The 139,369-nt window shown below is 40.4% G+C and overlaps 6 protein-coding genes and 1 pseudogene across 14 annotated transcripts; 3 read left to right on the forward strand and 4 right to left on the reverse strand.

Moving 5' to 3' along the window:
- Positions 1–14,922: 14,922 nt before the first annotated feature.
- On the forward strand, positions 14,923–16,319 carry LOC104604440 (Ribosomal protein S30 family protein). Its single transcript, XM_010268769.2, has 3 exons — positions 14,923–15,116; positions 15,298–15,435; positions 16,062–16,319. The coding sequence occupies exons 1-3, from the start codon at positions 15,113–15,115 to the stop codon at positions 16,106–16,108; spliced, it is 189 nt and encodes a 62-aa protein (XP_010267071.1). The 5' UTR covers positions 14,923–15,112; the 3' UTR covers positions 16,109–16,319.
- Positions 16,320–21,055: 4,736 nt separating this feature from the next.
- LOC104604441 (beta-glucosidase 12-like) lies at positions 21,056–29,781 on the reverse strand. Of its 3 annotated transcripts, XM_010268771.2 has the most exons (12): positions 29,499–29,780; positions 29,304–29,373; positions 27,460–27,518; positions 24,501–24,576; positions 23,832–23,909; positions 23,655–23,742; positions 23,119–23,490; positions 22,658–22,878; positions 22,498–22,529; positions 22,120–22,222; positions 21,905–22,013; positions 21,056–21,364 (listed from the first exon to the last, which is right to left on the reverse strand). In XM_010268771.2, the coding sequence occupies exons 1-12, from the start codon at positions 29,679–29,681 to the stop codon at positions 21,184–21,186; spliced, it is 1,572 nt and encodes a 523-aa protein (XP_010267073.1). In that variant the 5' UTR covers positions 29,682–29,780; the 3' UTR covers positions 21,056–21,183. The 3 variants fall into 3 exon arrangements, with proteins under 3 accessions (XP_010267073.1, XP_088745355.1, XP_010267074.1); XM_088889229.1 differs by lacking the exon at positions 22,498–22,529 and having other exon boundaries at positions 22,695–22,878; positions 29,499–29,781; XM_010268772.2 differs by lacking the exon at positions 27,460–27,518 and having other exon boundaries at positions 29,499–29,712.
- Positions 29,782–47,651: 17,870 nt separating this feature from the next.
- On the reverse strand, positions 47,652–48,727 carry LOC104604442 (uncharacterized). Its single transcript, XM_010268774.3, has 3 exons — positions 48,432–48,727; positions 48,134–48,241; positions 47,652–47,958 (listed from the first exon to the last, which is right to left on the reverse strand). The coding sequence occupies exons 1-3, from the start codon at positions 48,531–48,533 to the stop codon at positions 47,743–47,745; spliced, it is 426 nt and encodes a 141-aa protein (XP_010267076.1). The 5' UTR covers positions 48,534–48,727; the 3' UTR covers positions 47,652–47,742.
- A 4,205-nt stretch (positions 48,728–52,932) lies between these two features.
- On the reverse strand, positions 52,933–63,710 carry LOC104604443 (protein HEADING DATE 3B-like). Of its 2 annotated transcripts, XM_010268777.3 has the most exons (5): positions 62,668–63,707; positions 61,917–61,994; positions 60,737–61,788; positions 54,588–54,639; positions 52,933–54,498 (listed from the first exon to the last, which is right to left on the reverse strand). In XM_010268777.3, exons 3-5 carry the CDS (start codon positions 61,669–61,671, stop codon positions 53,437–53,439), a joined length of 2,049 nt encoding a protein of 682 aa, XP_010267079.1. In that variant the 5' UTR covers positions 61,672–61,788; positions 61,917–61,994; positions 62,668–63,707; the 3' UTR covers positions 52,933–53,436. The 2 variants fall into 2 exon arrangements, with proteins under 2 accessions (XP_010267079.1, XP_010267078.1); XM_010268776.3 differs by lacking the exon at positions 61,917–61,994 and having other exon boundaries at positions 62,668–63,710.
- A 7,548-nt stretch (positions 63,711–71,258) lies between these two features.
- On the forward strand, positions 71,259–109,554 carry LOC104604449 (uncharacterized). 5 transcript variants are annotated; one of them, XM_010268781.3, is made up of 10 exons: positions 71,259–71,740; positions 72,000–72,175; positions 72,495–72,626; positions 72,726–72,776; positions 75,853–75,949; positions 79,179–79,225; positions 86,003–86,240; positions 108,777–108,906; positions 109,000–109,042; positions 109,185–109,554. In XM_010268781.3, the coding sequence occupies exons 1-10, from the start codon at positions 71,677–71,679 to the stop codon at positions 109,260–109,262; spliced, it is 1,056 nt and encodes a 351-aa protein (XP_010267083.1). In that variant the 5' UTR covers positions 71,259–71,676; the 3' UTR covers positions 109,263–109,554. The 5 variants fall into 5 exon arrangements, with proteins under 5 accessions (XP_010267083.1, XP_010267085.1, XP_088746080.1 ...); XM_010268783.3 differs by having other exon boundaries at positions 71,263–71,740; positions 86,003–86,219; XM_088889954.1 differs by lacking the exons at positions 108,777–108,906; positions 109,000–109,042; positions 109,185–109,554 and adding an exon at positions 108,319–108,554 and having other exon boundaries at positions 71,265–71,740; positions 86,003–86,184.
- A 5,843-nt stretch (positions 109,555–115,397) lies between these two features.
- On the forward strand, positions 115,398–117,827 carry LOC104604448 (transcription factor bHLH87 pseudogene; annotated as a pseudogene). The gene is made up of 2 exons (XR_016077395.1): positions 115,398–115,771; positions 115,944–117,827. The product of XR_016077395.1 is annotated as a transcription factor bHLH87 pseudogene (transcript).
- A 1,483-nt stretch (positions 117,828–119,310) lies between these two features.
- LOC104604447 (protein EARLY FLOWERING 3-like) lies at positions 119,311–132,333 on the reverse strand. Its single transcript, XM_010268779.3, has 4 exons — positions 131,472–132,333; positions 120,325–121,373; positions 120,014–120,065; positions 119,311–119,924 (listed from the first exon to the last, which is right to left on the reverse strand). Exons 1-4 carry the CDS (start codon positions 131,697–131,699, stop codon positions 119,847–119,849), a joined length of 1,407 nt encoding a protein of 468 aa, XP_010267081.1. The 5' UTR covers positions 131,700–132,333; the 3' UTR covers positions 119,311–119,846.
- Positions 132,334–139,369: the final 7,036 nt, after the last annotated feature.

Below are 139,369 nucleotides of genomic sequence, written 5' to 3' on the forward strand. Positions count from 1 at the left end.
CTGGAAGAGGAGATACTTCTTTGTTCGGAACCCTAAAGAATGGCCATTCCCGACTCACTGGCGAGTGGCCATTAAGGACCCCAGGGTGAGGCTGGATGTAGAGACTTGCGCGGTCATCCACTCTTGGAGGGACCTCAACCTTGAGATGGAAGATTTCTTGGCTAAGGAGAAGCTTGTATGAGCTAGGCTGAGTCCTCCTGGTAGGCCTCCACCTCGGCACACACATTACTTCTCCTTTTTCCTTTTCGCACTTACTTCAGTTCGCAGCTAATTCTTTTTCTTCTCTCTTGTAGAAGCTATGATGGGTGTTGACGCCGCTAACCTTCTAAGGAGTGTTCAAAAGGGGAAGAAGAGAAAGACCTCGAAGAGGTCCTGTCAAGAGGAGGCCACCTCTTCAGTTCCTACCGAACCCGAGGTCACAGTGCCATAACCTCCCTCTGCTGAGCTCCTAGGGGAAGAGGTTCACCCCCAACCTTCGATTGTTGACTTGGACGAGGATCAGGATGAGGGGACCCCACCTCGCGAGCCCGAAGGTACTTCGGTGCCTGAGCCTCAGCCCCTCAACAAAGGAGAGCATAATGACTCTTAGGCTCGGGCTTCTTAAGAGCAAAGATGCCATGTTTCCTACGGAGGTCACGGAGTGGGCTGACATGCCAACAAGTCAGCTCGGAGGGAGGGCAGGTAGCTATTGTATGGTGGTAAGTAACATGCCCCTTCGTTTACTTTCTTATTCTTCTGTCAATGATACTTACACTTGCTTTCTATTTTTTAGGTGAACTCCGCTATCCACTCGCTAGTCTATCAATCTGAGATCCGCTTGAAGCGAGCTCGGGAGGCCGAAGAGAATGCTCGGAAGCTTTACCGTGAACTGGGTTTAGCTTGAGGTGAAGTTATTAGATCCAAGAAGGGAGCTCGGAGTTAGGAGGAGCTAATCCTAGTGTTGACGGAGGAGAAGAAGAAGCTCAAGGGGGGGAAGGAAGCTCTCCTCCCGAGAGAACAAAAACCTTGAGGTGATGATCAAGGAGCGAACTGAAATCTCCGACACCGCCATCCAGGAGGCGAGAATTCAGGAAAGAGATTGTGCCATCAAGGAGTTCAAGGAGTCCTTCGAGTTTCACGACCTCCAAGTCGAGTATGGCTCTAGCTCGTATTGGTCGGGCTTCAAGCTCTACAGGTGGTTGATGCAACAGAAGTTCCCTAAGCTCGATTTTGGATCCATCTCCATGTCTACTATTACTCCAGAGATGGCGAAGGAGGCTGACGAGGAACCTGACTCCTCCGAGGGAGAAAGCGATGACAAACTTCTCGAGCCGAGACCGTCAGGAGAGGCAGGTCGAGATGACGTGGAGGACCACATGGAGACCGACCTACCTACTGGAGGAGATTCTGGCATGTTTAAACATGCCTCTTTTCTTGGACCCCCCCCCCAATATAGTGTATGTCCCGGGCCTCCGAGCCCGGTTATAGAAACCATGTATTCGGGACCTTTTCTTAATGAAATATAATAATTCAAAAAGTTTTGTATATGCAAAAATCTTTCTAAGTAAAAATTTTTTCCAAGTGTTGGTTATCCCGAAGTGCTAGACTAGCGAGCTGGACTCCAGTTGGGATTAACCTTATGTTGTTGTACGTCAAGGTGGATAGACACTGTAGGGTATATACTCGACTTGTCTATGCACGGGCTACTTAGAGGTGGTTAGTTATCCCGAGGTGCCAGACTAGCGAGTTGGACTCTAGGTAGGAACAACCTTGTGTTTGTTGTATGCCGATGTGGATAGACACTATAGGGTATATACCCGACCTGTCTATGCACAGGCTACTTACTTGCCCAAGCCGAAGAGGCGATTAGGGATCGTTACACCTATGCCGAGGAGGCGTCTAGGACATATCTACCTATGCTAAAGAGGCGACTAGGACTTATCTACCTATGCCAAAGAGGCAACTAGGACTTATTGTAGTGTCGAGGTTTTTTTGTCAGCTCAACACCATAGCCCTTAGGCTTTTGGGAGTGACTCACAGTCCTCTCTTCAGTCGGCTATCTTTTTTGACCAGTTCGGTGGTCACATAGGCTTAGAGAAGTTTTGCCTTGGAGTCACAAGTTTATAAGTAGTACCTTCTTAGGTTATCGATGTTCCATGCTCGAGGTACATGCTTCCAAAGTCTCGAGCTCATATGTGCCTTTCCCAAATACCCGCTTTACACGGTATGAACCTTCCCAATTCGGTCCGAGCTTATCTACACCGGGCTTAGGTACCATAACTTTTCAAAGAACTAGGTCGCCGACACAAAACTGTTGTTTTCTGATCCGAGTGATATAGTACCAAGCTACTCTCTACTGGTAGGCTGCAATCCGAATGTAGGTCAGGTCTCACACCTCCTCTACTAGGTCCAGGTTGGTACAGAGCTCATCATCGTTTATTTTCTCATCATAAGCCTTCAATCGAAATGTGGGTACTTCAATCTCTGTCAGGATCACCGCCTCCATGCCATACGTGAGGTTGAAGGGGGTCTCACCCGTCATAGTCTTGATAGTAGTTCGGTTGGCCCAAAGGACACTGGGCAGTTCGTCCACCCACAATCCCTTGGCTCGAGCTAAGCGAGCTTTCAATCCATGAAGTATCACCATGTTAATTACTTCTGCTTGTCCGTTTGCTTAGGGGTGTGCCATCGAGGTAAAGTTTTGCTAAATCCCCATCTCGACACACCAGTTTTGAAACATGACATCTTCGAAATGCTTCCCATTGTTGGATATCAGCACCTGGGTAGTCCGAAGCAGCATACTATGCTTTTCCAAAAGAAATTTTGTGTGTTACGGGTTGTGATCGTTACTAGGGGTTCTACTTCCACCCACTTTGTAAAATAATCTACTGCTACAACCAAGAACCTCCTCTGCCCTGTTGCTAGCGGGAAAGGACCAAGGATATCGATTCCCCACTACGCAAAGGGCACGGGCTGGTGAGGTATTTCAAATCAGCAACAGGTTGGTGGTGGATGCTGGCATGCCTCTGACACTTGTCACACTTTTTGACGAGCTCGAGTGCATCTACCTTCATTGTGGGCCAATAATAGCCTTACCTTAACCTTTTCTATGCGAGGGCTCTGCCCCAAAAGTGTCCACCGCACAAGCCTTCATGGGTGTCACGAAGTACGTGCTCAGTTTCTAAGGGTCATAGGCAACACAATTAAGGGAACATGAATGATTTTCTGTACAGCTGTCCATCTATGAGGATGTACTTGGCTAACTAGCGCTCTACCCTCCGAGTTGCATTAAATTCTACAGGTAGGGTTCCGTGGAGCAGATAACTAGCAAGTGGGTTGGTTCACCTCGGTTTCGCTTGTGACACAAGAGTGACCTCTTCTGCAGGTAGTGTTGTTGCTCGTGCTCGCTAGACGTGACAAGGCATTGGCCTCAACATTCTCGGACCTCAGAATTTGTCTGATAAAGCAGGAGACAAAGCTGTGCAGGATCTCTCTGACTTTGGCCAAGTAAGCTACCATAGTTGGGTCACGGGCTTTGTACTCGCCAGTGACTTGGTTGACCGGTTGTTGTGAGTCGCTGCATACGATGAGGTGCTTTGCTTTCATTTCCCTTGCTAAGGTTAGCTCGGCGATCAACGCTTCATATTCTGCCTCGTTGTTCGATGCCTCAAATCCAAACTGGAGAGCATACTCCAACTTCACCTCGCTTGGGCCGTACAATATCAATACTGCACCGCTTCCTTGTTGGTTGGAAGAGCCGTCGACGTGGAGGATCCAGGGCTCCTCGTCAAAGGTCGGTTCCACTCTGACTGGGCTAGCGCCATACTGGTTGATGCTCCCGTCATGTGAGCGAGCTCGGTCAACTTGGGGGTCGTTGCGCCGAACGTGCACTCTGCTACAAAATCTGCCAAGACCTGGGCTTTGACTGTTGGTCGAGGCTCATACCGGATATCATATTCGCTCAACTCGATGGACCACTTCGTTAATCTTCCAAACACCTCAGGCTTGAGCAAAATTTGCCTTAGGGGTTTGTTGGTGAGAACAGCGATAGTATGGACCTAGAAGTACGGGCGAAGTTTACGTGCTACTATGATCAGCGCATATGCTAGTTTCTCGATCTCCGGGTATCTAGTCTCTGCATCCTGCAAAATTTTACTATCATAGTAGATGGGTCATTGAACCCGATCTATTTCTTTGATCAGTACCGAACTAACAACTTCATCGCTCGCAAAGAGGTATAATTTTAAAACGTCCCCTTCTTCGGGTCGAGTTAAAATTGGGGCAGTACTTAAGTACCTTTTCAGCTCGTCAAAAGCGAGCTGACACTCTTCAGTCCATTCAAAGTTCTTGCTCTTTTTTATAGTTTTAAAAAGGGTAGGCACCGGTCTATCGATTTAGACATGAAGCGGCTCAAGGCGGCTATTCGACCAGTCAACCTCTAGACCTCTTTTATATTCCGGGGAGGTCTCATATCTAGGATCGCTTTTATTTTGTCTAGGTCTTCACGACCATGTCATCAACATAACATTCTACTTTATTGCAGATTAGCGGCTCAAAAATTTTGTTTACAAGGCACTAGAATGTTGCCCCAACATTTTTTGAATCTGAAGGGCATGACCTTGTAACAATATAACTCGAGCTCAGTTATGAAAGTGGTCTTGTCTTCATCAGCGGGATCCATCCTAATCTGGCTGTAACTGGAATAGGTGTCCAGGAAGCTTAACAACTCATGCCCTGAGGTCACATCCACTAGGCGGTCGATCTTGGGCAGCGGGAAGCAGTCTTTCGGGCAGGCTCTATTCAGGTCGGTGTAGTCGATGCACATGCGCCATTTGTCATTGCCCTTTTTCACTAGAACCGGGTTGGCCACCTAGCTCGGGTAATGGACTTCCCTGATGAAGTCTGCCCCGAAGAGCTTCCCGACCTCTTCATCGACTACCCTCCAACGTTCCGGGGCGAGGTTGCGTTTCTTTCATCTTACTGGCCTGACTAAAGGGTCAACATTAAGTTTGTGAGTTATAATTTTTTTATCAATCCCAGGCATCTCTGCCGCGGACCAAGCAAAAATATCTAAATTTTCAAGTAAGAAACTCACTAGCTGGGTTGCTCGAGCTCGACGTCCTCTGTTAGTTTTGCTTTTCCTTTTAAGGCAGCCACGTGACACTTGCGAGATTTGAGCTGGTCACCTCGTACGACTCCCACTGCGTAATCAATTGAGAATTTCATTGCTAAGTAGTAAGCAGACACTATTGCACGTAAACCGTGCATGATGGGTTGACCTACTATCGCGTTGTAGGGGGAGGGAGTCATGACTATCAGGAACGTGTGCCCAAACCGCGCAATGTTTGGCCACGTGTAGGCTTCCACGAGTACTATGACTCAACCAAGAGGTCTAACCTCCTCGTTGCTGAACCCTATCAAAGTGTATCTACCAGTTTCAGGTCACTCTACTGTAACTGTAATTTGTCAAAGGTCTCCTTGAAGAGTATGTCTGCTGAGCTGCTTGAGTCCACCAAGTTGTGTTTCACCTCAAAGTCGTTAATCCTTAGCTTCACTACAAAAGCATCATCGTGCGGGTACTGGATCTCGCGTGCATCGTCCTATGTGAAGTAGATTGGTTCTTTGAACCGAGGTCGCTTTGGCGGGTTTTCACCTTCGTTCTCCAATTCATGGACCGAGGTCCTCCCAGTTGCCGATGTACATCTGGCAATGATGAACCCACCGGTGATCATGTTGATCACCCCGCGGACTGGTATTTCCTCTGACAACTGTCGATGTGGTTGCTCATTCTACCTGTTGACCTCAGGGCCATTCCTCCTCTGGTTCCCTTGTCGATCTGCTTGTCGGTCTGCTTACCCCCTCTCTTCTCACAATATGTAATTCTTCAGGTACCCGCGGCGGATAAGTTCATCGATCTCATCGTGGAGATTCCTGCAATTCTTCGTGTTGTGTCCATGATCTCGGTGGAAATGGCAGTAGACATTCGGGTTTCTTGTTGCCGGGTCTCCCCTTAACCTGGGAGGCCATTTGACGAAGGAGGAATCCTTAATAGCCATTAAGATCTCTCCTCGCTTAGCATTCAAAGGCATATAGCTCCTTCTCTCCATGGGCGGGGTCCTGGAGCGCCGACCTGGCTTGTGGGTCTGCGAGGGGGACCGACTTTTTGACTTGCTTCTTCCCCTGCTTGGGGACTTGCTCTTCTTTCTTTTTTGCCCACCATTGCTCGTCCCTTCATTCTCTCTCTTCATCTTTTCCAGCGGTGGATTGTCAATCTTTTGGTTAATCTCCTCCTCAGTACCGATGAACTGATATGCCAACTTGAGGAACTTGGTGATATCTTTTGGCTTGTTAGCTACCATGTGCCATTTAAACTCTTTATGGGTGATTCATTTCTTTGCCACAGTGAGTCGCACCGCTAGATCAAGGTCCAGTATCTGCAGACAAGTATCATTGAAGCGCTTTATATAGCTTTTGATTGATTCTCCTTCCCTTTGAACCACGTTCAGAAGGCTTTCTTGCAAATTCAGGCACTTCTTGCTGGTAATGAAGTGCACAATAAACATGTTGGCAAATTGGGACCAACTTTTAACGGAGCTCGACGCAAGGTTCCAATACCAAGTTCGGACTACCCCTCTAAACGTAGTGGAGAAGGCCACACACATGCAGGACTCGTCAGCCCCAGTTAGGTGCATCTGAGACTAGAAGGAATCCATATGATCATTGCGGTTAAACGACCCGTCATACTTATCTAACGGGGGCACCTTGAAGTCTTTCGGCATCGGAGTTGCTAGGAGCTCGGGAGACAGAGGAGATGACCAGCAAAGCAATGGAGGCGCAGTCTTCGTTGCCACCGAGCTCACTTCTTCATTTTCTTTAGCTTGCTATGCTTGTTGGCTTGGTTTCACTAGTGGACCGTTTCTGGCCAAGGAGTGACGTGTCTTGCGACGTCGCCGCTGCTGCTTCTTCATCGACTCGGCGTTGGTGCTACTGAATTCGGTCTGATCTGGCATCTCGACATTACTACGAACATTATTGCAAGGTGGATCCTAGTTCCTTCTTGCCGAGTTCTCTTGATTGTGGAGTTCGCACCGGCTATCACGAGGAACGGAGGGGTCTTGCCTCGAGTTCGCACCTCGAACTTTGGGATGGTTGTTATCTCCTCGCGAGCCATTATTTTCCTGCTGGGAGTGTCGAGCCGGATTGTTCCTGTTGAGCTGACTATCCCCGGACCGATTCTAAAATTTCCTTGCGAGACTGGAGGAGTGTGCTGACCGTCTCTCCTCCCATGGGGCGAAACCTGACCCCTAGGAGGTGCCGACACCTGCGAGGTCCCCTCACCCCAATGGAGGGATCAGTTGACGTTCCGGCTAGTTCCAGGCCGATTCGGGTTCTGGCCCTAACGCAACTCTGGGTACCGGGGTGGAATTAGCTACTGGATCGGTTGCAGTGGTGGGAACTACTGCTGATACTGTTGGAATTGTTGGACCTGCTGCATCTAGATTTGTATTGTCCGGACGCACTGAACAAAGTCATGGAATTGGGAGTGCTTGATTCTACGAGGGACCATAGATGGCTCGGAGAAAGTTGCACCCACTGGGGGAATCAGGACGCTCACTTGCGTAGTGCCCTGCGGTACGGACAGTGACGAGACTCCTGAAGTTGTAAGAGGAATAGTAAACTGGCCAATACATATCATAGGACATTGGGGGAAGGTTGATTGCTGATCTTGCCCCCCGGTGACGTTCATCTCGATGCTTTTTCCGGTGTTGCTAGAAGAATCCATTGGGATAAATCGACAAATAAAACTACAACTAAAATTGGGATGATCTTTCGATCGAGTTCCCACAACCGACGCCAATTGATGGTACGCGATCTAGATAGTCCTAGCTAGAAGATGATCCAAACTCTAGTTGTGCGATGAGTTAGACCATGCTGCAAAATAGTAGATCAGAGAACCTGGGGTGACTAATCCGGCGAGGTCGCTCCGATGCTTAAGTCAGTACTATACTATGCATGCGAGCTGAATGCTTGAATGCTAGTGAGTAAATAATCACGCGTACCTTTGCCTTGGGGTTTCATGTCCTTATATAATGAAGTAGTCGTGGGCCTTACGAAAGAGTTATGGGATCTCCGGGCTGTGCGGATAAGATCTATTCCGTTTTTGAAGAAGAGCATGTGTTGATAACGTTTATCGTTTACCTTTGATTTTGGTAGAGCTAGGATGAGTCTCATCGTGATCTCGAGAAATTCGGGGTTTGTTGGGGAAGCCTTTGGAGTCGATTACGTGGCATTTTGGCTCTTTAGCTCCAAACTGGCACTTCGGTTCTTTAGTCCCGAATTGGATTAGGTGTCGACGTGTCTCTATGCCGAGGTGGCTGAATACCCGAGCTCCGAATGTTGCAAACCGGGTTCGTTTGGCTGAGTTGTTACCCCTCAAGTAGATCGCATCTACATGTCCCCTTCTTACTAGGTCGTGCCAAATCACCTTTCATCAATATGTATTTATTTTGGTTAATTTGATTTTTGGTTCAAATTTGTTGATTTTTTAAACCGAATAAAAAATCGAAAATCAAAATAACTAAATTGGCTTATTCGCTTTGGTTCGATTCAGTTTGAAAGCCGATTTTGAACACTCCTAATGGCTGCAAAAGGATGAAATCAAATGGGATATACATAAATACAAATTTGATTTATTAAGATTGTATTTACATGAAGTATAAATTTCGTTTGCACTCGCGTAACTGCAAGTGAGTGCAAATGGGCGGAGTGTAAGTTCTGGCTTACTTTATTTCATATTAGACTTTGTCTTATTTTTTGTGGGAAGTAAACTGAGGAGTAACGTTAATGTTATGTTTCCTTTGACAGAAAATAAGAGAGGAATAGAAAGTTGAGGAAAAGTTTTCACGGGTTTTTGTGAAATTTTTTAAAAGATTTTCCTCAACTTTCTATTTTTCTGCTATTTTCCATCAAATCAAATACAATTTAAATGAAAGATAATGGAGGTAAGAGGTGGGTTATTTATTTGGGAGTGAGGTAGAAAGCAAGATATGATGTGGTCATACTTTATATGATAGAGAATTGTGGTATCAAAAAGGTAGTGCAAATTTTGATTTTAGGCGTTCTATAAGTGCAAATGAAAGAATAAAAAAAGTACAAAATTTTGTGCCAAATGGGATTATAATTATAATTATAAACAAATGGATGCAAAATGGAACTGGATTTATAATGCAAGCAAACAGCACCTAAGGAAAACGCATAAAATGCATATTCTCATTTAACAAATACATACTTATAACCAAAAGTTTTGCCTTTTTTATATTCAAGAATTTAGACCAAACTATCAATGGGCTTTTAAACATTTGTACTCTTCCAAACTAAGCCTTATGTATTTTTCTTTCTTTGGAAGGATACATGTATGTTTTAAACATGTTTAGATTTTGAGAAGTGCATACAATTAGGGGTGTCGAAGTCCATTATAAATGGACCAGGTCCAATCCAGTCCAATGAATGTTTTGGAGCATTTTGGATCAATCCAATTCAATGTTTGGACCATCCAATCTATTCAAATTCCTTTGATTTAGATTTTATATATATATATATATGTATATATATATATGTATGTATTTATCTTAATATCAATCGACCACATATGGATCAGGTCCAATACAATCTAATAAATATGTCAGACCGAATTGATCCAATCCAATATATCTTATTGGTCTGTCCAATCCGTCCAAATTGATTTTGGACTGGACAGGTCCAATATAAATTTATTACAGATGGACCAGGTCCAATACAATCTAATAAATATGTTGGACCAGATTGATCCAATCCAATATGTCTTGTTGGTCTGTACAATCCAAAACCGATTCATTGATACCTTTACATACAATTATGCCCCAATTTGAAATTATAATTTTAAAAGATTATGCATCTTAAAAGTTGGCCTAGTATACTTTTTCCATATTTTAATTCGAAGTCATTCTGCACATTTTTTTGTCCCATTAAGGTGGTGTCGTATTTACAGGGATCAATATTTCACACAGTATTGTGGATTTCCCATTTGTCCTTATTCATCAACCATCTTAAATATGTCATCCTTTCTCAATGTTATAAATCTATAAACATGAAAGCTAGTGTAGGTATGGGCTCGCATGGCACTTACCATTTTTTATACAAAACAGGGAAAGGAAGCCACATCTTAATACTCTCTCTCGCTCTCTCTCTCTAACTTTTATTTGCACAAAGTAGCTATTATTTGGTTCTGTTTGGTTTATCAGAATAAGGGTTTGGAATCAGAATCGTAATGGGCCATTTTGATTTTAATTATTTGGTTAGGCAGAATTAGAATCCCATTCTCGTTCCTAGTGGAATGACATTCCTCCATTTAAGGAAACAGTCATTTCCTCCTCCTCCTTTAAGAATAAAATTTCATTCCAATTGATTCCAATTCCTATTTTAATTATTGTCTGAACCAAACATATTATAGAAATAGACTTATAGACCATTCTGATTAGAATTCCAACAAAATCCAATCCCAACTATGAACCAAACAGACCTTTAGACTTGAACCGGCATTCTCGTGCTTGATAGCCTGAGATTTAGTAACTACACTAAATAATGGTCCCTTGTCACTCCAAAACCTATGTTTCCTATAATGGATTCTTTTGCTGTTCATGCATGTGCACCCATAAAAGATGCATGGGCTCTCTTACTATTATATATTTTATTAAGCAGAGTTCTTAAACAAGATGCCTTCTTCCTCGAAGATGTGACTAGGATTGCAAGGTGGGATACCCTATTTGAAAATTTTCAACTACAACAGGCTTGGATTATGGTTCCGGCCCATTTAAATTTTAAGAAATTTCCAATCTGACCTGACCCAAGTTGCACTCTAACTTGAAAATACCATTATTTCCTGAAAGTTGAATAGGAAAATATCCAACTAATGTTATGGTATGGGCCTCAGTTTTCTACATAAGACGATATATGGTCCCAATTAAAAAAAAAGCATGGCTTTGGCACCATAGCGTTTTACAAGTGTTTTGTTTCACACGTGGGCTCTGAATAATCTTTGATTCACAAGTTTTTTATTTTATTTGTTTTTTTAAACATAAAAAAAGGGATATAGGCTGATTGGGCATTTAAAATGATTTTATTTAATATTATAATATATTTATAATGACAACTATGTGACATCTAAGAAAAGTAGTTAGCTTTTTCAAATTTTAATGTGGGATGTCACCAGAGCGGTTCAGGATCACGAATGCGATTCAATAAACATCAATTTCATGTTTCAAGAAACCCCTCCTTCCTCGAATCATTACAAAAATATCCAACAAGATTGCCAAATGTGATTTTCTTGCGAATTCCTTTGAAAAATTTATGTGTTGCACATGACAAATCAGCTGAAAGGGAACACTTGTGAAACACTTCGGTGCAAAACACCCACTAGATGAATCCATTATAGGAAGCATCTTGTTTAGAGCTCTTTTACTAGTTATTTACTTATTTCATACTTTCTTGTATCATTATTATAAATGACTTATACATGTCATATGTTGCATTTATAAGCTTGATAAATGTAAGTGGTCTGGTCCTTCTTCAATCTTCATGGAGGTGTAAAGTGGATTGTGCCATGCCGGCATGACACAATTTTCTGGGCCTATCATGCTTTAGTGGGCCGTGTTATGCCAACACACAGGCTTGGGTAAGATTATGTTTGCCTAGCTTGGAACCCTTCAAAGGTCAAGCTCAACACGGCCTATGGCACGAGCCCAAGCAGGCTTATACTATGTTTGTGGGCCAGGTAGTAAAAGGCATTTTTTTTTAAATTGAAAAAAATAATGAACAAATCAAAAGAAATTAACAAAATAGATAATAAACTGAAAAAAAATCTTAAAATTTTATTCCATATGAATTTTGATATATACAATTATTTATATAGGAAATAATAAAATTAAATAAAAAGTACAGTACAATTGGAATAAAATAGTATAATAAAATTGAAAAAAATAAATAAAATATATGGACCATACTGGGTTGCGGGCCTGCGCCAACAAGGGCCTACTTGTTTGTGTCGTGTAGTGTCAGCCCATGGGCAGCATGACCCGCTTTATAGCTCTAATCATTCATGGTATGACATGGCACATTCACATACACACACATAGAAAGAGAGCTCCACGCCCTCCTCTTTTGATGGGTAAAGGAAATTAGGGATGTAAATGGATCGGATCATGATCTGATTAGATCCGATCCAATTTGGTCAAATTTGGATAACCCCTGTTTGGGTCTTTTGATCGGATTTAGATCACCCCTATCTGATTCAAAGAAGATCAGATCCGATGTATATTATATAAATATAAATATAATGCATATATATGTATGTTATTTATTTATTTATAAATGTATTTTTATATTATATTTTTATAAATTTGTTATATTATTTATTTATTTATAAAAACAAGTATATATATGATGAAAATAAATAAAAATACTTGCATTTTTATTTTACTTTATTTAAGTTAGTATATTTTATTTTTCTTTTAATAATTTATTTATTTTTAAAGAAAATAAGTCAAATCAGATCAAGTATGGAGATCTGACTTACCTATAGGATTCGACTTCAAATCAAGTCCTATAAGGTCTGATCGAATCTTTGGACTGAATTCGAATATACCATGGTTTGAATTCGATCTGATCCCTAAACGAAGTTATGAAATCCACAAAAGAAACAAATAATCTTAACAGAACTCCACGCCCTCCCAGTGAAATAAGAGAGTGAGTTGGCCACAAAAATAGAAAACATTATGGCTCAGTTCGGAAGGAGTACATATGCAAATTTGTAGGGTGCAAAACCTTGTATTTTGTATTATTTTGTATGTATTTGCACTATACATATTTGTATCTGTACTCCATCCAAACTGAGCCTCTATTTCTAATGAACCAAACAAAATATTAATTGAAAAGGGGTCTAACCCGATTAGATCCTATTATTTTTGTCATCTATATTTAGTTGACAATGATCAGTGTAAATATGCACCTGTTTAACATAAAGGGCAAAAACAAACAACCTTATATCAACCCCAATGCTTTAATTTAACTTTTTTATGAACTGCACATATGCCAAAGCAAGTATCTATTTTATATAATGGCAATTTAGAACTCCATTTTGATAGTAAGACCTTAATGAAACTGATACTAAATTATAAAAATTTTAATATGTTGATAAAATATGCTTTTTAATCATAATTAGCTGATATATTGATTATGAAATTTATCATTTTAGACAAAAATTACAAAAAAAGAAAGATCTTTATATATTATTAATTATATAGGTTTGATTTTGAATTGGTTCGAAACAGCAAAAATCAATCCCGGACCAATTATTAATCGAGAGAAAATCATAATCTCATGCAGATATAAGCATGACTCAAATATCAATACATCTCTATGTATCGACTGAAGTGAATTGGTACTCCTCCTATTGTTTTAATATATATATTAAGTTTCATATATGTGTGTAATTTTAAGACAAATGGACCCTAAAAAACACCTGTAAACAAGTGTATTGGGGACCAAAAGATACGGTACGATAATACTCAATACGGGATATATCGGATCAAAATTTTGATCCTTGCAATATAAACATAGCTATACATATAAATGCTAAATTTTTATCTGATTATTTGTAAAAGAATATCTGATTGGAGTAGATCTATGTCTGATATAATTTTATGGTATTTCAAAGAGTCACTGTTTCCTAAAACTTTACTGTTTATACTTTATACTTCAAGCAAATCCCGATCAAATCCAGCTCCAGCCTCAAAGTAGTTATGTAACATGGGTCGAGGTCAGTCCAATCACAGCAGCTGGCCCAACTTTATATGGGCAGGGAATGATCATTTATGACCCAGTCCAGAAATTTTTAGAATTGGGCCAATGTTATGTACTTTAAGTTGTGTTTGGTTGTAATGCAAATAAATTTGTATTAATGTAAAATTATGGCACTGCAAATGATTTGAGTATAAATTTTAATTTATTTTTGTTTTAAAATGTAACTTATTTTATTTGATTGTAATACAAATAAAGTGAATTAACACATGAACTAGCACAAAGTAAAACCCCAAATAAAATTAAACAAAAATTTGCATTCTCATGCATTTGTATTAGTACAAATAAAATTGCATTGCAATCAAACGCAACCTTAAGCACAGCTTGGGTTTGTGCTTTGAGCTTCTTGGACCTGGTCCTTCCACCAGGGAAAGGGACATGCTAACAACAAAAATGCTCTCTGACACTGTTCCAACTGGCCAATGCAGTGGCCAATGCAGCCTTACATTGGGAATATCTCCCTTGCAGTGGCCTATTTGGACATGTTGGAAGCATCCTGTTGCCAGTAGAACTTGACTTTCCACAAGAAAGAAAGAAAAAGGAATAGTTAAAAGCATAAGTGCAAAGTACCCATTTGTTTGGGAGGGTTTTCCCACAACTAGCGGTGAGCATTGTTCAGTTAAAAAAATGGAATAAAAATTTTCAGTTTTGATTTGTTTGATTCAATTATTTTGATTCTTTTTTGTTTTTTCGGGTTTATTTAATTCAATTTTATAAAATTTCAGTTTTGATTCCCGTTTTAAAGATTAAAACTTCGGTTAATAAAAAAAACTCAATTAACCAAAATTTATTGTGGATAAGTGTGGGTACTGGGTAGGGTTATTATAGGTAGAAGATCTGGATTGCTCGCAAACGGGCTCTGAAGCTCGATCAGGGCACATTTCATTTCGTAGAAATAAATGGGAGCCAACTGATCTACATCAGACGTGTATTAGATGCGCACGTGCTACTTGGAGGACAGAAACAGGTTACCTGGATGTATAGTTCTTGACCGTCCGAAAAGAATCATGATGATCACATAATAGGGCATGCCGCATGTTTAATCTTTTGATGCGCGATTGCGGAGTTTGATGGTATACCGTAGTTTGGGTATACTTTCAGAAACCCAGCTTTTCCAATATCTACAAAAGCCCTAACCCTAGAAATTGCTTTCTTCTTTGCTCTGTCGATTGTTTTCGCCGATCGAGTCAGAGGCGTCAGCTGCAGGAGCACATCAACCAACCCTAACAATCCGTTCGAAATGGGTGAGCGCATTCTCTCTGTTCAGATCTTCCCCTCTCACCAATATAATCTCTTGAAGAGCCTTCTTTTGAGATTCAATGTGTTGTTTCTGATTCTCTGTTTCGTGGATTGAGTTTTTTTTTTTTTTTTTTTTTTTTTTTTCTGTATGTTCTTTTTTTGCTTGTTGTGATGTATTTTTTGCAGGTAAGGTTCACGGATCTCTGGCTCGTGCCGGGAAGGTGAGAGGCCAAACTCCAAAGGTGGCGAAACAAGACAAGAAGAAGAAGCCCAGAGGCAGGGCTCACAAGCGCATGCAGTACAACCGGCGTTTCGTTACAGCCGGTACGTCTCTTTCTTGTCCTCTCTCTTTCTTTCTCTGTTCTCTCGCCGTTTATCCTGCTTGAGTAGGCCATATTATTAGATTTGAAGTGTGCATATGTAGTCATAACGACTAGTAATTCTTCTGTGATTTATGCCTATATGATTAACTAGACCCTGGAAACCGGTTTAAACCTAACACGGACAAGGTAAATGACTAAATGTTTGTAGGATGGTAGCAACGTATCATGTCCTTCTATTTAACTTATTTTGTTATCTGATATTTATCTTGAATTCATCTTCGTGCTGTATAAGTTGGTATGATCCCTCTCAATAGACAAGGTAAATGACTAAATGTTTATGTATCCGGCATTACAAGAAAAAAAACTTTATCAAAAATGTATATTTTTACAAGATGAAATTAACAGCATTGGTTGAACATTACCCAGAGAAGCCTCCATTCTTCTTAATTACGTGTCAATGGTTTGTTGAGGAATTCACGAAATATGATTCATATAGGCAGAGTTTACCTATTATGGGTTCTAAACGAGAGTTAAAAATGCGTCCTTTGTTCCCTTTGTATTTATGATGTAGTTGATAATTTTATGTTTGGGTTAATAATTTCCACTTCTTGTTTTTCTTATTTGCAGTTGTCGGTTTTGGAAAGAAGAGGGGCCCCAACTCATCAGAGAAGTAAGGTTCAAATTTGAGGAGTTATTTTAGGATTAGGATGATGGTTCTAGTTGTGAATTTTTGTTTTTAGCCACTACAGGTGCTGGCATATTAATATGGAACCTTAGTTGAATATAAGTTTACTCTATTATGTACGGTTGACATAGAATATCTCTGGAATTTTTATTCTTGTTTGATATTTTGCTGCAAGGGAAATATTCAACATTTGAAATTAATCTTTTACATAATTGCCTTTACGGTTCTAATTTAATTGTACTTAGGCCATGGACGATTTGTATTGAGGTAGTACCTCATTGGTATTGCTGTTACTCAGAACAAGTAATAAGCAGCCATAACCAGGTATCCCATAGGTTTTCCTGTAACAATCAATACATTTGGAAGGCCCTTATATGAAAAGGGAAAAGTTAGTGCCCGTTTTTCTTAGAAACCAGTAGATATACACTTTTTATTAGAAAATGAGTATGCAGAAATGACAATGCTGAGAATGATGAGTGCAAAAACTAGGAAGAGTAGAATCAGAAATGAAGTTATTGGTAGGAACAAGGAACTTACGAGTATCTCCAATATGTGATAAAATGAGAGAAATTGGACTAAGATGGTTTGGACATGTGCATTGAAAACCATCAGAACCCTGAAGAAGTGGATTTGATACAAATACAAGGGGTGAACCAAAAATGACATGAGTAGTAGTAAGACTGACATGATAAATGTCAAGAATCTAACAATGGATGTGACATTAAACAGAATAGAGTGTCAAAATAGCATTTGTGTAATCAACAGCATATAGTTGCGACAAGGCTTGATGATGATGATGTTTGATATGAATCCAATTATTTGGGGCTAGCATTAGAATGCACCTGGTTGTTTTTCAATTGATTAGCCATTTAGCCCTGAGCTCTGATTGACACTTGACAACCCTGGGTTGTTTTGGTGCAGGGGCAGCAAGGCTGTGTTTGTGTGAAAGAAAAGGTAGAGAAAGGAAGGAAAAAGGTAGGGTACCTTATACAACCTTGTACAGATTTCCTTACCTTTTCCTTCCTTTCTCTACCTTTTCTTTCAAACCAACCACAGCGTTAGGCTGTGGTGTTTATGTTCTGCTGTGTTTAAATTTACTTGGATTCTGTGGTGTGATTGACAGTACATGGTTTTGAATCACACCACACTCGATAAGGTTTTCTGTAATGTGGCGTGGATGTGTTTTCTGCAAATTTTCAAATAAAGTACTCTGGTCATTTATTATATTATAATATATTTACTTTTTTGAAAGATAAAGTAACTATTATCAGCTAACTTAGCTAACTAAAATATCTGATTTAAAGTATCGGAAATGTAAGGTGTATCGGAAAGATAATTTTAAGAGACTTATCAGGACATGCTTTAGATGCATATGGATATGGACAAAAAATTAAGATATGTATAAATATGCTAAAAAACTTAAATAGATCTTAAAAAATATATTAATAACAATAGTTGCATGTTTTAGATGATTGTAAATAAGTTATTTAAAATTAAAAAACTGTAATTTAATGGTCTATATAAAATTTGAGATATGGAGACACACTTTGTAATTGATATATATTAGTTTTAAAATAATCAATATAATTTATCTTAATATTTATTAATACATAAATGTTAATATTTAATTCTAACATTTATTAATAAGCATACACCAAGGAAAAGAGAAAAATTACTTAAATAAAAATGCATAAACAAATAGCAAGCAAATGGGCGTGGCTTGGTGGTGAATCTCTAGTTCTTAAGGCTTAATGTCTAGGGTTCGAATCTTGTTATTGCTAATTTGTAGTTTTATACTAACAAAATGAATTTAATGAGAAAGAGGGTTGTTAATTAACGAAATTAATGAGAAGAGAATTCTAATTAAGCACTAAAACTGAAATTTAAATTTAAAATATGCATTAATTATAGGAGTAATTAACTAATTAATGAGAGAAAAATTCATTTAAATATAAAAGTAGATATAAAATTAATGAGAGTTAATTTGGCCTTAAATATAATTTAATAAAATTAATGAGAGAGAAGGGGACTAATAAAGGCATAAACAATTAAGCATGATACACCCCTAAAAGAATAATGTTTCAAAACCATTTGATCCACGGGATACCTTTCGTATGGAACACCTCCTGGTGCACTTTTGCTACGAGAGTATGTAATATTTTATATATTATAACCATAAACAATTAAGCATGATACACCCCTAAAAGAATAATGTTTCAAAACCGTTTGATCCACGGGATACCTTTCGTATGGAACACCTCCTGGTTCACTTTTTCTATGACAATATGAATCACTGCTTCTATGTGCGATTGTCATTCCACCTTGAGGTGACTTGATCTAATTCCAGGTGGGGCTACAGCAATATATCATTTGAATGTTTGTTTCCTTAATTCTTTCCGTTTGAAACAAGAGGATAACTTGTGAAATTCCATTGCTAGCTTTGTGTGAAAAACTTTGGCTGTTTGAGGCCAACAGCGTATGCTGTTGAGAAATTTTTTGAAAATGCAACGTTGTCATGATAGGGTAAATATTGCCCCCTATTTTCTTTTATTAAAAAGATAGACATGAGCGAGAATGGATTAACGTGTTCAGCCTAAAAATGCTTTCAACAGCATAGATTGTTGGCCCCCAATAGCGTGGTGATGGTTTTCTAACGAATAGTTCCCACATGAATTGTCGTGGCCAAAGCTCAAAACGAAGTGTTTTGGTGGAGACCCCCGCCCGGGCTTGTCAAGTTTTATTGGACTAAGGAAATTTCTTTCTTTAGTGGTGTTTGTTTAGTTTATTTCCCTTGTTTTTCTGTTTGTTTTCCTTTGTTGTAAGGTGTTTCTTGACTATCAAAAAAAAAAAAAAAATCTTGTTTAGGAATGTTTTCATCCATTAACTGTATAATTTTTATATTCAAAATTTGTTTTTAAACCTTTTTTTTATTGGGAAAAATTCAGTTTAATACCCTAAACTTTGGGGGTAGTTTTCAAAACATGTCACTATAATATCCAAACTTTCAAAAACTGTCAATGTGAAATGATACAAATGCCCTTTGGATGCCATTTAATTTTCTTTATAATGACCTTTGTGAAAATGGCACAAATGACACGTTATAATTTAGCTTGTCTTCGTGGAATTCAGCTAGCAAAAAAGCTTTTCCCTGGTCCTTTTGTGGTGGAAAATGATAACCAATCTTTGATCCAGGCTTTATCTTCTAAAGACATATCTGTTGTTCAAGATGCTTTCTTTTTTTTTGTAAAAATATTCTAGCTGAGTGCGAGAACACTAGTGTTTCTTTTTTCCTTCGTAAAAAGATGGATATTCTGGATGGCTAACTGGGTGGTCTCAGACCAATTTTAGTGTATTCCAGTCTTTCAGACAATCATCAATCAAATGAACTTTAATCTCTGTTTACCAAATATATATGAAAGGTTCAATACCTGTTTATATTGTAGCAGCGCATGGGAAATTAGTGAGGTGTGGTCTAGATTTTAGATGTTCTGAGTTTATGGGTGAAGTATATTAGAGAATAAATCATAAGACTTATTCAAGGACCTCACTTAACAGCTTAGGCTTTTAGGTTGAATGGTTTTCTGAGATGATTTCATAGCCACTTTGACCAAGTTGTCAAGTGTTCGATTCTTCTCACCCCCATTATAATTAATGAAGTTTCTGCACAAGACATGGGAAAATTTTAACAAACCCCATAAATACATGAAAATGCATATTTTGATAATTTGTACAAAGGAGTAAATTGATGTTAATATAGGTGATAAAACCCCTAGACAACAAGATGGTGTAAAATAAAGAAAGGTGAATAAAAATCAATGTAGAATGGAAGCAATGTACAGAACGGTAGTAGTGATTTTAACCACTTTTGCCTGGTTGGAGAAGTGACAGGAATCTCAATTCTTTGCCTTCGCAATTTGCAACAACTCTTTTTACTAGGATTGGAACAATTTTACTGATAATGAATATCGATCAAGAGTGTAAAACACATATTATATAACTCTCAATTATCATTCTATCTAACTTGGACATATTCATGCTTTTAAGGTATCAATATAATGTGCATATTGAGTGTTTGGATACGTTGGATCGAGTGGTCTATGACTCTTGATATATATCATCCTCGACGTGTAGGACTATTTGTAGGCTAACGGGAATAAGCACACGTTCGATAGAGTATTTTCTCTCTGTGGACCAGCATGTACACACAATCAGTACATCTTTTTCAATTATTATTATTTATTATTTTCATGTAAAATAAAATCTGTTTTGACTTATCTCTTTTAAACTTGGTCCACTAGAGTAGTTGTTGGTTGAGAAAATGTCTCAACAACTAGGGACAAGTGTCTCATCCCAGTGGAGGCTAATCCCAACTGTCTAGAGAGATTTGTGGGTAATTCCTATCCATTGGAACAAACCCAACAGTCATAAAAGAGTCTATAAATAGAACAAAAAATATCGAGGAATGCACTTGAACCACTGAGAACATTTTTCACTCTCAACATAACACTCTTTCTTAATCTCTCTTGATTATTAGCAATTCTAGTTGTGATAGAAAATTGCCTCCACTTTGGACTGTTGAAGAAGTTTGGGCCCTATGTACAAACTTGACAAGAGTTCCTGAATTTTCACATTATATCATCACAACCTTCAGGATACAACAAAATACCTTTTTTTTTTTTAATTTTTTTTTCAAAATTGGTCAGTGGGTCAGTTTTAGGCCTGCTTACTCGCTGACAGTGTCCAACTTCCCAAATTCCTTTTATTTGTTGTATCAGAGCCCCACCAATATGGTATGAAGTATGATATACCCGATACGAGATATTGGGTTTATCTTATCAAAATTTTGAACCTTCACTACGAAAGAAAACAACAACATAAAGATTCAAATAGAAGCGGAAATAAAAGATTGAAAAAATTAGAGAAGATGACAGTCATATAAGAGGACGGGGATCGATAAGGGGCGTTAATATTTTCTCATTCTTATCTCATTATTTATTTGGTAAATTATAATTTCGGAGACACAATGAGTACTACATACTTATCATAAGCTGGCACTAAGATAAGTTACATTTTATTATAGCTTTTGAGGAAACTTTTGAACCAAATTGCCGAACGCTTGGGATATCTTTCCAATCGGTCTTTGTAATCCACATATCCGATACCGTACCGAAGAGTGTAACCCAAAGCCCAATCAAAGTGATCAAACAATGACCATGCAAAATATCCTCTCACATCCACACCCTCCCTACAGAACATATAAAAGTTGCACAAGTTAATTAATAATCTTAATTATGATTAAACATGAAAAGCTTTTAAGAGAAGGTATAATTGAATAAACAAGGCCAGTCAGAACTCATAACTGCAAAAGAATTACCAATTAACTTGTTCTAAGGCTGTGTTTGGTTGTTTTATTTGCACTGTTGTAAAAAAGGCTGGTGCAAATTTTGATTTACTTTTTTGGAAGCAAGATGATGATGTGGTCTCCACTTTATATGTTAGAAAATTGAGGTATAGGAGGAAGGTGATGCAAAATTTGCATCAACTTTTGAGATGCAAAATTTACAACATTAATAAATGCAAATGAGACAAGTACAAATTTTGTGTCAGGTAGAAATATATATCATAGTTGCAAATAAACAAATGCAAAACTGATGAAATGGGTGTAAAATTCCATCGTATCTGGTTAAGATTTGCACTTCAACCAAACACGGTAAGAAGAGTTATAAGAACTGTGAGGTCAGCTAGAGATTGATCTAGAAAGTATCCACGGTTTTTGAACACTCACTTGATGGCTCTCAGAAGAAACTGAAAATGCCTACTGTGGTAGTTGATTCTCACGTCATCCTTCAGGGCTTCCTCCATTATCAGCGTGATATTGTTGGGTTCAGGGATGCCTGAAAGTACACCATTTTTAGTTGCTCTAACAGAAAATCTTGGCTATAAACACGGCAGCCGCTATATATGTAAAACAAATCGAGCAGTGACTGGCTTACGACTTACCATTCTCAGTTATGTATATAACCGGATTCTTGTATCTTGTCTTGGTGTAAATTAGAAGATCATGAATTCCCCGGGGATAAACACTGAGCCAAGATACCGCTGTCTGTCAACTCGTACACAATACGAACGATTTGTATATTAGATTGGTTGGAATTCCTGGGGATATCATCAACCCAAATACTAGGTTGGTTGCAGGAGGATGAGAAGAAAATAGGGTCAGCTGAGAAAAGCTGAATTGGGCTTATTCCGTCCTGTAACCTGAAACCCAGCTGGTTTGCAAGTCCAGACATGAACAGATTGACATGAAAGAGTTAAATTTCGCAACTTGAGCAATAAAAAGAATCAGTAGCTATTTGAGGCCGGGGAAAAAACTCAGACCTTTGGACCAATAGGGGTCTCGTTTCGCTGGGCTGTACATTAAAAAAAAAAATTAAGAAGCTTGTGTAAGTATATGTACATGCATGGTTCTGTTTTCTCATCTGTAGTAATTAATCTAAACCGAAAACCAATTCCATTAGGGTTTTCTTGTTGAACTTACTAAAGGTATTAACATGATAGTCCGTATTATAGCTTACGTTGACAATAGTGTTGGAGGGAGCAGCATCAGCAGCATAGAATCCAGTGTAGTAGTTTAATCCAAGGAAATCGAATGACCCTTTTACCAGTGCAGATTGCTTTATGGTAAATCTCGGCAGCCGAGTTCCGACTAGAGATCGCATGCTTTTTGGGTAGTCGCCATGGGCCAACGGATCCATAAACCTACAGAAAGCATGAAAATTAAACAGTACTGAACCTGAACATTTCTCTTCTAATTGGTGCAACTTGAGAAATGAGTTCAAGTCGAGACTGTTATTCTTGGGTGGTTCTTTTGTGGGTTTAGACCCTTTGAGCTGGTTTTTACAGTAGGATAGACTTGGAGTTTAGATATACAACGTGATAACACTTATTACTGTTGCTCTGATTAATTATATATATAAGGAATCCATATGCAAAACTCACCATCCATACGTGAAATCAATGGCTCTCTGGGCAGCAGCAACGTTGCGCTTCTCGTTGCTGAAAGGCACCATCCAGTGACAGACCAGTGTTATTCCAATCTTGCCTTTCTGGGCAGCCTGATACTCCTCCTTGTACAGCTTCACTGTGGCTGCATGAGCGAGAAGCTGATTGTGGCCCACCACGTAAGGCTCGGTAGCGGAATTTCCAGCAGAGCACTTGCTGTTCACCCATCGAGAACAACGGCCTGGGGCATACCTACCCAATGAGTATCCTTGATTGCTGAAGATCGATGGCTCATTGAAGGTAATCCAGTGCTTCACCCGGTCACCAAATTCTTTAAAGCAGAGCTCCGAGTAGTCCCGAAAATCCTCACTGCATTATGAGTTCCCACCATATTTAATCGGTTTGATCAAGAACAAATCTCCACGGGATCGAGACTTCAGTACGACTGATGGGTTATAGCTATTACAATTTTTAGTTTCTTAATTCATCAATTCATCAGCAGGTTAATTGATAAGGGGAAACGAATTGCTCACATGATCTTAGAGCTCAAGAAACCACCGTAGTCATCTTCCAAAGCTTGCGGGAGATCCCAATGAAAAAGTGTCACAAAAGGTTGGATACCTATGAACGAGAGATACGTACGTACCCATGAGCTGGAGACGAAATAGATAGATAGACAGAACATGGAGAGAGAGAGAGAGAGAGAGAACCATTGGATAGAAGTTCATCGATGAGGCTGTTGTAAAATCTTATGCCTTCTTTGTTTACTCCCCCACTCAACTTCCCATCTGAAGCATAGAAAAACAAAAAATATTAAGATATAATCCTGTATGATCATATGCGATTAAGAAGAAAGGTTTCCTATCTAATAAGATCAAGTAGGAAAGTTTGCTAGACGGTCCCACCAATTTCTGCCAAGTGGAGGAATCCTGTGGGCGATCTGAACTGTTCATTGAATAGGGGGACCCAAGTAATTAGTCCCCAGTCCACATCAGTTCTATACCCACCTCTTGTGGGACCGGGTTCAATCAGACTGGCCCATCCAAGTAGGACCGGGTTCAATCAGAACCAAGGCCCTTCTGGAGTCACTTAAACCCAATAATTACCAAAATTTATATAGGTTGAACTGCCGGTTGAGCTGGTAAACCAGGAACTTGAGACCCTTTTTGGTCTTAATAAGATGGAATTTCTCCCATAAAAAAGAGAGGGCAATCAGAAAAACTACATACCCCAAGAAAAAGAGGGCGAAGTTACAAGTGCAACATTTATAGCGCTGATGTGCATTAGAATGTAATATATATGAATTGTTTGAGGAGATTGTGTAATACAAATAGATTAACGGGTCCAGATGCCAAAATAATAATCGAAACCAATCTTACTAGGTAGGAGTCTCGGCCACGAGATGGAGAGCCTAAAAGCATCCATCCCAATTTCTTTCATCATGTCAACATCGTCCTGCACAATCAATAAAACCCTTTTCAGTTATATATATATCAATATTATCAAATGTCCTTACAAGGTAGATAGCAAGAAGCTTCTCTTGTCCTTCTCAGATATATCTGATAACTTTTCTTGGGTCGTGGGTCGGTAGGCAGTAGGCTTCCATTCTTTTCTTCTTGGTGTGATTTAATTTTATGCTTCTTCTATGATTGTAAAGCCAGGATTTTAGTGGTTGAATGGAATTTGCCTGAGGGCTTTTCAGGAAAAAAAATGTAGCATTACTTTGTTTTATAAGGACTACTATATATATATATATATATATATATATATATAACGTAGGCGATTGTTGATCACTTGTTAAAGGGTCCAAGCCCATTGAACTGTATATGTTTGAAATAGGGATAGGTGGGCCGTCTTTGGTACCGGAATTTTTTTTAGGCATTTTGTCACGTCAGTATAATATAGGTGTTTTGTTTTTTCCCTCACATTTTTTCTTTTTGTTTCATTGAAAACTAAGGGTGTCAATTGACCTGATTTGGTCCAATTTGATTTCATTACAGATGGATTTGATTCAATCCAATCTGATAAATACTTTTGGACCAGTCTAATTCAATGTTTAGACCGTCCAATCTGTTTAAATTGGTTTTAATTTAGATTGGTTTCATCTTAAACCTGGTCCGTTGATACCTCTATTCTTATCTTCTATCAATAGATCAAATATTGGTTCAATTTGACCAAATCTAATGTAAATCCATTACAGATGGACCATATTCAATCCAATCCAATAAATACTTTGAATCATTAAGTCTGGACTGATTTAATTCAATATGCTATTAATCCGTCCAATCCATTCAAATTGATTTTAACTTGAACAGATCCAACCCAAAAGCAATCCACAGACACCCCTACACAGAACCAAAACCCGAATTTACTTTACCAAATTCTAAGACGTGACCATTGTCTAGAAAGCAGCAATAATACCAGGCATTACCTTACTTTGCATCTCCAGTCCCCACTATAAGGTTTCAAATAATAATTTAATGCCAACCCAACCCATGAATGGTGCCTATTATTTGTGAAGGCTATAATTACTGATTCTTTAACACATTTTTTGTAAATACAAACAAGGTTAAATTTCGGAAACCTAAATGAAGTTTGAATGTTGAGGGATGATCTGACCAAGGTTTAAAATATTGATACAGGCCGATATGCCCAGCGTATCAACCTGTATCGGTACTATTTTTTATTTTTTTTCGAAATAGGTTCAAAGGGGCCAGTTTAAGGTTGGTCTACCCTTTGAACCACTTACCGACTTAAAATACCCCTTGTAGGGGCGTATCAAAAAGGCTCTAATATGGTATGTATCGATCAATACGTAACAAAATTTTGATCCTTGGATCTGACTCGACTCGTTAAAATCCCTATTTCAAGGCAACATAAGGCCAATTAGGTAGTTTCTGGGTTTATTCTTCAAACTCATTGTATCACATGCATTTTTGGGAAATACAAACAAGTGGTTTGAATTAAAAAATATGTTGGATTGTCCCAAATGCACGCTGAAATGTGCTGGGGCACAACTCCCTTACTTGTTTTTGGCATGGGTTGGGGTTCACCATGGTAATACGTTATAGGTTAACTTTGTAAGTTGTTCAGACAGTTTACTCATTCTCATTCTCATGGTAACGTGACATTTCCAGAAACTCTCTCAACAGCACAGGCTGTTGCCCCCAACAGCTAAAGTTTTTCCACACGTTATCTCTAAATCCCTTTAACTGTGTTTGGTTGCAGTGCAACTTTATTTGCATTGATACAAATGTATAGGAGTGCAAGTGTAAATTCTCCTTTAATTTGGTTTTGAATTTTACTTCATTCTGCTTTTTGTCTTAACTTACTTCATTTATACTGCAACCAAACAAAATAAGTTAAAGTTTGAAAAAAAAACAAGTCAGAATTTACACTTAAATCATTTACAGTGCCATGGTTTTGCATCAGTGCAAATTTATTTGCATTGCAACCAAATACAGCTTGTATTTTTTAAGTTTTTTTTTGGATTTCTTTTGAAGGGCTACGCAACGGGAGTAACCCATTCCCCACCCCAGGTGCAGGCGGGATTCAATCCCTAGTCTCCACTACGACCAACAAGAGACCTTACCAACCAGCTGGTTGGTATCTTGCTGACAGTTTTGGTGTGGGATTTTCGGTTTATTGGTGATGGCATGGTTTTGAAACTGTTGTTGACCTAAGCAGTCAAACAATAGGACCCAGGAACCAGTCACTTATTCGATTCTATTTACTATCCGGACCGATTTTCTTAAAAAACCGTTGAATTGATCAATAAATCATTATCACTGATGGTTGAACCATTCAGCCCAGTTGATGGTTCAGAATTTAACAAAAAATTAATTTTTTTTAACAATTAAAATCACCAAAAAAAATCAAATATTCGTAATTATCTTGATCCAAATACACCCCGCTTGAGAGAGAGGGGGGCTTAAGAGAAACAAGATCCAAATCCACATTAAGGGGCTGTTTTTTATCGATTGCGTTTAACTGATGAACATTTTGAATGAAGTTGCTTCGAAAAACAAGGAAGAATAATCACCTTTAAACATTTTCTTACAACTCAGCACCATTAGGCACCACTACATGTGCCAAACAGTAAAAAATCATCCGAAGTTTCATTTTCAAAACATTGCATAAACAAGGCTCACCGACATCCGGAACACTCTTTATTTATAGAAAACAAATGAGGGAGTTAATTAGTTATGATATTGTATTAATACATGTTTTTTAGACAATTTGATGGGGGCATACTTGGCTCCACCATAAGGAACAAGAAGGAAAATCCAGCAAGTATTATTAAAAGAGGGAATTAATAAGCAAAGATCAACGGCACACCTTATACCGATGGTAAAAATCGATGGCCACGTCTCCATTGCTACCATCCTTGATCCTATCTGTCGCATCACCATAAAATCTATCAACAGTTTTGTATGATTTGTAGTAAACATTTGCTTAAAATTTACTTATCAGAAAAGAAAAAGCATTTGATTAAAATCTATCAACAGTTTTGTATTGACAAAATTAATGGTTTTTGACAAAATAACAGTTCTCGATAAAACAGAATCAATCACTTGACCGATTTCTAATTTTTCTGATCCCACCATCCAATCCAATCCGATTTTAAAAACCATGGTGTTAAGCTATCGAAATTCCAAGAGAGCCTTACTTAGCTTGATAGCCTATGCCTTTTACTGTATCAAGTACACCATCATAAAAAGACAATCTTATCCATTATCCAGATCTCTCTCTCTCCATTTTTGCACTTGCCGCTCAATCATTTTATCCATGGAAGAGGACCCAAGGACAGCGATGGTTCAGGAGAACGCTTAATTAATAAAAAGCTTTGCCCATATGCAAAGTATTCATGCCATAGAGTGTTTGTCCAGTGAAGTCAATTTTAGGAGACAATATTATATAATTAAGGCGTAAGGGTGTCAATGGACCGGTTTTGGACGACAATTAATTGAACGGACCAAAAAGATAAAGTGGATTGGATCAATCCAATCCAAAATATTTATTGGATTGGTTGGACCTGGTCTGTTAGTAATAAATTTATATTGGATTTGGTTGGATTAAGCCAATATTTGATCCATTGATATAAGATAAGAATATGTGTCAATGAACCGGCTTTGTATTGAAACCAAACTAAATTAAAATGAATTTGAATAAATTGGATGGTCCGAACATTGAATTGAACCGGTCCAAAATGGTCTAAATTATTCATTGAATCGGATTGAACCTGATCCATTTGCAATGGACTCACATTGGACTGGATCGGATTGGACCAAATTCAGTTCAATCGACACCCCTACATATAATGTGCTTTTGAAATGCATGTATCCAGTAAATTAAAAAGAAAAAAAGATTAAGATATTATAAGTGTGTCACCTTCCACGAATGCATTAATAATACTAAATTCATGGGCTCATTTGATTTGCAAGAATACGGGTCTAGAATTGGAATCGGAATGGTCTGTTTCAATTTCAACCATTTGGCTGGGCGAAACTTAGAATCCATGCAATTCCCATCTTAGTGGAATGGAATTTCTCTATTTGAGGGCATGGCCATTCATTCCCTCCCCCTTTTTGGCAGTGAGATTCCCCTCCATTTTATTCCAATTCCAATTTCGGTTCCTGCCTAAACCAAACCGATAAACCATTTTGATTCTAATTTTGAGGGATTTTGATTATAATTCCACCAGCAAGCCAAACGGACCCTAAGGTTCAAATGAATATGAATATGCACAGCATAAATTCATAGATTATTCCAAATGCAAAGTACCATTAAAACTAGTAATTTTAAATATTAAGGTTTTAAAGAAATTAATTAAATGATAATAGTTCTGGCCATTTTTTTTAATCATAGGCAGCGGTCTGTTACAACTTGTGAAGGATGAGATATGTTTTGTTTTCAGTTTCTTCCCAATGTATCTCTGCGTCTCCGCCTCCGGGCACAACCCATATAGAGTCGGAGTAATTAGGGGAGAGGTTCAGGACACAAACTATTTTCATAGAATAAATGTTTAATAGGACCAGAGCCGATCGATCCCTTCCGATCAACTCATTATGTGGACTGTGGAGATCTCTTAGAACCGGTCAAAAAAATTTTCTCGTGCATATATAGATATATTCAGAAAGACAGAAAGTGATTCTTTCCATGAGAGAGAGAGAGAGAGAGACCTGGGTATCTGTGAGTGAAAGTATCCCATATACTTGGGCCTTTCCCTCCTTCCTTGGCTGCACCTTCGTACTGAATCAAACAGGGAAACAAGAACACGAGAAACAGAACAAACACAAATTTAGATTTAGAATTCCAATACAACACAGAAGCTTGTTAATCATCCATAGTAGATTAGTAGATGAACATGAGTAAACCTGGAAAGAAGATGAGGCGGTGCCGAAGAGGAAACCCGCCGGGAAACTGCTTCGATTGATTGAATTTGAAAAAAAGTCATGACTTGCTACAACACCCCCACTACGAGACGACGGCGAGCTAATCAGGAGGACTATGAGGCAGAATACCAACATTTGCTGCGACTGAGAACCTTGAATTGCCATGGCTGGTTATATAGTTTTGGGACTTGGTGCTCACTGCTCAAGGTGGCCTTTCTATCGCCTTTTTATAACTACAGAAAATTTGGACATATGAAAAACAACGGTAAAGAAATATTCTTCTTCTTCTTTTTTTTGTTTTTCATTTTAATGATGGTCTGTGGTAAAGAAGTATTCATTTACTAAACTACAATGAGTACGAAATTGCTGATTCACCAAAAAAAGAAAAAAAGAGTATGAAAAGCCTCTAACTAATTTTCTAATTTAATCTTTTCTATACATTGACGAGTAGATCCATGTGGTGAGTATACCTACCAAAAAGTATTCTTTCAAGTTTGAATAAGTACATGGGCTACCCCATTTGGGGTTGAGTGTTGAGGGGGTCACTGGGTCAAGGGGATGGGGGTTGGCGGGTGTTGGGTTGGGCCCATAGATTGTGAACAGTTGTTTTTTCATACTGGGCCCAAAGAAATTGCCTGTTTTTTATGTTTTATTCTGGAGTCGTTTGGCCTAGTAGAAGGATGATGGTTCCAGATTTCCAGTTGAGAAATGAGAACTTTTGTTTTCAGCCGTTTGTTATGTTTTGGGCACTGGAATAGTGGAATGTGGATTCCACTAAAATCCACCACAGTTTCCCGCATGCTGCATTAAAATGTGGAACCCTGTTGAATTTATGTCGTAGTAATTATGCTTGGGACGATTATAGTAAGTGCAGACCGCACTAAATACCTTATGACTATGAGATATTATCGTGGTAGGATTAGGAAGAAGGGGATTTCATTTTTCTTGCAACTTGGAACTTTTGCTTTCCTTTCAATTCAAGCTGTAGGTCATGCCTTGGGCAGTTGGGCTTAAATCCAGTGTCCCGAAAAAAAACACATATCGACCAACCGCCAGATTTTTATGGTGTATATCGTCCAACCACCAGACATCGTCCAACCGCCAGACATATCGACCAACCGCCAGATTTATAGTAAACAAACGCTCTAATGATGTCATTAGTGCTTATCTCTGAGTCTAGGAAGGTTTTTTTTTTTTTTTTTTGGCAGTAAATTTACCATTCTCTTGTTCCATGTAGGGGTGTAAATCGGGCAGACTGGGCCAGGTTTTAGCTTAACCCAAGTTCAACCCTAAGAATTGGATGTAAAGCCTGAGCCCAGCCCGAGCTTGAGGTCAAGTCCGAATTATCTAACTCAAGCCCAGCCCACACTAAAATTTCAGGCACTCGGGTTGGGCCTGGGCCTGGGTCAGACTTGGATTGGTTAACCAGCCCAAAGCCCCAAACTAAAAATTAATATGCATTTATGTGTATGTGTGATACATATATTGCATTTAGAAAAGAAAAAATGCAATATAATTTTCATCATAAAATTAAAAAGGAAGATTATTTCATCTAAAAAATATAAGATATACCTGGAATTTTCTTTGAATTCTATGGTAATAGAAAAATGGTTTTCTTTTCATTAAAGATGTACACAAATCAATCCTTCGACAAAACTAAAAATTTACATTCAAAATTAGTCCATCATGAACCCATGTATAGTAGAAATAAGATAAAATAAAATAAAGAAAAACCTAACAAGGATGCTGATATGATATATACCTTCTTGTCTTTGCTTCACCAACAATGTTTATGAGATGTAATCAAAAAAACCAATGGCCTGTAGGTGTTTGAAGGAAGAATAAGAGATATTGGATAATTACTAGATTGTGGTGCTACCCAGAATATAAAAAAAGGACTATACGTAAGTCTTAACTTAAAAAAGAACTTTAAGAAAGAAGAATGAATATTGAATACTTGTTTTCTCTCCAAGATACTAATAGTGATTTTGGCTACAGCTACAACAACATTAGAAAGAAAAACAATTTGAAATTTTGAATACGGGAGAGGAGAGTACTTGTGATTTGTGAACCAAGACTCCAAGAGGAGACTTTAGTATTAGGGTTTTAGATTTTTAAGAGGTTTTCACTAAAATACCCCTCCTCTTGAATTTAATCCATCTTCACTGAGAGGGCTGAAAATGTAACTAAAACAATACTATTAAGTACATTCAATTACCTCTCATTAAGTCTCACATTTAAGGCATTAAATAAATCTTATTCTCTCTCTCATTGAATCCAATATTTATACTTTTATTTCTCATCATTAAATTCCACTAATAAATTCATATACAATAATTATTAATACAATAAAATTTTATGTTTTCAAATAAACCTAGAAATGAAACCATACTTTCCATGTAGGTGGTGGGTAAGTAGTTCAACCATTTGGGTCAAATGGATAATTTCATGATGTTATAAATAAATAATATAAATTTAGACATATAAAAATACAAAAAAATATATAAAATAAAGAAATTTTGAAAAAATGGACACATTTCTATTATTATATACTTGTCATATTAAAAAGTTAAATATGACAAAATAGACATACTTTTATTATTTATGGACTTGGAATATACAACTCAAAACCGATGGAAAATGAAATCATTTTCCTCTCTAGAGAGTGGGTTAGTATTTCAACCTTTTAGGATAAATGGGTTAACCCATGATGTATAATTAAAAAAATTAAAATATAATAATATAAAAACAAATATAAAATAAATTTTGAACACATCTATAATATTATATATTAATCATATAAACAAAAATAAGTGTGATAAATAATAATTATTTTATTAATGATATAAATGAAATGCAGATTTTTAAACCAATCAGAAAATGAAACCATTTTCATATCTAGATGGTAGGTCAATGATCTAACATTTCGAGTCAAATGGGTAAATCTATGATGCCATAACTAAGTAATAAATATTAAAAATATATATAGAAACTCAAAAAAAAGTATAAGCTCTAAATAAAACATTTTGATACATTTATAATGTTACATATTCATCATTTTAAACAAAAATAAATGTGAAAATAAGAATTACTTTTATTAATGATGAAAATAGAATACATGATTTAAAATCAACCAAAAAAGCAAAATGATTTTTCCATTTAGGTGGTGGATTAATAAGTCAACTGTCCATATAAAAATGGATCAATACATGATGTTATAATTAAAAACTTGGTGTATGTTTAAATCTTTTACCCTTAAAAATTATATATATATATATATATATATGTAAATTTATAATTAATACGTTTAACATTTATAGTTATATACATTTATCATACATGGATTATTATCATTTTAAGCACAACTAGACAAATGTGGATTAAATAAATCCGAATTCGATCCAAATCCGACATTTCAGATCTCCAAAGATATAATTGGAGTGCACGCATACGTAACTGGGTCCGAAGTGAATAAAACTATGCCTTTCTTTCATTAATAATGGGACCATGCATTTATGCCGTTTTAGCCTTCAAAGTAATATTGTGAGCATTATAATAGCATAAAGTCAAACCTTAATTGGTTATTACCTCTAAGATAGGATCATTGCACCACTTAATGAGCCTTAAAAACATGTTGTAATAATGATTTATATTATAGTATTCCTTATTCAGGAAAATGCGTCAACTCAATGCATGGCCTGTAAGAAGAGAGAGAACTTTTGTTTTGCCCTGCAATCGTTGAGAAAGGAATTTATAAAAATTGTGAAAACAGCATATGTACTAACAAGGAACTACTGTCCTTAATTTGTTCTAACCATCTTTTGATTCTTTCATCAAAGAGAAACTCCGTTGAGATGATTTGTATGTAATAAGATGTTTTACCCTGCAATGTCGTATATTTTACCCATGAATCATAACAGGTATATTACAAGCTATAGTAATATCAGTGTGGTTATTTTTTTTAATCAATGTGATCGTTCTGAGGACAACCATGAGAAGAATAACTGAACCATATTATTTTATTTTATACTATAATAACTTTAGGTACAATTCAGAGTGTCCCAAATGAATGATGCATAATATTTATTCTTGAGTTCAAGAGGTAGGACCAATTATCAAACTTAAATTACACTTGCTGCATCATGAAAGCTGAAAATGAAAAAAAAAGGGGGTAAATTATAAAGACCCCCTTGTACTATGGGTCTGTGATAAAGATCTCCCTGTATTTTTTTTCAACAAAAATCTCTTTGAATTTTGGCCATTACATAAAGACCCCTCTCCGTTAACTTTCTGTCAGTTAATTTCGAAAAAGATTCTTATTTGAGTGTTTAAAATTTTTTAAATGCCGAAATTACCCTTTTATAATTAAATTTATCTTTTATTTTAATTTACGAAATCATCTTCACCACGATTCTTTCGAGTAATATGTTGTCCTCGTTGCCTCCTTGGCATCCCCAAGAAAAGGCAGGTATAGTCTCATGCTCTTGCAGAGCGACGCATGATTCTAAACTGATGATGCGCAATCCGGCCGGTCTTAGCTGTCAACGACCTTGCCTCTGAACTGAGTAGCAAGGAACTTGAAACGGAGGAGATGAGGAAGCTCCGGGGGGAACCCGGTGTAAAGGCTCCGAAGCTCAAGTTAGAATCCTTCAAAGGCAAGATAAAACTAGATAGCGCAAAGTTTGCATACCTCCTCTTTGGGGGGTGGAGAGCCTTTTATAACCACCTCGCGCACTCACTCCTAGACTTCTGTCAGGTCGGGAATGATTACTTCCGTGCTTCTGCCAGTTCGGGCGTCATTGCCTCTGCTGGGGCAGAACCGTCACTGCTCTTTTTTTCGAAGCCATCTCTGTAACTGGAGATGGCGGTGGCAGGTGACGGTGGCAGGTGGCCGTTGAAGTGCGGCCGTCAAGCGTCAGATCCCAAGTCAGTCAGGTGCGCAGCCCCTGGATACGGACTCCTTCGGTGTCAGGTACGGTGTGGTTTGTCCAGTTCAATGCTTTGGAGGCGGAGTGCTTGGAGCGTTGTGCGAGGCGAAGTCTTGAGTTCGGATAGGGGGGGAGTGTCCCGAACTGCCATGAGACGGGCCAGTTCGGGTCACTGCTTTGCGTGGCTCGGGGCCAAAGGGAGAGTTCGGGCTCCTCGTAGGGAGTTCGAGCTTTTAGTAGGGAGGTTGGGCTCCTTTTAGGGAGTTCGGGCCCCTTGTAAGGAGTTCGGGCCCCTTGTCCGAGTTTCAGCTCGCATCCAGTTCGCGTCCAGGTTTTTTCAGTTTGCGTTCAAGGTCTTCCGCTCGTCCGAGCTCTTGTGGTCTACAGCCTTTTTCCGGGTGAGTACTTTCCTGGATCCCATCTCACTCCCCGATGTCTAGCTTGGATGGCTCAGATAGTCCCTTCAGCGGGTTTGATGCAGGTTCTACGAACCGAGTTGCATCCCCCGATAGCCCTAGCGAGCTGGAGGTAGAGCTCGAGGAAGAGTTCGAACTCGTAGGCCGAGGAACTTCGGGTAGTTTGGCGTCCACCTCTCGTCGGGGTCAGATGTTAGACAAGTTTGGTCCTTCGACCATGACGCCCGAGGGGCTTTAATCCCTCATTACCTACTATAACTTGCTCGAGGAGTACGCTTATTTCATACCTTCGGGTAGCTTTCCTTGGGAACACGGTCCTGATGAGATCGTGATATTCCGAGAGCAGCTCGCCGCAGGGCTGCGGTTGCCTTTCCATCCCCTCCTTGTCGAAGTCTTGAACCACTTCGGCGTGACGGTCGGCTAGCTTCACCCGAACTCCATTCGAAATTTGGTGGGGACAATCTCCTTATTTTGCGAAGAGAGCTTTCCGTTGGACTTGGAGATTTTTTCTTCAATCTTGATGTTTAAAAAGCAAGCGGGTCCCCTCCCCGGGCGTAGGCGGGCATACTACCTGTTTCCTCGCTCGGGCTTTAAGCTTTTACATGAGCTCCCCAACAAGGTCCCAACATGGAAGCAGGACTATTTCGGGGTGCGAAATGTGCTGGGGTGGCCGTTTCAGACCGGGTGGGGGATGGCCGCTCCTGACTCCGGGGTCACGCTTGACAAAGAGACGGCGAAGGGCCTTCGGCAATGGGCGTGGCTTGGGCTGAAGTGTCAACAGTATCTGACAGAGGCCAAGCTCATTGCGACCGGCCTAAGTTCGGGTAGGTTCTTCACTTAGAGATTCTGTCTTGCTGTCTTTCTTGCTTTTTACTGATGGCAAACTTCTTTTCGCAAGTGTGATGGATTCTCGAGGGACCCGGGGTGGGCACTTGTTTCAAGGCATGAAGAGGAGAAAGCGGGTTGCCAAGCGAACTCGCGCCGAGATGCCCTGGGATGCGGAGCCCGAGGTGCCGGATTATCAGCCAGAAGATCTGCCCAAGGAGCCCGAGATGGTTCCTCCAATGCAGGAGCCAGCAGGGGGCCCTTATGCTGAGACTACCTACACAGGGGCTCCTACATACTCCGGTTCTCCTGCTTACTCCGGGTATGCTCATACGCGAGCTGGGCCCTCGGGCTCGGGGGCCCCGGGGGATTTCAGGAGTGTGTTGTCGCTGACCCATGCCCTTCAAAAGAGTAAAGAGGCTATTTTCCCCGAGGAGGTCGCGGCGTGGACTGATCTCCCTCTGCATCAAGTGGCCTGTCGTGCCGTTACCCATGCCATGGTGGTAAGTGTTCTCCCTTTTTTAGAGCTCTTTGGCTTTCGTTTTGTTGGTTCTTTTGATCACTCGGTTCCTTTTGGTAGGTGAATTCTTCTATTCACGCCTTGGCAGCTCAGGTGGAGAGGAGCTCAAGGCAGGCGCGAGCTGCCGAAGAGGCTCGTCGTGCTGCCGAGGAGGCTGCTCGTGCTGCCGAAGAGACTGCTCATTTTTCACGGATCAGGCAGGTGAGGTCTAAGAGAGATGCCGAGGCCATGGGAGTGGTGGTGAAGCACATGGCGGACTTGAGGCTGGATCTGCAGCATCAGGTCGAGTACCTTCAGGAGGACATCAGAGAGAGGACGCAGATCTTTTCTCAAGGTATCGAAGATGCCAAGAAGAAGGCTGTCGATGAGTATATTGCTTCGCCGGGCTTTGATGATCTGATGGTGGATTCATATAGGAGGAGTTTTAAACTAAGCCGATGGATGATCCGGAATACGTACCCCGAGCTCGATATTAGCGCCATATCCACTTCACGCATAACTTAGGAGATGGCCAATGCTGCTGACGGTGAGCCAGACTTCGAGGGCGAGCCTTCGGGTATTGTTGAAGTGCCTTCTGATAATGAAGAAATAGCTCCGGGCTTGTAAATTTTTTTTTTATGTACTACCTTACTTTTGAAATGGAATGACTTTTGCTTAAGTGTTGGTTGTTCTTTCTCTCGAACTGAGCATATTTTCCGAACTAATCATACGTCCGATCCGTTTCCTGTCCGGGCTACCGCACTCGCGCGGCCTGTTTTGGTGGTGATTTTATCCACTTAGCTTGGCGGTCTATAGGTAGTATCGCCTTAGGTTGACAATGTTCCATGCTCGGGGTACTTGCTTTCCCTCTAAGGTTTCGAGCTCGTATGCCCCCCCGAGTGCTTTCTTTACTCTGTAGGGTCCTTCCCAATTTGGTCCGAGTTTTCCCACGCCGGGTTCGGGTACCGTGATCTTACGGAGAACCAGGTCGCCGACGCAGAAGCTCCTCTTCTTTACTCTGACGTTATAGTACCGAGCTACCTTTTGCTGGTAGGCCGCAGTTCAGATGTGCACGAGGTCTCTCACCTCGTCCAGTAGGTCGAGGTTGGTGCGTAACTCGTCTCCGTTTGTCTGCTCGTCGTATGCTTCTAGTCACAACATAGGTACTTCGATTTCCGCTGGGATTACCGCTTCGGTGCCGTAGGTGAGGTTAAAGGGGGTCTCTCCTGTGGCGGTTTTTTCCGTGGTTCGGTGAGCCCATAGAACACTTGGTAGCTCGTCCGCCCACAACTCTTTAGCTCGGTCTAGTCGTGCTTTCAGTCCGCGAAGGATGGCTCTGTTCATTACTTCTGTCTGACCGTTTTCCTACGGGTGTGCGACCGACGTGATGTTCTGACGAATTCCCATACTTTGGCACCATTCTTGGAACTTGATATCCTCGAACTGTTTGCCGTTGTCGGAGATCAGTACCCGAGGTAGCCCGAAGCGACATACTATGTTCTTCCAAAAGAAGTTCTGTATGTTTCGGGTTGTAACTGTTGCCAAAGGTTCAGCTTCTATCCACTTTGTGAAGTAATCTACTGCCACCACTAGGAACTTTCTCCCACCTGTTGCTGGCGAGAATGGCCCCAGAAGGTCGATGCTCCATTGTGCAAAGGGCCATGGACTGGTGAGGTGCTTGAGGTCGGCAACAGGATGATGGTGGATATTGGCATGCTTCTGACACTTGTCGCATTTTTTGACAAGCTCGACAGCTTCTGCCTTCATCGTTGGCCAGTAGTATCCTTGTCGAAGTGCCTTTTGAGCGAGGGCTCTGCCCCCCAGGTGTCCACCGCACAAGCCTTCATGAGTGTCGTGGAGTACGAGCTCGGCTTCGGCAGGTCGCAAGCAACGCAAGTAGGGGAGCGTGTAGGATCGTCGGTACAACCGTTCGTCTATTATGACGTATTTGGCTGCTTGGCGCTACACCCTCTTGGCTGCATTGCGGTCCGCAGGGAGGGTTCCATCTAGCAGGAAGCTCGCGAGTGGGTTGTTCCAGCACGGCTTTGCTTCAAAGACGGGAGCGACCTCTTCTGCCCCATCGAGAATGCTGGGCCGAGGTAAGTCCTCTATGTACACAGTTCTCATGGCGTTGTGACTCGTGCTGGCTAGCCGGGACAGGGCGTCGGCATCAGTGTTCTCTGACCTCGGGATTTGCCTGATGAAGTGTGACTGGAAGTTGAGCAGAGCCTCCTTTACTTTTGCCAAGTATGCAATCATAGTGAGCTCGTGTGCTTCGTACTCACCTGTAACTTGTGTGCTAGGTTCAGCCCGGCTATCAGTGCCTCGTACTCCGCCTCGTTGTTGGATGCTGCAAACTCAAAGCGTAGTGCGTATTCCAATTTTGCTTCGCTTGGGCCGCGTAGTACTATTCCAGCCCCGCTGCCCTGCTGGTTCGAGGAGCCATCTACGTGAAGGATCCAGGGCTCCTCATCCCAGTTCGCGTTTGGCCTAACCAGGAGAGATGCTACACTGGCTGCTACTTCACGGGGTTCAAACTCTATTGGCTTGAGAGCTCCGAGCTCACCCGAACTAGGGATCTCGGGTTCGACCGGCTCAGGGGCTTCGAGGCTAAACGTGCACTCGACGATAAAATCTGCCAAGGCTTGGGCCTTAATAGCAATTCTTGGCTTGTACTGGAGGTCGTACTCGCTGAGTTCGATGGCCCATTTCGTTAGTCGACCGGAAACCTCGGGTTTGAGTAAAACTTGCCTCAGAGGTTTGTCAGTCAGGACGATGATAGTGTGAGCCTGGAAGTACGGGCGGAGTTTCCGAGCTGCTATCACCAGTGCGTATGCTAGTTTTTCTATCTGCGGGTATCTTGTCTCTGCTCTCTGCAAAATTTTACTAACATAGTAGATGGGTCGTTGGACCCGGTCTGCTTCTTTTATTAGTACCGAACTGACCACCTCGTCGCTTGCCGAGAGGTACAGTTCTAAGACCTCACCCTCCTCGGGCCGGGCTAAGGTTGGCACACTAGCGAGGTAACTTTTTAGCTCGTCAAACGCGAGCTGGTAGCCTTGGGTCCATTCGAACCCTTTGCCTTTGATTGCTTTGAAGAAAGGTAGGCAGCGGTCTGCTGATTTGGACATGAAGCGGCTTAGAGCGGCTATGCGGCCGTTTAGCCTCTGAACTTCTTTTACTTTCCGGGTGGTTTCATATCTAGGATGGCTTTTATCTTGTCCGGGTTGGCCTCAATACCGCGCCGGTTGACAATGTACCCTAGGAATTTGGCCGAGGTGACGCCGAAGACACATTTGTTAAGGTTCAATTTCATGCTAAATTGATGCAGGATTTGGAAGACAGAATCTAAGTCTTGTATTAATTCCTGTGAAAATTGTGTCTTGACGACCATGTCGTCTACGTAACATTCTATCTTCGTGCCAATCAGGGGCCGAAACAGCCTATTTACAAGTCTTTGGAAGGTCGCCCCGGCATTTTTTAATCCGAAGGGCATGACCTTGTAGCAGTACAGGCCGAACTCGATTATGAAGCTGGTTTTTTCCTCATCGGACTAGTCAATCCGGATTTGGTTGTAGCCCGACTGGCATCCAGGAAGCTTAGCAACTCATGTCCCGAGGTCGCGTCCACTAGGCGGTCAATTCTGGGGAGGGGGAAGCAATCTTTCGGGCATGCTCGGTTCTGGTCGGTGTAGACGCACATGCGCCACTTGCCATTCGCCTTTTTTACCAGCACTGGGTTGGCCACCCAACTCGGGTAATGGACTTCCCTTATGAAATCTGCTGCAAGGAGCTTCTCGACCTCCTCATCAACCGCCCTCCAACGCTTTGGGGCTGAGTTGCGTTTCTTCTGTCTAACGGGTCTGACTACAGGGTTAGTATTAAGTTTGTGAGTTATTAGGCTGGGGCTAATACCGGGCATGTCGGCCGCCGACCAGGCAAAAATATCTAAATTTGGAAGTAAAAAACTCACCAGTTCGGTTCGTAGGGGTTCCTCGACGGAAGCACCGATCTGTAGTGTGCGAGCTGGGTCCGTAGCCGAAGTCGGGACTGCGACTGTTTCCTTTGTGGGCGAAGCTCGTTCCCCGCCTTGCTCCGCAGGCCGCTCCATTTCAAGGTCGTCGGCCACCTTGGTTTTTCCCTTCAGGGCGGCAACATAACACTTGCAGGACTCGAGCTGGTCGCCCCGCACTACCCCCACACCGAAGTCCGTAGGGAACTTCATGGCCAAATAGTAGGTGGAGACCACTGCCCGTAGGATATGCGTGATTGGCCGCCCTATTATGGCATCGTATGGGGAGGGGGTCGCGACCATCGAGAAATCATGGTTGAGTCTGACCGCACAAGGCCATGTGCTGACTTCCACAGGTACTATTATTTTTTCGAGTGGTCTGACTTCCTCTCCACTGAAACCCACAAGAGGAGTGTTCGCGGGCTTCAGCTCGCTCCTCTGTAACTGTAGCTGGTCAAATGTTGATTTTAAGAGGATGTCCGCTGAGCTGCCCGAATCTACGAGTACGTGTCTGACCTCGAAGTCACTGATCCTTAGTTTAATGACAAACGCGTCATCGTGGGGGTAGTGGACCCCTCGCGCGTCGTCTTCCGTGAAGAAGATTGGTTCTTCGGTCTTTGGTCTTTTTGGGGGTTTCCGTTCCTCGAGGGTCGCTTCGCGAACTGAAGTCTGGGCTGCTGCCGACTTACACTCTGCTACCACCGAACCTCCCACAATTACATGGATGGTTCCCCGAACTGGCCTCTCTTCCGGAGGCTATCGCTGCAACGGTTCGGCAGGTTTGCTGCTAGATTCGGGGGCATCCTTTTCGTGCTCCCCTTGCCGACCTGCCTTACTGTTATTATTGTTATGCTGTACAAAATTTCTTAAGTATCCGCGACGGATGAGTCCCTCTATCTCGTCCCAGAGATTATTACACTGCTCGGTACTATGACCGTGGTCTCTATGGAAACTACAATACAAATTCTTATTTCTCTCGTTCGGATTTCCCTTTAGGCGAGGTGGCCACTTCACGTATAGGGCATCCTTGATCGTCATTAAGATCTCGGTCCGCCTCGTGTTTAATAGTGTGTAATCCGTCCGAAATGCTAGGGGAGCTCGGAACGACTGGTTCGGCTTCGGCTCCCGGGCTGGGTTTTTCCTGTCGACTGAGTTGGAGGGCTCACCTTCCCTCTTTCTTTTCTCGTTCCCGCCTTTGGCTCGTTGGTTGATATTTTCCTCTGTCCTCATGAACTTGTCCGCGAGCTTGAGGAATTTGGCCACGGTTGCGGGCTGGTTACCTACCATGTGCCATTTGAACTCTTTGTGTGTTACTCCTCTTTTGGCCGCCGCGATCTGCACCGCGGGGTCTAACCGCGGTATCTGCAAGCATGCTTCATTGAATCGCTTGATGTAGCCCCGGATGGATTCTCCTTTCCTCTAGACTACTCCGAAGATGCTTTCCTCTGTTCTGGGGCACCGTTTGCTGGTGACAAAGTGTGTAGTGAAGACCTGCACGAACTGGGCCCAGCACTTTATCGACCCGGGGGCCAGGTTCCTGTACCAAGTGCGGGCTACCCCCCTGAAGGTGGTGGTGAAGGCCACGCACATGCACGATTCGCTGGCCCTGGCGAGGTGCATTTGGGACTGGAAAGCGTCAACGTGGTCGTTGGGGTCGAAGGACCCGTCATACTTGTCAAGAGGTGGGAGCTTGAAATCTCTGGGCAAGGGGACCGCCAGGAGTTCTGATGCGAGGGGGGAAGGAACTGAGAGAATCAGGGCAGCTCCTATCTTGTCCGAGCTCGTTTCTTCTTTGCCTCTGAGCTCTGACAAGACACGGGTGGTGGTTTGGCGACTTCACCGGCGCCTTCGTTGTTGAGTGGGCCTGGTACTGGCGCTGTTGGCCTCCGTGTTGCTAAGCTCGATGGGCCCGGAATGCTGGTAGTCTGCTGCCAGGGCACCGAATTGGTTTTCCGTGAGCGGGAACTCGGGCTTGGAGCACCGAGGTGCCGATCTTGCGGGCGAGGTTCCCGACCCGCCTACGAGCTGCGAGGCGGGGATGATTTTTCTCTCTCTTCGGCCTGGGGATGAGGCCTGGCTGTTAAGGGGATTCTGGGGCCAGGAGGCCTTTCCTTGGTGGGGGCGTCCATCCTGCGGGGAGGCCTTAACCGGCCTCTGAGCAGGGTGCCGAGGTGGGAGTAGTGGTTGGTTTAGCGGCAGTTGGGGGAACTGCTATTGATAGTGATACTGGGAGATGTTGTGCATCACTTGGTGCTGATGAAGCTGGTGTTGCTAGAACTGTTGCATTTGGGCTTGCATTGCCCGCATGCCTTGCATCAGGTCGTCCAACCGGTTTTGGCTGGCTGCCAGGGGGACAGCAGTTGGTTCAGTAAAGGCTGTCTCAATAGGGGGAGGAAAGGGGATGCTCGTGGCAGGAAGGTTTACGGGCGCATTCAAGCTGGGGATCCCATCCACCGAAAGGGGGATGGTGAACTGTCCAACGCACACCACGGGGACTTGAAGTTGTTCCCCAGTGGTGTTTGTCTCCGTGCCACGTCCGGCGTTGCTAGAAGAAGCCATGAGTGTTGGGTTTTTTGAAGAAAAGAGGTTATGAGAGTTTGGAGGGAGGCTTTTTGAAGCGTTTTCCCACAGATGGCGCCAATTGATGATGCGCAATCCGGCTGGTCTTAGCTGTCAACGACCTTGCCTCTGAACTAAGTAGTAGGGAACTTGAAACGGAGGAGATGAGTAAGCTCCGGGGGGAACCCGGTGTAAAGGCTCCGAAACTCAAGTTAGAATCCTTCAAAGGCAAGATAAAACCATATAGCGCAAAGTTTGCATACCTCCTCTTTGGGAGGGTGGAGAGCCTTTTATAACCACCTCGCGCACTCACTCCTAGATTTCTGTCTAGTCGGGAATGATTACTTCCGTGCTTCTGCCAGTTCGGGCGTCATTGCCTCTACTGGGGCAGAACCGTCACTGCTCTTTTTGTCAGAGCCGTCTCTGTAACTGGAAATGGCGGTGGCAGGTGACGGTGGCAGGTGGCCGTTGAAGTGCGGCCATTAAGCGTCAGATCCCAAGTCAGTCAGTTGCACCGCCCCTGGATACGGACTCCTTCGGTGTCAGATATGGTGTGGTTTGTCCAATTCAATGCTCTGGAGGTGGAGTGCTTGGAGCATTGTGCGAGGCGAAGTCTTGAGTTCGGATAGGGGGGGTGTCCCGAACTGCCATGAGACGGGCCAGTTCGGGTCACTGCTTTGCATGGCTCGGGGCCAAAGGGAGAGTTCGGGCTCCTCGTAGGGAGTTCGAGCTTTTAGTAGGGAGGTCGGGCTCCTTTTAGGGAGTTCGGGCCCCTTGTAGGGAGTTCGGGCTCCTCGTAGGGAGTTGGTCTCCTCGAGGGGAGTTCGGACTACTGGTCTCTTCCCTTTGGTGTTTGCACCCTGGGTATGCTGCTTTAAGTGCCGAGCTACTTGTTTTTTGCCACGTGGCGTGATTGCGAGGTCTTGCCAAATCTCCTTCATCATAAACCATATCCTTTTGTTGGTCAGACGGACAACACTTTCAAATGCGATGGTGAATTCTGGTGGTGGAAACGAAGGAGATGAGTATTCTGAGTCAAATCCGAAAGCAATCTTGCAAATGTTGTCAAGGAAAATCTCTAGAGGATATCTTATAAATTGATCACAGACTTCTCTACAATGACCATTGAGAGATTCTGGCTGTATAACTAGAAATGCAGTATTCGAATATGATATAACCGTTTCTGGTCACGTACCAATTTTTTGTGATGTATAATTTTTTTTTGGCTAAGTACCTCATTATTTGACCCGGTGGTGACGTGCTTTGGTGATGAGCTACTTGGTGGTGAACTCCCTGGTGGAGAACCACCTGGTGGCGAGCTCCCTGGTGGAGAGCTACTTGGTGACGAACCGCTTGGTGGCGAACTCCCTGGTGGCGAGCTCCCTAGTGGCGAACTGCCTGGTGGAGAGCTACTTGGTGGCGAATTCCTTGGGGGAGAACTACCTGGTGGCAAACTACCTGGTGGCGAACTCCCTGGTGGCGAACTGCCCGGTGGTGAACTACCTGGTGGCGAACTCCCTGGTGGTGAACTACCTGGGGGAGAATTGCCTAGTAGCGAACTGCCTGGTGACAAACTGCCTGGTGGCAAACTCCCCGGTGGCGAACTGCCTGGTGGCGAACTACCTGGTGGCGAACTCCCTGGTGGCGAACTGCCTAGTGGCGAGCTCCCTGGTGGCGAACTGCCTGGTGGCGAACTGCCTGGTGGCGAGCTCCCTGGTGGCAAACTGCCTGGTGGCAAACTCCCCGATGGCGAACTGCCTGGTGGCGAACTGCCTTGTGGTGAGCTCCTTGGTGGTGAACTGCCTGGTGGTGAGCTCCCTGGTGGCAAACTCCCCGGTGGCAAACTGCCTGGTGGCGAACGGCCTGGCGGCGAACTCCCTGGTGGCGAACTGCCTAGTGGTGAGCTCCCTGGTGGCGAACTGCCTGGTAGCGAACTGCCTGGTGGCGAGCTCCCTGGTGGCAAATTGCCTGGTGGCAAACTCCCCGGTGGCGAACTGCCTCGTGGTGAGCTCCCTGGTGGCGAACTGCCTGGTGGTGAGCTCCCTGGTGGTGAACTCCCTGGTGGACTCGTCATTTGACCTGCTCCTAGGCGGCCTGCAACTCAAAAGATGGTGGAGCTCCCTGGTGCAGCGCAACCCAACTACCCTCTGCGTGAGGTGATTTCCTCTCCTTTGTAGGCGGCGGGAGCTGAGGGACCTGCGAGAACTGAATCAGAGGACCCGGGTTATTTTCCCGGCTGGGACTCTTCGATGCCTAAGTTAGTTTTCTGATTACAGAGAGCTTGGAGAGAAATGAGAGAGCTAGAGACAGGGGTTACCATCATTCCCCCCCCCCCCCCCTTGGCTTTAGGGGTCGGAGTCCTTATATAGTGGTGTCCTCGCGGGTTAGGTGGGTGAAAAGCCTTCAAACGGTAAGACTCGTCATATCCCGTCAGAACCGGGTACGGTGGTTAACTCCTCGAGGTTGTCAGGTTGGCGCTTGTGTCAGGCGGCCAGGTCAGCGCCTGGGCCAGGTTGTCAAGTTGGCGCCTATGTCACTCGGCGGGTCGGTGTTTGGGCCAGGTTGTTAGGTCGGCGCTTGTGTCAGTCGGCGGGTTGGTGTCTGGGCCAGGTTGTTAGGTCGGCGCCTGTGTCGGTCGGCGGGTCGGTGTCTGGGCCAGGTTGTCAAGTCAGTGCCTGTGTCAGTCGGCGGGTCGATGTCTGGGCCAGGTTGTGACAGGAGATCTTCCTGCGATACGCCAAACTACTCTTCTGTACCGAGCTACCCTACAAGTGGTGAGCTGCCCGGGGGAGCTATGCCGAGCTGCTTGTGGTGAGCTTTGCCGAGCTGCCTGGCTCCTTGGTGGCGAGGTCCTTGGAGAGCTGCCTACCTCCTTGGCGAGCTCTTTGGTGAGCTACCAAGCTGCTTGGTGAGCTACCAAGCTGCTTGGTGAGCTACCGAGCTCGCGGAGTATGCCGTTATGGTTCATCGATGGGCGTCTTATGGGTTGCCAAGTCGGCCAGGTCGGATCATGTGCCAGGCTGATCTGGCTAGGTTGCGCGCAGGCCGGGCCAGGTCGTGCATAGGCCGCGCAGGTCACGCACAGGCCGCACCAGGCCGCGCAAGCCGCGTGCAGGTCGCTCGTAGGCCACGTGCAGGTCGCGACAGGCCGGCCAGACCGGTGCCCGGGTGGGACACCAACTTAGTAAGTTGTTGCCTGGGTATTTGCCTAGTTGTCACGAGGTGCCACGTGTCGCAATTTCACTGGAGGGCTAAATCTGCCCTCATCAGAATCCATGGACATAGAAACAGACAGAAGAGAAAGGGACGACGATACCTCCAACAAGAAAGAACGACTTGACCTTCCAATTGAAATCTGACAATCCTACATCCAGAATTGAGAAAGGTTTCATGTAATTGCTCCTTTGATGGAACTGATTCATAACCATAGATAACTACTTGTGTGAACCTGAAAGCTGCATTTGTTATTTGTTAATTCGACTACAGTTGGAATTAGGCATGCAGATGATCAATAAATATGAAAATAGACATGGATGCTGAACTGAGAAAGGGGGCCATGCTAGTTTAGTTCAGTACGTACTTGAGTTCAAGTGTTCAACAGCTAGGTTGATTCGAGTAAAACCAACGATATATATCAAAGTGTCGCAAAGTTTCCAATCAATCTGGTTAATTCCACTGGCGCTATATATGGACTTGTGGGCACAATCTGATTGAACTTATTCGATTCAGCTTCACCCTTGCATTTTCTTAAAGCAGGTTGCAAAATCTTCGGAGACATGAATAAGATAATATGTTGCTTTCTTGTAAACGATCCTTTGTGGACAAATACTTAAGTTAGGTGAGATGAATAAGAAATATATGATAGATTCAATAATTGGCGTACAAAGTAGTCCTCTGTTTTGGCGTCATCTTGCAATGGGCCTGCAATTAAACCAATCAAAGTCTTATGACGGTACACGGTGCTTGATCTGTTTTGGCGTCAACAAATACCAATTGCAAATAGATGTGGTTCTTGAATTTTCTTTTCTTGTAATGCAAGAAAAAGAGCTCCATAAATCTTTGCATATGGTGCAGCTTAACCCCTCCACATCTCCCTTAATTTATTGACGTCAATGATTAACTATTAGGTCTGCTCTGCAATTCGTTTACCTTCTCTGGATTGATGACTTGTATTAATACCAAGATGTTAATGTCCCTTGCCATTTCTCAAGTGTCCTTGCCATTCAATTGGTAAACAGAGGAGGCATTCCACGGCATTGCAGATTTTGGACTAGCTGTGTAGCTCATAGAGCGAAATCAAAAATTCTCTATAGAATAATGAAAGCTATGTATCGAAGGCACACATTTCGGACACACACACGCATGTTAGGTACCGTAGTCTTTCATGTGCTTCGACTATCTATTCTCTGCAACCCATTTGCTACTTTCGTCAGACTGTAATCTTCTAGTGTGGTTCAAAAATCTCATTTCATTCAGGGCATGAAACCATCCCTTGCTACTTTAATTCTTTTGGTGAATAGTAACTCCAAGATGCATTTTTAAGATGGCTAGTTTTTGGTTGATGCATTGGTTCAAGATCAGTTAGGTTTAAGAGAGAATGGCAAGAAAAAGAAAATAGAGAAAGTTTAGTAGGGTATTTTAGTAATTTAATGGTTTCCGTTAACGCTCGAGGTGGTATTTGTCGCAATGTAAAAGTTTAGGGGGGGTCTTTGTCACAGACCCATAGTAGAAGGGGGATCTTTGTAATTTACCCCAAAAAAACAAAGTATAATAAAAACACTGAAATATATAAGACAATGCGAAAAAGAAAAAAAAAATAGAATTCAATACTTACACACAAGAAACAAGAACAAATGAACAAATGGACCACTACTAGGTAGATGGTAATTCAGGTGTATATTCATTAAACCCCCGTGGACAACAACAATTGAGGCTCAAGTATGAAATATATATGAGCATTAACTTATGAAAGATTTTAGTTTAATATTCTACAGCTTGAGAAGAAAAACGAATAAAGAAACACAAGAACTTACAGATTGCGCTTTCCACCATGCATTTCCAAAAGCAAATTCAACAGGGTTAAGGCCTCTGCAGTCAAATAACATCAACGGAGAGTGCATCCCACGTTGAGAAGCGTGGAGGGTCAGGGGACGACCATGACCAGGAATCATCAGCACAGTTCCCTTCCTCTCACAAAATTTGCACTGGAAATAAAGAAAACTAGAAAATATAAGCAAAATGGCAGAATCTGATTTACCAATAACACCCTGGATTTATTACTTAAAGATATGCTCAAATGCTACAATTATCTCACGTTGTGGTGAGTAAAGATCAGAAAGAGAGAGAGAGAGAGAGAGAGAGAGTATCTCACACTCTCACCTTCTGAACAAGATTAATGGTTCCCTTGCCATTGGGGTGAGGAACTCTTTCGTTCAAGCTCACGCAAGTCCTTTTCTGGCTCACCTCACCACAATTCTCACAATGAAGCTGCAGAAAACAAATTAATTTCTCCGGTTCTTAATTCTCTACTACAGTCAAAAAGAAGAACAATAAAAGCAGCACGATATTGAAGAGCAAATGTACAGGCATCAATAAACCCTAAAGCATTTTCAGAGCGGGTTTAAAGATCGACAAGAAGAAAGAAAAATAGAGACAGAGATCAGATAGAGAGATGGACCTTGAAGTAGTATGTGAAGTTTGGTTCATCACAACCCCCTTCAGGCTGAAGGTTGGTCAGATTCTCAAGCTCAGCCCTGATGACTAACTTCATAATCACCATTTTCGGAGACGGAGCAACAAAGATGGTACTGGACAAAAGTTTCTGCAGACAAAAAAAAAAGTACAAGAAAAACGAAGAACAGCAGTGTTAGCTCGAGGAAGTAGACTCTTGAAATGAAAAAAAGAAAGAGCGACTGTCAGAAGAGCGTAGGTTTAGAAATGGCGCGAGTTAGGCGTAAATTAACGAGAGGGGAAGTCCGTGTCCGAAATTGTTGGTTATTCCCCGCGTCTGTCTGTATCTTACAGCAGTACAAACCGTACGGTAGAATCAAAACCGCCATGGCGCCACGTTTTGCGTGACATTGCACTATGGCAGGCGATCAGCTCTAGTTCTATGAGATCGGATTGGCTGTGTACATGATCGTTGATACGCTATGTTGTACGTGATTGCTTTGGGATCCAATTAACGGTCGACACGTCAAATGACCGGACAGATATCCATCGTTGATCGATCGTGATTGGATTGCTACAAGTCAAACTTAAGACTTTGAGTTGAACTTTTAATTAGTTGAGCTCGAATTTGAATAATTAATCGAACTAACCTGAAAGTTTGAACTTAAATAACCCTAATTAAATTGGAGCACAAACTATTAAATTAGAGCTCAATTCAATTATTACAGTCTTGCATGGTGCCAACCAGCTTCTCCTGTCTATTGTAGCAGAGATTTAGGATTAAATCCCGTCTGCGCCTGGGTTGGGAGATGTGTTACCCCCGTTAAAAAATTATTGCAGCCTTACTACAGTCCATCTCCCTTGTGAATGAACCTATCATGAGAAGATGTTCCTAATTCACGAAGGGGATGCACTGTGGGGCGCATTCTGTTGGTTGACCTTACATGCACCCTAGTTCACATCTTCTGCAACTCACTTTGCTCCAAATATAATTTAGAGTATCGGCCAATGAAATACAAACACAACCTATCATGTGAAGTTGCGAACTCCATGCACCCCCTTTCCCCACCCCTTAATCCCCTTTGACGCGGAAGAACATTCAGGCTATCAGATAAGAATATCAAATTCTATAAATTATATCAAATTCTCTGGGTGGGGAAGTTAGAACTTTTGTATGATCATATGCCAGCTATTGATCTTACATATTTGATAGCACATATGATATGAATTACAATTTACAACAGAATACAACCATTGTTCATTCAAAGTTTCGAACCAAACACAAACATAGTTGGTATGATTTATAGGAGTTTTAAAACGAATTCGGATTCACATAACTGTCTTCACAGCCTTTTACAGCTGAGAACATATCCATACTTATTCTCAATGCACGGCTGGCTATGAGGACGGTTTTGTGAGGATCAAATCCTATTTCCTTCAGATCAGTACTTCAGAGGGTTTGTTTATATGAGAGATTGATGTCTTGGCAAATTAAATACTTCAAACAAGACTGATTGTTTTGACCTCATTTGCAATGGATTTATTCAAACAAGCAATGAAATAGACCTTGGTGCTGCCATTGGACCTATTTCAGTCAATGGTGGCCCCCAATATCAAATAACCCCATATCTTCAAGGTAAGAGAGAAAATGGAAAAAGAAAAAGATTTTTCCTTAATTCAATCATAGTAATCAATTACCACACAACACTGATGTTATACAGGAGTCCAAATAATCAGCCGTATTTTGATGCACCCATTTTTGCATTTGAGAGTAGAGGTGTAAATTGGGTTGTGCCGTCCGATACGATGGTCTATAGGTCGTGTCAGGCCCGGCATGATCATGCAGGTTGTGCTAGGCCTGGAGTTTTAGGTCCATGGGCCGGTACGACATGGCACGACCAAGCAGGCCGGCACGGCCCAGCCTGCAGCCCGGCCCAGCACGGCCCATATATATTTTATATATTTTTTATCTATTTATATAATACTATATAAATTATAATTATATAATAATAATATATACTATATAATATATTAATAAAATAAATATTTTTTTATTTTTATTATATTAATTTATTTAATTATTGTATATATAAGCAATTGTATACACAAAATTCATATAAAATTAAAATTTTAAGTTTTTTATCAATTTTTTTAAATAAATAGCTTTGGCTCGATGCACGGCCCGACCTGGCCCAAGGCTCAGCCAATGGGCCAGGGCCGTGGGCTGTGTTGGGCCGACCCCCAAATTTTTCACCGGAGAGGGTGGCACAGCCCGCGGGCCAGCACGGTATGGCTTGCACTTTGCACGGGCCATGCCGTGCCAGCTTGGCATGGCCCACTTTACACCTCTATTTGAGAAGAGTATAAATACAAACATGTACAATGTAAAACATTGTTTACCGTATTTTTTAACCTTTGTATTTGCACCCTTCCCAAACTGAGCCTAATAAATCTAAACATTTGATTTAAGATTGGAAACAAAATCAATGTAGATTATTGGCCACAGCATGTCTGCATCCATTCAGTGGATTAAGTCACACTACGACATCAGTTCAGTGGGGAGGTGATAAATTTCAATCCTTGAAAATTCTCTATTCTAGACGTGCCTTTCGTTATAGGCAAGGTTCAAAATTAGGGATGCAAATAGATCAGATTGGATTCGAATCAAAGTATATTCAAATCCGATCCAACACTGTTTAAGACGGATCTGATCCAATTGGATCTAATAGACAATGATCTAAATTTGAATTCGATTAGAAAGTTGGATATTTGGATCTGATTTGATCCAATTCAGTTTGTTTTCTTTAAAAACTAATAAATTATTAAAAGAAAAATAAAATATATCAATTTAAATAAAGAAAAACAAAAAATACAAGTATTTTTTTAATCATTTTCATCATATATATATATATATATATATATGTTTTTATAAAAAAATAATATAACAAATTTACAAAAAATATAATATAAATAAATAAATAAATAACATATATGGGATCGGATAGGGATGATTTGAATCTGAAGATCCGAACAGGGGTAATCCAAATTCGACCAAATAGGATCGGATCTTAGACCGAATGATCTTGATCCGATCCATTTGCACCCCTATTCAAAATTTTGCAAGTATTGTTCAGGTAAGAACCCGATACGTGAAATGTGTAGAAACTAGAAATCACTACTCCCTCTTTCTCTCTTGGTTTTAACATGCCATTGAATTAGCCTATTAAAAATCACAAATAGGATGTAAGAAAATTTAAACCCGTCATTAACTTATAATAATCATAAGTTATTAATGGTGTATTAACTGGTTTGTTCCAACATTAACGCAAAATTAAATCCCACAGCTAGCACTTTGGGGAAAAAGGGGTCGAGGGAAAGTTATTAATGGTGCATAGCACCGAATACCAAAATAATAAAACTTATAATAATCATAATGCCACCGGAACACCATCCTATAATTAATTGTCAAAATAATAGCAGTTTTATTCTTAAGCAAGCTTTCTCTCTAAGTGGATGATAGTAAATAAATACTAAAATTGATTATGGATTTACACTTATAGACAAATATGATTGTTATAATGTGTTTAATTGGAAAAATATATATTTCTATTTTGGTGGGCCTAGTCCAAGCTTTGGATGCCCATGTCATGTTTGCGGCTGATCCATAATTAAATAACATTAATTTTATTTCTGGAGAATGCAAATTCTCTAGGTTATTTCTGGATAAACTTTTGCTTTTGAGCTATGAAAAACAAAAATGAATCAAAAAAGTGTTTTGAGCATTTAAAAGAAGTTACTTTAAAACATAAAGAAAGAAAACCTATAAACCCCGAATTTACAGTTTCAAAAACAATTGCCACATAGAACAAAAAAAAAAACCCTGCAACATCAGTTTCAAGAATAAACCCAAACCCATGGGCAAACACCCCCTAGACGTGGCACCACGTTTGTAGGCATTTAGGCTATGTTTGGTTCCGTGGGTATTTATTGAAGAAACGCCACCACATCAACACCACATAGGCATTAATGTTTATTGTACATGAAACCACTGTTTGATTTCAATATTTATCAAATAAACACTAACATAAACACACATGAAATGCCCAACCAAACAACAAAAGTAAAAAAAACATTTAAAATAACACACTAGCATTATTTCAAATAAACGTTTAAAGCAATAAACAACCCATCAATAAACGCCCAGAACCAAACATATGCTTCGCTGCTGCTCAGTTTAATAGAGAAAATGGAAATGAAATACCTTTCTTTGGTGCTGAGATCAAGTGAAGATATCAGTTCATGGCTTGAAAGTTGAAACATCAAATATAATATACAGTTCCTCCCCTGTAACAGTCTCAGAATTCAAAGGAAACTAACCGTGCAGGAACCATGCATTAAATGCACAATGTCAGTAAAACAGGAATTACTCAAAGCAAGTAAGACTTTGGGACATAAGAATTCCACCCAAGTAAATGGATTCTCAATCTAATGGTACAACTGCAAAGAAATTTTTATATGAACCCGATTCTTTTATTGCTACTTTATTTAAGTGAAGCATCCAAGCAGCCAAATGTTAAGTATGTAACAGAAAAAAAAACGAACAGATCAAATAGGAACGAATTACATCCCTCCCTCCTCCAAAAAAAAAGGAAATGGAAAATAAGGGGAAAATGCAGTGCAAAAGAAGCTTGATAATCTCCTCCAATTGAAGAGCAATGCCCTCCAAGAATTGTTGACTTCCCATTTCCGTGCAAAACGTGGATCACTTTGTACCCAAAACCTGTTATGACATTGAAAAGGAAGGAAAGAAAAAAGCAATATACTCTGGGCCTTCTTTTCTTGCCATCTTGCATAAACATATGTACATGTAAATAGTATAAAGAACTACTCAGGAATCAAGTAGTGAGTGTATGTCAAACCACAAATTCCAAGTTCTTGTGAGCCCAAGATCATTTACCTCCCACTAGTCAGTGTAGTGGGATTAATGTTGATCATTGCCATCAGATTTTGAATCAAACTGAATCATATTTTTGCCTCTCTTTTTGTATGGACTGGAAAATCCGCGCTGCTGACTCAGTTGCAGATCTACGATTGTGAGGCACCACCCTGATCACTCTTGTCTGCTGATCACTACTCCGACTCTGGAGTACTGGATTCTGAACCTGCACAGCTGGAGCCATGGGAAAAAGAGGAAGTGGATCTCTTCCTTCGGCAATATTATTTGCCCCAGTACTCCGTGTCCTCTCACAAGGACTGCTTGCTGTGCTCCCTTGGGGTTCACTATCTTTGGACATCTGAAACTTCCAAGTACAACAGGAGATAGACTCGCTATTGTGGTTTGAATTGTTATACGAGCTGTGATGGTGAAGGTTGAAGTACGCATCCCCTGATGAAAAACTTTCAGCATGTCCATGTGGCCAGACACCAACCAATGGGTTTGTCTGATCCACAGATGAGGCAAAGATACCGGGGTTCAAGACTGGCACACCATATGAGGGAAAGTATGTCTGACCAACTGGAAGAGCACCAGGAAAAATACCAATCCCCTGCTGATGAGAGGCTGGTATACCATAGGCTGTACTCATAAAGTCTCCAGCCATTGGGGATAAACTTGGAGGCCCACAGTCTCCATACACTGGTGCCATGAAACCTGCAGTTAGTGGACATGGTCCTACCACCGGCTTGTGGACAAGTCCTTCAGAAGGGGACATTATGGGAACCAACCACCGATTTCCTGGTGGTGGATAGAAATACCAAGGACCTGACTTGTTATCAGTAGCCATAGGTGCTAATGGTGGATTTCCAGAATGAGGCCCATGACATGATTGTTGACTAACAAGTCCCTTATTGACACCATTGCTGAGAGGAGTGGGCTTCCGAAGTGTGTTCTCAGCAGCACCTTCAGCATTCTGGTTTGGGTTCTGAGAATCAACTTTCTTCTTAACACATGGTGGTGATTTTATGACATACTTAGATGTCAGCTTCTTCACAGGAGATTCCTTTAAAGGTGGTTTGCCTAGACAAGGATTACCATCAAGCAAGAGATGAGGTGATCCAGCAATCAATCTTTGAACCTGTTAGAATATCAAGAGTTTACTCAATAGTTTTTCTTAACTCCAAACCGAGTGAATAAAATACCTGCATTGGGTCTAGACTAGCTTACCTCTATCAACCTATGCAACTCAAATACCTGCACTGCAAACAGCTTTTGTTGACTGCAAGGATCAACAGCACAAGGATCAACAACCTTATCACATGAAATTCTTATAGACAACAAAGAACAGGAGAGAGAAAGCTGTGTTAAATAGCTAAGTTGACCGCAAAGTGCCAACTGGATGGTTGGTAAGCTCTCCTTCTGCCCCCCCCCCCCCAACCAACCCGCCCATTGTGTAGCCCCATGGAGCAAAAAAAAAGAAAAGAAAAGAAAAAGAGCCAAGTTGATTAATTATGACCAGAAACAGTATGCAATCAAAATCCCCTGCTTAAAGATAGAATCGTAGGATAAACCTTCAGTTAGTTTAAATCTCAAATGGATGAATTCATTACCAATGTGTGAACATGTACAAGTGTAGTAATTATCAAAAAAAAAAAAACACATGAACAAGAGTAGCAATGGATTTTTTTAGTGATTGTAATAGGTAAAGTATAATCTTAAAGTATAATTCTGAATGCTATCGAAAATTGGATGCCAGGACAATATACACAAGTGTTTCTATATAACCATGTACCATCACTTGATGAGATGCATATAAAACTCAGAAGACCATATTGTAAGAAGAATTTCCCTGAAGTAAAAGAGTGGAGAAATGAAAAGCTCCTTCCCTTCCTTGGCACACAAACTGATTGAAAGATTTTGACCATAAGTTACAGTTACATCAATGGCACTATCCACCTAGTTCTATGAAAATAAGAGCATTTCATTAGTGAACTACTCAGCATTTAATAAACCGCCTCTTTGGAAAAATTTTCCAAAAGAAACATGTCTACCATTCCAAAGGAATACAATCCAAATTAGAATCCTAATAATTACTATCTGATAGGATAAAAATAATTTAAAGAAATAGGCCCCACCTTAGGAAATGCTATTGAAACACTTACAAGTGAATAAATTCATTCACTTGTAAGTGTTTCATGCCCCAAACATCCATGTGAATAAATTCATTCCTCCAGTGTGCCTTCTGTCTTTCATATTTCCACCCTCCACTGCACTTCTATTATTTGTACAGAGATATTGTGACCATTCACCAGCAAGGCAGCAAAATGAAGTTTTGATTGGCATTAAATAATTTGTTGTACTTACAGTGACTCAAAATATGTAGGAAATGTGGACCAAATTCCAGCACCTCTAAATCAACCCAAGATAACCTATAGACCCCATGTCAACAAGATGATTGATGATTCCCAATCTAACAATATATTATTTGTATCACCAATCAAAGAGATTTTATTGAGTAATATTGGTAAAAGGACCCCTTCCAGGAGAAGACACAAAGAATTGGACAAGTACAATGCACTATACAAGATAACCAGAAATACAACTCATAGCTCAACAAGCCAAAAAGAAACAAAATACAAACAGAATCAGGTACTGCATGGATGCTTAGTTGTACTCTATAGCATTAACACTTTTTAAAATATAAGCGGTATATTTTTGGGGAGGAAGAAAAGAAGCTCTAACACTGGCAGGGGGGGATAGAGAAAGAGAGACTTGGCCCGTTTGGCCCAAGTTGAATATGCAATCGGCTAGTTTGTTTGCCTCCCTAAAAGCATGGGCAAATCTGATATCCTTCCTAAATTATGCCTTAATGAGATCCGAAGGTGTCTCCACCCTGTTATTGACGCAATCAATGACTATCTTTGTGTCACCTTCTATAATGACAGACTGTTGCTCGATGTCTATAGCCTTCTTCATTGCTACTTTGTTTGCTGATCCTCCTTGCTGCACATACTCTGAACATTCCAAGTTGATCCCACAAGACCCAACCAATTGCTGCTTCCCCCTCTCGACATCAAAGTTGGTTTTCAATTGCTTTCCATGCAGTGGCTTCCACTTGATGCAGCATATATATTGGCGGCATTGAGAATGAAATGTTGTAATGCTTCCCTGCTTTCCTGCTTTCCTGATACATGATCAGCTCCGTTGTTGCTGTCATCACCACCCAATCCGGGTTCAGGTTTCGTTGATTGAAGATAATATTATTCAGTTGCTTCCATAAATTCCAAATAGTATATGTGCTTTTTAATTAAATTCCACTTTTTGTTGAAAGCCATTGAGTTAAACACCATTTTTATTGGGCTTACAGGAACAGTATGGCAGATGCTTTGGCAAGACAAGGAGCAAACAGGGAGCAATTGTACTAGGGTGTGACTTAGGAGAAGGAACTCAATGTAACATTGTAATAGTAAAGAATACTTAATGTGGTTTAGGAAGCAGATGCTAGCCTACAAAAGTGGTGCCTGGAACAATTTCTGTAATTTATTCCTTACATGAATTAATAAAACCATGCTACTGTTACTGGTAAAAAAAAATCAATTACATTATGAAGTTGCTATTGGTAGAGGAATCTAGAGAAACTTGACTTCTTCCATGGTTTCTTTCATGTATTCCATGTTAGTATCAAAGCTTCATGTCCACCCTAAGGCACACCCTTGTGCAACAAGGAGAGTTGCAAACACCAAGGAAATTGCTTCATGCATAGGACTTGCAAACAAGAGTTCGATACCACCTTTAACCCAAAAGCTTAAGCCATTAAGTTGTGGGCTAATCCTTGTATACAAGTCCTTTGCTTCTCTTGTTTTTATCTAATGCGGGATCCCTTCTAATACACTACATATGCATGCCAACAATCCCCCCCCCTCTAAGTTACTTCCCATCCACATTAAGAACTCCCCCTCAAATACATCAACCAAAGAACCCATTTCTCACAACCATAGGGAGCCCTCACTCAATTTCCAGCATCTAAATGGAAAGTTATCCATGGGTGGCTCAAGCCATGGGAGTCACCAACCACTCAACCATGGGAGCACATTCCCATGGGTGGAGTCATCATGGGAGATCAACAGTTCTTGCCAACCATTCAGACCATGGAGAAGCTTGCAAAGCCATGGGAGTCATCACATGCATCTGCTAATACTTGCACTTAGTCGAACCTTTGGTTCTTATGCCATTGTCGTGCACCTAATGGAGTTGCAAACATTGGGGAACTTGCTTTGTGCGTAGGACTTACACACAAGAGTTGGACACCACCTTTAACCCAATAGCTTAAGCCATTGGGTTGTGGGCCAATCTTTGTATACAAGTCCTTTACTTCTCTTGTTTTTATCTGATGTGGGATCTCCTTCTCATAAATTCACACATGCATCCCAACAATTTACACATTCTACTTTGATGAACAAATGTAAATGGTACTTCATTTTTCCCCTGATCAATAACAAAATAACTTATAGATTATACCAACAACTAATTTTCCTATAATATAAACACTTCAAAATTTTCACTTTTCCATTCAGCACATCACAGATCTGAAGTGTTGGAATTACTCTTATCCATTCCACATCACCATCCCTATATAATTTTCAAGATTTTGCATCAAGGATTTTGCTAATAACACAAGGAAATCAATAATACAAAGGAAGATGCAATCCAATAAACAAGTGGGCTGTACACATGTTAAAAAAAACAAAAACATAGACAGGAATGTGATTCCCCTACTTGCTAAGAGGATGCATGCAATAAGCTATAGAAAATTCCAAGCTAGAAACAGATTTTTAAGGAACATGGTTTTACAATTCAGGCATCACTGAGATTTAAAGAAAATGGAACAAGAAAACACATACAAGCACCATAACTGAAAGATATAAATGATAATGAATGACGCTCTTTCTTTTTTACAGGGCTACACAACGGGGAATAGCGCTCCTTCCAAACCTCAACCTATTGAAGGCGAGATTTGATCCCATGTCTCCCCTACAACCAGCCAGAGATACTTTTTTACCAACAAGTTAGCTGGAACCTTCGATGATGAACAATGTTGAAGCAATGATACACCTAGTTTTATCAGTAACAATCAAATCTTACTGATTATGTGGAAAAAAAAATTATACAAGCATGCAAGCATAGAGAATGTTCCTAGCACCCATAATATGATCCAAGGCTGGCATCATCCACCTAGCCGTTTTACTTTACATTCAAATAGTGTTATGGAGAAATATTTCCCTAGGATCTTGTAATTAAATGTTTCGAGTGAGTTATGATCATTTCACTAATAAGGTGTCAATCTGTGATGTGATTTGAGCCTTTCTACCTTCTTGGTCTCTCTTAGAGTTTCGTTTGTTTAGTTGTAGTAGGATTAGCAAACTGTTATTAAAATTATTTTGTGAGTTGGAAATCCATATTTGAGTATCCAAATGGTTACAAATGGGTTTGTCAAAGTCTTTTGTTTTTTTTTTGGCAACCATAAAAGTTACTTTATTTAAGTGGAAAGAATATGAATGTATGTTACAGAGGTACAATGAAACTGATGTGTTTCTCCAGAAAACACCCCTTTTCTGTAGGCTAGGTCCTTGCCTACCTACCCTTTTACCCTTACTTCCCTCTTATTTTACAATTCCCTTGTACAACTGGTCTCTATGAGCACCCTGTCTAGCTAGCTCATCTGCTAGTCCATTTGTCAATCTCTCTACCCATTGAACACTTGTGTCATTTCCTCTATCAGCATCAAACCTTCCTCATGTTGCTTCTGTGCTTCCAAGAACCTCCTTGCTTGTTTCTTATCCACCCCACCACCACCTTTGAATCTTGAAGCAGTTAGAGGTTGTTTTGGTTTAGCTTTCTAGATGAGTTTGGAGTCCTTAAAAGGATATCTAAGCCCTTATATTGACTATATAAATGGAATCAATATAATTGAATTTTCTTATGAAAACTAATAGAATAAAAAATTGGCTGAAGCATCATTAGACCATGGCCAAAAATAGTTTCTGGCGTTGTGCCACTTTCCCATTACAAAAGTAAGGGGACACGGGATTCCAATATCTTTTCATGTGCTTCTTTCTTGAATGCTATGCCTTCTTTCTTGAAAAGAAATATAAAAAAGTGGAGGATTTGTCCAAACTCATAAAGTTAAGGGAAGCCCGTCCAGATGTAATTTGTGAAGAATTTAGAGGTGTTTCCCTCGATGGTCTACTTAGGGGTGGAGTATAGTGGTTGGGTTCCAATCTGGCAAACTCCAAAGAGAGCTAGAATGGACTCCTCCTGCAGATAAGATGGTTAAACTCAACTTTGATGGATACTGGCTGGGAAATCCAAGGGCTTCAGGTTGGGGGAGAGTAAGGGATCAATGTGGTAATCTGATTCCCAGCCATTCAGGCCTAGTTGGTCAGGGTACCTTATTGAGTGCTGAGTTACTAGCTTTAGTTCAAGGATTAAAGCTGCTGGTATTGCAGGGAATGAGGTATGTAGAGGTGGAAAGAGATTTTCAATCTATTATGTGATGGATGAAGGCACAAGATCAGGTTCCTTGAGAATTCAGGCTTTGGTGAGGCTGGCTCAATCCCTACATTCAACTGGACCCCTAGGAGTTCTAATATGCTGGCAGATTCTTTGGCCAGAGAAGGGATGAGGAGAGAAGTTTTAGAATAGGGGTGCCCAGGGCTGGGCTATAATTTGTAGTAGTTGTATGTTCTGCATTTTTTCTCTTTTATATTGTATGATTTTTATCTCCTGAATTGGAGAGCTGAATGTATGTATAATTGGTGGCCAACTGCTGTCCTTTAACGGTATGGTGACTAATAAAATTTACTGTTAATTATCAAGAAAAATGTCATCTGCTTCCTCCTCTAACTTTGACTTTCCTTCCAAGGCTGTTTGGTGTGGTTCTCCCGCTCCTATATTCTGGGATTTCTGAGGTTGCATATAAGAAAATCAGTACATGTGAACTTCTTCAAAAGAAAAGGCCTTCTTGGTGCTTATCTCCTAATATGTGTGTTTTATGCAGAGCAAATTGTGAATCTACCTTGAATTTACTAATTTCCTATTTGTTTATAGCTGATACTTGGGCATTCTTCTTTGATTTATTTGGAGGCAGGTGGAATCCCCTGGCTGAGGTGGGTAGCCTATTTAAGGCTTCCTTCTTCTCACCACCAAGTAAAAGAGGTAAGATACTTTCGAGGAGCACTAGAGTAGCCATACTGTGGACAGTTTGAGAGGAAATAAATGCATGAATTTTTAAACATACAGAGACACCAGCAACCACAATTTTGATACTTCTAATCTTTATAAAAAAAATGCCTAACTGATGGGCAACGAGTTCTTACTTGACAATTGCCCTCCTTGCTTTCCAGAAACGCTTTTTCCCTATTACTCCTACAGCATCATCAGGAGATATATCCGCACCCAATACAGAATCCACCATGGAGCTCTCAGATGCATCATCATTTCCGTCCACATCTCCCACCTGTAATGATTCATGCACCATCTCTTCATGGTAATGCCCACCATTTTCAGCCCTCTCAGGATTTCTGTGACTATTAACAGGCGATGCCTCAGAACATGATTCATTTCTCTCCCTTGAAATGTTTTCCTTCTCCACTTCATTGGGCTCAACCAAATGAACATCAGCATCTCCACAAATTTTAGGAAACATAGCAGATCCATTTTCTTGATGCCTCTCTGCATCAGCATCACATAATCTCCTGGAACCAACCTGACCATTTTGAAGTTCTTGATTTCCACTTGTTTTGTCATGCTTTAAGGGTTCGGCAATCCTTTCTCCCATTGATGAGATAGATGTAGAATTTTCTGCATGGTTTTTACCAGTCACAGTTTCTTTCAGGTTCTCTTTAAATTGGTTTCTTACATGTTGTTTTGACTTCATATCTGTTGTTCTGGTTGGTTTCTGGCTTTTATCGCAAGCATTCTGAGGTTGCATTGATGAATTGCAAGTAGCTGCTGCAGTTTTAAGTGGACTGTTATCTTCTGCAACTGTAGAACGGTCTGAATTGGTTGAGATGAAGGGAGAAAATCTTTCCCTGCTGGTGTTGGGAATATCCTTATCAGAACAAGGAGAAACTTGTGAGTGAACAAAGACAGGAACCCTAAGATCATCCTCATCCCCAGGTATCCGTTTCCTCAAGTTGGAGAAGGCATGTGAGTGGCATGAACTGCGATCACTAGTTGATAACAAACCTGTAGTAGCATTTGAAGGTCGATGATTTACATTTTTTGTAGATTTCCTATCAAACTCTGCCATGGTACCATTCAAGTTTGCTCCATCAGAAGAAGATGAATGAAGCTTCCCAGCTGAATGAGTAGATGTGGGAGGTTGAAGGTAAAATGGAGAAAGCACGCTTCTTTCATGACCTCCACTCTATATCCACAAACCGCACAATAAAATCAGGGATCAAAAAAGAAATTGATGTGTGAAAGTGAATAAGCTTATTGAATTTCATTTAAGAAAAAAAAAAGACATGATTCACATTAAATAGGTGCAACAACCTCCTAAGACGGTTTCCTTCAAAACCATCCATGATCATCCATGATCAACCACAAAGAATGGAATTTACATCCTGATTCCTGTAACAGTTATGTTCACAATAAGAAGCAAAAAAATTCTTTTCCTCAGAAAAATCAGTTATTAAGCACCAGACACATAATAGGGTCCAAGAAGTTGTAAGCTAAGTAGCTAACAACCAACCCATAGAGCATTTCTTTTTGTCCACAAGACTGTTTAGGAAAATATCATATAGAAACAAAGCAAAGACAAACTACAATTTAACAGTAATTAAGTATTATAAAACTTGACTAAATAGAATAGCGGATGCTCCCAAGAGCTAAAGAAACAAAGATTACTGCTGTACTCCAACTAAAACTCCTGCTTTTATTAAAAAAACAAATAAAGAACGACCATAAAGAGGAGAATCAAATCAAGGAAACGCACGCTGAACTTAAACTCAATGTTCCTAATTTTATCCACAATAATGCATTTCATAATGTGCACGGTATAGCCATAGATTGCTAAGTAGTCCCAATTGAAACCAATCAGATGGATCCTTTTTCCTTAAGAAATAATTCATATATATTGTCAGATATCAGAAGAAATGATTAGATCAATGAATCTAAGTCGTTGTTTGTTCTCAAAATCAAATGTAGACATCCAAACGCAATAAAATAATAAAAATTGACAATTATACCTGCGAAGCCAATGAGGCAACTGAACACCATGACACTACATAACTACCCAACTCACCTGGCTCGAAGAGATCGAAGATACCGAAGTGCAGGAGTTGTTGGGAGGAAGAGGCAACGTCGGCGCCAATCTAGGATTGAACCTCTGAGAAGGGATACTGAGCAGTTCGTAGAGGGCCATCTTGTTCCTTGGAGGCGCCCTTGGCCCCCCTTTCTCTGTATCATTGACATGGAGCCTAGGAAACAAGGGGCCCGTGATCTTCTCCTCATCTCTCCCCCTTTTCATCCTCCTTGAACCTCCAACCCTTCAACTCAAAACCCACTTGAGAGTCCAAATTTCGGGATCAAAAAGACGACGATATCCCATCTACAAAGCTAAAAACCACAGCCAAAAATCTCACAGACCCAGATGGAAAAATCGAGTCTTTTGTTGAAAAGATGGGATTTTGACAAGAACCCAATATCAACCGGCCTGAAGGAAACTTAACTTTTCTCTGAAAAACGAAGATAAACAACCAGGACACATTGAAAGTTTGGCAGAAATGGTAAATATCCAGACACAGAGGAAACAAGCTAAAAGATGGTTCAGAAAGAAAGGTTCGAGCAGTGAGGACAGAAGAGGGTTGAGCTGGAACTCTGTAGATGATCCTCATCTACAAAAAGGGATGAGAAAAAGTGTTGGTTTGTGGGGTCTAAATGGTAATGGATAGAACCAGAAGTTTTTAAAATTGGGGTTGATGAGAGATGACCGATTTGGGTTTGCATACCAAACACAATGGCCAATGGTTGGCCTTGGCAAAGGAGTGATTCTTCTCTGTCACATGATTCTTTACATGTCAAAAATGATGCTTAAGCTTAACTACATATTATTATATTTGAAATTTTGATACTCTATCGTAGAAAATCCATATTCAAACTTCCAAAAAGATAATGCAAGTCTACAGGATCGTGTGCAGGAAAACCAGAAATCAGTTGCTGATATTGTTCTTTCCGGTGGGCGACACTGATGTCATTTTAATTGCAACTGGCAACCAGTGACGTGGCATCGGTACATGCGTGACCGAGTGAAAATCTAGAAGACCATGACATGTCAGAGAGACACATGGAATCATGGTTCACGTCTGATTTGACAGGCAATCCTTTATCGTAACCGTTGGATTAAACGTGACATCGGCGAATTGGGATAGTGTCTTGTGAATTTTGTGGGGTCCTATTGTGAAGCTTAAAAAATTGATGGGTAAAATAAAAAAACCTCCCATGAAGTTTTTGACGATCATAAAAACTTCTTTTTAATTTTATTTTAAAAAATACCTCTCCTCAATTTTTGAGAAATTCGACAAAAATCTCTCTTCCATTAATTTCTCAAACGGAAAACGTTAGACAGATATAGCAGTTTCTTCCAAATACCCATTCTACTCTTTTAAGCAACCCATGTAACTGATAGAACCAAGATTAACCCTGGCTAGATCTAGCAGAAAATCAGTTGGAAACACGAGATTAACCCCTGGCATGTAACTGATACTGCCGGAGAACTTCCCCGGCGTAGGTTAGCGTCTCCAGCACGATAAGGTGGGATACAGTACGCCATCTTGTGACACAAACTCGATCTTACGCTTTATGGAGCCGGAGAAGGTCTGCCCATTGTAGGTGATGCTGTCGAAGAACTTCCCCGGAAGCTTGCCTGCTAGGGCCGTCAAGAGCGGTGTTTTTCCCGCTGCCGGATGGGTTGAGCATTGCTAGGAGGTTGCCCAATTGGACAACCCCAATAACGTCGTTGGGTATAGTGCGTTTAGCAAGCTTGGGTTCCGGTGCAGAAAACCAACATTCGCGGGACTTCTTCAGCTTTATACTGTAACTCACATCTTCAAACTGCAAAGAACGAATGCATGTACAACGAAATTAAAACGGTTTCTAGCATATAAAGGCAACTTTTGGGGTTTGATATCAATAAAAATAATATATTTAAAAAAAATTAAAAAATAGGCTAACTTTTTAAAAATAATATCAATAAAGGGCTCATTTTATTCTTCTTGCCATTTGTTCACCAAAGCTGAAGCCTCCGGCAATGTTGTCAGAGGTGGCGGCAGAGACATTGGTGGTCATTCCTCTGCCAGCCGCCGACAACAATGTTGGTGGAGGCGACGACAGAGGTTATGGCATTGGACAGAGAAACCATCAGTGCTGCCGCCGCCACCTCTACTTCCAACAACATCCGACAATGTTTCTGGAGGCAGAGGCAAAGGTGGCGGCGGGCGGCAGCGAACGGCAGTGGTGGGTAGTGGCAGGCTGTTACGGTTCAGCACAGGCTTAGCCTTGCCTACGCTTGGCAAGCTTACGTTAGGGACATGCCCGTCATTTTCGCCTGTAAGATTTTTGGGAGAACTGATGTCATCTTCAGGCAGACCACCAGAAGCTTAACGTACTCTTTGAGGAGGGGTGGTCGACCTCCTTGGGTGCCTAACCTTGGCACCCCTAGACCTTCATCCCCTTGCGGGGCGGCCCTGGTTAACGGCTAGCATGGCTACCAGGGTTCCTCATGGGCGCACACTTGCTCATGGGGACAGTGTTGGACCGGCACTGCGCTACCGATACTCAAGGGAGGCTTGGCATGCGGGCCTGGCTCAAGCACGTCCCTTCACTTCGCCAGCCCCTTGCCCAAGCTGATTGAGCTATCCCGTTGCCCTTAGCGCACGGGTGTGTTCTGGCCCAAGCGGTTGCCTATCATCAGGGCACACAGGTGCCTGTCATCATCGGCATACATGAGACCCTTCACAATGGTGCCAAGTCACCTCATCGGCGCATGGTCGCCTTCCATGATGGTTGTCCCCCTTTAGCACGTAAGTGGCGCCTCCCATGGACCGGTCTGAGCCAGGAGAGTGCCCCGGCCATTGGACTTGAGGTCATGATCCAGTGCTACTGACGTTGGTGGAGGCATCCCATCGGGCAACTCCTAGCCTCTAAGCGCATAAAGGCTTGTCTTGGCCTGCCTTGGCCAGGACGCCGCACGGGTTTCTTCCGCTGTAGAACTACCCCCGTGACAAGGCGGCAGCAACGACAGCCCTGATGAACAAATGGCAAGAAGAATAAGATGGACAATGTTTTTGTCCTTTATTGATATTACTTTTAAAAAGTTAACCTATTTTTTAAACTTTTTTAAATATATTATTTTTATTGATATTAAATCTCAAAAGTTGGCTTATATATTATTACCCCAAATTAAAATTAAAGGATCCATATTTAACTTCAGAGCGTGAAGAGCAAAAGATTCATCTGATTACGATGAGGGTGACAAGACGCAACGACCCACGTAGTAGTGAACACTAGCTGCCCATGGATGGGCTAACGTTATTGGACAAAGCAGGTAGCTCAGAGTGTGGCATGCCCATGATATTGTCCAAGCTGTGGTTCATAGTGAGGACATTATTGTTAAACGCATTAGTACTGATTCCAAGCTCTTGCTCAGGGGAGCGCATCATCTTGTCTAGAGTAGTCTAGAGAGAATGTGACCGAGAAAACAAATTAAATGGGTTTGGAAGACAAAGATGAAGTAAGGTTCCAACCCTTTATATATGCAGACAGACAGAGAGAGAAAGACGTTTAAAAGGTTGTGGACGTCTAAGCTCTTCCAAACCATTGCAAACAACAAGTAGGAGGCCAAACGTCTTCTTTATTGTGAAAAAATGAAGATTTAACAAAAAAAAGTAAAAACACTCAAAAAATTAATCGGGTTGGCGCATGACTCGTCTAACAATTCGGTCGAAGAAGACAACCTATGCGGATCAGTGAGACCTGTTTTCGAAAAGCCTCGATACGAAATGACGGGTCCAACCGATTCGATCCGTACAACCAAACTCGTGCATCATATGGGTCTAATTCGTGTATTACATGGGTTGCTTAAAAAGGAAGAATGGGTATTTAGAAGAAATTGCTACATCAGTCTAACATTTTCTATATGAGAAAGTGGTGGAAGATCAAGTTTCTCAAAAATTTAAGGGAGGTATTTATTAAAATGAAACTAGAGGGAAGGTTTTAATAATTGTTAGAAAATCCAGGAGAGGTTTTTGTATTTTACCCAAAATTGAAAATACGGTAAAGACAAGTCTACGGCTTTTGGTCTTGGCCGAGCACATGTTTCGATTTCCGAGTTCAGCTTCTATCAGTGCATGGACACGGTCTATTTACGCACCGTTTGCGCAAAAGGAGGATGCACCACGCGTCACACGTCCTCTCTCTCGAGTAACCGCTTAAAGCGTGCAAAGACAATAAACAGCGTTGAATAGAAGATGTCGTTGGAATCTTTTCGAAAAAAACTTATATTTTCCGGCTTGCACCGTATTCTGTCCCCTCTCGTTCTCTCCCTCTCCAATTGGCAGCGACTAATAACTATCACTGGCGATTATTAACATCGGCGACTAGAGGAAAACTCAGGTAATGGTCATAGGGAAGCATAGAAGAAAACCATAAATGAAATGTAACATCGAAAAACGGTCGTTGTTCGCCGTTCACCGTTTGTCGCACAAAAAATATGAAGTTATGATTTAGGTTTTCGGGAAAACAAAAATTAAGAATGAAATGCAATACCTAAATGTTTTAGGGAAGAAAAAGTGGAAAAAAAATAATACGAGTTTTCCTCCAATTGTCGGTGATAATTATTGATCACTGGCGATTGGAGAGGGAGAGTAGGAACAGAGTTTGTGTGGTGGCAAAGAGTTTTTTCGAAGAATTCTAACAACATCTCCTATTCAACGCCATTTATTGGCTTCGCACATTTTAAACGGTTACACAAAAGAAAGGACGCGTAGGGATGGCAAATTCGTGGGAATTTTCGGGTATTCGATCTATCTCGACCCTAATAGGACCCGTTTATCAAAACCCAATAGAGTTTGGGACAGATTTGAGATTTTATATTAAAATCTTATAGAGTTTGGGACGAATTTGGGATTTTAGATTAAAACCCTATAGGGTTTGGGACGGGTTTGGATTTTGACTTTAGGGTATTCGATACCCGATACCTGGGATGCATAACCCATTATATTATATATCATGCACAAATTTATAAATTTTAAGTACTAAGATAATTATTCTATTATTATTATTTTATTTGTATCTTTTTGGGATTAAAATCATCATTTGATGTAAATTTGGATTTGATAGATTGTTTATTTCACATAATTATAAAATGCTAATTTTAAATATTATTTCTTTTAATTTTTAGTTGAATTGTTAATCATATACATGTAGTGATTGTTTTGATGAATACAAAAGTTAATAAAATCTATTTTATTTCATTAAATAACACAAAATGTGAGATGACTTAGTGGCTTAAAGTAGTACTAAGAGATTTGGTGTTATCATTAATTTATATGTGTTCAAGTTACATTGTAAGCATTGAGAAACATTAAAAAGTTATGTTCATAAAGAATTGGCTCAACCCAACTATTGTTCTTATCTTAGCTAATCTTATCTCTTTTTAGGGTGAGGGTGTAGCATTTGGGTAGTTTGAGCCCAACTAAGTTGGACTTGTCCTTATCTCACTTGAGCCTAACCCAACTATAAATATTTGTACATATATAGACACACATTTGTATGCATATATGTATATATTTTTGATAAATCATACACATGCATCTATCTATATATATATAAGAAAGAGGAGAGAGGGGAAACGAGGGGTCCTCTCACCACATAGCTCACATGTGCCTCCTCATCTTTTCCCTTCTCACACATGTGCATGTTTATTTTTAAATTAAATCATTAAAAATATAACAATTCAAAATTAAAACCCACATAGGTCATTATTGTCTCTCATAAAATCCATATTTATTATCTAATAAAATCATCCTTAAATCTCTATCTTAATGTCAAAATCAAAATTTGCTCATTCAATACATAGGGTGAACCCTTCTTTTATAGATGTTTAAAGAAGCCATTGCTCCTTTCAATGAGTTATCGCATTTTATTTCTTCAGTTATTAATTTAATGTCCTCTCACCACATAGCTCACATGCGCCTCCTCATCTTTTCCCTTCTCACACATGTGCATGTTTATTTTTAAATTAAATCATTAAAAATGTAACAATTCAAAATTAGAACCCACATAGGTCATTATTGTCTCTCACAAAATCCATATTTACTATCTAATAAAATCATCCTTAAATCTCTATCTCTCTCTTCTCTCCCACTTTAATTGTTAGTGTTTGTAACATCCCCACTCCCCATTAAATTTATTGTTTCCTCTTAAATATATTGATCCTTTTTGGCTCTCTCTAATGAAGTAAGGGTGTAAATTAGATGGATTGGGTTAGGTTAAGGGCCAGCTTTAAATATGAACCCTAGCTTGGACCCAAACTAATGCCAAAATCCAAATTTGCTCATTCGATACATAGGGTGAACCATTCTTTTATAGATGTTTAAAGAAGCCATTGCTCCTTTCAATGGGTTATCACATTTTATCTCTTCAGTTATTAATTTAATGTACACTTGTTTCATGGATTATTTGGCTCAATAATACATAATGCAAAGAAGTGGATCCCCCAAACCTTGTGGTTTTGGGATTTGATCATAGGTCTTTGCTATAACTAGCCAAATAAGTGAATGAACCTACTAACTAAGCCACCATTAGTTGGTTTATGTACTTTTCATAATATATTCTCCATATAAAAAGGGATAAATTTGAACAAAAAATAACTAAAAATAAAAGATTTTTTATTATTTAATTAATATGTAAAGAATTTGAAATATATAGAAACCTCGGTGAATCGCTATTACTTCATCTTTCCTTGAAAAATACATTTTGAACAACAGCTCACACGAACCTCCATTTTTTCTCATTTATCCACATGTGGTTATTTATTCTTAAATTAAATGATTAAAAACATAAAAAATGAAAATAACAAAAAACCATTGACTCTTAATTGTCTATGTTAAGGTTGATTATTACTCTCTTCCATAAAATAATTGTTAACTCTCTCTCTCTCTCCCCTATCTCTCTCTCATGCACACACAATCCTCAACCCCTTTTGGTCTCAATTAATTAAATGGATTGGCTCATGTTAAGGAAAACCTAAATTTGCCAACCAAAATCTATCATTGTGCCCAACTATAAATATGGCCCTTGGGCTAAAGTAAAATTAATGACAAAAACATAAACCAACCAACCAAAATGAAAAACCTAACTTTTGCCTAAATCCCCTAAAGGCACCATTTGAATAGCACAACATTCCTATATTTGTTGGAGCAAACCAGCTAACTTACCAACTATGCCACCACTCATTTGGCGCCCAATTCTAAATATAGACCTTAGCCTATACCAAAATTGATGCTAAAAATCTAAAACTGCCATCCAAAACCTAACTCTTAATGTGAACCTTAACCTAATATTGAATTGGCACAAAAAAATGTCAACCAAAACGTAAATTTTGCCCTACTCTAAATACAAACCTTAGCTTAAACCCAACTTGACACCAACATTGTGTTAAAAGGCTTAATCGTTGAGGTGTGAGGTGTATGCATTTAGGTGAGGTAGGTGCTCAGGTTTTGCCTCAAGGCTTCAGCCTCACAATTTTGGTTTGAAGCTTAAGCTTTTGTTAGAATGAGGCGAATCCCCAAGTCTCAAGGCGTGACCGCGTGAGGTATAACATGAGGCATAAACAAGCATAAGCTTTAAACATCAACATGATTTAGTGATTTCATGCAAACAAAATTATGTATTTTTTATAGTTCAAAATACATAGAAAAAACACTTCAATAATCATGGGCCAAATAAAAATAGCAAGAATGAAAAATCAATGAGGCAAATCAAGTTTTATTAGTTTCTCTTAGTATTTTAGCCTAAGAGAGTTCGATGCAAAAAAAAAAAAAAAAGACCAATCAAGTTATTAGTTTTCTTGGATAAATGAAGTGGATTTTTTTTCTTAATATTATAATTTAACATCCCAAGTTTATTGCTTTTCTCGTTCCTTTCCTAATGGATTTGTTGTTCTTTGTATTGATTATTTTTTTTTTTGTATAAATCAAATAAACTACATTGTTTCTTTTCTTCACAACTATTGCATGACCATAAATCTGATGCCCATTATATAGATGATTTTTCATATAAATAATTTTATAAGATTGCATTTTGAGACATAAAAAATAAAATGATTATAATTGTTAGATGGTTAATTATTATTTTATTTAATGCTTCAAAGTTAAAATTTATTATTTATAAACTTATATTTTGGTATCTGTCTTTTTCGGCATCATAGATTTTCCACTTTCTTTTGTGATCTCATTTTGAGCGTATAACGATAAAGTGAGACGAGTTGAGCTGGGTTTAAGCTCAGTGAGGATCCAAACCTAAAAATTGAGCCAAATGCCTGAACATGTGTCAAGCCCAAAATGTCTAACCTGGGGTTAAGCCAATAAACTTATATCTCTGTAAGTCTTTTATACATAATGTGAAATTTGAAGTAGAATCTGACGACACGGACCCGATCTGGTCCTCACACCTGGCGCCTTAATGCACGGTGAATGTACCTGTGAATCGTCCATTTGTGAGGAGCAGATCCCGTCACCCTTTAATACTTTTAACGGCTACTGTAAGGTGCGCCATATATCGACCTCACACTTTATACTAATTGTCCATTTGTGAGGCGCCCAAGTGTAAGGAGCAGATCCCGTCTCGTGGTGTGAGACGTGCTCAGTGAGGAGCAGATCCCAATTCGATTATAATTTGGTTCCATCCACGCTACTCGCAGTCTCGTACTCGAGACGGGCTAAACTGAGCCGACGAGATGAGCCAAATCAGTCTCGCTCGGTTCTGCCAAAGCTACCAGACACTACTTGGGTAGTTGGGCTTGAGCCTAGGTTGGTTGGCGCTTCGAATTGGAGGGCCATGGCGCTTAGATAGTAGCCGAGGTTGGGAATAAAAAGGTATCGTATATTCATATCAGAAGCGCGGCAAAGTCGCGAATAGTGGGTGTGGGTGATGGCAAGTAGGAAGAAAGGAAATGGAAGATTCTGAACTCTGAAGATGAATCATTGACTCTTATCTTTCTAATCGGCTTTCAACAAAATTGTAATCTGTTTGCATGCTGGATCATATGGCTTCTGCACCTTCTCATCCGACTTATGTTCCTCTCTCTTCCGGTGCAGGTACTTCACGTTTTTTTGTGTTATTCGGTCCCTATTCTGGACTTCCTTTTGGCTTTTGCTCTATGGCTTTGGATTCTTGTATTTGTTCGGATGTTTGTTTTTTTATTATATTCTGACCAATTATTTCATTTTTAGCGCGAAGTTTGTTTTGTTCCACCCCAAATCTATGTTTGTTGCTTTGTGGATAGAATTTGGTATTTATTCACTTCATTTTTGTCAACTATATGTATATTAGTATTTACCATCTTTTGTTTTCCAGGTGGCAAATATCCAGATCATGAAGCCCAGCTATCATCGGTTCCCATCCACATTGTTACCCATGCATCTCAACTCCCCCTTGAATTTCTGGAACCCTCCCCTGAAAGGCCGTTGGTCATTGGCTTCGATTGTGAGGGCGTTGATCTTTGTCGTTATGGAACTCTTTGTATTATGCAGGTAAATGAGTTCTGCTCTATTTGCTAAGGGAACTACTCTTTTGTGTAGTAAAATGAGGAAGATATAGCTAACCTGATAAAAAAACAAAATTCTATATCTTTTATGTGTATTTATAAGAGAAGTATATGAACTATATACTATTGATGCCATATATATAGATGAATGCTTTATGCTTCTGATGTGCTTTTATTCACTGTTTCTCAAGAACTTTAGTTGTACATTTCATCACTCTTACTAATTAACATTTTTATACTGCATGTGAGATTCTTAATTCTTATTTTATTGTCAATTAAAGGTTTTTTTTTCCTGTTTTTGTCAGCTTGCATTTCCAGACGCTATATATTTGGTTGATGCTATTCAGGGTGGGGAGATGCTTATGAAAGCCTGTAAGCCTGCACTTGAATCTAGTTATGTCACAAAAGTCATTCACGATTGCAAACGTGATAGCGAGGTCTCTAATGGATTATATTTACTTGTACCATTCTGTGTATATGGTTTAGTTCTACTATTATGTTTTCTGGCTCTCTTGAATATTATTTTTCCTTTGCAGGCTTTGTATTTTCAATTTGGCATAAGATTGCACAGTGTTGTTGATACTCAAGTAAGCCTCATGACTACTTGCAAGCATTTATAGTTTAAATTGCTATCTTATATTCTATACATTTTATCAGTTACTATTGTAATTCTTGCATGAAGGCACATGGCTCTTCTCTAAACCTTTCTATAAAATGTATATTCTATACATTTTGTCAGTTACTATTGTAATTCTTGCATGAAGGAACAAGGCTTTTCTCTAAACCTTTTCATAAAATGTATATTCTATACATTTTGTCAGTTACTATTATAATTCTTGCATGAAGGAGCAAGGCTCTTCTCTAAACCTTTGGTGTTGTGCATTTCTTTTTCATCATATGGAAAGAACTATATCCATAAGTAGCCATTAAAAGAAAGGCCTGTATCTCTAGGAAGTAGAGGCTTCTAATGATTCTACTCTAGAACTTTCTTTTCCTTCCATTCCTGTTGTGCTGTTTTCCCTTTGATTAAGCAACTAGGCTTCGTTTTTGTACTGCCTTGTGTTTAAAGCTAAAGTATAATGTATTTCATTTGGAAAAAAATGTATGTAATTAAAATATACCCAAGTATACCAGCGGGTATGCATTATGGCACTGGTAATACTCATGTAATATGGCATCCATATTATCTATACATAAAAGTGTAATTAAGAAAGTCCCTGGTTGGAACTCTCCTGAATTCCTTATGGATGGATAACCAGGATTTGATGGTGGCTATGGTTCCCGATGAGTTAAACCTTTCTTGGTCACTGATAATCATCTCACTTCCACATTTGGGTGCATGTAGCTGATAGAAAGAAAAACAAACTACTAATGTGGGCATTTCCCTACTATATGCAACACTGTATATTGGTCTCCATACTCCAGGTCAGTGAGAGCACCGGTTTTCAACACATTTCTTCTCGGTTGACATTGTTTTTTTAGAAGAGGCAAAGTATCAAGTCAATAAAAAAGAAAAAAAAACCTTTGTACAACCAAAGGCCGTATATCAGATGAGTACATCCAGACTCCAAAGTTTTTCCTCTGTTTGGTTAGAGTTTACAAAAAAGATTTTCAACCTCAAAAAGAGAAATGGGATTTTTTCAGTTACTGATCGAGATCGAATTGTGGAATAGTCTTGCATTTCTTTCCTGCCAAATCGACCAGAACACTGCTCTAGGAACCATCTGCCAGATTTTCTTTTCCTTTCTTACTTTAACTTGGATCCACCAGCCTTTCACAAACTGGACAGCAGCTTCTACTGGAACTGGGTAGCAGCTCTTGACAGAAAATATCCTAGAGAGAGAGAGAGAGAGAGCTTTACTTTGGAATAGTCTTGCATTTTTTTCCTGTCAAATCAACCAGAACACTGCTCCAGGAACCATTTGCCAGATTTGCTTTTCCTTTCTTACTTAAACCTTGGATCCACCAGCCTTTTACAAACGCTTCTATTGGAACTGAACAGAAGCTCTTGACAGTAAAGATCCCAAGCACTTCCATGCAAATGTTATAGGTAAAACTACAATGCAATAACAAGTGATCACTGGATTCTTCTTCTCTGTTGCATAATGCACAATCTGGAGAATCAATCACCAATTCACCATTCCTCTCCTTACCAGGTTGTTCTTTGTAAGGATTTTGTTCAGGTAGGAAGACCAAACAAAAAAAAAGCTACCTTTGAGGGGATTCACTTGCACCAGATTATGTTCAAAGGAAAATCTTGCTCCTCCTCTTGAGTCAGCTTATTGTAGAAAGATTTTAATGTGAATTGACCCTTGCTGTCCTCTGACCACAACCTTCTGTCGTATTTGCATGGTGTACAGCTTCTATAGTAACCTTCCAAATGGTTCAATCTACCAGTTGTTCAAAGGTCTTCTGAAAAGTAGGTTCCATGCATATTCCCCATTTTGAAACTGCACACAATCTGCCACTCTTGTCAGCAGTTACTGCAAAAAGTTCCGGAAAATCATCCTTCAAAGGATCCCACACCAACTATCCATCCAAAACCTGACCCTGGCCACCAACTTTCAACAATTGCAAGGAATTAGCCTTTAAAATCAGCTTACTTAAGATATTGGCCACCAAAATAAAGAGAAAGGGAGAGAGTGGATCACCTTGTCTAAGGCCTCATAAGCCTTCAATGAAATCAACTGCCGAGCCATTCACTAAAACAGAAAGGTAACTTGTTTGCAAACAACCTCTAATCCATTAACACCATACATTCCCAAAACTACACCTCTTCATGATATTAATCAAAAAGTCCTAATCCACTAGATCATAGGCTTTCTCCAAGTCCAATTTAATTGCCACTCCCTTTCTCTTTAACCTTTCTTGAGCCTCCACACATTCATTTGCAATTATACATTGCAACACATTGGAACACATTTAATTACCATTGAAAAACGATGGAAGAATTAAAATTTCAATGTATTAATTTTCATAAAATCAATATAGTTTGTATTATTTTTTATTAGTATATAAATTTTAATAATCAATTTTAGCATTTATTACCCTACATTCCTTAAGAAGATAATATTTATTTAAGAATTAAAGTGCATATATTTATGACAAGCAACTATAATATAGCACAATGGTAGACTTATGATCATTACAAACTAATGACTAAAGTTCGAATCCTCTCAATTGTAGTTTTTATAGCCAATGTAAAGTGTCTTTAATGTATATGATAAATTCGAATTTGAATTTAAATATTTCTTAAGTGTAGCATTAAATAAAGGAGTCAATTTAAGGCATGCTTAATGGCATATAATAAATTCAAATTTGAATTTGAACATTAAATAAAGGAATTAATTTAAGCCATGTTTAGTATAGCATTAGATAAATGAGTTATTAAAGAGGGGGGTAATTATAGTCATTAGAGATAGTAATTATAGTCATACGAAGTGTTGGCCTGTATCGAGTCTGTGTCGAACTGATATAGACGAAAAGAAGCAAAACTCTTGATTTCGTTGTGTTCCACGTATCGGACTCCTACAAAAACGATATGTATTGACCGATACGGACCAATACTTTACGAAATTTTAAACCTTGGTTGTATTATGAATGATAAATGAAATAGAGATTTTCTTTTGAAGTTTGATATTTCCAGTGGTCTTTGTCATGCAGATAGCATATTCCCTGATAGAGGAGCAAGAAGGAAGGACAAGATCATTGGATGATTATATATCTTTTGTTGGCCTCCTAGCAGATCCACACTATTGTGGTAATACATCATCCCTATGGTCACTTCTTTGTTATTTGTTATATAGCAAATGGCCACTTCTTTGTTATTTTTTATACAGAAAAATAGTATTGCCTGATATTCTCACCCTTTTCTTATACTTATTTTTATGTTTACCTTTTAGAATTGTTGAATTTGATTTTTTTCTTTCCGGTGTAACTGGAAAGTTTGCATTTTTTTTTTGAAACTGGAAACTTTGCATTTAGCATTATCTGGTAGATTTTGGCTCAGTGTTCATATCTGTTATTAATGGGATGGATGGATTATATCCATTTCAAGGACATAATAGAACTTTGCATTTAACATCATCATCATCATCTTCTCCCTGACTCATTAAATGAAACAGGGGATCTGCCCCTTGGTTTATTTTCTGTGGCTTTCTTTCTTTACTCTCCCTCTAATGTTTTATTTGCAAAAACAAAAAAAAAAACAAAAAATATAATATTCTTTAGTTGCAAATAATTTTTTGACATGCAATTTCTCTATTAAAAACTTGTAATGCTGTGTTCGAAATTTTGATTTTTTTTTTGAAAAATGGAAACTTTCATTCAAACATGATAAAAAAAGAGAGGGAGGGGGGGGCTGAGGAAGGCCACATCCTTTAACTGGGAGAGAAAAGGTCCTAGAGCCAGCAACAAGACTAAGGAAAAAGGATTTGGTTGAGAAAATTCCATTAGAAGTAAGGGACCAAACTCTTTTGTCGGGGAGGGAAGGGGAAAGGTGAACATCATTTAGAGAATTCAAAAGGGAAGAAACCTTATTAGATTCGACATCAATGGGAACTCTATGGAACTGAAAATTAGAAGACACACATTGATCTCCTCTAGAGAGAACCAAAGAGACCAATGTATCTCTATTCTCGACACTACGAAAAAGTCTACAATAAATACCTTTCCAAGGGTGAAGTGAGGTGAATCTGTTAAAAGATAGGTTGCTGTCCCAATCATTGATGTTCCTACCTTATTTGCTTCAGATGACTGAAGCCTCAAGCTTGTCATGTTCTGAAGGAAAATGCCAGAGACATTTGCTAAGAAGAGTCAAATTCTTTTCATGAGGTGATTGTGGCCCAGATCACCCTCCTCTTTGGGCATAGAAATCATCCTCCAATTAACCAAGTTCTCCCTTCTGCCACCACCTCCATCCCATAAAATTATATTATCTTTTTAATATGATGGTTTACCATGTTTTGATATGATATCATTATTATTTTGTACAGAACTCTGTTAGTTTCATATTCTAGATATGCTTTCCTTGTTGGTTGTGACACAACTGACTAAGAAAAACGTTTGAGATCTTGTACTGGTAGATCAAGCTTCAAGCAAGAAACCCTTTCCAGTTGCCACATCTCCTTTCTGGGCACTAAGGGCCTGTTCGTTTCCTCTTAACTCTTATCTCTTAAGAGGAATCTTTTAACTTTAAGAGAAAAATGGTTGTTTGTTTCCTCTTATCTCATATCTCTTAAAGTGCAATCATACAACTTTTTGTTTTCCAATGATAACCCCCCAAAAAAGACAAACAAAAACTCTCATATATGGGGTCAAAATGGATATTTGATAATTTTCAGAATTCAGAATTCAGAACAACAATCTCTACATTTAGAGTTCAGAGGAAAGAAAAATTCACCAATACCAATATACCTCTTAATGTAATTATTGCACTTTCAGATGTCAGACTTAAGAGCAAATGAACAGGCCCTAAAACAAAGAGGGGAGTGAACATATAACTGCATATGTCTGGCATGAACCAGGGAAGTGAATACAAGGTCAACAGGAGAGTCTCTTATGCAAGGGTGGCCTAAATTGGACTCACCATCCACATATTGTTCAGTTGGTGGAATATTTAATGTACATCCTTGAAACTGAAGGCTGTTCTACTTCATTGAGGAAATGGAAAACAGAATATGCTAGGGGTGAGGGGTCTATGTTGAAAGTCCTGAATCTCCTATTCTTTTGGTTCAAGGTGGCATTATTGATTTCTTTCTTACTGTTCTGGCTTGCGACTTATTCAAAGCATGTGAGATTAGGATAAAATGTAAATATTTCAGAATAGGCCAGACCAAGATAGTCTTTTTTTGATAATAACAGAAAATCTTTTTCATTAAAATAAAACATCATTACAAACAGTCTGGTGTTGAGAGGACACCAAAGACCAATTACAGAACATTTTCAAGATTACATTCTTGAATATCAATATCATGCCAGAAATTAGATCCTAAATCTGAAGTATTCACTTGAGCAAATTGAGGTAAGATGAGCATAGACCAAGATAGAGCATACCACCTGCAATTTAGTAAAAATGAAATTACAAATTAGGAAGTAGTTAAGATTGATAGCCAAGGGCACTCTAACCAACCATTTTATTTTTTCAATTAGGTCTGTAGGAAGGTGTAATTGAGGGGACTATTATAATTGACATAAGCTGGTGGATGAAGTTGGAAGTACCTTTGAAAGATCTTGCAACCATAGGTTTCAATCAAGTTGAAGAAATTTTGATCAAGTCAAGAAACAATATGTCAACAAAATAAATCTAGCTGGCACAAGGATATGTTGAGATTGACGAGTTGCAAGATGTGGTAAAGCATGAGTAGGCAATAGGTGGCAAGATGTGGGAAAGTGGACTGCGATGGTGAGAATCTCCATCTCTGTCCAAGCTGCACCATTTCTTGATCAGTAGCAGTTGGGGGGATATCCATCTCTGACATCACTCAAGTTGCTCTAATGAGACCTACATCAGATCATATAACCATTCTCCGGTAAACTGGTGGTGTAAAAAGGAAGTCGAGCTCTTTCTGGTGGGATATGTGATGCTCTTTGAAGCTCCCAGCCTCCAAGAGAAGATCAAGGAATGGTGAATGAATACCCCTGCCTCATGAGGACCAACCAATTAAAATTTTCAAAAAGTAAAAAGAACAAAATAGAAGTTAACCAGGTCACTGTATCCATTCAGGCAGTAGCTTTCCCTTTTTTACAAGTTCTTAAGTAGAGTGATGTTGTGGAGCTCTCTCTTCACAAAACTTAGTTGGATGCCCTTGAAACAGTATTTCACAATTCGTGAAGTGCTGCTCTATATCATTTTATTTTATTGTGTCATCGATGCTTTTTCAATCAATAATACTTGACAAAGATTGTATCCATTCCTACATCTCTTTTGATTCCCCATGACTCTTATTATGTATTATTGCATCGGTTTTCACTTGGGCGATGTGTTGCAGGTATATCATATATTGAAAAGCAAGAAGTTCGTGTCCTTCTTAGACAGGTGAGCTTTAAGTCTCCTTCTGTTGTTTTGAGTGTAACTGCACTATGGCAACTCATTCTGTTATAACGTGAATATCATTATCCATGTTATAGGTAATTCATATAATATGGGTATCTCATGGATGACTTGCCTACTGTGCCAACCAAGTATATAAATGTTGCTCAGTCGAGTGGGTGGTTTATACTTCCCACTGATCAATGATCTGGCAATATATGAAAGAAAGAGAAGTTGAAGGTACAAATTGTTTTTCCCACCAAGCAAGACAATGAGCCACAAGAAAAATCTCAACAGAGGCAAACCAGCTAACAAGAACCAACAAACATTATGGTTTTCTTAACAGTTATATTGTTAATTGTTAAAAGTATAGGCATGTAGAATAGGGGCATTTGTGTCACTTTATTTTAAGTTATGTTTTAAGTTCTGTCCCACATTAGGGACAGAACAATTGTTTTACTATGAGATTAGAAATCTATAAATATCAGCAAACTGGAGAGAGACCAACTCCTGTAATTCGTTTCTTTTCTCCTCTCTCCACTCTCTCTTCTCACTATGTCTATTGTATGTCTGTATGCAGCAAATAAACATCAGTACATTAATAACACTTTTGGTTGTTGTTATTGATAGAAAATAATGAACACACACACACACTACAAGATAAAGCTTTAACTTGGATGAGCATTTGTCAAATACAGATCACTCTTTCCAACCACACCCTTATTTCAGCTGTTGAGCTAGCTGATTTTATATATGATCTGAGCAAAATGTACAGTCAACATAAAACCAACTTCTCTGATATGATCATATAGTGGTCATGGGCCATTAGAAGCATCTCACAAGTTGCACCTGGTCAATAACAATCTGTAAGTAAATCCTGTTTTCATTTATTCAGCCATGAAGAACATTAACCTGAAAACCTAAAAGTCAAATCAAATCTTGGTGCTAATTGAAATTCCTAATGCAATGGGCCAATGGCATACGAATGAACTGCAATAATCTCAACCTTAGATTTTCTCAGAATGCCTACAATACACCTGAAGGCCCTACATTCCAAAACAAGGTTTTTAAAAACCGACCCTATAAAAATTCTGTGCCGCCAAAAGTTAGGGCTTTTTGCTGGGAAGTGGCTCTTCAAAAGATCAATACTATGGATGTACTTCAAAGAAAAAGGCCAGACTGCAGCCTTTCCCCACATGTCTGTTACCTTTGCTTAAGAAATGGTGAGACAGTGACTCATCTTTTGATTTCTTGTCCTTTTGCTTATTATTTGTGGAATTGGTTCTCTTCTTTGTTTGGTTACAGATGGAACCCCCCCTCGGTGTGCTGAACCTTTTTGACTCTAGCTTCTTCCGACAACCAAGGAAAAGGGGCAGGGTAATGTGGAGAATAACAAGAGCTGCCATCCTATGGTCAATTTGGGAAGAGAGAAACAATAGGATCTTCCTAGGGAAAGAAAAATCCAAGGAAGCACTTGTGGAGGTTGTCACCATCAAGGTTATGCACTGGCTGAAAGTACATCATCTCTTCAAGGATTTCTCCTCAATGGACTTAATTAGAAATTGGAGTGTTATAGCTATTATCCTCGCCTTCCTCCCTTGTGGTACAAGATTGTTGGGTACCACCGCCTCAGTTCATGAAGCCAAACTTTGATGGAAGCTCCTTGGATAATCCAGGTCCGTCGGGAGTTGGGGGTGTGTACTGAAATGAGGAAGGAAAAGTCTTGGCCCTTTACTCGGGCCCAATTGGGGTGGGAGATTCATTAAGGGCAGAAGTAATGGCTTTACTTCAAGGTTTGAAATTGGCGAAACAATGGGGCATGCAGCAATTAGAAGTGGAAGGAGACTCCAAGTTGGTAATAGGGTGGATGCAAACTGGAAACCTGGGAGTGTGGCCTCTTAGACAACCTCTAAGAGAGATTAATAGCTTAGCAAGGGAGATTGGGGTGCACTTTAATTGGGTAAGAAGGTCAACAAATGGAATGGCCAACACTTTAGCTAAGCAAGGAGTTACTAGGGATGCTTTGTTTTGGGCCTGTTTGTAAGTTTTTGATTTTCTTTTTCCATCCTTTTTGTGGGTGGTAAGCCTGTAATCTTTTTAATTATCTAATGAAAGTTACCGTTTCCTATAAAAAAAAACCCGACCCTAAAATAGAACCACTTTGGCCACCAATTTCCGGGTTGAATAGTTTGATTGTCTGGTTAAAATCAATCATCCTGTGATATATTTTATTTTTAATTTAAAAGATAAAAATGACCTGGAAATCAGTCCGAGTCGAGCGTTTTAGTAGTTCAACCGTCTGGGTAAGTGGTTTGATTACCGAGTCAATTGGAAAATTCTGGGTGAGGTGCAAAATAGAACCACTTAGGTGATTAGTTCCCGGGTTGAACATTTCAACCTCCCAGATCAATGACGTTTTGAAAACCATGCTCTAAAGTGTGCACCCATCAAAATTGAGCTGCATTACCTAGGCATGGCCCTCCAAAGGTTTGAGCACAAGGAAAATGGTATGTTTGTTGAATGAATAAAAATGTGTAACATGTTGAGTTCTGACGAAATTCTCAAAGATCCTTTATTTTTTTCAGAAGGCTAGGCAAACACTTTACCAGAATTCCCTTGCACGATAAAACTCTTATATTTGGTTCTTGTGTCTGAAAGCCTGTAGAATTTTAGTTCTATTTTTTATTTATTTGATGATGACATGAATATTTATTAAGAGGAAAAAGCAGTACAACAACAATGCATAGTTTCCTCTAAATCTTGAAAGGAGCTAGCCTCTTGGTAGTATTGCAAGAAAATAACGAATCCCTACTTCATTAGAGAGCAAGGGGGCGTTTGATAACAGATGACTGAATAACTTATTCTTTGTCTTTTAGGTGATAAGTTATTAAGGAGGTTGTGAACTCCTAATGGCTGAAGCTGAAGTTTGGCCGACTACATTATTTTCAAATAGTTTATTATTTAATTATTTTATCTGCTAAAAGACAAAGTAATGCATCAATCATTTCGGGCACTTTATCTGTTATCAAATGTGTTATGGACGCATTTCTCGGAAAGACGTACCATCGCTGCCGGCAGCAACAGGAACTTGACCCACCGCCAGATTAGATTAGATCATCTTGCTTGTTCTTATCTTATTCTATTGCTCTTATCTTATCTTGTTAGTAAGTTATCAGATTAGGATTAGTTTATCTTATTATCAGATTAGGATTAGTTTATCTTGTTATCGGATTAGGATTAGTTTATCTTGTTATCAGATTAGGATTAGTTTATCTTATTATCAGATTAGGATTAGCTTATCTTATCCTTAGCAAGATAGAATTGGAAGTCTCCCTATTCAGCAAGGAGACTCCCTAAGATTAGGACTCTTGTAATCTCCTATTTAAGGAGACACCATTATTGAATGAGGATATCGAATATTCAGTCAAGAAAGAGAGTAAAGGAGAGTTAGGTGATCTTTTGGACAAATCACCATTAGGGCACCAAGATAGGTTCATCAAGAAAAGGGAGGAACAAGGGAAAACATGAGGTTTTCCCCGTGGACCGACCCGTGACGAGATCCTATTCGTGGGCCAATAACAAAATGGCCTCCACATGGTAATTTGCTGATAGAAATTTGGCAGTTCCTTAACACTGCTTGGGCACTTTATGGTGCGTTTGGGAAGACAGAAATAATCACCTCTTTGAAAACACAACCAGATTTTTCAAATATTTACTCTCCCACATTACTTTCTTGGGCAATCTATGGGCCTCTATTTCTGCAGAGTTCAAAGGCTTATCTCTGAATGATTTGCGAAGAAGTTTGGGGTAAATTCTGTTCTCCTCACCAGGACCTTCTAGCAGGTCAATTGCTTTTCCTGCAAGGTTGGTATCAGATCTGACTTTAAATTTTGATGGCAGTGCTTTGGGAAACCCTGGAGTTTCTGGGATTGGTCATTGGTGGAGTTTTTAGAGGAAGGGAGGAAAGCATTGCGTGGCCCAAACGGGGTTGCTGATTCATCAAAAACAGAAATCCTGGCTTCACTCACAGGTCTTCGAATTGCTAAAGAGAAGGGCTGGTCTGTTCTATCTCTAAAAGGAGACTCTGCAAACACAATAAGATGGTTGGGGGGGAGGGAGGCCATTGAAGACTAGCTCATTACTTGGCCGAGGCCAGAGACATTTTGAACACCATGACTGTAAATTTAATCTGGATTCCCAGAGAACTAAATACTACAGCTGATGGTTTAGCTGAATCGGGTACCTTTAGGGAAATTCTGTAGAGTGAACGAAATCTGCCTCTGTAATTTCCTTTTTCTGGTTGTTCTGTAGTATGTACATCTCCTCATGTACCTTTTTTTTTATTAATACAATCAGTTAACTCTTATTTCAAAAAAAAAGAAAGAAATTTGGCAGTTCCTAGATGCTTTCAAATATTGCATATGGAGTTCAGTTGTGTAAAATGCATCCATTTTTGCTGAAAGACTTCCCTCAGCTTGCTCAAGAATCTCAAATAAAAGCTAGATTTTCAAAGTTGTTCTAAATTGCTTTAGCTGCTTCCTGATAAATGAGTTTATATATCTATCCTTCATGAGGACTTTTTTGGGTGGGGCAATGTTCCTCCTTTTCTGTTCCCACTGTCATTTAGAGAAAATTGATTGTTTTTGGTGCTAATGGTTTCTAAAAGTAAAACTCAAAGGACTATCACCAAGAAAAACTTCTTACAAGAAAGTATTGTTCCATTCAAGTGGCAAATTCTAGTAGGGGTGCAAATCGGGCTGGCCCAACCTGAGCCCAAACTGATCCAGCCTAAAATTTTACATGGGCTTTGCTTGGATTTTTGGTCCTGGGGCTGGACCTGGACCCAACTATGCATACATATGCACATGCATGCATGCTTGCGTAAATTCAAAATATACAAATTTTCTATTTAATGGTATTAATTATTGGTGCAAATAGGTTTAGGGCATTTTTTAATGCATTGGGCCTAATAGGCCATTTGAACCTGACTGGCTAACCAAGCCTGCCCCTAGCCTGGGACTGAGCCCAACCCAAGTGTGTCGGTTTTTTGTTTGGGCTGGGCTTGGGTTGGAAAGATTGGGTTTGACCTTGAGCTCGGACCTTAGGCCCAAGTCTTAGCGTTGGGCCTGGGTTGACCTTAAACCAAACCCAGCTGCCCAAGTTGCAACCCAAAATTCTAGAGTCCTTTGACTAAAGGATCTGATTTCAAAGTGATTAGGTTCCATGAACTCTCATCCTTTCGCTTCCCTACCAAGTATAAGTCCCCTATGGTGAGGGTACAAACACATGGGATAGATTTGAGCTGTGTACACAAATGGGTGATTGACCTTGCTAGTTCCTCTGAAGTGGTGAAACAAATCACCTCCATTACCATTGAACCTGGTGTTGAGGTCGAGGTTATAATTGTTGACCCATGATTGTGTTTTTGTCTTTGTTTTTTTTTATTTTTTTTGTTTCTCTACCTTTTTTCCCTGTTTCTGCCTCATAATTGTATAGCTTTTTTCCTTGTTTCCAAATCAGGATGCTGTAAATAGCTTCCAGTCTTTTAACACATTCAGGGGAACTGATTTTATTCAATTCCTTATATATAAGACAGGTTGTGGATTGCAATGATAGAACTGATATAGTGAAAAATTAAGATTCTCTAACCAGCTTGATTTTTACCATGTGGAGAGGGATTTGGTCGTATCATGTGCAAGACTGCTTGGTTGTAATGATGAGTCATTGCAGTAGAAGATTGTTTATCTATTAGCTGTTCTGCATGCCCCAGCAACATTGTTAGCAGGTAGAGTGCGATTAGCAAAAATTCAGCAATTTCAAGGTATGTTGGGAGCAAGGTCACGGGGAAAAAAAAGATGGGATAAAAATTCAGCCAAACAAACACGATATGGAAGAAGGTACCATGCAAAATCCATGTGCAACCCTGGTTGGACTTCAAGGATAAAGGAATGATCAAATGTTCAGCCAAGCAACAAATAAATTAGGAAAAAGGAATTGTGTAATAGATTGATAGATACAAATTTATAGATGATTTGTATTTCTTCATCATGATTTGTGAAAGCTCTTTCTATCCTTGATCTTCCAGGGAGTATGCAGAGACCATCGAAATTGAATTTAATGCCATGGAAGGATGAGACCAAGATTCAAAAGCTGTAGTTATTGTAAAGATGATAACATATTGAAACATCCCTTAATGATGTCATCCATGTTGAAATCCCTGATATCTATCTTGTTTTCACCCATTGTGCATTTGTGCCCCCACCCTAACTGTGGTTGGGTTGATCAAAACCTCCTGCACCTTCTCTTTGTTTGTTTAGTGGAAGTCAAAAACATAAACAAACCTATTTTTTATCTCATTATTATAATGTACCAACGACCCACCATTGTTTTTTTTTTTTTTTAAGTGGAAGGGCTACTTATTCTAGTCCTGATTTCTAAAACCTGTTTCTGAAGTTCAGGCTGAAGAACTGAACTAATATCTAATTACCTATATATTGTTTAAAGCCAGAAGAACCAGATCAGATATTCTTAATTTGTTTCAAAATGTAGTACAAAAGGCAAGAAATTAAGAATCACATGGAGTGTATTTGCAGAAATATTAAGCTTAGCAGTTCAATCATGTTTACATTTTTATCCTGTTCCAATTTTTTACCTGATTTGTTTCCTTGTAGCTGGATGCCGAATTTTGTGGATACTGGTTATACAATTGGTGCATTTATGATGTTGTTCGCTACATCTTCTTGCTTGCTTGGGATTGATACATCTCCTTGTATACATTTTCAGGATCCTGAATTTTGGACATACAGGCCATTGTCTGAATTGATGGTCCGTGCAGCTGCTGATGATGTTCGCTTTCTGCTTTACATCTACCACAAGATGATGGAAAAATTGAATAAGCGATCCTTGTGGCATCTTGCAGTTCGTGGTGCACTGTATTGTAGATGTTTCTGCATCAATGATAATGAGTATGCAGATTGGCCATCTCTCCCTCATATTCCAGGTCTTCATGCTTCTGAATATGGTAGTTTACTGCTGCGTAACATTCTTTGCTCCAATATCAGTAATTTTTCTTTTTATGTTATGTCCTATAACAGAGAGATTAGTCTAAAAGCTGGAAGTATGCAATATTAGGGTCCGTTTGGTTCATAGTTGGAATCGAAATCGGAATGGTTTAGTCCCTAGTTCACAGATGGTTAATGAGAACTTGAAAGTGAGATTGGAGTTATGGGTATTGGGTTACAGAGTGTTATATAGTGATGAGCATGGTTTCAATGAGCGACTCTTGAGAACTCTACCATATTTTTCATTCATTGTATCAAAAGTAAAAAAGTTCACAATTGTTTTTGTTGTCTGAATTTTTAGCAAATAAATGGACTCAGGAGGATTGGATGTGGCACTTCAAACAGAATGGAATGGCAAAACAGGATTCATGTAGCTGGCCCCATATAGTTGGGACAAAGCTTAGATGATGATGAATTGGACTCGGGAGGATTCTCATGGGTTATTCAGTAATAGTTTTTCCATAAAAAAATGGCTCTATTTCATTATGGATAAATGCATCAAGGGATGTGGAGACATTTTTGTATTAGTAATTTTTGGATTGTCTTCCCAATTTACCATTTGAAGATTGGATAACCTACAGTTTAGTGTTGTTAAATAATGTCAGTTTGTGCCTTTCAGTGGTATCACTGAAAAGAAAGGAATGGCAAAACAGGATTCATGTAGCCAACCCCATATAGTTCTCACTAGGATTAGATGATGACAATGATGATGAGTACTCATAATAGATGACCTTCTGTATGTGGAGAAAGGAAAAAGGAAGATGTGCAAAAATATGTCCCTCCTTGGCTGGAAAGCTACACACACACACACACACCAATCGGCTAAGAGAAGAGATTATGCATTGATGATCTCCATGTGCATATATGTCTTCCAAAAATTATGGGCATTATGAAGGGTTTAGATTTGAAGTAATGACCTGGCTGACTGTTCTGCTGTTAGGCACCCATGGAGGGTCAAATCCCTTAATTGCCAAGCTAATTTATGCATGGGGCTATGAAATACTTTTATATTCTTAACTTTTTGAGATTATAATAACAAAATAGACATTACTAAACTAAAATTTATTTTGGAGTTTACATTACTAGTTTCTTTTTATTATTTTCTAAATTTTTTTTTTGATCAGTAACACTTTCATTAACTCATCAAAAGAAGATTTACAATAGGAAGACAAACACACTTATCTTCCAAGAGCAACGAAGAACCTCAAAAAAAGAAAAAAAGAAAGAAAACACACTATAGTTACAGCTTAGCCCAAAAAAGTGAATCCCTTTCTGCCCCTTGTTTAGCTAAACCGTTAGCTAGGGAATTAGCTGATCTTTTAACCCAAAGTGTCTTAACTTCCATCTCCCGCACCAGCCACTTGAATTTCTTCCTCTCATTATTGTACTTCCATAAGCCATTGTAATCTTTAATCAGCCACCTTATCACCACCTCTGAATCCCCTTCAATTAAGAGTTTCCTGATGTTCAACTCCTTAGCTTTCTGTACTCCTTCCATAACTGCAAAGATCTCAGCTCTAAGGGAGTCACCCACTCCAATTGGGCTTGAGAACATAGCAGAAATGACCCCATTTTCATCCCTAAAAACACCCCCAATCCCCGATTGTCCTGGATTTCCTCTGCTACACCCATCAAAGTTTAGTTTCACGAATCCACTAGGTGGAGGGGTCCAAGCCATACTCATTACTGACTTAGTCTGTGTGCAATTTGCAATTTCCCCCCACTTCCCCAACATGTCATCCACAGTGTAATCTGTGAAAAGCTCCAAAGATTTCAGCCACTGTACCGTTCTAATATGAATGATAGCCCTCAGATCTTCTGCTCCTCTTTGAGCTTTTGAGAATATCCTGGAGTTTCTTTCTTCCCAAAGTGTCCAACATACTGCAGCCCTTAGTCCTCTCCACATTGTCCTTCCCCTTTTTATCCGCCACCTGAAAAGAGAAGGGGAAAAAAGGCCTTGCAAGTCTGATGGGGAATTCCAACTACATCCAAATAGGGACAAAGCCCATTCCCAAATTGACCTCGCAAAATGGCAAGACACCAGTAGGTGAAAACCAGTCTCCCCATCCGCTTTACAAAGAACACACCACTGAGGTGACAAACAAGTATTGGGTCTCTTCTTTTGGAGTAGATCACTAGTGTTGATTCTTTCCAGATAGGCTTCCCAACAGAAACTACCAACCCTAGGAGGTATTGCTCTGCACCAAACCTTATCAACAGGAAAAGGAGGGAAGGTAGGACTGGTGGACTGACTTAAGACTGAAGAAAGAAGCACAAGAAAAAATGCCGTTGGGAGAAGGTGTCCAAATTCTAGAATCCACCCTAGTGGGGTCTAAGACAACGTTATCAAGAATTGCAATAAGGCTCAAAATATTGTCAAAGTCTGAGTCCCTCAAATCCCTTCTTAGACCCAAGTTCCACCCAATCCCAGAAGTGGAAGAGGACGGGGTGGTAAAAGACGAGATTGGCTCATTTTTCAGATCAGAAAGAGCAAACAAAGAAGGAAACTGATCCTTTAGAGGGGCACTCCCCACCCAAGTTTGTTCCCAGAATTTTATGGAGTTACCGGAATTCAAATCATACCTGATATTAGGGGAGAAAACTGGTAGCAGGTCATGAATGGCTTTCCAAGGAGAATTGCTTGTGGTCCTAGCTCTGATTCCAGCGTCCCATCCATTATGCTCCAGCCCATGAATACTTGCCACTATTCTAGCCCATAGCTTCTTCTTCTCCAAGGGGAATCTTCACAACCACTTTCCCAACAGAGTCATATTCCTTCTCCTAATATTCCCAAGCCCCAAACCACCACATGTCTTACTCCTACAAACTATCTCCCAGCTAATTCTATGATCCCTCTTTTCCTCTCTCGGTTCCCACAGGAAATCTCTCATTAACTTCTCCAATCTATTAGCAACCTTCACTGGGATTTTAAACACCGACAGGAAAAAGATAGGTAAATTAGCAAGCGTGGCCTTAATAAGAGTAATTCTCCCACCTAGAGAGAGGTAGTTCTTTTTCCATGACACCAGTCTTTTTTCAAACCTTTCCACCACCGGGTTCCAAAAGCTCTCTCATAGGATTATCACGTAAATGCAACCCTAAGTAGTTCAAAGGTCACCTTGAGACTTCACACCCCAGCACTTCAGCACTCTCCCTGATCTCTCCCTCCTCCAAATTCACCCCACAACACAACTTTTCCCAAGGTTAACCTTCAAGTTGGATATTTGCTCAAACAGTTGTATCACCGACTTCAAATTCCTGATAAAGCTCACATTACCGCCTTCACAAAACAGAATCGTGTCGTCAGCAAACTACAAGTGAGTAAGGGGGGTTTCCACCCTCCTAACTCTCCAGCCTCTAATAAGCCCCCTAGAATCTGCTCTGTGAATCAGTTTCCCCAAAACCTCCGCAATTAGAATGAACAAGAAAGGAGAAAGGGGGTCTCCTTGTTTTATACCCCTACTGGCTGGAAAGAAATCTACCACTGTCCCATTCACTAGCACTGAGTAATGACAATTCCGGACACAACCCATAATCCACTTACACCACCTATCCCCGAACCCAAATTTAGTCAAAACTTTCCTCAAAAATTCCCAGTCAAGTCATAAGCCTTTTCCAAGTCCAACTTACAGACCACTCCCTTCTTCTTATCCCTCTTAAAGTTCTCCACACTCTCATTAGCAATTAAAATTTGATCAGTAATTTGTCTTCCATTCACAAAAGCTCCTTGGTAGTGTGCAATGATATCTGGAGTGCATACTTCACCTGTGATGATTTTCTCTCTGATAAAATGCTTGTCAACTTCAATGTGCTTTGTTCTATCATGTAGTACCGGGTTGGCAGTGATATTGATAGCTGCCTTGTTGTCATGTCACAGAATAGAGTCATGGGTTTACCAACTGGAAAACCCAACTCTCCCAATAGATTCTTTATCCACATACCTTCGGCTACTCCGTGTGCCATTGCACGGTACTCAGCTTCAGCACTGGATCTAGCTACCATGGTTTGCTTCTTACTCCTCCAAGTGACAAGGTTCCCTCCTACAAAGGTGCAGTAACCACTAGTAGACCTTCTGTCACTTTGAGATCCAGCCCAATTCGCATCTGAGTAAATTTCAACCCTCAAGTGTCCATGTTTCTGGATAATAAACCAGCACCCGGGAACTTCTTAAGATATCGTAGTACTCTCTCCACTGCTTCAAGATGGGTGGACCTAGGTGCATGCATGAACTGACTGAGGACACCAACAACATATGCTATGTCTGGACGAGTCATAGAGAGGTACAACAATCTCCCTACAAGCCTTTGAAATTGCTTCACATCCTTAAGTGGTTCACCTTGACTGTCACTTAGCTTATGGTTGGGATCAATGGGAGAGTTAGTTGGTTTAACTCCAATCTTTCCCGTGTCCTTGAGCAAATCTAGGACATATTTCCTTTGGGAGATGAAGATACCCCTTTTTGATCGGGCAACCTCAATCCCAAGGAAGTATTTGGCGGGTCCTAGATCTTTCACCTCGAACTGAGTGGCAAGGAAGCCCTTCAAACTTTGAATTTCATCCTTCCAGTCACCAGTAACAATTATGTCATTCACGTATACTATTAGGGCAGCCATTTTACCTTCTACTCTTTTTACAAACAGTGTGTGATCTGACTGACATTGCTTGTATCCTCTCTCCTGAACTGCAGTATGAAATCTGCTGAACCAAGCTCTTGGTGATTGCTTCAGCCCATAAAAGACTTCTTCAACTTACACACCTTTTGTTCACTTCCTTGAGCCAAAAAACCGGGGGGTTGAACCATATAAACTTCCTCTTCAAGGTCACCATTCAAGAAGGCATTCTTGATGTCGAGCTGATGTAGATCCCAATTCAGATTGATAGCAAGAGAGAAAATGACTCTAATAGAGTTCATTTTGGCAACAGGAGCAAAGGTTTCTGCATAATCAACCCCATATACTTGAGTGAAACCCTTTGCCACTAAACGAGCTTTATACCTCTCCACGGTTCCATCAGCCCCATGCTTAACAGTGAACACCCATTTACATCCAACTGGATCCTTTCCCTTAGGGAGATCAACAAGTTCTCGTGTGCCATTCTTATGAAGAGCATCAATCTCTTCCTTCATGGCCTTCATCCATTCTGGAACTAAGAGAGCTTCTGCCACATTCTTGGGAATAGGGATACTGTCAATGGGGGTAAGAAAAGCACGAAATGAAGGTGAGATGTTCTCATAGGAAACAAAGTTGGAAATGGGGTGTTTGGTGGTGCACGACCTAACCCCTTTTCTGTGGGCAATGGGAAGGTCAAGATCATTAGCAACAGGGAGGTTAGGAGTCAAGTTACCTGAGTGAGTATGATCTTCCCCCAAGGAATTTGATGGCATTTGAGGTACGGCTTCTGGATTCTCCTCAGCTCTTGAACCTGATTGGCCTTTACGATGACGAGAAAAAACACGGAAAGGTGGAGGATCAGAGGGAGAAAGGGGAGAAGGAGAAGGAGTAGGGAGAGGAGGAAGTTGAACCAGTTTCTCCTCATACCTACACTCCCCCTGAGGAGAAACAGGAAAGAAGGGCTCATTCTCAAAGAAGGTAACATCCATGGAGACATAGAATTTCCGTGAAACATGATCAAAGCAACGATACCCTTTCTGAGAGAATGAGTAGCCAAGAAATATTCACGGGATAGCACGAGAGTCCAATTTTCCCCGGGTGGGGGATAGGTTTTGGACAAAGCACCGACAACCAAAAACACGAGGAGGAATAGAAAGAAGAGGGGCCTTAGGAATGAGAAGCTGATGTGGAGCTTTGTACTCTAACCAACGAGAGGGCATTCGGTTAATGAGGTAATTAGAACAAAGGACGGCCTCAAGCCAAAAACATTTGGGAACATTCATGTGGAGTAGTAAACCCCATGCCACTTCAAGAAGGTGACGGTTCTTCCGTTCAGCCACACCATTTTGTTGTGGCGTGCGGGCATAAGAGCTCTGGTGAAGTGAGCCATGTGAAGCAAAGAACTCCGTGAGGTCACTATGAAAAAATTCTTTTGCATTGTCTGATTTAAATATTTGAATTTTGGTATGAAATTGGGTGAAGACCATCCGCTGAAAATCTTGGATAATTTTTGGTACTTCCTCACGGGTTCGCATTGGATATACCCAAGTGTATCTGGAATAATCGTCAATGAAGGTAATAAAGTACTTGTAGCCACTCTCAGAAGGTAAAGTAACAGGGCCCCGCACATCCAAATGCACAATGTGAAAAGGAAACTCAGATTTACTATTTCTTTGAGGAAATTGAGTTCTACAATGCTTGCTTAACTGACACATTTGACAAGAAAAATTGGAAACAGACACGGACTTACACAGTTATGGGAAAACAACTTTCAATGACTCAAAAGACAAGTGACCCAAACGACAATGCCATAAATACATTTTACTCTTTCTGAACTGACTCATAGACTCTGTAACAAGAAGGCCAGCCGTATTCTCCAGCATATAGAGTCCATCAACCATACGACCCCTACCAATCATCCTCCCCGAGGCCAGATCTTGAATCACACAGTAGGAAGGGAAAAAAGTCACGGAACAGTTTAAAGAATTTGTAACACTCTGACTGAAAACAAATTCATAGGAAATTTTGGAACATGAAGAACATTAGAAAGAGTAAGGCCAAGGGGAAGAGAGAGAGTTCCTTGACCAGCTATGGGAGAGTATGATCCATCAGCTAGTCTCACGTTATCTCTTCCGGAAAGAGGGTGATAAGTTTGGAAGAAAGAGGACATACCAGTCATGTGTTTTGACGCTCCAGAATCAATGATCCATGGAGAGTCAAGGTCGTGAGAAGCAACATGGAAAGCTGTGGCAGGATTACCTGATGTGGATGCAAAAGAGGTGGTGGGAGGAGCATCCATCTGGCGAACTGTTCTACCATAAAGCTCCAAATGGTCACAGAAGGAGTTGACAATATCCTCCCTTGGGTTGGATCCAGAGTAGTTATGTTGGCCATGTGGTGGTTGAGTCACAGTGGAGGTGGAGGGCTGATTCTCCCGAGTAACCATATTGGCCATGTGGTGTTTCTTGGTACCTTGCTGCCCGGGTCTTCTAATACCATCTGAGCCTTGCTTCTTAGGTAAATCCTGAGCCCACTTCGGTTTCCCATGGAGATCCCAACAAGTATCTTTGGTGTGCCGGGGCTTCTGACAATTAGTGCACCACAATTTTGTGGTGGTTGAGTCACAGTGGAGGTGGAGGGCTGATTCTCCCGAGTAACCATATTGGCCATGTGGTGTTTCTTGGTACCTTGCTGCCCGGGTCTTCTAATACCATCTGAGCCTTGCTTCTTGGGTAAATCCTGAGCCCACATCAGTTTCCCATGGAGATCCCAACAAGTATCTATCCCAACAAGTATCTTTGGTGTGCCGGGGCTTTTGACAATTAGTGCACCACAATTTTTCCTTATCTTCTACTTTCTTCTAGAGATCCCATCTCTTGAAACAAGGTCCACCACTAGTAGAGGGACCCCCCTTTGCCGCCAACACAATTGCATCCCCTCCGGTGCTGTTCATCAAGTTCCTTCTGCTCTCTTCAAATTGGACAAGTGCATAGACCTCCTGAATTGAAGGAAGATCCTTAGAACTTAGAATTTGTACTCTGATGGGTTCATAGATAGGATTGAGACCATGTAAAAAGGCAAACACTCTTTGCTGTGAGACAAGTTTCTTATACAATTTTGCATTTTCCTCACACTTCCACTCAATATTCTGGTAATGGTCCAGCTCCTTTCAAACAGTTGTCAGGTCAGAGTAATAAACTGATAAACTCCTCTCCCCCTGTTTACAAGTAGATGAAGCTGCTTGCAGTTGATAAATTTTGGCATAGTGTCGAAGTTCGGAATATGTGGACTTTGCCTGATCCCAGATCTCATTTGCAGTTTCAGCCCACATGAAGTTCTTCCTTATTTGCGGTTGCATGGAGATCAAAAGCCATGACATAACCATACTGTTCTCTTGATCCCATCTATCATGTTCTGCATTTCCAGAAGGTGGTTCTTTGATTCTTCCATTTATGTAGCCTACTTTTCCCCTTGCAGTTATGTATAGCTTGATCCCCCTTGACCACTCTAGGTAGTTTAACCCGTCAAGAGGAACAACAACCATAGGGAAGGATTGGTCACTGTTCCCACTCATTCCATTCAGCATTGTGGAGATTCCGGATGTAGCTGAATCTTCACTACTCATGATTCTCAGTTTAGAAATACACAAAACCAAAGCACAGTCTTACAGAGCTGCAACAGTCCACAACTAGACACTTGCTGATTTTCGGCCTCATAGAGAACCAAGCACAAACACTGCAGCTGCAGTACTAGGGTTTATGACCTACACTGTGTAGGAGTCCACAGAACAATATACGAACTGCACATGCAGTGTAACCAGGTCTGAATGACCTACAGTTCACAACTTTGATACAGCTTCTCAGCCCCAAAAAAAACACAGTAGGAACAGCAATACAAGTGGTGATTCACCACACCTAATCGGCTGATATCCACTTTCCAGGGCAGCCGAACAGTCACTCAAGTTCTAGGGTTCATCAACAGCCCCTTAGAGAGCAGACTAGGGCAACATACAATCGGAGGAAGGGGAACAGTCCCTACTCAGATTCTGGGACATTAACAGTCGTGCAAGAAGCCATAAACAGGGAAAAAAAGGTTCAGTACCAGCAATAGGCAGTACAGTCATGAACTCGAACTTCCCTTCAGGTCAGAGCCTTCCTTCGAACATCTGGGATGGATTTCTACAGTCCTCTTAGCCGAAGCAACCCAGTTACCAGCAAAAAATACATGTAGCCGAACCTTTTTTCTGTGCTAGGAAGTTGAACAGTCAGCATACTTGTAGCAGAGCCCTACTCGGCAGTGGAGACTAACCGCAGCACTAGAAAAGCTTCCTCTTCCTTGTCTTCAAGCATCAGTACTATAGCTCCTTTGCAGCAGTGGAGAGAGATCTCAGCTAGTTGTTTTCTAGGCCTGGACGGACCTGCTCTGATACCATGTTGAGCAGGAGACCAAGAAGAAGAAGAAAAGAAGGAGAAAAGAAGAAGAAAAGGAGAAGAGGAAGAAGAAGAAGAGGCAACTGAGTTAAGGCCTCAACAAAACTTAGCTTCAGTCAAGTGAAGCTTTCTATTTATATTATTCTGGCCGTACATAACAATATGTCTACAGAATTACGAAAATACCCCTGCGGGTACTAAGCCTGTGTACAGTCCATATAATACACTTGTTAACAGGTAGTTTTGGCCTGTTCCCAAATCTCATTAGCGATGTCTGCCCACATAAAGTTCTTCACATCAGGTTCCATGGCTGCAAGGAGCCAAGACATCACCATACTGTTTTCTTGGTCCCACCTATCATGTTCAGCTGTCTCACTCTTGGGTTCTTTCACCCTCCCATTTATGTAACAAGCTTTTCCCCTTGCCATTACATAAAGTTTTACACTTTTAGCCCACTCTAGGTAGTTTAGACCATTTAAAGGGGTAATGGGCATGGGAAACATCATGTTTTCACTTCCCATACCAGCTGTGCTACGGGTTGGTGTAACCCCAGATGAAGCTGAATCATAGTTTGCCATTGAGGAAGAGAGTCTACACTACAAGAACCAGAATCACAAGTGTACCAGACCAGATCCCACACAACTACACCACAGCCACAATCAGAGTGCTAAACCCCCAAGAATTTTACTTCTGGAAAGATAAAAAAAACTGCTGAAATCAGCCCAGTGCTAGTTTGGTTATCAGAACAGCCCAGTAATCAGTCCAGCAACCAGTCGTTAAAACAGTCTACTAGCAGTTTGACTACAGTGCATGCTTACTAACAGTCCAGCGTCTGTACAAGGGTGTAAACCCAAAAAACAAGGCCTTCACACCATTGACCACAGAAAAAAAACAAGGAACACATACCCTGTCCAACACCTGTACGAAGGTGCAAACCCAGAAATCAATTTTCACAGCATTGAACAAAGAGAAGAGAGCCTTTACAGCATTGCCCCTCTTCTACTAGGGTTTCCTTGGTGTTATGACCAAGGAAGAACCCAAAGAAAGCAGCTGCAAGTGACCTGATCAGTCCGATTAGGTTTCTCTGTCTTCCACGTCCAAGAGATCAAGAGAGAAAAAAAAAGAAACTGAGAATAGAGCTTGGTTCAAATGAGAGTAATGGTTCTTTATAGCCCAGAATTATGCTCTGATACCATGTAATCATTCATGGAGAGAGAGAAAGAGAAGAAAAGGAAGGTATGATTGAGAGACAAAAAAGAAAGCAGCCGCAAGGGACCTAACCAGTCCGATTAGGCTTCTCTGTCTTCCACGTCCAAGAGATCAAGAGAGAAAAAAAAAAGAAACTGAGAATAGAGCTTGGTTCAGATGAGAGTAATGGTTCTTTATAGCCCACAATTATGCTCTGATACCATGTAATCATTCATGGAGAGAGAGAGAGAGATGAGAGAGAGAGAGAAAGAGAAGAAGAGGAAGATATGATTGAGAGACAAAAAACCTACAACTACTGGCTGCCGCCAGTTTAGTTATTTATATTAACTTAATATAAAAGGAATGGGAGATTACAAGTATGCCCCTGGCGGCACTCCCTAGAAACAAACTAATAAGAAAGAAAGAAAATAACTGACTGACAGCATCTTAACACTAACAACAACTATAAAATAACAATTAAATAATCCTCACAACATTGTTATTGCCCCTGTTAGCATCTTAACACTAACAACAACTACATGGAATACAGGGTGCAATTTTGATGTTGCTAGGAGGTCAAGCCTGTATGCCATAGACCCAATGCGTTCCACAATCCGAAATGGGCCGAAGTACCTTGGGCTCAGTTTGTTCCACCTGTGGCCTGCTACTGAAACTTGCTTGTATGGTTGTAGTTTAAGGAAGACTTGCTCCCCAATCTGGTGCTGGACAGGCCTATGCTTTCTGTTGTAGGAGTCTGCCATCCATTGTTGGGCTCGATGGAGGTGGGATTTGAGATCTTGTAACACCCTATCTCGTTGGAGGAGTTGGTCTTCCACTGCTGCTACTGCTGTAGACCCTTTCTCATATGGGAGTAGGGGAGGTGGGTTCCGTCCATATAGAGCCCGGAAGGGAGTCATTCCTGCTGCACTGTGATACGTGGTATTGTACCACCATTCTGCCCAATGAAGCCACTTGAGCCACTGACGTGGCCTATCCCCTGCATAGCACCTTAGATAGGTTTCCAAACTCCAGTTGACCACCTCAGTCTGCCCGTCTGTTTGAGGGTGGTAGCTGGTAGATTTGAAGAGTTTCACTCCCTGTAGTCGAAAAAGTTCTGCCCAGAAACGACTCATAAAAATAGGGTTGCGGTCTGAGACAATAGAGTTAGGGGTACCATGCAGTCGTGCGACCTCCTTAGTAAAAATCTCAGCCACCATTGAGGCTGTAAAGGGGTGGGAAAGAGGGAGAAAATGGCAGTATTTGGTGAATCTATCAACCACTATGAGAATGATGGACTTGCCATAGGAAAGGGGAAGCCCCGTTATGAAGTCCATGGATATATCTGCCCACACTTGTGTAAGAATTGGGAGTGGTTGTAGCAGTCCTGCTGGAGACTGGGTATCCGCCTTATTTTTCTGGCAAATGACGCATTCGACTATGAATTTTTGGACCGAATTCCGCATGCCTTTCTAGTGGAATTGGGTGGCTAGTCTCTTGTAAGTGCACAGGATCCCTGAGTGTCCTCCTGCTGGTGATGAGTGGAACACTTCCAGAAGCTGCTAAATATGGGCTGAATCCTGTGGTATCACCATTCGGCGTTTATACAATAACAAGTTATTCTCCACTGTGTACCCTGGGTGGCTAGTAGGGTCCTCTTGGACCTGTGAACGCAGCTTGCTCAGTTGTGGGTGCCTTTCAGCTTCTTCCCTTAGCTGACCCATGATAGAACATGTTGGGCCCGTGAGAAGTAATGGAAATAGTTGTGGTTGGTGTGACAGTGCATCCGCCACCTTGTTAGTGTGCCCTGCCTTGTACTTAATGACATAATCGTAGCCGAGTAATTTGGCTATCCATCGTTGCTGTTTTGGGGATAGTACGGACTTCTCCAATAGAAATTTCAGGCTCTGGTGGTCAGTTCGTATGATGAACCTCCTCCCTAGAAGGTAGGGCCGCCACCTCTGAACTGCGAGAACAATTGCTATCAGTTTGCATTCGTATACTGACTTGGCCCATTTTTGTGCTTTCATTGCTTTGCTGAAAAACGCTAGTGGCCTTTCTTCTTGCATGAGGACTGCACCAACTCCTTGGCTTGACGCATCACATTCAATGATGAAGTCCTTTGAGAAGTCTGGAAGTGTGAGCATCGGTGGGGACGAGACAGTTGTTTTGAGTGTCTCGAAGGCCTGTTGGGCCTCCCTAGTCCAGCAGAACCCATTCTTCTTAAGTAAGCTTGTCAAGGGGGCAACAATCAGTCCATACCCTCTGATGAATCGTCGGTAGTACCCTGTTAGACCCAAGAAGCCCCGTAACTCCTTAACATTTTGAGGTCGGGGCCAATTTATCATGCTTGAGATCTTTTCCGGGTCTGCTGCTACAATGCCGTTTTCGACTATGTGCCCTAAATAGTGTACTTGCGTCTGTCCAAATGCGCACTTTGACTCCTTTGCAAAGAGTTTATGAGTCCTTAGTAGTTCCAAGGTGATTTGTAGATGTACTAGGTGTTCGTCCCATGTAGCGCTATATACAAGTATATCATAACAAAAAATGAGTATAAATTTGCGCAAATGGGGTCGAAATATGTCATTCATAAGTGCTTGTAATGTAGCTGGCGCATTGGTCAACCCAAACGGCATGACCAGAAACTCATAATGCCCTTTGTGTGTAGGAAAGGCAGTCTTGTGGATGTCTCCCTCATGGACCCGAATTTGATGATATCCTGATCTCAGGTCTAGTTTAGAGAATATGGTGGCCCTGTCGAGTTCATCTAGTAGTTCATCGATTACCGGTATGGGAAATCGATCCTTCATAGTAATGTTGTTCAGAGCCCTATAGTCTATACAAAACCGCCATGTCCCATCCTTCTTTTTCACAAGTAATACTGGTGAGGAGAATGGGCTTTGGTTGGGTTGTATAATTTTTCTATCAAGCATATCTTGCACTTGCCTCTCAATCTCTAGTTTCTGAAAATAGGGGTAACGATAGGGCCTTACATTTGTTGGTGCAGTTCCGGGCAGCAATGGAATGCAATGATCATGGGCACGTTTCGGTGGTAGTTCCTTAGGCTCTTGGAAGATCATTGAAAACTTCTGAAGTAGCTGCTGTAGTTGTGTGTGGCCTTCTTCGGATCTGCTTCCTTGGGCTAGAATGGGGCCGTTCCCGTGGGAGTCTATCTGCATTAAAATGATGTGGGCTGGGTCTGCTACCTGTTTCCTTAGGGTGGCAAGACTAATGGGTCCTGGACCCTTGGACAGCTGCCCTTGAATATGCACCTATGAGCTGCCCACTTGGAAATCCATGGTGAGACGGGCCCAATCACATATCACTGGTCCTGGTTGCCTCAACCATTGGACTCCGAGAACTACATCTACTCCACTGATTTCCAGGGGGTGTAGATCTACCTCGAACTCATGTCCTTGTATCTTCATTTTTAATTCTGTGCACATACTGTCGCACACCAGGTTACTCCCATTAGCTACGTGCACCCGGAATGCTGTACATGGTTGGACCGGAATTCTTAGTTGTCTGACCAATGTTTGTGTAATGAAATTGGGAGTGCTGCCACTGTCTATCAGAACCGACACATGGCGCCCTTGTACTAGTCCGATTACTCATAGTTTGAGAAGAAGCAAGACCGGTCAAGGCTTGCAGGGATACTTCCAGGTATTCCTTTGTTCATTGCCCCCATTCTTGGTTGTCCATTGGCTCTTCAATGTCTGTTGATTGCTCGACGTTTTCGGTTTCAGGTTGCAGGAAGAAAACTTGAGGGATCTTACAGCGATGGCCCGACCCAAATTTGTCTCCACATGCATAAAAAGGCCCTTTTTCTGTCGGGCTTGCATCTCAGCCCAGGTTAACCTCTTGGCTGAGTCGGGGCTTGAACCAGAGTTGGTGTCCTTGCCTGTGATTCCTATTGGTTTGGACTCCGGTTTACCCAATATACCTGGTTCTGGGTTCGGTATACCTGGTCTGACCACAGCTCCCAGAGGTCGATTAATCATTCTTGCTCGATTCAATTTGTCTTCATGTAGTTGAGCTAATGCTGTTGCGTCAAGAACGGTGGTGGGCTGCATGGCTTTTACCTCCATCTGCAATTCTTCCCTGAGTCCACCAACAAAACTGCCGACAAGTGCGTTTTCTGGCCAGCCTTGCACGTGCACAGCTAACCTTTCGAATGCCATCTGATAATCTTGGACGGAGTTGGTCTGTCATAGCTTAGCGAGGCTTTCATCATAGTTCTCAAAAGCCGAGACTCTAAATCGCATGGTTAAGGCATCGGTGAAGTCCGCCCATGTGGCTCTTGGGTGTCGTCGCCGGTACCACTGGTACTAGACGATCGCCTCTCCTTCTAGGTGTGCGGAAGCTAATGGAACACGATTAGGTCCCTGCGTGTCGTGGTAATCAAAGTATCTTTCTATTCGCAGAAGCCAGGATGTGGGATCTCCCCCTACAAAGATGGGAAACTTGATTCTTGCTGTTCTTGATCCGCTTCGATGACTGGTGTCACTGCGCTCTTCCCGATTCGGCACGGGTGGTGCCTGTTCTAGTCGTTCAAGCAGGGATGCAAAGCTTTCTTTGATTTCTTTGACGTCAGCCGATATTCTTTGCATTTCTCCTTCCATGTTGTCGACCCTGTTCTCCATTGCAGACGACCTTGTGCTTGGCATCTTGGCTCTGAGACCAACTTGTTAGGAACTGCCTAACTCAGGGACTTTTTCGAGGAAGCCTGCTTCCTGAACGAGAGAGAGAGAGAGAGAGATTGTATTCCCAAAATCAATAATTCCCCTCCTAGCTTCCTTTCCTTATTTATACACTTCTGTTACAATTCTGTTATACCAACCTCTCCACTTGTCCAGTTTGTTATTTAGTTTGTTCTAGTGGTTGGCTGTTAGTTACATTACTTAAAGGCTGGCATGGCCTTTTCTTGTACACTTGTATTCCCTTTATTTGTGTCTCAACAAAAAGAAGAGGATGCTTAATCTGTCGCCCCCCTCTTTCTATTTATATTAATTCTGAAGTAAGGATAAGACTGCTTACATGGCAAAATTAAAATCCTAATAAAAGACAACAATTAAAGTCCTAATAAAAGACTAAAGTCCTAATAAAAGACTAACAACTAATTGTGGACTGACACTTAAATAACTAGTAGTTGTATATGAGTACAATAGAAAGAGATGGGGACCACATAGTAGTTGCATACGAGTACAATAGAAAGAGGTGGGGACCACATCAGTGGTTTCTACACTCACCCTCAAGTTGGGAATAGATGTTTGTCATTCCCAACTTGCATAGATCTGCTTCTAACTTCTTCTTTGAAACTGCCTTGGTGAGAATATCAGCAAGCTGCATGTTGGAGCTGATATATAGAAGACAGACTTCTTGAGATGCAACCCTTTCCCTAATAAAATGTCGATCGACTTCAATGTGCTTGGTTCTGTCATGTTATACCGGGTTATGAGCTATATTAATAGCAGCCTGATTATCATAGTACAACATTAGAGGTTTCTCATAGGTATACCCAATTCATCAAACAATGATTTCAACCATAGTATTTCAGCCACACCATTTTCCATGGACCGATATTCAGTTTCAGCACTGGAACGAGAAACAACATTTTGTTTCTTACTCCAAGAAACAAGGTTACCTCCTACAAAGGCGTAATATCCATAGGTAGACCTTCTATCATCAACACAACCGGCCCAATCTGCATCTGTGTAAACTTCTATCTTCATGTGATTATTATCCTTAAATAGTACACTTCTGCCTGGACACCTCTTTAAATATGCCAATATCCTCTCAACAACAAGTAGGTGGGTAGTTCTGGGAGAGTGCATATATTGATTGCATAGCTGATGTCTGGTCGTGTAAGACAAAGATATAGTAGTTTACCAACTAATCTTTGGAACATAGCTTTATCTTCAAGAGGCTCTCCACCTTTTGCACTAATCTTGTGATTCTGTTCAATAGGTGTGTCAACTGGCTTAACACCCAACTTTCATGTTTCTTCTAACAAATCAAGGACATACTTCCTTTGAGAAACAAAGATTCCATGCTTGGACCGAGCTACTTCAATACCCAAGAAATATCGTAGCTCTCCCAGGTCCTTTACCTCAAATTCTTGATGGAGAAGTTTCTTAAGAGACTCAATTTCGCTGTTATCACTCCCTGTTACTACAATGCCATCCACATATATAGCAAGTAGAGTCAAGGAAGTATCAACTTTCTTAATAAACAAAGTGTGATCTGATTGAGCCTGCACATAGCCAAACTTTTCAAGGGCTTGTTTGAATCTATCAAACCAAGCTCTGGGGGACTGTTTTAGTCCATACAAAGCTTTATTCAACCGACAAACCTTCTTACCTATCTCTGTACTATAAAAACTAGGAGGTAAACTGCATGTACACTTCTTCTTGCAAGTCTCCATTGAGGAAGACATTTTTAACATCCATTTTTACCATCAACATTATGTTTCACAGTAAACACCCATCTACATCCAACTGGTCTCTTCCCTTTGGGTTGATCAACTAGCTCCTAGGTATTGTTTCTCAGAAGGGCATCCATTTCTACCTTCATTGCATCTTTCCACTCAGGAATGGTCAAGGCTTCCTGTATTGTTCTGGGAATGGGAATATCAACAATTGGTGTAAGAAAGGACTTGTAGGAGGGAGACAGGTGATCATAGGGCAAGAATTGTGAGATGCAGTAGGCTGTGGATGAGGTGCAACGGCGTTTGCCTTTACGGACTGCAATGGGAAGGTCAAGGTCATTCAATGGAAGTGAGAGCTCAGAAGATGGAGAAGGCTCAACAGCAGAAGGCTCATTTGTAATGGGAGCTGGAAGAGATGTAGTACCTGGATCTGGATCTTCAGAAGGAATTGGGGCTGGCTTGGACTACTGATAACCGAAATCAACCTGCCTCCATCTTTTGTGATAAACTCTCAAATCCCAACATTTTTGACAACCCTTCCCATTACACCTCTCTTCACTCAATGGAACAGGTAAAAGGACTTCTGATGTGTTATCCCCAACCATACTACTCTTCCCCTGAGAAGAAACCCTAGAGTAATAAGGTACATCCTCAAAGAAAGTAACATCCATGGATACAAATCTCTTTCTTGAAGCAGGTTCGTAGCAGCAGTATCCCTTTTGAGTTTGTGCATAACCAAGGAAAATACATTTTGAGGCTTTAGGGTCAAATTTGGAACAGTGAGGGCCAAGAGTTTGCACGAAGCAGGTACAACCAAAGGTTTTAAGAGGGACAAAAAACAACTCTTTATCAGGATATAAAATAGTGAATGGGGGTTTTATGTCAAAAACCCGTGAAGGAATTCGGTTGATGAGATACACAACTATTGAGAATGGCATCTCCCCAGAAATGTATAGGACATTGGAGTTGAATATGATACTTCTAGCTACTTCCAATATGTGCCTATTCTTTCTCTCAGCCACCCCATTCTGCTGAGGGGTATGAGGGCAGGTACTCTGATGGATAACCCCATGGTCAAGAAAATAAGAGGCTAGTGATGTTTAAAAGTATTCTCTCGCATTATCGGATCTAAAAATTTTGATTTTTACCCCAAACTGGGTTAAAATCATCTGATGAAAGGTCTGGGTTAGGGTAGGGACCTCATCTCGAGAATGCATCAAGTAGACCCAAGAAAACTGGGTGTAGTCATCAACAAACAACAAAAAGTATCTGTACCCCCCCATAGCAGTGATGTGATATGGTCCCCAAACATCGGTATGCACAATGTAAAAAGGAACACTACTTCTCTTATTACTTAATGAATAGGTTGTTCTACAATGCTTTGCAAGTTCACAACTTTCACACTTTAAATTGGACATCTGGATAGGTTCAAATAAACTAGGAAACAAGCTTTTCAAAGACCTAAAGGATAAATGACCCAATCGGTTATGCCAAAGCATGACTTGACCAATAGACTGAGAAACAAAAGACCCTCTAACTTTACTACCGTCTCACTGTGAACTTTCTCCAAGCAGATAGACTCCATTTGTCTCACGGCCAGTCCCAATCACCTTCTTTGTCTCCAAGTTCTGAAAAACACATCGATAAGGAAAAAAAGGTTACTGAGCAATTCTGGTTTTTAGTAATGCTGCTAACTGAAAGTAAATTGGTGCTAAGTTTAGGAACATGCAGAACAGAAGACAGGGAAATGGCACTAGACAACTTGATGTCTCCCTTGCCAGAAATGGGAACAAGTGATCCATCAGCAATAGACATCTTGTCTTTACCAGAGGATAAGTGATAGGTAGAGTAAATAGTGAAGGCAAACCAAATATGATCAGATGCACCTGAGTCTATTACCCAACAATGTTCAGTGTTACCTGGAGCTGAAGCATGATAAACTGAGGCCCGTGTACCTGAATGAGCAAATGTTGAGGTGGGAGGAGCTGATGTTGTGACTGGCTGAGATGATGATGCTGAATTACCAACCTCCTTTTCCAACTGAGTCAAGGCATCTCGGGCAGCAGCTAGAGTGTCTAGTGGTGCTACTTTTGTGCCTGATGAGGTTCCACAATCAGTAGTAACAGTTGTATTAGCATTCCCCTTTTTGTTCCTGAGTTTTGTGGGAACTAGATGAGGATGTAGCTTTCAACAGGTTTCTTTGGTATGCTTAGGTTTCTTGCAATGTTCACATATTAGGTCCTTCTTGTCTTCCTTCTTCATATCTCTCTCCTTTCCCCCCCCCCCCCAAACTTGGGTTTAGTTGCTGCCAAGGCTGATTCAAGGGGCGAATGCTATAACATAACTTTCCTTCTACTTTCTTCCCTGTGCACTAGAGAGTAAGCTTGTGATAGAGTCACACCGTCTCTTGTTAGAAGCTGTTGTCTCAGAATGTCATACTCAAAATTCAGACCAGCTAGAAACTCAAATACCCTATTGGTTTCAACCTGCTTTCTGTAGGTCTGTGCATCATTCTGGCTTTCCCACTCAATTGTTTCTAATTGATCGATCTCATGCCACAAGGATTTCAAGGTGGAAAAATAAACCGAGACTGGCTTCTCTCCTTACTTAAGGTTATTCACCTTACATTTTAGCTCATAGGCCCTAGCAACATTGAGGGGTTGGGAGTAGGTTTCTTTCATGATATCCCAAATTTCTTTAGCTGTTTTTGCCCATAAATAATTTCGGCTGATATGTAGTTGCATGGAGTTACACAGCCATGTCATAACCAAATAGTTCTCCTGAACCTAGGTCCTCCTTGGCTGGTTCCTTGACATCTCCGAGTAAATAACTTAGCTTTCCTCTACCCCCAATAGCCATCATGGCTGATTGGGCCCACTCTAGGTAGTTTGACCCATCAAATTTTACAGTGGTAATTTGCAAACTGTTCTCAAGTATGCTACCAGCACCATCAACCCCTAAATAGTTTTCCCTTTGGCTCTTAAACTCCATTCTTTGTCAAGAAAAGATTAACAAATTCCTTTTGTATCACTGAGACTGGGTAATTACACCGATAATTTGCTATCAGCCGAACCCACTTTATCCTTATAGGTTGGCAATCCACCCAAAAAAGATAACCTTCCAAGTACAACTTAGAGTGTAAGGCTGAAACTAACTGCAGCCCTAGAATTGGCGACAGTCAAGAAACTAGAATCTTGAACCTAGAACCAGTCAAAGGTCAAGAAACAAGCCAAGAACACAACCAGTTCAGCTGCACCTCTTAAAAAGTAACAAAAAAAAAAAAAACTATTCTTTTGATGTATCAAGAACAGTTCAGGAGGAAAAAACTTTCAGTCGAACCTTTGAAATAACCAGAAAAGGCAATCCTTTTAATAGAAAAGATTGACTTCAGCAAAACTCTGGCCGCAACCTTCTAAGATAAGTCTGAACCCTAATCTTGAGGGTTCTTCCTTCTGACTCTTCCTGATTGCTGGTCATCCTCTGATGCTTCACCAACAATCTCCAAGACTCAGCCGATGATCCTTTTTTGCTGGAAATTTTCCAACCCTAGGAAATTCTTATGCAGCCGGTCATGTCAGACTATCATAAGATTTCCTAGGTTGTCTCTGATACCATGTAGTCGTATGAGACTACTGACAGCTCAAGCTGTGGTGTATAATCAATGGGAAATTAAGAGGACGAGAGGAGAGAATGAGAGGAGAAAGAGAAAAGAAGAGAAAAAGATTTCGAAGGAAGGATTTCAGAAAAGAAGAGGATGCTTAATCTGCTGCCCCCCTCTTTCTATTTATATTAATTGTGAAGTAAGGATAAGACTGCTTACATGGCAAAATTAAAATCCTAATAAAAGACAACAATTAAAGTCCTAATAAAAGACTAACAACTAATTGTGGACTAACACTTAAATAACTAGTAGTTGTATACGAGTACAATAGAAAGAGGTGGGGACCACATAGTAGTTGTATACGAGTACAATAGAAAGAGGTGGGGACCACATCAGTGGTTTCTACATATTTCATGTATTCTCCAATATCTGTTCACTTCTTTGTCATGATAAGCATGTCCTACTAGGAGAGCTATCATGGAATTTTCCATAAATTAAGTGTTTCTGAGCACTTATGTAGGCACGTAACTTGGATGATTTATTTTGATTTGTTTTCTGAATTTGTTTTCTGAATCAAGTCCAATGTAGGAAAAATCCATGTTTAACCTGATTTCTTGTTTGATTGCTAACGTGGCATAATTGCGTAAGATCCTGATAAAATTCATTTTCATGTGCAAGATTTCAAATTAAACTTGATGGGGGCATCTTGGCTATTTATTAATTTAGTTTGAGAGGACAAGTCCTTGCCTATTGGTATCTATTAAGGTTGAATGCCTGAATTTCCTTTTTTTTTTTTGATGAATAATTTCCTAATTATTTTCTCTCAGGCATTTTCAAGATTGTTTCAAATGAGAAAGTTTGGATAGGGAGTCTTGAGAAAGGATCAAAGATTATGCTTTGACTTGTAATTGACATCTATTGTGAATAACTGAAATTTGGTCTAGCCAACATCTGTATGTTGTGCATACTCTTTTATTAGATCTTCTACTTCTGGGGTTTAGGCCTTTAAGGTTGATATCCTCTCCCAAAAGCACAACGATAATCTTTTCTTACTTGACCAAAAACGGATCAAGGAATGGGGGGAATTGAAAAGGTTGAGGATGATCTAGAAGAAAATAATTTTTTCAAATGACCATTCACTTACCAAAACCAAAAGAATATATGTGAGAGAAGTTAGATAGAACTGTTGCAGTCCAATCTTAGACCTTGTCTGAATAGCTACTTGTTTGGATATCTTTCATTGGACTTGAAAATGTCTTAGACCTTGTCTGAATAGCTACTTGTTTGGATATCTTTCATTAGACTTGAAAATGTTTCCATAACAATTTTTTAAGTGATCTATCCACCTCTTTATGGTTAACAGATACTGTAGTTCTATAAACTTTCTTTACTAACTGAAAAAACAGTATGTATAGTTTGCTCAATAGAAGGGGAAAGAAAAAGAAATAGTGAATGCGAGTAGTATGCATATTATTGTTATTGATGTTCATCCTATATACACCTCTTTTTTCCCTACATTAGTTTAAATACACGCCGTTCCTCAAAAGAGAAAAAAATTACAAATAGTTCATTCAATTGGCTTAACCTGCCAGTTTGTTGCATATCAAAGATTCTATAATGCATTAGATTCAACATAAACCAAAGTTTATTGCTGTCAAGCATGCTCAGTACCAGAATTCCTTTTTGGCTTAAACAAGTCTATTACCCAATGTTAGTCCCTTCTATCAGGGTCTTGGGAGTGATGGGCTACCTAACCTTTGGCATTTTTTTTCTAATATTTTACAGAGTGATTCTCCCAGACTTGAACTTGCATTCTCATGTTTCTCAACCTGAGATGTTACCATTAAACCAAGCAATGGTCTGGCATTTTGTGTTCTAAGAGAAGTATAATTGTAATTATCAAATTCTGCTTTGTGGTAATTTTTCTTATGTATAAAAAATGACTCTTTTCTTCTTCAGTATGGATTTGGGGTCTAGTAGGTTACCCTGGGCACGTTTTGGATCACTATGCTGAATAGTGAGCGAGTATCTGTAAATGTAACTATGCTCATTAAAAAAAGTTGCATCCACAGATCTACAACACAATTGTGTTGTTTCATTTCAGAGCAGTGCATTACTTGTGTGAGCTGTATGATCAATAAGGCTTCTACACTTAATGAGTACAGCTGTGGGAATGAAACCCATATTGAGTTTTCACTCAATTTCCTTTGGTATCACTTCATACTGGGGTTGTGCCCTGGCAGATGACCTAGCTGTGGAAGGGAATGTGCCTGAGGAGGAGGTCCTGTCAGTATTAAATGTACCTCCAGGAAAAATGGGACTTGTCATTGGAAGAAGGGGAGCTTCAATCCAGTCAGTCAAAGAATCTTGCAAGTACTCTCTCTCTCTTTCTCTCGTGTGTGTGTGTGTGTTGTTCGTATGTCAGTTATTTTTCTCTTTTTCTTTATTTCAAATGTTATGTTGCAGTGCGGAAATTCTCATTGGAGGTGCCAAGGGACCACCTGACAAGGTTCGTTCGTGCACTATACAGAACATGTTCAAATCACACTTTTTCGATTCTGGAAAACTCTGCATCCACGATTTTTGCATATCCAGAGTATCATGCAAAAAAATATGTTTTTACTTAGGTCCTAATACCCGGCTTCATGTAGGTATTCATCATTGGACCTGTGAAGCAGGTGAGGAAAGCAGAAGCTATTCTAAGGGGAAGGGTGCTGGAAATGTATTGAGAGCTCCATTGAAATGCCCATCCTTTTCCTGATCTTGTAACTGATGGCTACCAGACCATAAATTGGCCATCCTTGAGACATATACCATGTAAAATTTGAGCTACTTCTTTAACATCTCCAACCTGCCTATCCATAATATGTACAGAGATGATCAATTGCTGTTTATCTCATGTCAGTATTGATGTTTCTAGTGGAACTGTGGAAGTATATTCCCCAATATTGGTGCTAGAAAAATGAGACCGGACTGATGAACTGAGCGGCTTGGCTAAATGTGTTGATCAGACTTTATTAGCATCTGCAGCTTTTGGTAAATGCTTTATATGAATTTATGAATACCAGGGTCCAGAGTCGGGCAAAAATTCTGGACCCATTTTTGGACCATGGTGTCGGTTGGGCTGGTTTTGGACCATCCCAAGGGGAAAGTCGGTCCCGACTCCAAAGATAGGTGTCTATCTATGCTTGGCTTGGCGGTGAACCCAAGTTCATATCTAACACATGTAGGGGTGCAAGTCAGGCGGGTTGGACCAGGTTTATGGTCAACTCGGACCCGATCCTAAAATTTGGGCTTAAGGACTAAGCTGGTGAAGTCCGATCTTCCTAATTCGAGCCTAATCCACCCTGTAATTTAATCACTCGTATTGGACTCGGACCTGAGCTGAGTTTGAACAAGCCGAAAAACTAAAAAACCCTGACTTCTTGGGCCTGAGTTCAGTCTGAGGACCAAAAGTTCAAATTAAATTTATGTCAAATTTTGGATTGGATCAGTTCGGGCTCGGGCTCGGGCTGGGCCCACCCAAGTTGCACCCCAAAACACATGAGACCATGCCAGAGCCAAATGAAAGAGTATGGCTTGGCTGGTCCTTAATTTATACTGACATGCGTCCTTCGTATTTGTTTCGTTGGACCTGTCAAGTTTTATGGATGATGACTGAATTCCAGGAGGGTGTTTGCTTCCGAAATCCTTCTGCGGCGCCCATTTTATATGGGAGTTTGTCGAGTTGCATGTGGATTTAGGCAATTAGTAGGAGGATTTTTTGTCTTTTCGGTGGGCGCGTTTTTCAAGCCCAGGAGCCATGAAAAACCTAGAGAGTGAGATGTTGGCGTTGTGGCGCATTCATGGCCTCCCATCAGAAATCATGAAAACAAATGATGCAGTTGGATGGAAGAAAAGCAACTGGAAAGAATGTAAAATGACCCAACAGAACACGAGAGGTTGAGTTGCCCACATCAGACTGGATGAATCGATTGTTAGATTGAATCGGTTTATGGCCTATTTACCCCCTGAATCAGGTTACATCATACCCTACAGAGGCGTATCAATAGCCTCCCAATACGATACGTATTGATCAATATATATGGCTCAATACAGTTAAAAATTTTGAACCTTGACAAGGACGAGAAGTACGGATACACCCGCTACAAATTGTCATTGTCAGCTTCGACGCTGCTTCAATTCAAAGTTAGAGAGCTTGCAGCCGTGGTTTTTTAAGTTTTAACCTTCAAATGGAGGCTGTGCCCAGAGTGGCCCAAAATTATTTCAGAGGAGTAGGACCATAGGAGAGTTGTTGGCGACCTACAATGAGAACAATTGAAGGACATCACAATCTGGTAGCGACCCATTACGATTACATTCACTTAATGAGACTCCGTCAAGCCTTCTCTACGAGTAATACTTTATTGTGGCCGCGCATGATAAGCGTGGAACATTTAGAACTACTGAAACTGGTTATTGGAAAAACGCTGAGAAAGTGATTGTTCAGCTTGCCAAGGATAAGGGAGCAAGGAAGGAGGTTTTCAGCTACTGGCGATGAGGGATGGCCATGGCTTTTTCAGTGCTTGAGGCCTTGAGCTTTAGCCTATTGAATGTGACTAACAAACTCCGGTGAATGCATCTTCTTATCCTCAAGCCTCTCCGAATTTGACATGACAAGATCACATCGAGTCTTTTGACAGCGGTCACACTTCTCATCATGCGGTCAAACCTGCATGATGGATATGATAACAGAAGAGCTTTAACCAATCAAAACCCTTCTGTTAATTTTTATAAATACTATCCGATTTATTATCATTTTTATGATGATTATTGATTTGTTATATCATGTATTTCTGATATAGTGGAACCCATATCTTTTAGGCTATGTGGCATTCATAAATATATTAAAAGGCTATTTCATAGTCCAATCTCTATATCTTTTAGGCTATGTAGCATTCATAAATATATTAAAAGGCTATTTCATAGTCCAACCTCTATATTTTAGGCTATGTTTGGTTTAGAGGGATAGAAAATTAGGGGTGCAATTTGAATTAGCCCGATTTAATATTTTGCACTGCTTTGGAGCTTGGACTGGAATTCATTCAATTTTTGACAAAATCCCAATCCGAATCTACCCAATTTGCACCCCCTACAGAAAATTGAAGGAAAGCTCTTAATAAAATTTCTTAACAACTTTCCTTCAACTCTTTATTTGTTTCTTATTTTCTCTCAAACCAAGCACAACTTTCATAAAAAGCAGAAAAGATTGGTATGGGTCACATTCTTTCAAAAAAAGTGGATTGCCAATTAGACATATAACCTAAAATTTCTGAATAAAGAAAAAAACAGCCGTATTCGGACGTATTTACCTTGTCAATGGTGGGTCCCAAACAAAATTACAAAACAAAGAAATAGTTGCCCACTCCCAGAAGTCCAGAACCCAGTACCGGGTGGTCATTGATCACTGTTTGAAAGAAGGCAGTTTGATCATTTTAGGATGGCCCACCTTATAAAAATTGCCACTTGTCAATGTTGTACTGGTTAAACTTGATAGATCTCTTTGTCTTTGGAAATTGGAACCCAAAGCAGTAGACATGACGTCCCTGATTCAACCATATGATTAGAGATTTCCGTTATGTTTTCTTTGTGACCAAATGAAGATGACATACAACACAAGTAGTTTTGGTCATTTTTTCTTATTGAAAAGGGAAAGAGAGGATAATGGATGATGGAGTTATAGACAGATCACAGATGGACATGGTCCCACTTACAGCTCTACTGTTGTAATTTCCATTTTCCCATGTGAAAGGAGGCGACCGAGTAGAGGAAGGAACCACTCAGGGGAGGCCACGTAGGCACTACGTTGCTCTGTTCACGTGTGGATGCTAATAATACAACGATGAGGCAGGGTGGGCCCTACCCACTTGGTGGTGTGGTAGTACCTGGGACCATGGGCCAAAGGAGTTGATGAGCTGACCCTCATCCAACCCAAACAAAACTACAAATTACAAAAGCGGTCGAGAGGGAGTTTACTCTTCTCACTCTTCATTCATACTTTATTACTGTAGGAGTAGGCCGGTGAGGTGACGTAAGCCGAGCCGACAGTTCACGTCCTGTAGAAGAAATAACGCGGGAAGCAAGGAAGAAAGCGACGATTCTGTTCCAGTCGGCATTAAATTCTGCAATTTGAGAGAGCGAGCTCAAGGTGAAAATTTTCCGTGGACCACCCTCTCTCTCTCTCTCTCGCTCTCTGACAGAGGAATCGTGGATCTTCAAGGCATACCGTTAATTAAAATCAGTCCAAAAACCTTTTTAAGAGTAAAGAGGAATTCAAATTGATCGAGGAATCTTGGTCTGCGATCCAGGGAATGATTCTGGGGATTTCGTCTTTGCTACAAACAAAGTATAATTTTCAGACGAAGGAGATTTGAATTTTTCAGAGATACAACACGTTTGGCTGTTTGGAGTGGAGGAGTGAATATGTGAAACGCAGTTACGCAGGGTCCATTTCAGTAGTCCCTTTCACGGTTTCACCATTTCATTTGCTATTGCACCTCTCTCTCTCTCTCTCTCTCTCTCTCTCTTCATTTCTGTTTTCGTAAGTTTTTTTTTTATTAATTTATCCCTCCCAGCCACTCGCACGGCTTGATTCATTGGAATGATTAATTGATTTAGGTTAAATTCTGTGTCAAAGTGAGTGGGGTCAAGTTAGTTAGTTCGGGACCGGGTTGGTGATTGGTCCAAGGTCCAACTTGAATTGAATCCAACCTGGACAAGTGGACATCTCCATCCATCCGTGCGCCAGCTGGCAAGCCTAAAAGAACTTCGTAAGTTTCGGCCTAACAGCCTTTCCACGTGGCAAACAAATGCCTTTGTCTTTTGGGTTTCTGTTAAAAACGTAAAACGAATGGATGGTGGAGTAAGTACAGTGGTGAAACCAGAGTAAAAGACGATCGATGCGAGGGGCCAATCAGACGAACTCTACTACGTGATCTGTTTAGTAAACTTTAACTTCTTACCAAATATATAGGCTTGGCAATTTCCTTCTGTGAAAGGTGAAGCATTGTGTACTCTGGGCGTTTATAATTTTCTATAACTTCTCCATTTCTTCTCTCCTACACATATGCACAAGCAACTTGTGCGCAAGATATTGGGTTTCCAAGTTGTGTGTCTCAGCTAGGTGCATACATTTCTATTTCAGGTATTGAATCTCTCTCTCTCTCTTTCTCAACGGGCCACTCTTAAGTCTGAACAAACCTCTAATTTATTTATCCTTTGTTCAGAAAAGGTGAAGAAAAACATTAAGACTTGACAATCAGAGGTGCTGGGCAGTGACAAAAAGAAGCAAGTTCCATGAAAACCGATTCACTGAGTTGTAATCATGGGGTGCATGTGCAATCACTCAGTATATACCCCGAATCCCCCCCCCCCCCCTCTCTCTCTCTCTACCCAAGCCACAGTAAGCGTGTATATTTGAGGAGATTATAAAATTAAGAAAAAATAGAATTTGTTAAGTTTGTGTAAACAGACAAACACTTGTGTGTGCTATCTTCTTCACTCTGACTCGCTTGCTTGCCTGCCATTCCCAAGTCCAGACCTGCTACATTACCGCTACCATACATACCACTTTGATTTTTTCAAACTACCTCTCCACCCATTTCAACCCGCACTTAATGTTTCATCTTTAATTTGATTATTTCTTCTTATTTCTATCCTGTGTTACATTTATTCCATTCTTAATTTGCAGGAAGCACCTCTCTCTGTCTCTCTCTCTCTCTCTAACCAAAACACACACAGACAAATCTGTATAAATACGTATAGATATAGAGGTACATATTATGTTGATCAGAAATATGCTGTTTTGAAATGGGTAGAAGATTCATAATTAATGGCTCATGAACCTAGCTATTCCATACATGTGGGCCATCAAGTCATTGATCTCGACGTTTCAAATGGTGGGCCATCTCTTGGATGGAAGAAGTTCTAGGCCTTTGCTGAAAAAGAAGAGAGTTCATGCATCAGTACCATCATGTACCTTCTCAATTTATGTGTCGTCTCTGGGTATATGCACTTTTTTTTTCTTTTGCGTAGAAATAAAAGATCCAATTCTTCACCTTGTACACATTACACAGAGGTGAGAAGTTAAGGGTTTTCTGCTATACATAAAGGATTGTCTACCAACCTAGAAGAATATCTTCTGCAAACAGTAGTAACTCCAATCCTCAGAACCAACCAACCTCCTCCAGTTCAGATCAGTGCTCATTAGAGCTTAACACCATTGGAAGGTGGGTAGGAGTTATATCCTCCTGCATTTCATCAATATTTGCAGGTACAAGGACATTAGACCCTTTCATGGGTCTAGTGAACGGAATGTACTGTACAAGTATGCTCTAGTTGCAGTAAAACACCCACAGTATTAGAACGTAAAATACAATGATGTTTATGATGATTAAAACTATGATTAGTTCACTTTTTATGGAAAGAAAGTGGTAGTGCTCCAAAGCTGGACACTGTTACTGCTGTTTGATCAGACATTACAGTTTACAGAGCGCATGAGTAGCAGAAACAACCGAAAGGAGTTGCAGAGCTTTTCCCACTTACTGTTATTGTTAATTAATTAATAACAATTTTCAACATGGTTCTCAGAATTCTCATGCTCCCCATCTACAATTTTACTCCCAAACCCCAACCAAACTGACATAAAGGACTCATCTTTTTGAAACCCAAGACTTCTCCTTAGCCGAATCATTCTTACATTAATTTTTATTTTATTTTTTTAAGCCCCTCTCATATTTTACATGTTCAAGTACTACAACTACTACAAATAGTAGATGGGACCATCTGTCCTTCCTATATAAACTTATCTCTCAGTCTATATTACATTGTTCCTTCAAGGAAACCCGACTTTGATTTTCTCTCTGTTCATCTTCCTCTTCTGTTCCTTCTCTGGTGTCTTTGTGTATATGTTTTCATCCTGTTTGAATTCTTTGAAAATCTTCGGGACAAGTTGCCAAAACTGACGACGTCAAAGATGACTGTATCTTTCCTTATCACAGTTATCATGATATACAATAAATGACTGTTAATATTGCTGGTAACCCGTTTCACATAAGGTGGTTCAAAGCTGAGTTTCAGTTGATCATCAACTTTATTTCTGTTGTATTCTATTTCGTGAAGCTTTAAACGAGGGGTTGTTTTTGGTAGTTAGCTCGCTCTTCACGCTTTCCAACTCGAGTGGTAGCCAGATCTTCGACAGGTACCTCTGATGCAATCATCAAGTTTCTTTTTATGCATCACAACGCTGATTCTGAGTTTTTCAGTTCTTCAGATGTGCTTTTTGTACTTGGCATGATATACAACTTCAAGCTCTCTTTAGTTTGCTTAAATATCTAATCCTTCTGTTCTTGTTAATTAACTGGATGCTGCAGTTGTAGAAGAATAGTCTAGTCGAGATCGAAAACCTTTTCAACCTTGAATTTCGATCTGGTGATGGATTGTCTGGGTTGGGACGACCCACCGCTATGGAGCAATGAACAACATGAAATTGGAGAAGGCTCCATGGCTTCTAATGCCAATGGTGGAATTCTTGGTGGCAAGGTGGATCTCTACGAGGGTGTACTCTTTGATCCAAACATGGAGCTTCGAAGAACGAGGGTGTACGACACCAGTTCAGATTTCGAAGGAGTAAGCAAAATGGTCCAGCAGCTAGCTCCAGTCTTGGATTCCATAAATGCAGTAAGGTTAGCTCCCGATACAGTTCTTGCTAGTTCAGGAACTGGCAGCACGTGGACGGAGGCTCTAACTGCGGAGTTAGGCTCTTCTAATGTGGTCAGCAGTTCTTACGGCCTCAACCCACTGAATGATATAATGGCAGATTTTGGCGTGGTAGATCGATTACGAGTTGTCAGTAGTTCTGTTGGAGCCGGCAGGGGCGGAGTTTCTGGCACAGCTGGTTCACTTGAATCCCTGGACTGCTTACTGTCAGCAACTAACAGCAGTACAGACACATCGATGGAAGACGACGGTATTTCTGTGATCTTTTCGGATTGCAAAAATTTATGGAATTTTAACTGTGGTGGTGCTGTTTCATCGGGAGAATCCGAGAACAACGGTTCTAATGGCAGCAACAAAGAGATGGGCTGCCGGGTAAATGAGCTTGATGAAGCAGTCTCACAGGGATCTTCAAATCCATGTGTCAACCATGCCAAATCTTCAGATGCTAGGCCTGACTCTAGTAAGAGAAGCAAGGATGAACAAGAACTCAACGTGGGACCGAATAATCATTATTTCAATCTTCTTCAGTCAGATTCTTCCACAACCGAGGGCGGTTTTCGGCTCATCTCGGAGAATCCACCTAAATCAAAGAAACCCAGATTGGAGAAGCAAAGGTCATCAAACATCAACTTCCAACAGCCGAATTCTTCTTCATCTTCAGCTGTTGAGCCAGATACCGAGGCCATAGCACAAATGAAGGAAATGATTTACCGAGCTGCGGCTTTCAGGCCTGTGAATTTAGGCTTGGAGGTGGTGGAGAAGCCCAAGAGGAAGAATGTCAGAATTTCAAGTGATCCACAAACTATGGCTGCCAGACATAGGAGGGAGAGAATAAGTGAGAGAATCAGGGTGTTACAAAGGCTGGTTCCTGGGGGAAGCAAGATGGACACTGCTACTATGCTTGATGAGGCTGCAAACTATCTCAAGTTCCTCAGATCACAAGTCAAAGCCCTAGAAGCTCTTGGTCACAAGGTCCCAGATGCTGTAAATTGCACCTCCACCAATCTTCCCTTCTGTTCATCACCATTGAACCACCCTTTTCCCATGCAAACATTTTTCTCACTTCCAAAGCCCTAAAGATTCCTTCTCCCACACCCAAATGAGCAAATATCGTACATACTTCATTCCAAGTAACTATTAACCAAACTCCGAAGGAGAAGACCTAACCCAAGACCCAAAGGCCCAAATTGAAACCCTTGTCTTCATCAATGTTACATCTTTCTGTGATCAAGGGTTTTTGGAAAGGCATTAGCACACTGCACAACCAGTGAGCATGAAAAGGTTTATCAATTATCACTGTTGTGAGAATACCCACTTACCAAGAAGAAAAAAAAAATAAAAACAAAGGAGAAAAATAACTTTCTCATACGAAAAGCTTAACAATTATAACACTTATGATTAATATCAAGGGGTTAGATGCAGAAAGTTGTAGAAAGTGGTCATCACTTCTTTTTTTTGTTTTTTTATGTTCTTTGGGTTCTTGCTTGTACTTAAGCTAACTTTTAATATATTGGAGATCTTTATGGGCTTTTTTTAAATGTTTTATGTCATCTACACGATGCAAGGGAAGTGACATTCTCTTATATTAGGGCCTGTGAGCCCTAGTCAGTCTGTCTCCCTGATTCAAGCCAAGGCGTGCTCTTGAAATTCACTCCGACCCCTAGTGTCAAGCACGTGTAACCTATATTACTCTGTTTTTGGCAGATGGGCTTGTCATTGATGCATCAATTCTACCATTTCTAATCTCAGATATTTTTATAGAAGGTGATGATAATGCTGAGGTTGGTCATGGTTTATTTTATGTGGTTGGCTTGCCTGTCTCTCGCTGGAATCCTTTGATAAAATATCTGTTGCAAAAGGCCCGGATTTCTTTATTGTTGTATTATCTCTATACAATCTCCTTTATTTTCCTTTCAAATCGAGAATAAACATGGTGTGCAAAATCTTGTGCTTGATCTTCACCTGGGGATGTTTGACTTCGTATGTATGAGAGAGAGAGAGAGAGAGGTGTATCACAGCACTTGACAAATTCCGGGTCCATCTTAATTTTTATATTGTCGAGAGGATTCGTGTAATTCATTTGTTGGATTTCCTTTTCTGAGGGTAGATCAAAACATGGATTGATAAAGCAAGAAATGATTTGATAGCTCATAATTTAACAATAGATGAAACACTGATGAGTGAACAAAACAAAATGGTATTCATCAAAAAAAAAAACAAAACAAAATGGTGGGAGCAGGAGGGGCTGTCTGTGCATTCCAGCTTTGAATATTATGCAAATTCATTGGCTCAATCTATTCAAATTTCAAAGGTAGATATCTTTTCTGTTGGACTGGACCCAAAAGTCTGTGCATTGTTACCATCTTAGTATCTTATCGCAATAAGTTGGGCAATGAATGCATGCATGAAACACGACGCCATCATGATGTATCGGATAGATCTTTGAAACCAAAAATCTGAACTGACGTCTATAACCATGCAGTCCACATGTTTAGTTTTGTTGGGCATTCATAATTTTCTCAGGATTCGTTTGATTCGCAGTCAGACGGGTCTATTTGGTTCACTGCCGGAATCCCAATCACAATCTCTCGGAATTGAATGGAAATGGCCTATTCCTATAATCTGTTTGGTTCAGACAGGAATTAGAATGAGAATCAGAATCAACTGGAATGGGATTTCATTCAAAGGAGAGGAAATGCCATTCCACAAAAAAATGGCAGTGGGATTCTAATTCCGCCCAATCAAACAGTTAAAATCAGAACGGTTCATTCCGATTCCAAACCTCTATTCTCGTGAACCAAATGGGCCAAAATCAAAATTGAGATTAGAGTGGTCTATTTACCTGCCTGTTTGGCTTAGATGGAAATTAAAATTGATTGGAATAGATTCCCATTCCCAAGGGAGAGGAACGAGAGTAGGTATGTCACTCGAGTAGTCTAAAATCCAGTGGAGGATAAAGCATGGTTCTGTGAAACTGACTATTACCGATGAGCAAATTCAGGAATAATCAAACAGCATGTATATGCAAAAGGAATCTCTCTTCCATTGAATCTCCAAGGAACACAGACACTCTAGTTTCTAAGAAGAAAATTACATAATCCTGAAGCAATGCAAGCTCTTTCATTTGACAACTACACAAGTAATCGTCAGTTATCACAACCTGCCAACCAGAAAGAAAGCCTTCGTGGTTCTGTGAAACTGCTGCCTCTTGCTGAAAATTTCTTGGCCAGGAACAGATTTCAAAGGATTTGCTCTTGACTGAGTTGTATGGTTGAATTTCTGGAATAACTACAAATATAATGAAAAAAAAGGCCTGGCTATTGCCATCATAGAGTAAACAACATGCAATTATCAATCATCATTTGAAGCTATCAAAATGTTGAAGTTGTTGACTGGGGTGAAAATAAGTCATTCTCAGCCATTTCAGTTGAAGGCGTAAATCCAGATCTACCAAGACCTGACCCTACCCCCATGGCTTTTCCCATGAAAGCTGAATGGTGATCCCTTTTTCTTCTCAATTGACCCATCACTGAGGCATCCTACAATTCCAGCATTCACTAGAGATATTTTCTTGGCTGCTCCATATTGGAATGGAAAGCCACTAGATGTGGTGATCCAGCAATCAATCTTTGAACCTGTTAGAAAATCAAGAGTTTACTCAATCGTTTTTCTTAACCCCAAACCGAGTAAATAAAATACCTGCAATGGGTCTGGACTAGCTAACCTTTATCAACCTATGCAACTCGAATACCTGCGCTGCAAACACCTTTTGTTGGCTGCATGGATAAACATCAAAAGGATCAATAACTTTATCACATGAAATTATTATAGACAACAATGGGACGAGAGAGAAAGCTGTTCTAAATAGTTGAGTTGACCAATTGTGACCAGAAACAGAATGCAATCAAATCCCCTGCTTAAAGATAGGATCGTAGGATATTAATTTTCAGCGAGTCTAAATCTCAAATGGCTGAATTTTCATACTGCTGATCTTTATAAAAAGTGTCTTGCAACTGATGGGCAACAAGTTCTTACTTGACAATTGTCCTCCTTGCATTCCAGAAATGCTTTATCCCTATTACTCCTACAACATCATTAGGAGATATGTCCATGCCCAATACGGAATCCACCATGGAGCACTTGGATGCATCACTGTTTCTGTCCACATCTCCCACCTGTAATGATTCATGCACCATCTCTTCATGGTACTTCCCACCATTTTCATCCCTCTCAGGATTTCTGTGACTATTACCAGGTGATGCCTCAGAACATGGTTCATTTCTCTCCCTTGAAATGTTTTCCTTCTCCACTTCAATGGACTCAACCAAATGAGCATCAGTATTTCCATATTTTTCAGGAAACAAAGTAGATCCAATTTTTTGATGTGTCTCTTCATCAGCATCACATAACCTCCTGGAATCATCCACCTGACTATTTTGAAGTTCTTGATTTTCAGATGTCTTGTCATTGTTTAAGGGTTCCACAATATTTTCTCCCATTGATGAGACAGATGCAGAATTTTCAGCACGGTGTATACTAGTCACAGTTTCTTTCAGGTTCTCTTCAAAATGGTTTCTTACATGTTTTGACCTCATATCTGTTGTTCTGGTTGGTTTCTGGTTTTTATCGCAAGCATTCTGAGGTTGCATTGGTGAACTGCAAGTAGCTGCTGCAGTTTTAAGTGGACTGTTATCTGTTGCAACTGTAGAGTGGCCTGGATAGGTTGAGATGAAGGGAGAAAATCTTTCCCTGCTTGTGTTGGGAAGATCCTTATCAGAACAAAGAGAAACTCGAGAATGAACAAAGGCAGGAGCCCTAAGATCATCCTCATCCCCAGGCTTCTGTTTCCTTGAGTTGGACAAGGCATGTGAGCAGCATGAATTGCGATCATTAGTTGATAACAAACCCATAGTAACATTTGAAGGTCGATTATTTGTATTTGTTGTAGATTTCCTATCAAACTCTGCCATGGCACCACTCAAGTTTACTCCATCAAAACATGGATGAAGCTTCTCAGATGAATGAGTAGGTGTGGGAGGTGGAACGTAAAATGGAGAAAAGACACTTCTTTCATGACCTCCACCCTATATCCACAAATTACACAATAAAACCAGGGATCAAAAAAGAAACTGATCTGTAAAGGTGAATAAGCTTATTGAATTTCATTTAAAAAACACGATTCGCATTAAATGGGTGCAACAACCACAAAGAATGGAATTTACATCCTGATTCCTGAAACAGTTATGCTCACAATAAGCAACAAAGACTTCTTCCTTTCCTCAGAAGAAGCAGTTATTAAGCACCAGACACATAAAAACGTCCAAGAATTGTAAGTTAACAAACCCATAAAGAATTCTTTTTTCTCCTCAAGACTGTTTAGGAAATGCTCCCTGTTTTACACAAGTATATTAAGACATTTTTATCAGTAATAAGTATTTTAAAACTTCATTGGATAGAACAATAAGTGCTCCCAAGAGCTAAAGAAACAAAGGTCACTGTTGTAATCTAACTGAATTTCCTGTTTTTATTTATTTATTTTAAAAAGAACGACTATAAAGGAGAAGCAAATTAGGGAAACACCAAACATAAACTCACTGTTCCTAACTTTGTCAACAATGCACTCCATAATGTTTAAGGTGTAGCCATATGATACAGCAAAAACTGACCACCACTCAGAAGATACCAGGTGGCACCAAGCTGGGGGCGAAACAGGAATTTCACTGAGTTGCCAACCACAATGAGCCCCAGTGATGGCTGCACGTCAATGGCAAGTCAAGTAGTGCAGAGAGTAAAAGGCAGTCATTACAAGCGAGAATCTCAGACCGACCAAGAGTGGCCATAACTTCTATGACTATAACGCCCACTCTATAAATAGTGCAACCTTCCCAAGGTATGAGGACTCTCTTTCATTCTCTATTCTCACTATTCTTCACATGCCTAGGCACACCTCATCAGCCCACCAAGCACTTCATCTTGCACTTACTTCCATCTCCATGCTGACTTGATTGTCAGAGGTCCTGCCCGAAGACCAAACTTTGGGGTCCCTAACGCTTCTTTGTGATTCCAGATCACTAGAGTCAGAGCAGCGTCCCGATCACTCCTTGTTGCAAAACCAAACAGTAACAATTGGCACCATCTATGGGAAACTAAACAAGAAACCCATTAAACTCAACAGACCAAAGACTCAGGGCAAACACTAGGAACGCTTGTACTTTAAGGAATTGATCCAAACACGCCTCTGCTTCCTCAAGGCGTTCATCATTGTCACCACCACACCAAGCTCAGGTAATTCAGGAACATCTCCATGAGTTCATGCAACAAGTCCAGGACCTTACTGCCAAGGTAAGAGGTATGAAACAACCAGCAAAAGGTTGACCCACCAGTGGTCGACTTACTCATAGCCATACAGGTCAAAGGGGGAGAACTCTCGCTATTGATGTATTGTTTCACAGGGATGGAACTTGGAAGTCTGTCAACTTGACATGCTGCCAAAGTCAAAACACTCCAAGACTGAGACTAGCCCAGTCAGAGTCAGGGGAAGCCAATCTGAATGGCATGCACCAAGAAGGAATCATGACCAAAGGCTTACCAAGCTGGACACCAAGAATAGTGCAATTTTAAAGGAAGTTCAAACCAGCAGAAAACACAAAAGGACAGACGACCCAAGGCCAAATGAAGGTTATATGAAGAGGATGCTCCGCTCCAAAGACTCATCCAAAAGACCAAAGACTCTAGGCTTCAAAAAGTACGCCCCCATCAACATCATGCAAGCCCAGATCTTGATGCACAACTAGGACAAAGAATACGTCCACTAGCCCGAGAGGATGAAGGCAAAGGCGAAAAAAAGGAGTCAGAATAAATAATATGACACCTAGGATTGTCGCCAATTGAAGGATGAGATCAAGGGTCTATTAGATGCAGCTACCTCGGAAGTTGTCACTGACTGACCCGATGACCAGAACTGACCTGCAACAGGTAGGGGTGTTCACGGGTTGGGTCGGTTCGGTTCGGTTGCAAGCTGTTTATCCAACCAAACTGACCTGGTCAGGTTGGGGAGTTGGTCACCCGAAACCGACCGGCTAGCTCGGGTTGTATCAGTTTGGTCAATCGGTTCAAAAGATTTAAACTTAAAAGTTAAGTTTAAAAATTAAATTTAAATTGAAAAAAAAAATTGCAATGGTATTATTAAAAAATTAAATTTACAATATAAAATATTTTAGACTAGGAAATATGAGAACTTTCCCACTTTCCCATATTAAAAATTTTAAACAGCCAAACTGGTAGGTTGGTAAAATTGTAAACCAAAGCCAACCAAAAATACTAGAAAACCGACCAACTCGGGTCGAGTTGGGTTGGATTGGTCGGTTTCATCGGTTTGATGAACAGCCCTAGCAGTAGGGGTCATGGACTGATTGGGTTAAGTGTTTGCTTTGTAAATTTCTTTTGAGTTATCAATAAAGTTGTTGTCACAAATAACTAAACATGGGGTGTCAATCAAAACCGACCACAAATAACTAAATCAACCTCAAGGATAAACTGATCCCCCTATTCAAAAAGAACCAAGCAGGGAACAAAGGCAAAGTTGGCCCCAGTCCATGCATAGCTAGCCAAACCGCTATACAATTACAACCTGTCTTTGCTCAATGGGTACAAAACACCCATGCTTTAGCACCTGGTGCAACAACAAGCACCAGCTTGACTTGGGGGGGTGGTGATTTAGTAGCAGTAGGTGGCAAAGTCGCTTTGTTACCTATTCCATTAGGAACTGCAGATTTTTTGGTACATCACAAACTCAATTGGATATGAAAACCAATCACCTCACCTCGGCCCAATTGATGAACAGCCCTAGCAATAGGGGTCATGGACTTATTGGGTCAAGTGTTTGCTTTGTAAACTCAATTGGTTATGAAGATTAATCACGTCACCTCGGCCCAATTGGGGACATCGGCTGAAACTGATCTAGACTAAAAACAATTAGCACCAACTTAGCCAACCAAATGGTCAAAGTCGACTTTAATGCCCTGAGGCTTGGAATGGGGACACCAATCACCTATCCTTAACCTAGTCCATCTTCATGTACAAGCTAGGATGACCTTTAACTCAGCTCAATCCATCTACATGGATGGGCCAAGGTGACCTTCAATTCAGCTCGGTCCATCCCCATGGATCAACATGAATACTTGACGAGCTAGGGATCTAACTGAAGTCTTGACCAAGGTTAGGCATGATAGAGATCAATGAGTATACAATCGACCTCAGTTACATACCAACAGAACTAACTCAGTTGGACAAGTAGCCAACACGGGTTTGCCCTTTTGAGGCATGCATCAGTGGCTACCTCTTGAAGTCCTAACTCGGGTTAGGCGTGACAATAACCAATGACATGCAACCAACCTTGATTACATGTCGACCAAACTTAGTTGGACAAGTGGTTAACACTGACCAACTTAAGGCAAAGCGTTGATGCTCACCTCTTCACCTTAGGTCAGATGCTCGAATCAAAAACCCCAACTAGCATCGGGATAGGGAACGACCAACACAACCACCCCTTTAACTTTGTTGATTCAAAAGGACAGTGCTGAAGGGATGAGAGATCCATCCTATGGACGCCCAAAGATTGCGGAATAAGGGGCGAATTTCAAAAATTTTATCTCTCCCTTCAACTGGGAATCGTATTCCCTATTTAGAAAATCATATTTTCAAGGATCAATCTTGAACCATAAACTGAACCAGATCTGAACCAAAAGGAGTGGGAGAGGATTATACCTGATACGGAGAAATACTATCTCCCAATGGAGGTGTTCACGCCCAAGGAAGGATCCAAAATCTGCTCCCACTGAAGATGGCGCAGTGAAGGATGGAGCAGAATCAGCAATGTTCTTCAAAAGAACTTGACCCTTCGCAAGAATCAACTGGACGGCTTGTGAGTACAGCTCCAATCAATCTTTTCCCAAAAGATTGAAATCAAGATCCAATCTTGATTGCTCCCAAGAACTGGAGATCGAACTGAAGGAATGGCAATGGCAGGAGGGTGGCGGCAGAAGAGAATTCGCAGTATGCAGGAAATCTCTTAATCTCTCTTTCTTAAAGAGAAGAATGCTATTGATGTTATTGTGTTTTTCAAGGCTGCCGCCCCCTTCCCCTTTTATAATCTTAAAGGGTTCAGCTCCTAATCAGATTAGGAGTTGCTAATCCAAATCATATTTGGGTTGGAAGTCCCTTAGTGATAAGGGATAATCCTTATCTTATCTGCAGATCAGATCAGCTGTCTCCTAATCTAATTAGGAGGTTTCCAGATCTAAATCTTATTTAGATCTTGGACTCTCTGAGTGGATAGGGTCTAAGCCCAATCCTTTTAGCTGACCCACTTCAGAATTCGCCCCCTTTAAATGACTGATCAAATCAGCCCAGTTCGAAATGGGCTTAAGGCCCATTTAGGTTATGTACTCAAAAAAACCTTCCAAATTGCTGCCCAGTTGGGCTTCCTTGTGGCGTGGGACCCAAGCATTGATCTACACATCAGCCACATGGGTTCAGCCCAGCCTTTGTTACAAGGCCTGGCCGAATGCACTACTGAAGACAGTGTACCCCCTGAAACCCATCAAATGAGCTCTATGGGCCCAACACTTACACTAAGTGGTCCCTGGGCCAAGCCACCTTGTAACACCCAGAGACTGTGGGCAGATGCAAGATTAGCCCATCAGGCATTATCCTCAATGGTCTTACACTTAACCTCTCAGCCCATAATGATCATACACTGCCCGACAAGAGAGGACCTCTCCCTCGGCTGCAAGGAACAGTGTTGCACTCTCCACTTATATGGATCCCGGGAATTAAAACCTTCTTGCAAACATTTTAGAAACCATATATATACTTTTATATCTTATATAAAATATATTTTGCAAAACAAATCTCAACGGTTGAAATCGGCTGCCGGCAGTCTTGGTTTCCATCAGTGAGAGTGCACCCCCGATCATTACCTTTGTCCGACAAAGGGGCTGATCCTGTCACTATGATCACCCACTCAGATGAATTCTCAGACTGTCTCAACATACCCAGGTTTTGACCCCCGCTAAGGATCTCACTGATTGGTACATCAAAGATAGCCCAATCCGACACCTAGTGCAGTATCATAATCGAGTCTAGGGGTCGGGTGTAACTTTCCAGTTTTGCCCATCAATCTCCAAGGTCTAGGGCAATACTGGAAATCTGGTCCAGTTCAAAGATTCAATTAATCCTACACTGTATGTGCCTAGGGTCTCATCCTGGCAGCTGAGACAGGCCACCCCAACCGACTTGGTGGCACTACAGTGTCAGCCTTGTCAGGATAGGTCTCCCCAGACCGACCCACTGGCTGTGAACATTCTAAACTAACACGAGTCTCATTAAGTGTCCAGTTTAAGGGTATTACACAGAAACATACCAAGGGAACATGAATCAAATATGTATCTTTATTCATTTACAATAAACTCAAAAACCCCGACTAGCATTGGGATAGGGAACGACCAACATAACCACCCCTTTAACTTTGTTGATTCAAAAGGACAGTGCAGCCTGCCAATACTTAGGTAAACAAGAGACCACCCCATTTCAACTTAGCTTGGGTGATCGGAACGACCAATTGGGATAGACGATGAGCTCTAAGCTCAAGATAAGGCCTTAACCAAGGTTAAGCATGAAGGAACAACACTAAGGCCAACCTACCTAGGGCATATTGATATACCAACACTTTGACAATAACAGTAACCTCACACAACTCAACAATGTTAATGAGTTGACTCACTCAATTGACCTATCCTATGGCCAATCTATTTGCCTACTCGTATTGGAACTCCTCAACCTCAAAAAGAAGAAAAGAAACAAAACAAGGGTCACCCTGAGCACAAAAAGTATTCCATTTCAATTGTTCGCATTACAAAATATGGGTTCGAAGACTTGAGGTGTTACACTTCAAAGTACAACAAAAACAAAAAGGGGAACTCTTCAATTGTCGATTGAGGGGGCACGTCCTCATCTATGACTTCGATGTTCTCGTCCTCGCCACCAGTGGCCTCGACAACGTCCATAGCAACAACTTCTTCCAACAAGCACAGATCAACCTCGGGGACGATTGTGGCAACCTTGTTAGGAAACATTGTGAAACCATCTAGGAAAGACGAAATTTCGTAATCATTTAAATCTTCTTGATGCTCACTAACCTTTATAAACTTGAATTGCGAGCCTACGAGCCTCAGATTCTACAACTCGTTGATTAATCTACCTTTAGAGACGCCAGCTCACCTTTAACAGTCAAGATCTCTTCCTTATGCCTCGCCTTCAGGCTTTAGCCCCTTGATCTTGGCCCATAGAGTCTTGCACTTCTTGCACATCTCGGTGTACTGGCAAGACACCACCCTTAGCCTATCACAAAAAGCATTGACGACACAAACCCCCTACAAGGAGAAAGACTTAGTGCATTGACTAAGGGGACAATACAAACAGAAAAGCTAAAGAATATTGACCTCCATCACCTTGCTATAAGTGTTGCTCTCCAAGACCTTGGTGGCTTGCTCGAAGGCCTCAAATTGGTCTACCGAAAGGCAATCTCCCCATGCCAGCTCTACGACAATGCAACCCTCTTGTACTATGTTATCCACTGTCACTAGCCAATTGGGGATAAGAACTCTTCGCTTCAAAGTCTCACATGCGGAGTCGCCTCTTGAGTCTTGCCTGATGGGGTGACCACAAACCACATCGGCCTACTCGTTTGACACAATCACCTCTTCCGTAGGTTGCTTTGACAGTTAAGGCATCGGACTTGCTCCTTCAACCCTTCCAAACTACTGCTAAGGATTGAGGTAAGGGCAACCAACAAATCAACATGTTTTTTTAATTGAATTGTAACAAATGCAACATGTTCATATGGACCATCTTGTCTTTTACACCAAAAAAATGCAAACCGAGGCCAGTCAAAGATGAGTTAAAAAGTTATCTAGTATGACTGAGAAGAGCCAACTACCTAGACGAGTTGGGCTCAACCCCACACTCACCAGCATGTCCTCGATCAGATATTGCTTGACCTAAGCCTTTAGAGATGTTACCTTCGCCGCCGCCGCTTTCTTGTCGAAAGAAGGGCTCAGTGATTGGTCTTGCAAGGGTAGGGTTTCCCACTTAGTCTTGCAAGGCCATTCTTGCTCATAGGAGACAAAGAAGAATCTCTTCTTCCAATCATAAATGAAAGAAGGAACCTCTGAAGAGAACCTTTCTACAGAGTCGAGCAGAGAAGTACCACCAGCCATTGTTTATTAAATGGAGCTTCAAAGCAAAAACAGCTTACAACAAGGTTCAAATAAAATGTTGTCGTGGTAAGCCATAGAGTAACTTGATAAGAAACCTATAAGAACTTCAATTATCAAAAAAAAAAGAGAGAGAAACCTATAAGAACTTGGGATGAGTTGCATTGGGGCTAGATCGTAGTAAGATAGAATCTTGTCGATCAATGGATGAATCGAGTACCTAAGTCCTAGTTGGAGGCTATCCTCATACACACAAAATCCTCCCTCCCTTGTGGAATAAGCTCTCTCATCCGGCTTGAGCACCCTAAGCGTAAACTCCTTGGGGATGTGATACAAGCTTTGAAGTCTTAAGAGGTCGTCAAAAGGCAAAGAAGACCTAACATCACTAGCACCAATTAGAATAGGCTCTTCACAGCACCTAGAGGTCAAAATCCCAAACCTCAACCTCGACTTAGAACTACTAGGGCTACTGCTAACACTACCAAGGTCGAGGAGAAAGCTTAGCCTTGAGTTGCACTTAGAGGAGGAATACATTACAACCAAACAGAGAGAAAAGGAGGAAAGGACTAATTAAACTAAAGGGATCAAAGAACTTAGAAAATTTGAGACTGAAGTGCACATAGAAGGAGAGAGCAAATGATAGGAGACCAAGTCTTCTATGCCTTCCCTTTTATAGAACAACCAACAACTAAGATCGAATGGGTATGGATAACTTTGATCACAACACTTTGTTTCTCTTGCTTCGGTACTGCCACATGTCACACACCAAGTAGGCTCCTCTAATAATGCCTCAGAAGATGAAACAACACGAATTACAGGGCCTTTCCTGCTTAGAGGCCTTTTAGAAGATTTAAGGCATTTAAGGTGAAAAAATTGCCCCATGTAGGTACAACCAACCCACCATCTCAAGCAACCAAGCTATACAAACACTCGTTCTTGCAAACAGTCCCAACTAACCAAGCACAAATGAGCCATGCATTCATCCTAACTTGTAGAGCTGAGGATGACCTAGTGCCACCCTCAACCAAGCTAACCAGACAATCACCTCGTCAACTCGCGAAGACTACCTCACCAAGCATGAAGTCGACCTACCGGGAAGTGAACTTGATGGGAAAAGCAATTGGACCGACTTGAGTTGGAAAGGTGATGTACTAACACCACCAAACACGAGGCAAAACTGATCTACCAACCCAGAGGGATAGAGGGCAAAGTTGGTACTTCCTTCAAACTAGCTAGTTACATTGTCACATCGTCCTTGGAGGTGGGGGCATGTAATACAACCAAAACCAGCCATCATTTGAAAGATGCCACTTGGCACCAAATTGGGGGTAAAATAGGAATTTTACCAAGCTACTAACCATGATGAGCTACCAATAATGGCTACATGTCAATGGTAGGCCAACAACCACGCAATAGCCATGTAGTGTGGAGAGTAAAGGCAATTGTTACAGGCAAGAATCTCGAACCAACTAGAGCGACCATAGCTCCCACAAATGTGACGCCCACTATATAAATCAATGTTTTTGGACCATTGTTGGCCCGGATGGTCAAACCGTTCGGCCCGGAAACTGTCTAAGCAACCGGTTCCATTTCACCCTTAACCCATTCCTGGGCCAAAAACCATTGATTTGGTCAGAGAACTATTGACCTGAGCAGTTGAACCGTCAACTTGTTTAACCCAAACAGTAGTTCGCAGTTTAACAAGGAAGCAGAGGAGATTGAGATATGAGGGCCTAAGACAAGAATGATCTCAAATCTGAGATCATCTTAGAGAGAAAGAGAGAGAGAGAGAGAGAAATCATATCTCAAATCTGAGATCAGAGAGAGATTTGATGTTGTGTTTCTGTTGCTGCCATCGTCGCCATTGTCATTGCCGGTGAACATCATATGCTCCTCCTCCTCTTCCTTCTTCACTCCTTCCTTCCTTTTCTTTCTTTCTTTCTTTCCTTCTTTTCTTTCTTTTTTTCTTTCTTTCTTTCTTTCTTAGCCAAATACCAACAACCACGTATGTCTCTCTTTTCTCATAATAAAAGACTAAAAGGGCAATGGATATTTGCCCTAATATTCAAATCTAATAAAACTGCCTGAACCGTTCGAACTGTTGACCCAGAAACCGGTGGCCACAGGCCTACAGCGGTTCCATTTCCAGTTGGTTTTTAAAACCTTATATAAATAGTGCGCCCTTCCAGGGTATGGGGGCTCTCTTTCCTCTCATTCTGTACTTTCACTATTCTACACACACCTTGGCACTCCTCATAAGCCCATGGGGTCGCTAATGCTTCTTCGTGATTCCAGATCACCAAAGTCCAAGAAGCATTCCTGATCTCTCCTCATTGCAAAACCGACAAGCAACAATAGATTGCTAAGTGATCCCAATTGAAACCAAACAGATGGATTACTTTTCCCTTAGGCTGTGTTTGGTTGCAGTGCAGTTTTATCTGTACTAGTACAAATGCATGGGAGTGCGAATGTAAAAAATGCACATTCTTGTTTAATTTTGTTTTGGATTTTACTTTATTCTGCTTCATGTCTTAATTTTACTTCATTTATACTGCAATCAAACAAAATAAGCTAAAATTTGAAACAAAAATAAGTCAGAATTTACACTCAAATCATTTGCACTGTCATTGTTTTGCATCAGTGCAAATTTATTTGCATTGCAACCAAACACAGCCTTAAGAAATAATTCCTACATTTTATCGGATATTAATAGAAGTGTTAGATCAAATGCATCTAAGTCATGGTTTATTCTCAAAATCAAATGTAGACATCCAAGAGCAAGAAAATAACAAAAAAATTGGCAATTATGCCTGCAGTGAACACCATAACACTACATCCTTCAGTTTACCCGACGGACAATAAATAGTTTCATCACTATAATAAACAACACATAACTACCAAACTCACCTGGCTCAAAGAGATCGAAGGTACCGAAGTGCAGGCGTTGTCGGGCAGAAGAGACAACGTTGGCGCCAAACTAGAATTGAGCCCCTGAGAAGAGATATTGAGCTGTTCGTAGAGGGTCATCTTTCTCCTCCTCGGAGGTTCCCTCAGCCCTCCTTTCTCTGTATCATTGACATGGAGCCTAGGAAACAAGGGGCCCATGATCTTCTCTTCGTCTCCCACCCTTTTCATCTTCCTTGAACCTCCAATCCTTCAATTCAAAACCCACTTAAGAGACCAAATTTCTGGATCAAAAAGACGATGATATCCCATGTACCAAACTAAGAAGCTAAATCCAAAAATCTCGCAGACCCAGATGGCAAAATCGAGTCTCTTATCTGGAGAACCCAATATCAACCCGCCTGAAGAAAACTTATCTTCTCTTTGAAAAACGAAGATAAACAACTAGAACCCATTGAGTTAGGCATCTCTTCCAAACGGTAAATATCTAGACAAAGAGGAAACCAGAGAAAAGAGGGTTCAGAAAGAAAGATTCGAGAAATGAAGAGGGTTGAATAGGAATGCTATAGAGGATCTTCATCTACAAATGGGGAAAGGAAACAGTGCTGGGTTTGTGGTGTCTAAAAATGGAAAGAAATAGTTTGTATAATTGTATGGGGTAATGAGGGCTCAATGACCGAAGTGCGTATGTGCATGCCAAATATTAGTGCATTTGGAAATTGTATGTAAATATTGTGGGGGAAAAGTGAAGCGTTAATTGGAAAAATGGAGACAAGCTTTCAGGCCTCGATAGGGCTTCGGCTTTCCAAACGGAAAGAAGAGAAGTTTAGGGCTCAACTTCCTGGCTCCTGCATATACAGACCATATTTGGAGTCCGGCTTTTATCTGGGCAGTTCTGGTGCGCGCACCGTTCGTGCACGTGAGGACGCGCCACGCGTTCTTGAAACGTGTGTACGCTTTAAACGTGCGAAGTGCTTAAACGGAACCGCGAGTTCCTCATTCCCGAATCCCACTCCTCTCGATTTCACATCTGCGCCCCACAACGTCTCACAACACATATATGCTATGGGGTACAGATATAAACTCTTCCTCTCTCGCCAAATTACTCTCACTCTCTCTCCACACTGAACCGAACCCACTCTTTTCACTCTCACCCTCTCGGTGGCGACAAACAGTTTATCAACGGAGAAAAACTTCAGTTATTCGTTCTTTTTATTTTTTATTCCCCAAACATTGATCCTAACCAGTTTGCATTTTCACCCATGATCGTGCTGACCTTCTGAATAGAGTCGACGCTGGTTCGACAAATTGGACAAATGGGTGTCTTCAACACCATGAATTCACACAATTAGCATGGAAGCTGTGCCTGCAAGGAAGTAGTCTACACTTGTCTCCCGCCTTGAAGTTCTCCAAGCAAATAACACAGTCTACTGGACAACTGCCCTTCTCTCTTGCTTTGAAATCAAAGCAAGGAAGCCTTTCCAAATCATCAAGCGACATGTTGTTAGTTCCACCATTGTTGGCCCTCTCAACCATGGTGTCCCCAATCAACCCTCTCCTGAAAGCCCTCCCAACAATACAAACATGAATGAAGACCAAAAAAACTAATGCCCACAAATAACAATATTATAGAGAAGACAACTGCCATCACTATAATCTGTGTTGCAATTTCCACAACCTTGTTGGTCATTAAAAATCTCCCTGAACGCTGAAACTTCAGCTTGTCATTCAAACTATCACGTACCTATAAAGCACAAATTCTCGCTCTTCCATTCTTTTTAAGTAATACCCAGTTATACTCATTCCCATTCAATTCTCCTTGGAATACCCTGAACCAATTTTGTGATCCGACCTCACTGAAAAGCGTTAATCATGAAAACAAAACCCATGGCTACACAACTAGTTCTATCTACCTCATCTGAAGCCCATGGAAAAATAACAATCCTCCATCATAGCCCAATTTGTTCCACATACAGCAGAAAATCCATGTTAACAAAACATTCAAGAAAAAAGATAGAATGGAAGCAAAAAATCCAACTTACATACAGATGATCCCTTGAATCTGGAGATAGCAGAGTTCAGGAGAAACCGGCGGAGATTTGCTATTACAGGCGGTGTGGTTTTGTTATCCTGTTATTTTAAGAATGAGAAATTGCTGCCAAGCATCAGTAGCTCACCAACAACATTGAGATGGAATTATGAATATATTTAATGTCTAGTGGGAGGAGGTTTAATCTTTCTGATGGAGTGGGTGGAGAAGGAACCAAAAAGAACAGGTGGAGAGTGAGTATAGTCATGAAGATCGAGAACCGACTCTTTCTTTTAAGTGCATGCAGAGAAGAAAAACAATTGCAGATAGAGGAGTTAATAGTCGCCAGTGATGCCGAGACAATGAATAACACTGCATCCAAACCTGTTAGGGTCAATGTTTGTGGAAGAAAAAAATGAAAAGAACGAATAGCTGAGGCTTTTCTTGGTCGCCGGTGATGGCTGTTGGTCGCCGCCGGTTGGAGAGGGAGAGAGTGAAAGCGAAAAGGGTGGGTTAGGTTCGGTGTAGAGAGAGTGAGAGTGAGATTGTGAGAGAGGAGAGGAATTCGCTAACGATTCCGTTTATCAATACCTGCAGATACTGCAGTTTGTATTTTGAAGGAACGAAAACTGTGTACGATCAAACCTTGCAAGATTTTGTTTTGGTATTCATCCTTGCATGATCAAAGATAAAGCAAAGGTAATACTCTGATGCTAAGCTTATTGTATTCCAAACCCTGCATTCACGAGCTTTATTAAGCAAAGGTAATAATAGAAAGGGTAATTTACTAAAATATTCTTTATATAGTTTTATGGATTTACTAAAATCTACCATATAATTAAAATTAATATTCATTTAAATAAATTTAATTAAAAAAATAAAATAAAATATCATTTTTGCCCTTTATAAGACACACGTAACCAGTTTATTCGCTATATTTGGTTAATTTTGTTTTCTTTACAAAAAAAAATTGTTAAAAATATTTTTGGAATAACAAAAATCATAGGCCTAACGGCAAAACAAACACTACTTAATGAAATGCTGATTAAGTAAATAAGTTGTAAAATATATGTAATGTTTTAATAAAATGAAAACTATATGATAGGTTTAAGTAAATATGTAAAACTATAAGATGTGTTCTAATAAATGACCCTAATAGAATCACATAAGAATATAAAATTGTTTTATATTTTCAACTTTTTAAATAATTAATAATTATTCATATTTTATATACTACTTTTAATAAATTTTTTATAATACAAAAATGATAATAATTAATTTCAGTTAGGTTTATTCATCAAACTGATGAAAACGACCAACCCGATCAACTCGACCCGAGTTGGTCAGTTTTCTAGTATTTTAGGTTGGCTTTGGTTAAAAAATTTCCCAATTTGACAAAGTTTGATCAATTTCGCTTTGACCATTTGTAAACCAACCAAAATCGAATGACCTAACCATGGATATATATTAATATTTTATATTTTAAATATAAATTTTAATATGGAAAAGTGGGAAATTTTCCATATTTTTTAGTCTAAAATGTTTTATATCATAAATCTAATTTTTTAATAATTGCACTATAATTTTTAAAATTAAATTAAATTTTTAAGTTTAAATCTTTTGAACTGACGACCAAACTAAACAATCGATCCAAACTTATACAACTTGAGTAACCAAACTAAACAAAATTAAATTTAATTCACAAAAGGTCAATCGGTTTCAGCTCACCAACTCCCCAACCTAAGCAGGTCAATTTGGTTGGCCAAATAACTTACGACCAAACTGAACCAACTCATGAACACTCATAATTTCAACTAAATTAATAGTCTCATCTTTGATAAATAGCAATAGTTTAATCTCCAATAATTATTAAAAATTTATAGCGAAAATACACAATTGTTGAAAAATATATTGATAATGAAAAAATACAATAATTAAAAAGATAAAAATAAGTACTAAAAATATATTAACTTCGTCAATAAATTGTATAATCTCAAATAATAGTTTAATCTCTAATAAGTATTAATCAATTTAAAATTTTTAATAATAGTAGTTTAATCTCCAATTATTATTGAAAGTTTTATGTTAAATAAAAAAATAAAATAAATTTATACATAATCATTGACAATACATTTATCACAAAAAACAAAAATAATTACTGAAATACAATAAATATTAATTTTAGTATATATAATTATATGATAAATACAGATTAAGAGTTTAAAATTATTATTAATAAATATTAATTTTGTAAAGCTATTTTCTCGAATTATTGCTTGATATAAGTGAAATTAGTTATTTACAATATTATGTAAAAATATTAAATTATTATCCATAAAATTAGTTATTTAAATACTTAAATAATATGTAAAATATTTAAAATATTAATTATTTATTTATTTAAAATATTAAAATATTAATTATTTATTTATTTAAAAATATTAAAATATTAATTATTTATTAAATTGTTAGTACATAATTTCGTGATATATTTTGTAAAAATATATAATTATTTTCTGTATTTTTAATAAATATTTTAAATTTATTATATAATTTTGTTAGGATATTTAAATAATTATTAAATTTTTAATCCAAACTTTCTTTAGATAGATATAGATAAAAATTAGGGGAGATGATAACTAGGAATTAGAGATGATTTAGGAGAGAAACTTTCTACTAAATTAGAGATAATTTTGGAGATAAATAGGAATTAGAGATAATTTTGGAGAAAGTGGGGGAGGTAGTTTAGGAGAAATTTTAAGAAAAGAGATTATTTAGGTTATTGGGAAAGTGCATCTCATTGGTTGTTTTGAAAATGGCATGGAATACAAAAAATAAAAAATTCAAAAAAAGGAGAAAATTTCTTGACTGTTTTGTTTTAATATATATTATTATCATACTTTGCAATTGAGATGAGTTTCAGATCGATCTAGGGGCCATCCCGTACTACACTCATAAAAGAAAGGGAAAATTCCCTACCCTCTACTTTGGGCTTAGTGTCACTTTGGTCCCCAAACTTTAAAATGTGACAATTCAGTACCCAAATTTTCAAAATGTGACAATCCAGTTCCTGCCGTTAACTAGCCGTTAAGTGGCATTTGAAAAAGACACAAATGCTCTTCAAGTGTCATCTAATTTTCTTTATCAACTATCCAAACATTGACAAAAAATTAATAGTCTCAAATCCTTGCCTCTTCTATTCAAAAAAGTTGGGGTCACCAAAATGCCCACTCAAACGTGACCCCAACTTTCTTGAATGGAAAATGCAAGGATTTGGGACTGCTAAATTTTTTTGTTAGTGTTTAGATGGTTGATAAAGAAAATTAAATAACACCTGAAGGGCATTTGTATCTTTTTCAAATGCCACTTAATGGCCGATTAACAGCTAGTTAATAATAAGTACTAGATTGTCATGTTTTAAAAATTTGGGTACTAAATTGTTGCATTTTAAAGTTTGGGGACCAAAGTGGCACTAGGACCAAAGTACAGGGTACTAATTGGGAATTCTCCCTAAAAGAAAAGAAAAACAAAAAAAAATGGACCTTATTTAGTCTACCGCCTCCCAAGACCATAGATAGTTGAGACCAATATTTATAAATGGCCTTTTTTAATCTCATATATTGGCATAATAGTGTAATTTTATTTTTCCATATTGCAAGACAAAATATTTGTGTACATGTAGTATAACTTATAGTAGGGGTGTCAATTAGACCAGATTTGGACCAATCTGATATGGTCCAATATGAGTCCATTGCAAATGGACCAGGCCCATTCCAACCAAATGAATGCTTTGAACTATTTTGGGTCTGTCCAATTCAATGTATGGACCATCCAATATGTTCAAATTGGTTTAATATAGATTTGAGTCATTTGACACCTGTATTCTTATCTTCTATCAATCGATCAGGTATTGGTTCAATCTGACCCAATCCAATATAAATCCATGGATGAATCAAGTCCAGTCTAATCCAATAAATATTTTGGAACGTTATGTTTGGACTGGTCTAATTTAATATGCCTTATTTGTCATCCAATCTGTCCAAATTAATTTTAATTTGAAAGGGATCCAACCCAAAACCGGTACATTGACACCCCCTAAGTATAACTACTCATTGTTCTTGGACATGGTATCATGTATAACAATGTCATCTTGATGATGGGAGCATAACACAGGAATTATACCATTTTTTTTTCTTAAAGCCAACAAGGAAACCATATTCGTTAATGAGGGAACCAAAATGAATACCATTATTGTAGTATTGTACTCAAGTTTGGGATTCGTATGTGTTGCATTCCTTTTCCATATGTTTGATCAATGTACATATTTCAATAACTTTGCAATTGAGTCTTCAGTTTAAGTTTTTCCATCAATTAGAGTTATACGAGGCTGCGTTCTGTGCACCCATGGGTGCATTAGACAAATGCACCCAGACACGTCATCTCATCCGTGTTAACCGTGAATTAACGAAAATTTTCTCCGTTACTAATCGTTTGGCAGGTTTAACCGGCCATTTTTTACTCTCCTCCACCGAACTCAAACATCCATCGGCGACTCAGTGCACACCGACATTGTGAACGTATAAGCCACCGGTAGCAGAAAAAACATCCATTGTCCCCCCCGCCTTGATTAGGTGACAAGAACTCTGATGGCCGCCTCGATCGCTTTCACCATCGCAAAGCTAACAACAAACAAGGGGGAGAATATGATCTCGAAATGAACTCTAGAAAGAAGAAGAAGAAGAAGATGAAGATAAGGGGGGGGGGGAGAGAGAGAGAGAGATGGAATGGGTTGTGCCGAGTTCAGATCGACCACAACGGGAAGCCTGCCGGTGTTGACCCACCTTTGTTTGCATGAAGAAACCCACTTGTGTAAGGCTTTGATCTATTGAAAAGAGAAAACAGAAAGCCCTTGTAATAATAATAATAATAATAATAATAATAATAATAAGAAGAAGAAGAAGAAGAAGAAGAAGAAGAAGAAGAAGAAGAAGAAGAAGAAGAAGAAGAGGAGGAGGCCAAAAAAACGTACAGTTGGAGTTCTCGTCGTTGATGGCCTTTGGTTCGGGTCACCGTTTGCTATTGTATGGTCGCTGGTGTGTGGAGAGAGGTTTTCAAACAACTGAATATTTTTGTTTTTGTTTTTGTTTTTGTTTTTTTTTTTTATTTTTTTTATGGTCGGTTGAACCGGCTATCCATGTTAACGATGCAAAGCCTGTTAACGTTATGAATCTCAATTTTGGACACGTGGCTGATTGTGGTTGGTGGGTTCATGCGTCCAATGAACCCACCGGTGCACAAAACACGGACTCGAGTTACACGGCCTGCCTCAAAGTAGCCTACATATGAAACTACCACTGGAGAGGAAACATGGAGATGTTTTGGAGGTTGTAAGGATTATTTATATAGGGGATGTCAATGGATCGGGTTTGGTATGGGTTTTGCCCAACTCGAACCCAACCCCAAAGCATAATCAACTTGGAGTTCGGATATGCTCCTTACAAGGGGGAATCCAGATCTCCTGTCCACGAGAACTCTGCTCACGTTTATCACGGCCACACATGAAGAACATCTCATCCTCTGCATAGTATTATGCAGGGAGAGATGTTCCCAATTCACAAGGGGGTAGTGTATTGTGGGTAGGCGTGGGCAAAGTTCTTGTGGGCAGGAGATCTAGAGTCACAAGTGGGTGCTTCTCACCATCCTCACAAATGACTGGTTGTGCCATGTGTCCCCGGGTTTGTGTGGGAGCAAAACACAAGCGGATGGGGAACAAACATCCTTTGCAATGATAGTTGTTACTCCCCCAACCAAAGTTTGATGGTTTTGCATTTGGTGCCCAAAACGTTCATCCTTGCGTTTGCCCTCTTCAGGT

This window comes from Nelumbo nucifera, chromosome 6 (genome assembly GCF_055504915.1).
Source record: "Nelumbo nucifera cultivar China Antique chromosome 6, China Antique-T2T, whole genome shotgun sequence".
NCBI lineage: Eukaryota > Viridiplantae > Streptophyta > Magnoliopsida > Proteales > Nelumbonaceae > Nelumbo > Nelumbo nucifera.

Excerpts from the sequence above, each read along its gene's own strand:
- LOC104604440 (XM_010268769.2), top strand. Across the intron at positions 15,436-16,061 it reads CCGGCGTTTCGTTACAGCCG|TTGTCGGTTTTGGAAAGAAG; the intron begins GTACGTCTCTTT and ends TCTTATTTGCAG.
- LOC104604441 (XM_010268771.2), bottom strand. The coding sequence starts at position 29,681 with ATGGCAATTCAAGGTTCTCAGTCGCAGCAAATGTTGGTATTCTGCCTC. Across the intron at positions 27,519-29,303 it reads TTTCACTCACAGATACCCAG|ATAGGATCAAGGATGGTAGC; the intron begins GTCTCTCTCTCT and ends GTGATGCGACAG. Across the intron at positions 23,910-24,500 it reads GTGGCCGAGACTCCTACCTA|ATGGGAAGTTGAGTGGGGGA; the intron begins GTAAGATTGGTT and ends TCTATGCTTCAG.
- LOC104604442 (XM_010268774.3), bottom strand. The coding sequence starts at position 48,533 with ATGGTGATTATGAAGTTAGTCATCAGGGCTGAGCTTGAGAATCTGACC. Across the intron at positions 48,242-48,431 it reads ACTTCACATACTACTTCAAG|CTTCATTGTGAGAATTGTGG; the intron begins GTCCATCTCTCT and ends TGTTTTCTGCAG. Across the intron at positions 47,959-48,133 it reads CCATTAATCTTGTTCAGAAG|TGCAAATTTTGTGAGAGGAA; the intron begins GTGAGAGTGTGA and ends CTTTATTTCCAG.
- LOC104604443 (XM_010268776.3), bottom strand. The coding sequence starts at position 62,892 with ATGAAAAGGGGGAGAGATGAGGAGAAGATCACGGGCCCCTTGTTTCCT. Across the intron at positions 61,789-62,667 it reads CTTCGATCTCTTCGAGCCAG|AGTGGAGGTCATGAAAGAAG; the intron begins GTGAGTTGGGTA and ends TTGTGGATATAG. Across the intron at positions 54,499-54,587 it reads AGTTGCATAGGTTGATAGAG|GTTCAAAGATTGATTGCTGG; the intron begins GTAAGCTAGTCT and ends ATATTCTAACAG.
- LOC104604449 (XM_010268781.3), top strand. The coding sequence starts at position 71,677 with ATGCTGGATCATATGGCTTCTGCACCTTCTCATCCGACTTATGTTCCT. Across the intron at positions 72,176-72,494 it reads GAACTCTTTGTATTATGCAG|CTTGCATTTCCAGACGCTAT; the intron begins GTAAATGAGTTC and ends TGTTTTTGTCAG. Across the intron at positions 86,241-108,776 it reads TCTTCATGCTTCTGAATATG|ATGACCTAGCTGTGGAAGGG; the intron begins GTAGTTTACTGC and ends GTGCCCTGGCAG.
- LOC104604447 (XM_010268779.3), bottom strand. The coding sequence starts at position 131,699 with ATGAAAAGGGTGGGAGACGAAGAGAAGATCATGGGCCCCTTGTTTCCT. Across the intron at positions 120,066-120,324 it reads GCAAGGAGGACAATTGTCAA|CCAACAAAAGGTGTTTGCAG; the intron begins GTAAGAACTTGT and ends TTATCCATGCAG. Across the intron at positions 119,925-120,013 it reads AGTTGCATAGGTTGATAAAG|GTTCAAAGATTGATTGCTGG; the intron begins GTTAGCTAGTCC and ends ATTTTCTAACAG.